We start from the raw sequence: 144,179 nt of genomic DNA on the forward strand, positions 1-144,179 counted from the left end.
TCAACTTTGCCGCGACGGTTGAATAATTTATTTATTGAACCTAAAAATTGGGACACAAAGAAATACCTTATCGCAAGTAAGCAAAAACATCAAAGCTGAAAATCACCAATATTCATAAAATTTTGCAACAAATAGGAATTTACATTAATACAAAGAGTTTCTCACTCACGATAGTTAATTCACTAGAAATATAATAGGCTTACGTATATTATTATCCTTGAAAGTGAAAAAACATTATATTTCCGCAAGCTTGTAGTTATTTAATCAGTGTAGGCTAGTAAAGGAAGTTCATGTTACGAATAGGCCTAAGCTTACGGGAAACTAGTGGCATTAATTACTCACCTTGTGTTATTAGGTCGCTAGTTTGGAAAAGCCTTCTCATTACACCACATAACATCGTTATCCCAGAATCCTGATTAAAATGGTAAATATTGAAGAGTAAAAGCTACTCGTCACTATTAGTGATTTTGAGATACGAAGAGTTTGATAGCCAGATTTCTGTAATGAATTCCTTGGTTGTGCAAGCTCCTTCTCACTGTAAGATAAGAGATTTGAAAACCTAGTTCTTTTTTCACTTTCATAGCAGTTGTTATAGTCTGTGATGGGACTTGAGTAATGATCTGGTTATTCTGCTCCTGAGTAGTGGATCATCCATTTCTAGGCTGATTCTTGAGGTTCTGGTCTTTGTTGAAACGTTTGATCCACCTGAATACTGTTGTCAACTTACATTTAATTTATGGCTAATTTTGATGGTTAGGATATTATTTTTATTCATTTCTATTATGACTCTCCATATAGCTACTGAAGTTTCCTGTCTGTCAGCTCTATAATTTATTTGATGTTGCCCATGATGCTCCATCATCTCAGTGTCACGTCAGTGAGAAGTAGACTAAATACTGAATGCGGCTGTATGTCATCTGACAAATTGCAGCATTGTTTTCACAGCTTTTCAGGCATGCCAACCTTTCGGAGTCAGGGAAGTGAATGTTCTCGTGTTGTTATGGATTAGGAAGATTGCGTGTTGTTGGGAGCCATGATTTTATTATTCACATTACAAAATGTTTTGTTTTATTTCATAGCATAATATAAAAAAGGGCAAAGTTTTTATCTGGAAAGATTTTTTTTTCACATTTCATATTAGATACATTCTTAATATATGTATTATACTGATTTGCACTTATAATTTAATAAGAGTTTATAAAAAAAATATAAATAATTCTTTTCATTTGTGAATAATAATGAAAGTACAGTACATAGTACCGTTACTTATGAACATGACTGTACATTCTCATCAAGACTGGAGAAGTTGTGTATGATGACAGTGGCATTTTAAGTTCACATTGGAAGCTGAACTTCTTACTCATTTTTAAAGATATATACAATCTTAATTATTTTATTGTTAAACTATTTTTTTTATGAATAGTACTTACCTGGCAGTTATATATATATATAGCTGAGTCTCTGACTTTGGCAGAATTTAATCGAAAATCGCGGCAACCGCCTTGTGGTGGTTGTGTGGTTAGATGGTTAACAACCCTTACAGGGTGGTACCTGGAATCATTCCCGTTTTCTGTTCCTCAGATTATCTCTGCCGGCCGGATCGACAACATCGTTGGTCCGCCATTTAGAGTTTATTCGGATCGCTTTCCCTTCATCGCTTTTTGGGACTTCGTTTTTGGTGAAGTACACTGTGTTTGGATTTGGCAATCGTGTTTGTTTGTGTTTTTTGTCTTTTTTTCTTTTTTATCGTGAGTGAAAAAATTCATATTCGTATATGTGCGAATGATATTTGCAAGGGGAGGTTACCGAAAGTGTCGGTTGACCCTCACACTATCTGTATGGGTTGCAGGGGGTTTGAATGTGCACTAGATAATAGGTGCAAGGAATGCGAGGTTTTAAATGATGATAATTGGTTAGCTATGAAGCGCTATGTGCGCAAACTTGAAGTTGATAGAGCTAGGAGAGCTAAATCAAAGTCAAAGTCTGCTAGTGAGCCTAGCTTAGATTTATCTATTGACCCTTTAATTGTAACCTCTTTGGAAGTTATTCCTTCCCCGAATGTAGTAACTCCTGACCCTTCTGCAGGATCTGTGCCTACGGATGACCCTGGGTATGCTAAGATAACTGCCGATTTAGAGGCCATTAAAGCACAATTGGAGGCCTTTAAAGGTAAGGGTGTATGTGAAATTAGTGCTCGTGAAAGTGCAGTGGAGGTGGCGGCTGATCGAATCTGTCATAACCCTAGGTCTAGACCCCTACCAAGCTCCCAGGACCAAGGGAGAAGGTACGTCGAAAGCCGAAAGGGGGTGAGAGGTGCTTATCCTCGGTCAGTCGTCGCCTCAGACAGTCCTGTTGCGACCTCCCAGGTTGCTCTTGACCGCCGTAGAAAAGGCGTGTCGGATACGTTTGTGTCTTCACCTGATCCTTCTCCCAGACGTAATTGGCGTTACGAATCAAGACCAACGAAGAGAGGGTAGAACCGGGATGTGCAGTCTCGCTCTCCCTCTCCCGGTTCGAGTAGCCGAGAACCTGATCCTTCGGAAGACGATTTCGATGTTGTTCCTGTTAAGAGGGCGAAACAGAGAGTCCTTAGCCCAGTTAACCCTGCTAAACTCCCTGCTTCTTCTGCCAGCGCTCCCAATCAAGCCGTACGACAACTGCCTCCTTCGGAACCGCGAGAACCAGCCGAGGTTGCTAAAGCTTTCATGGTTGTTATGCAGGAACAGCTTACATCGTTAGTTCAAGCTTTCAGCCACCCTCCTTCACAGTCCGTCAGACATAAGGACGTCTTTACCTGTTAAGAGATCATCTTCTAAGAGGGAACTTAGTATCTCTCCCAAGAAACCTCTGCGCACTTCGTCGGCCGTACGACAACGCACACCCTCTTCATCGGCACGCTGCCAGGAATTTTCTTCCCCCCGCTCTCGGTGCCAGGACGATACTGCCTCTCGTTCTCGGCGCCAGGACGATTCTGTTTCTCATTCGAAACACCAGAACGTTACCGCCTCGTTTTTTGGGCTCAAGCTATGTCGTCCTGATGGAAGTTCCTAAAGGGTAGCTTCCTTGGGTATATAAAACTACGGCGATATTCCCAGAGAATTTACCTTAAGGTACCCAGAATTCTAACTCCTGGAGCGAATATCCCTAATAAAAGAACCAGGGATATCGCGAAATATCAGAGGACGTATTCTTGACACGCCACATAGCAATCTGCACCCCAAACAGAGTTAACACTTCGTAGGGGTCAATTGGCAAGAAAACGAAAACGAGAAAGAAAAGGAGAGCCGCTCGCAAGGTATCTCTCCTCTCCCGTTTCGTAAGCGTGCATTGCGCCGCTCACGGCGCCATCTGTATTCCTTTTTGCGTAGCTCAACAACTTGGTATTTTTTCCCTGTGTTTCTCGCAATTCTTGGATTATTTCAACTTATAATGCTTTCTCCAACTTCTTCTGCTTCTGATAAGTTGAGTATTATTTCTTTTATGTATAAATGTAAGCTCTTGGTAATTTTAAAAGTGATTTGATAGTGATATCGTTGTTACAAGAGCTGTTGCCTTCCGGAGGCGTCCTGGACGCTGTCGCTCGCTAGGTATGAGTTATTTAGTTAGCCAGAGCGACGTTCCCGGCTGTTTTGCTTTAATAATTTTAGCTGTTTAGCGTTACATAGGATTTCTTTATATGATGCTTTGAGTATTTTTGTTTTGGCGAAGGATTTGCCGATTCTGGCCTACGCTAGGCCTTGTAGCCTAGTCGTTTGGCCCTAGTACAGTGAACCCTCGTTTATCGCGGTAGATAGGTTCCAGTCGCGGCCGCGATAGGTGAAAATCCGCGAAGTAGTGACACCATATTTACCTATTTATTCAACATGTATATTCAGACTTTTAAAACCTTCCCTTGTACGTAGTACTGTTAACAAACTACCCTTTAATGTACAGAACAATTAATGCATGTACTACAGTACCCTAAACTAAAACAGGCACAAATATTAAAGGTGATTTTATATCAGGCATTTCCTAAACATGCTAAAAAGCACGATAAAAAAATGGCAACCAATGTTTTGTTTACATTTATCTCTGATCATAATGTAGAAACAAACTGGAGGTAGAGCTTTGCTTATTACCCAGACATATTTCCCATACTTTTCCCTTAGAATTACATCACATCTTCCTACTTTAGATATATATATATATATATATATATATATATATATATATATATATATATATATATATATGTGTGTATATATATATATATATATATATATATATATATATATATATATATATATATATATATATATATATATATATATATATATTTATATGTATACACATATACATACCTACATATATACATAAATACATGCATACATATATATATATATATATATATATATATATATATTACTGTATATATATGGGTTATGGAAAAAATCCGCGAAGTGGTGAATCCGCGATGGTCGAACCGCGAAGTAGCGAGGGTTCACTGTACTTTCCTGCATGATATTAAGATTTCCGAGTGTTTTTAAAAATTTTATTGAAGCTTTAGGCAGTTTTATACATTTAAGATTATGTTGATTTCTTCCAAGATAGTATACGAGTGAGTTTCGGTGATTTAGGTAATCGATTCTCTTTGCGCCTAGGCTAGTTGTCTGTGGGGCCTTAGTATACTTTCTCACACTCCCCGGTTGCTCTCTTCTCTCCGGAGAAGGTGTGCAATCCCTTTCCATCTGTTTAAGTCTTGGGCTTAACCCTAATGGTTTATCTGAATTGACTTCAGATACAACTATATTAGGGTGTTTCTGTTCCTTCCTTTTTCCAGTAAGTCTGGCTTCAGGGAGGGGGCAGGACATCAGAGTTTTTAGTCTGAGTCTGTTTATGTCTAGCTTGTGGTTGAGATTCCCTCGCTAGACTGACAACAGACATAGGAGGCTTAGCCTCCTTAGTTCACTTTCGAAGGTTTCTGTACGAGATGATTCCTTCTTCTTGTGATCTAGCAGACTAGTCCTGTGTTGTTGTTCTCGGTGTGGTGGATAAGATCCTCTTTTCCGTGAATAACAACGCCTTCCTTGCTTTGGTTCCGAGGGAGGTGGCAAGTATTGCTGGCCTCCCTCCTCGGATCTCCCCTAGGCTAAGATGAGTTTTCTTGGCTGCGGGTGATTCATTATCAGACAAAGGTTGGCAGGACCCTCTTCTCCCTTTCCCCCTCTTTCCTTTGTGATGGCCTAGCCATTGCATTCCTGTCCGTCATTCTACATCTGTACCTAGCATAGGTTAGGATGTGGGGTTGATTAAGTCCCTTGCCGGCCGGCAAGGGTCTTCTACTTTGAGTGCTGCCCAGACCTCCCTTGGTCTCTCATCCATGTTTGTCTGTAGAGCCAGATGGCATTGGTCAGGAAGCCTGAAGTTATATTCTCCCCTTCCTTATGTGCACTCTTTCGGGTTGCCGGGTTATGAGGTAGTACAGTCTCTTATCCCGGCATCCATTCTGTTTTCTTCTAGTGTTGTACCCTAGCCCGGCTGCCGGCCTGAGTGGCCGGCAGCCGGGCAGTCGGAGTTCTCTGGTTCTTTTGCTGCCGGCCGGCATTGGTTGTATACCTTTGCCGGCCGGCATTGGTTGTATACCTTTGCCGGCCGGCTATATATCACACCACTGTCTGCTGGCCGCTACGATTGGTGGCCGGCAGCCGGGTGCTATCTTGTGTAGTTGCCGGCCGGCACATGCATTTGAACCAGCGTTCTTCCACCTTATAGTTCTTAAGTAGTATACTTTGGAACTAGTTAAGGTGTGTGCCGGCCGGCACACTACCTTCTATACTGTAGCTAGTATTTTTCAGTATAGTATATACTGTAGGGAGGAAACTATAGTATAGTATTTGTTACAACACTAAGTTTTTCTAACACTTTTGTGTTGTCTCGCACAACCCTTTGGTGTAACCTTACAGATAAAGAAAGTGAGTTCTTTCTTGTCTACTATCCAGCATTTTAAAATAATTTTTTGGGTGTGAGCTACACCTGTTTCCTCTGGAAATTATTCATTGGTTGCTCTAGAATAGATTAACCATACGATTTTATTATCTGGAAGGTTGCAGCAATTGACTGTGCGGGAAATACAAGTGTGTGTGTCTTTCCTTTCTAGTTTAGTTGTGCTAAGCTATGTATATCCAGTGATACGTAGTTCACTTGATACTCATGGAATTTTCTTCTCTTTACAGGAGGACCATCCGAAGTGTGGAAGCGTTTTCTGCAACGTCCGCAGCAAGAACTTCTGCGGACATGATTTGTGTAGGAGGCACGCAGCATGCGCAGTCTCCAAAGGTGATCTCCGGTATTGGGACCCGCAGGTATGTACTGTGTGCACAAACCTGATTACTGAGGCTTTTGGTTCCCCTAAGACGGCGGAGTCAAGGGACGCAGCAAGGGAGAAGCTTCGTACCTGGGTAAGGGGCTTCCAGAAGAAAACTTCTGGGCCCTATCTTCCAAGTGAGAAGATGAGGAATTACCTTTTTCCCAGGGCGTCAGCTGATGCAGTGATTCCCCAGCCTCAAGTGGAGATACCAGTGGTTTAGATCCCGGTGGATGCTGAAGTCGCGGATGCCCTGCAGGACATCCAATTGGACGATAGGATGTTGGAGGTGTCCGAGCGTCTGGAAGATGACCTTCTGGCAGAAGACCAGAATGAAGAGCAGGCTCCAGACAATGAAGAGGAAGAGGTCGACGAGGTGTCGGCTACTCCGGTTCAGGCCCCTGAACCTATTCCCTCAACATCGTCCTCTCTTCCAGATGAGCTGGGAAAGACCCTTTCCTCCATCGTTGGAATGATCCAACAGATACAGAGGGAGAATAATGAGAAGGCGGCTGCAATGGAGCTGGAGATGCGGAGACTTGCAGCATCACGCGGGCCCCAGAAGAAGCTCAGCGTGAAAGACCTTCCCTTGTGCTCAGATGTCAACCCTTGGAAGTATGCTGAGCACATGCCTATGACGACGGGAAAAATCGTCATTTCGGAGAAGTTGGGCTCAGTCCCCCTTGAGGAGGTGGAATTCTGGCCCAGCTAGGAGTCGTACCCGAACTGTTATGTCCGTCTAAGGAAGGAACCAGCCTCAAAGGAAGAAATAGAGCCGAACGAGGTCATAGTTTTGGACCACGCTAAGGCTCAAGCTTTATTGTCAAGCTAGATGAAAGAGAGGGGCTTCTCGAACTCGAAGGTACCTGCTTTGAGTAAGAAGCACCCTTCTTTTGTGTCCTCTCTTTCTAGAGCCTTCCCCTTTATGCAGAAAGGGTTTACGGCTGTGCTGAAAGCAGTCGAGGCAGGTAAGCCATGCCCCTCCTTGGAGGAGTGTAAACCTCTGTCTTTGGCCCTACCCATGGACCACAAGGACTGGAAGGACGTCCATCTTACCTTCTCAGTCGGGAAGTTGGAGGCTGATATTGCCGGACGTCAGTTCGGTGAGAACCTCCCCAAGCTGTCTGACTTTCTCTTGCGAAGGGAGCTTGAGACAAAAGAAAGACTTGCTGCCTCAATGTCTCATCAAACAACTCTGGAGACAATGGCAAGTGACCCCAAGGTCCATGAGATGTTCATGGTAGTGGCTAAGACACACCTAGTCACAGTGACGAAAGACCTTTATAGCTTCGTCAAAGCTAGGAGGGCTTGTAGGGAGTTCGTGTTCGCCTCGGCTGCTGTGAGGCACGAGCCAAGGAAGCTAATCTCCTCCAACATTTGGGGCAAAGACCTCTTCCCTAGTGAAGCGGTCAAAGAGGTTGTAGATAAGGCCGCCACGGAGAATAGAAACCTTCTCCAGAAGTGGGGCCTATCCCTCAAGAGAAAGTCTTCCCCGGATGAAGGTCCCCAACCAAAGAGGAAGACTAAGAAGACTAGGCTACCCTCTCGGCCAGCCAAGCCATTCAGACAGCAGCAGCAACAGCAATTTCCTATGCCTACAGTGCCCCAGATGGTGGCACAAACCCCGACCACGTACCAGTGGGTACCCCAAGCCGTGTCGACGCAGTCTCCGGCATTTAACCTAGCGTTCGAAGGGCAGTCAACTACCTTTCGAGCGAAGCCTAGAGGAGCAGCCAGAGGTTTGTCTAGACGCCCCTCAAGGGGGAGGGGATTCAGGGGTGGTCGCGGTCAAGGAGGCAAGACCTCAGGACAACAGCAGTCAAAGTGAGATGATACCGGTAGGAGGGAGACTTCAGAATTTTCGGGATCGGTGGACCTTCGATCCCTGGGCCCACAGCCTACTCAAGAATGGACTGGGTTGGAGCTGGTACAGCACTCCACCCCCATGCCCTCGATTTTTCCAACACTCCACCCCCGTTCTGGAGGAGTACATTCAAGAACTGTTGGAGAAAAGGGTAATCCGAAGGGTAAAGTCCATCAAATTCCAAGGGAGGCTGTTTTGTGTTCCCAAGAAGGACTCAGAAAAACTCAGAGTCATTCTGGACTTGTCGCCACTCAACAAGTTCATCGTGAACTGCAAGTTCAAGATGCTAACACTGCAACACATAAGGACCTTACTGCCCAAGAGGGCATTTACCGTCTCCATAGATTTGTCAGACGCCTATTGGCACGTTCCAATCAATCGTCAACTCTCCCCCTACCTAGGGTTCAAGCTACATCGAAGACTCTACGCCTTCAGAGCCATGCCATTCGGGCTAAACATAGCCCCAAGGATCTTCACAAAGCTTGCGAGCGTAGCTCTCAAACAATTACGCCTAAAGGGAATCCAGGTGGTAGCCTACCTGGACGACTGGCTAGTGTAGGCAGCATCCAAGACAGAATGTTTGCAAGCTTCCCTACAGGTGATCCAGTTCCTAGAGTATCTAGGCTTCAAGATCAACAGAAAAAAGTCTCGACTTTCTCCATCTCAAAAGTTCCAGTGGTTTGGAATCCACTGGGACCTAGTGTCACACCAACTCTCCATCCCGGCGAAGAAGAGGAAGGAGATAGCTGGTTCTGTCAAGAGACTTCTGGATTCCGAAAGGATATCAAGACGCGAACAGGAGAGAGTGCTGGGTTCTCTCCAGTTTGCCTCAGTAACAGACCCGGTGCTGAGAGCACAGCTAAAGGATGCAACCGGAGTTTGGAGAAGTTATGCATCAAACGCGCGAAGAGATCTGATAAGACCAGTTCCGCTTTGTCTACGTACGCTTCTCAGGCCTTGGCCCCAAGTCAGGCAACTAAAGAAGTCGGTACTTCTTCAGCCACCTCCCCCCTCGTTGACTATTCACACAGACGCCTCGAAGGAGGGGTGGGGAGGTCATTCTCATCGGAAGAAGGCCCAAGGGACTTGGTCCAATCTATTCAAGACATTTCACATAAACTTTCTGGAAGCTATGGCAGTACTCCTTACCTTGAAGAAAGTCTTCCCTCGTCGCTCGATCCACATAACGTTGGTGCTGGACAGCGAGGTGATTGTGAGATGCTTGAATCGACAAGGATCGAGGTCACCACCACTCAACCAGGTGATGTTGGCCATCTTTCGACTGGCGGAAAAGAAGAAGTGGTACCTGTCGGCAGTTCACCTTCAAGGAGTCCGCAATGTGACAGCGGACGCTCTATCCAGGTTCACACCGATAGAGTCGGAATGGTCCCTAGACACAGGATCATTCTCCTTCATCTTGAGTCAAGTCCCAGAACTGCAGATAGACCTCTTTGCGATGAAAGACAACAAGAAGTTACCCCTTTACGTGTCCCCGTACGAGGATCCCTTGGCGGAAGCAGTGGACGCGATGTCCCTCGACTGGAACAGATGGTCCAGGATTTACCTGTTCCCTCCTCACAACCTTCTGTTGAGGGTCCTCAACAAACTGAGATCTTTCAAGGGAGTAGCGGCAATAGTGGCTCACAAGTGGCCGAACAGCGTGTGGTTCCCTCTAGCATTGGAACTACGGCTGAAGTGTCTACCGTTACCAGATCCAGTTCTGACCCAGCGAGTCCAGAAGTCGACTGTCTGCGCTTCATCACAGAAAACCCGGAACCTGCAGCTCATGATTTTCTCTCCCTAGCGGTGAGAAAACGTTTCGGGATTTCAAAAGACAGTACAGTATAGACTTCCTAGAGGAATGTAAGTGCAAATCTACTAGAAGGCAATATGAGTCATCTTGGAGGAAATGGGTGGCCTTTGTCAAGGCGAAGAATCCGCAAAAGATCTCGACGGACTTCTGCTTATCTTTCTTCATCCACCTCCATGGTCAAGGGTTAGCAGCCAACACAATATCAACGTGTAAATCTGCTTTGACAAGACCCATTTTATATGCCTTCCAGGTCGACCTCGCTAACGATATTTTTAATAAAATTCCGAAAGCCTGTGCTAGGCTCAGACCTTCAGCACCTCCAAAGCCCATTTCATGGTCTTTAGATAAAGTTCTTCATTTCGCTTCACTGTTGAACAATGAGGAGTGTGCTTTAAAGGATTTGACCCAAAAAGTTATTTTCCTATTTGCACTCGCGTCGGGGGCCAGGGTTAGTGAAATTGTAGCCCTCTCAAGAGAGGAGAGTCGTGTTCAGTTCTTGGATGGGGGAGAACTGAACCTGTTTCCGGATCCTACGTTTCTCGCCAAGAATGAGTTACCCACCAACAGGTGGGGTCCCTGGAGAATCTGCCCTCTGAAAGAAGATGCATCTCTATGTCCAGTGGAATGCCTAAAGGTCTATCTTCGTAGAACTTCAGACTTCAGGGGTGGTCAACTATTCAGGGGAGAAACATCAGGCTCAAATTTATCACTGAAACAACTTAGGGCGAAAATCACCTATTTTATTCGCAGAGCGGATCCAGACAGTACACCCGCAGGTCACGATCCGAGGAAAGTTGCCTCATCCTTAAATTTCTTTAATTGTATGGATTTTGAACATCTTTGTTCATACACTGGCTGGAAGTCTTCCAGAGTGTTCTTTCGTCACTATGCGAAGCAAGTGGAGCAACTAAAGAGGTCTGTGGTAGCAGTGGGTTGCGTCGTTAACCCTGCTGTTTAACTCTGCGAGGAACAGTGGATTTAATTGGGACGATTAATTCCGGGGTGAGTGTGTAGTTACGAACTGTTCTACAAACTAAGTGTTAGGGTACTGGGTTGCCCACATTGACTGTTCCACTTTCAAAGGTGAACCTAGCATAAGTGCAGACATGTGTGCCGAGCGTTTCCAACGCTAATGTAACTGATTAGTAATACTGTACAGACTTTTATAATTTTGATACCTCGGTATGTTAAAAGTGGCGCTAATGTTTTTCTTTCAGATAAACAAGTTTCTGTTTACTATCATGCTTATGCTTATTTGTTGGTTATCCTCCTCTTATATTTATATAATGGTTGTTTAACCTGTTTTATTTATTGTTTGTCAATAAACTAGTTCTTGGGAACCTTGCGTCTCCTTCACCTGTGTCAATTTATTTGATATAATTTTGCATTACGTTCTATGTATATTTATCTGGGATAATTCTAATAGATTGTTCCTTTATGCAAGCATTCGTTGCATTGGTTTATGCTTTCCCTTGGCGGGAGGACTCCATGCCCTGAGGGGACGGTGGCGGATATGCAAGTTTTCCGCCTACTCGGATATAAACCTTTGTCCAATCCGGTATTGAACGGAGAACTGGTCGATATTTCATATTGACCCAGTGGTTCTTTACAAACTATGCTTTACATGATATAGGGTGAGACCACTATATTGGCTTGTCTGTTATTCATACATAGGTACAGTATATGTACTCTTCGAGACTTTTCCAGAGTCTAGTAGGACTCTTCCCTGTAGGGGGCAGGAAGCACTAACATGATCTATGGTTAGTTGAAAAGATGTATGACGGTAACATCTTGGGTCTCTAGGTCTAGTTGGCCGGGAAATACCTTCGGGGAGTACGGCACGTTTTGAGAATCCACAGATACAGTAATGCTCTGGTATACTTCCATCAGGACGACATGGCTTGAGCCCAAAAAATCTATTTTTGGGTGAGATGGCCATGTCGTCCTGATGGACCCGCCCTTCCCTTTCTTTTAAAGGGCTGTAGGTCCCCTCCCTACATACAGTATCTGTAGCACCTCGTGTATCGCTACAAGGAATACAGATGGCGCCGTGAGCGGCGCAATGCATGCTTACGAAAAGGGAGAGGAGAGATACCTTGCGAGCGGCTCTCCTTTTCTTTCTCGTTTTCGTTTTCTTGCCAATTGACCCCTTCGAAGTGTTAACTCTGTTCGGGGTGCAGATTGCTATGTGGCGTGTCAAGAATACGTCCTCTGATATTTCGCGATATCCCTGGTTCTTTTATTAGGGATATTCGCTCCAGGAGTTAGAATTCTGGGTACCTTAAGGTAAATTCTCTGGGAATATCGCCGTAGTTTTATATACCCAAGGAAGCTACCCTTTAGGAACTTCCATCAGGACGACATGGCCATCTCACCCAAAAATAGATTTTTCGCTTCGCTTAAAATCTGTTTTTCAGGACGAAAACAGCCTGCCTTATCCGGATGATTCCGTTTCTCGTCATCGTGACGATATCGCTTCTCGTCATTGTGACGATACCGCTTCTCGCCGACAGGATGTTAGCAGCCCTCGGCGCCAGGATACAAACAGCTCTCGGTGCCAGACTGCTTGCAGCCCAACTCTTCAAGATGTTATCCTTGAGCAGGACCTCGAAGATATTTCGGAAGAGGAAGAAAAACCTGCCGACTCTACTAGTGATTATAAGGTTCTTTCTCGCTCTCTTTTGGAACTTTATGGGGAGGAATTTCAACCTTCGGCCCCTCGTTCTCCTCAGTCTCAATTTACCAGGAAGAAAGCTACAAAGTCTTTGGCCTTCATCAAAATGAAACTTTCAATTTCGGTCAGGAAAGCTCTCGCTAAGGTGGATGATTGGATGAAGGAATGGAGACAAGCTGTCAAGACCACCTTTTCTTTCCCACCATCTCGGCTTGCTTCCAAGGCCGGTATGTGGTATGAGACAGGGGAACCTTTGGGGTTAGGAGTGCCTGCCTCCTCCCAAGGTGACTTCTCTGCTCTTGTGGACTCAGCAAGAAGGCATGCTTTAAACTCTGCCAAGGTGATGTGGTCCATGTCGGAGCTTGATCACCTCGTCAAGGGAATTTTCAGGGTTTTCGAGGTTTTTAGCTTCCTGGACTGGTCTCTCGGGACTCTGGCCAGGAAGACTGAACTCCTGGAGGACATGAAGGACCTGACGAGTATCATGTCCTGCATGAACAAAGCTCTAAGGGATGGGGCGAATGAATTGGCTTCCTTTTTCTCAGCAGGGGTCTTAAAGAAGAGGGCCCTTTTGTGCTCCTTCACCTCTAGATCTGTGACTGTTGCCCAGAAGTCGGAGCTGCTTTACGCCCTTTTTTCACGTCATCTCTTTCCTGAAGCTCTGGTCAGAGATATCTCCCTTTCTCTGGCACAGAAGGCTACTCAGGACCTTTTGTCTCGGTGTGCTAGGAAAACCTTACCTGTTGCTCCTGCTCCTCTGAAGACGGAAGAGAAGAAGTTTCAACAGCCCTTTCAGGGCAGTACCTCCTCGAGAGCAGATTTTAGGGGGAGAATACAAGAGTCAGGGCCAAGGACCAGCAGAGGTGCTTTTAGGCCCCGGTCCAAAAAATGAGATGGAAGTCCTCCAGACACCAGTAGGGGCAAGACTGTCTCGTTTTTGGCAGTCTTGGAAAAGGAGAGGGGCGGACACCTGGTCCCTCTCGGTCGTCAAGGAAGGTTACAAGATCCCCTTTTTAAAGAAACCACCTCTCTCAGACACTCCCCTAGCCTTAGTGGCTCAGTACACCGACGCGGGGAAACGAGAAGCTCTTCTGGAGCTAGTCGACCAGATGTTGGTCAAGGGAGCAATAGAGCCAGTTCAAGACCTTACCTCCCCAGCCTTTTACAATCGCCTGTTTCTGGTTCCCAAGAACTCGGGTGGATGGAGACCAGTCCTAGATGTCAGCTCTCTGAACGCCTTCGTGGAGAAAACAAAGTTCTCCATGGAGACGACTCAGTCAGTGCTGGCTGCAGTTCGTCCAGGCGACTGGATGGTATCTCTCGACCTGCAGGACGCTTATTTTCACGTCCCCATTCATCCGTCTTCAAGGAGATATCTGAGATTTGTGTTCCAGGGCAAGTGCTTCCAATTCAGGGCACTTTGCTTCGGTCTCAGCACAGCTCCCCAAGTTTTCACCAGACTAATGGCGAATGTGGCAGGCTGGTTACACCAGGAGGGGATAAGGGTATCCTTCTATCTAGACAACTGGCTGATCCGATCACAGTCGAAAGAAAAATGTCTGGAGGACCTACTGAAGACATATACGATGACTCAGGACCTGGGACTCATTGTCAACTGGGGGAAATCTCAGACCGAGCCGAATCAGACTATTTTCTATTTGGGGATAGTTCTGAATTCAGTTCTTTTTCGGGCTTCTCCCTCCCAGGAGAGGCAGACCAGGTGCCTAGACAAAGTCAAAGAATTTTTAAAGAAACAGGAATGCTCAGCGAAGGAGTGGATGAGTCTGCTGGGAACTCTATCCTCCCTGGAGCAGTTTGTCCCATTGGGGAGACTGCACCTAAGGCCTCTGCAACACTTCCTCGCAAAGGTTTGGAACAGAAAGATCCAGGAGGACTCTTTTTCTTTTCCCATACCGACAAAGATCAAGGATCTTTTGATGTGGTGGCTGGACCCAGTTCTGTCGGGAAAAGGGATCTCCTTGTTCAAGAAGAACCCCGACCTAGTGTTATTCTCAGACGCGTCTGAGTCAGGCTGGGGAGCAACACTAGGGAACAAAGAGGTCTCAGGTATTTGGGAAGGGAGTCAGATCAGTTGGCATATCAACAGGAAGGAATTGATGGCCATTTTGTTAGGGTTAAAGGCCTTCAAAACCTCGGTGTCAGGAAAGACTGTGGAGATCAATTCCGACAACACCACAGCTCTCGCGTACATATGGAAGCAAGGGGGAACTCACTCCCTCTCTCTGTTCACAACTGCGAAAGAGCTTCTCCTTTGGGCGAACGAGAACAAGACTCAGCTGTTGACGAGGTTTGTTCAAGGGCAGAGAAACATCAGGGCAGACATGCTCAGCAGGAGGGGACAAGTTCTTCCCACAGAGTGGACTCTCAACCCGCATGTCTGTCAGAGCCTCTGGAAGTTGTGGGGCAGACCTGTAATAGACCTTTTCGCCTCCAGTTTGAACAAGAAATCCCCAACTACTGCTCCCTAGTCCCGGACGAGGAAACTGTTGCAGTGGACGCCTTCTTGATGGATTGGACGGGGTTGGACATGTATGCCTTTCCCCCGTTCAAGATCATCAATCTGGTTGTCAGAAAATTCGCTCTCCTCGATTCGGGACGAATGATCCTAGTGGCTCCATTCTGGCCTGCAAGGGAATGGTTCACCGAAGTGGTAGGCATGCTGATGGACGTTCCAAGAACACTCCCACCAAGTCCAGATCTTCTCAGACAACCCCACTTCGAGAGATTTCATCAAAAATCCCTCGTTCTCAATCTGACTGCCTTCAGACTGTCGAGAAGCTCGTTAGATCTCAAGGCTTTTTGGCACAAGCGGCGAAAGCTATTGCCAGAGCAAGGAGGATCTCTTCACAAAGAGTCTACCAGTCAAAGTGGGAGACCTTTAGAGCTTGGTGCAAGAGGCACAAGGTTTCCTCGTCCTCTACCTCTCTAAGCCAGATTGCAGACTTTCTTTTGTACATCAGGCAGGATGCTAAGCTGGCTGTTTCTACCATTAAAGGTTACAGGAGCATGCTCTCAACTGTCTTTAGGCATAGAGGCTTAGAGTTGTCTCAGAATAAACGTTGCAGGACCTCATTAGGTCCTTTGAGATGATGAAGCAGGTACAGTTAAGACCCCCATCTTGGAACCTGAATGTGGTGTTTAAGTTTCTGTGCTCCAAGAAATTTGAGCCTATCTTGCAAGCCTCTCTTCAAGATGTGACTAAGAAAACCCTCTTCCTTTTGACTCTAGCGACTGCCAGAAGGGTCAGCGAGGTCCAGGCAATCAAGAAGCGTGTAGGCTTCAATCAAGATGGAGCGGTTTGTGCCTTAAGGTTCGACTTTCTCGCCAAGAACGAGAACCCTTCGAAACCCTGGCCCAGGACTTTGGAAGTCCCTAACCTCACGAATCTAGTGGGTCAGGAACAGGAAAGCCTCCTCTGCCCGGTTAGGGCTCTCAAGGCTTATTTGGCCCACACTAAGAACGTGAGGGGTGCATCCAACTCGTTATGGTGTTCGGTGAAGGATCCTCAAAAAACCCCGTCAAAGAACGCTTTGTCCTTTTTCCTGAGGGAAACTATTAGGGAAGCCCACCTCTTATGTGAGGAAGAAAACTTCGCCCTGTTGAAGGTACGGGCTCACGAAGTAAGAGCCATTGCTACCTCACTGGCATACCGGAAAAATATGTCAGTTAGGCAGATCATGGACGCAACGTTCTGGAGGAGCAACTCTGTCTTCGCTTCTCATTACCTCAGAGAGGTAAGAGTGGACTATGACAAGTGTTATACCTTGGGCCCTTACGTAGCTGCGGCTTCTGTATTAAGCAAAGGAGTTACTACCCCCACTCAACCTTAGTTTGTGTACATGTATATAAGTTTGTGTTTATTATGGTTGTCTGAGGTCCTCGTCTTGTGGTACGGTTCCCTCAGTCCAGATAGATAGCTTATATCTATTTCTGCAAAGTTAGATGGTTAGTTTTAGTAAGGTTGCAAGTTCTTTTTTATTATATGGGGCGAAGGTAGTTTCTGAAGTCTAGTCAAGTTGTTGGTCCTACCCCTTTGACAGACTCGATTGAGTTGTTTGCAGTGTAGCAGGTCTACTCCTGGCTGAACACTCCTAAGGGAAAGCGACTCTAGAGGCAGTAACCTTTGAAGTCAGCTACCTTAGCAGGTAAGGAATCAAGGTGTTTTTTCTCCTACAACTCTTTTGTTGTTTCCCCAACTATGTTTTTCTGTCTGTTTCCTTCCTCCAAATGTGTGAATCAGCTATATATATATAACAGCCAGGTAAGTACTATTCATAAAAATGGAGTTTTTATGATAAAACAAAGTTTTATGAATACTTACCTGGCAGTTATATATATTTCAAAGCCCACCCACCTCCCCTCAGGAGACAGGTTGGGCAAAGATAATCTGAGGAACAGAAAATGGGAATGATTCCAGGTACCACCCTGTAAGGGTTGTTAACCATCTAACCACACAACCACCACAAGGCGGTTGCCGCGATTTTCGATTAAATTCTGCCGAAGTCAGAGACTCAGCTATATATATATAACTGGCAGGTAAGTATTCATAAAACTTTGTTTTATCATAAAAACTCCATGTTTATTTTGGAATATTAATTTGGTGCTAATTCTCAATTAATCATACTCCAATCAGCATCAATGACCATTGTTGTTATGATGCCAGATAATTATCAATCATTCATTCATTAGTTAGTCTTATTTAGGATAGACTATGTTAGCCCTATATATGAATTAGGATTTGGATCTACTGTACTTTGAAGTGTTTAGAACCAACATACACTTGAGCCGTAAGATTTTGTAGTTGAGCTATTAGATCTCAGAATATATCAGTTTCATGTCAAAGCAAGGAGCCATGTTTGTCCTTACACTGAGATTTTATAATGATGCGAAGTGCTTTGAAAACCCTATCCACCAATTCTCAAACGAAGATCTTCAAACTAAGTTATGTATATATGAATAAGAATGGACCTCCGTTTTAATTAGAGCGAATTGGCTATTGTAATCTACAAACATCAGGATGAACCTTATTCAACAATATGTTTTTCGTACAGTTTGGATAATGAAAAAATAATATGCTTCCTCTTTTTCATTTATCAAAGAGGTAACTATACTCCAAATCACCATAAACAGTATACCTTGAAGCATATTCAATAGATAGGTAGGTAGTTACTTTGTTATTTATACTGATGGCTTTAAATCTTTGATAGGTGCTGGTTGTGCTGCAGTTTCCTTAGACAAAATAAGTCTTTCCTCATTACCAACAGAATCATTAGTGTCTACATCTGAACTATGAGCCATTTTGTTATCTATTAATATAATTAAAACAATTGTAGGTAGGCTAAATCTTAATATAATTCTTTTTTATTTGGAAAGGGATGGAACCCTCAGAGGTGACATTCACAAAAGCCAACTGGTATTACAAATTAAAAAACTCCATAACAGATTCTGCTGCTAAATCAGCAGTAAATTTCCACAACTTGGAGTTAAACTCCCAGTTAGAGATTATGTAACTACAGTAAAGTATTTTATAGTAAGAAAATGACATACTGATGCATGTGTAAACGATGAATCAGTAATTGATGAATTGAAACAAATCAAACCAACCATCTCTCCATGGAATAATCAGACCAGAAAGAATAAGAATTGAAGTACTTTTAGCAAGATTGGAAATTGGTCATACAAGGTTGACCCATGGGATTTTACTTTGTACTCTTCTTGAGATAGTAGTTCCCAACGCCAGTAAGTGTGATACAATTTTAATTATAGGATATATTTTTCTCTGCAGAGTTTTCAAAAGACAAAAAGATTTTTGTTTCTATCAGAAAACTATGACAGTTTAATGGATTCTGAGAATTTCTCTTTTTAGGATTTTAACATTTTTAAGGAACACACATAAGGAATAATATTTAGATGGCAGTACTATATATAGCAGATTTATATGTATTTTCTGATAATTTTTCATTATTTTACATTATATAATTTCCTCTCTAATTTAGAAGGGTCAATTCTACAAGAGTCTATTTCAACTCAGTGTTTGATAATTTCCTTTTCTAAAAATAACCTTTCAGTACATTGCAACTTGATGGTTGTATAGCGATCTCATGAAGTACTGTAATTGGAAGTAAAGAAAATAATTTTATCCATCTTCATTTTAATTTTTGTAACAAGGTCATTAAGTTTATAATACCACATTATTAGGATTCTATTTTTTTTTTAGTGTAAGCATGGAAATAATAGATTTTAGTTTCATCAAATTTTTTTCTTAAAAAGTTCCATTATTTTCTCATAATTTTATTTCGTATATTATATACATGCTCAATTCTATTTCTTGTTTCCTGAAATACATTATTAACAGTGTTTTGATACTTGGAAGAAAAATTTAGGTGTCATGAAACCTTATTACAGTAGCGTTGAAATTTTTAGAAAATTTAATACTGAAACACTTGGACTAGTGTAATTATTGTGCCACAGAGTTTTGCAGTAGATTACAAAATAGAAAATATATTGTGTTGCTTTTATATTTTGGTAATAATTTGGCACATTGTTAATTAATAAATAGATTTGGTACTTTAAAACCATATTTCCATTTTATTGCATTAACTAATAAAACATGTGGATTTTGGTGATTTTTATCCCTTAAAATTAATAATCGATTGAAAATTAGGAGTGAATATTTGTTGCAAATTAGTAAAAAAACTTACATTTATATTTGAGTGGTGTTGTGCTCTTAGATAGCAATAAGGAAGGTTAATATTAGGCTTTTTTACTCAACAGTTCAGCTGGTGATGGAACGTCATCTTCTCAAGCTGTTCGAGCCTTCTTGAAATTACACAATTCATAATTTGCAAATATCTTGATACTTTATTATTATCTTTTAAATTGATGATGCTTTTCATGTGGCCTGTCGTTTAAATTTTTTGTTGCTCTTATTCTGTATTTTATCTGTACTTTTTATTAATGACTATTACCTATTTAGTTCATGAGTGTTATGCTAAATTTATGTATTTAACTGCATTTATAGATGAATTATTTCCAGATTAGAGTAGTCATCAAGTGAAATTTTTTTTCTCAAGCAAGAATCCATCCTTCTAAATGATGGGGCTGGCTGGGTTAATTTTCACTTTATGCTTTGATCTTGAAATTTTTATCAGCAATAGAGGACCTTATTTGCATAAATTTAGGCTTAAAAATAATTGATGACCCTTTGGATCATGATGCTATATATTTTTTTCCTAAAAGTGATATTATTTTGATGATTTATACCTGCAAGCCTATGGGCTACAAGCCTTGGTGTGCAAGCTTTTCAACCTTAAAACTGAAATTGAAAAGTGTTTCTCCCTTATTTTCCTCCCATAAAGAGGAAGATAGAACCTGGTAGTGCCATCACATTAAGTACTTCATTCTTTTCTACTGTACCAACATCGATGTCTGAAACTCCATCATTTCGTTTACATTTTTTAGTCAGCCATATTCCCCTTTTTGGCAAAATTTAGAGCAAGGTTAGCAGGTATGTCTTCCTCTAATTTTAAAAATACGTTTGTGTATGAAATGCAGTGTGAACAAGGTATTATTTAAGGGAAAAAAATCCCCATCACTCTATGTCATTTGTATGGGTTACCTATTTTATTTAAATCTTAGATGTTTGGAATATGCTGATTGTTTCAATATGTTTTTGGCAGATCATGTCAAGTTATTGTTCAAAAGAACATGTGATTGGGATGTAAAACATAAAGGAAAAAAATGAGAATAAATCAATGGAAATCTCTGTGTAGGTTTCTACCCCTTTGCCTAGTCATATTGATGTTGGTAGTGGTGAACGACAAAGTGAGAAATCAGATGTCTGGGTGGAAACTGATGGGATTAAATCTCAATTTTTTTCCCACTATATTCTGAATTTTTTTTCCATGTTTATTCAATAGATTTTTTCTTATAGCAATACAAATACCATATTATTATTATTATTATTATTATCATTATTATCATTATTATCATTATTATTATTATTATTATTATTATTATTATTATTACAGTATTATAATTATTATTCCGCGGGGGCATAAAAACAATTAGAATAGCGCTAACGTATCCCTGCGTGTCGTAAGAGGCGACTAAAAGGGACGGGACGAGGGGACTGGGAATCCCCTCTCCTGTATTATAATCCTGTGAGACATCAAAGAGGTGGAGCTGGGGCGAGAGTGACCGCTCCCCGCACTCTAGTTTTGGGGTGTTTGAATGTGCGCGGATGCAGTAAAAGATGTGAGATTGGAAGTATGTTTAGGAATAGAAGGATGGATATCTTGGCTTTGTGTGAGACAAAGATAAAAGGGAAAAGTGAAGTGATGTTTGGGGAAATGTCTGGTAGTGTCTGGGATTGAAAGGGGAAGAGCAAGAGAAGGTGTGGCTTGATTGCTGAGGGAATGGATGACAGGTAAAGTAGTGGAATGGAAGGAGATATCATCTGGGTTAATGTGGGTAAGGGTTAGGTTGGGTAGGGAATGTTGGGCTTTTGTCAGTGGGTATGGGCCAGGTTGTGAGAAAAGTGAAGAAGAGAGGAATGAGTTCTGGAATGAATTAACTAGGTGTGTAAAAGGACTGGACAGAAGGAATTATGTAGTTGTCATGGGTAACTTAAATGCTAGAGTGGGCGCTGGAGAGGTAGAAGGCGTCATGGGAAGTATGGCGTACCAGGTGAAAATGAGAGTGGTGAGAGACTGGTAGATATGTGTGTTGAGCAAGAGATGGTGATAAGTTCTAGCTTTTTCAAAAAGAAAGATAAAAACAAGTATACATGGGTAAGAGTGGCAAATGGAAGAGTAGTAGAAAGGGTATTAATGGATTATGTGTTGATAACTAAAAGAATGTTTGGAAGATTGAAAGACGTGCACGTATTTAGGGATATGGCTAACGGTATGTCTGATCATTTTTTGGTGGAAGGAAAATTAGTTGTATTAAAAGAGTGGGGGAATAGAGTAGGTGGATGTAAAAGGGAACTAGTGAGGGTTGACGAGCTAATAAAACCGGGGGTAAAAAGTAAATATCAAGAAAAGTTAAAAATGGCATATGACGGAGTGAAAGTGAGAGAAACTGGTAATTTAGAGGAGGAGTGGAAGTTAGTAAAGAAAATTTTGTTGGGATTGCAAGTGATGTGTGTGGCAAGAAGTTTGTTGGAGGCAGCATGAGGAAGGGCAGTGAATGGTAGAATGAAGGAGTGAAGGTAAAAGTGGAAGAGAAAAAGAGGGCTTTTGAAGAATTTCCGCAGAGTAATAGTGTAGAGAAGTATGAAAGATATAGAGAGAAAAATGTGGAAGTAAAGCGCATGGTAAGTGAGGCAAAGAGGGCAGCTGACCTGAGTGGGGGTCAGGAATTGGGTCATTCATATGAAGAGAATAAGAAGAAGTTTTGGAAAGAAGTGAAGAGAGTAAGGAAGGCTGGTTCAAGAATTGAAGAGACAGTGAAAGATGGAAATGGAAGGTTGTTAAAAGGAGAGGATGCAAGGAAAAGGTGGGCGGAATATTTTGAAAGTTTACTGAATGTTGAGGATAATAGGGAGGTAGATATAATTGCTGTTGCAGGTGTTGAGGTGCCGGTGATGGGAGATGAGAATGAAAGAGAAATTACAAGAGAGGAAGTGAGGAGAGTACTAGATGAAACGAGAGTAGGAAAAGCATCTGGTATGGATGGTGTGAGAGCTGAGATGTTAAAGGAAGGGGGTGTGACTACTTGAATGGTTGGTGAGATTGTTTAATATGTGTTTTGTGTTGTCAATGGTACCAGTAGATTGGGTTTGTGCGTGTATTGTACCATTACATAAGGGGAAGGGGGATGTGCATGAGTGTTGTAATTCAAGGGGTATTAGTTTGTTGAGTGTAGTTGGAAAAGTGTATGGTAGAGTACTGATTAATAGGATTAAGGATAAAACAGAGAATGCAATCTTAGAAGTACAGGGTGGTTTTAGAAGAGGTAGGGTTTGTATGAATCAGATTTTTACAGTTAGGCAGATATGCAAGAAATATTTAGCAAAAGGTAAGGATGTGTATGTTACGTTTATGGATCTGGAAAAAGCGTATGATAGAGGTGATAGGGAAGCAATGTGGAATGTGATGAGGTTATATGGAGTTGGTGGAAGGTTGTTGCAAGAAGTGAAAAGTTTCTACAAAGGTATTAAAGCATGTGTTAGGATAGGAAATGAAGTGAGCAATTGGTTTCCAGTGAGAGTGGGGCTGAGACAGGGATGTGTGATGTCACCGTGGTTGTTTAACTTGTATGTTGATGGAGTGGTGAGAGAGGTGAACGTTCGAGTGCTTGGACGAGGATTGAAACTGGTAGACGAGAATGACCATGAATGGGAGGTAAATCAGTTGTTGTTTGCAGATGATACTGTACTGGTTGCAGACGCGGAAGAGAAGTTTGGCCGATTATTGACAGAATTTGGAAGGGTGTGTGAGAGAAGGAAGTTGAGAGTTAATGTGGGTAAGAGTAAGGTTATGAGATGTACAAGAAGAGAAGATGGTGAGAGGTTAAATGTCATGTTGAATGGAGAGTTACTTACAAGAGGGAAGTAGCCACTGAACAATTACATTGTAGTAGGTACCCCTTGAGCTAAGAGGAATTGTTTGTTAATCTCAATGCTGTCAGGTGTATGAGGACGGAGGAAAAGTAAAGAATTACCCAGACTATTCGGTGTATGTGTAGGCAAAGAAAAAATAGAGCCATAACCAGAGAAAGGGATCCAATGTAGTACTGTCTGCCCAGTCAAAGGATCCAATAACTCTCTAGTGGTAGTATCTCAGCGGGTGGCTGGTGCCCTTGCCAACTTAATACCTATATAAAACGATTCTGTATCTCCTGTTCCAAATATGATTGGGCTTCCCATCCTAACCTACTCTGACTTAGATCTTAGCCCTAAGTCCAATAGAGAAGTTGATCCTTCTTCCCTCCGCCCCCTTGTAATACAGACAAATATATACAGTAGTTCACATAATTTTAGAATATCGGTAAATGATGATATCCCTTCCAACTGCCTAGTTTTAAAATGCATTGCACTAGCTAAGGCTTACCGGGCTTCTAATTCATGTCAAACACAATTGGAATCTCTCCTAGAAGAACTGATCAGGACAATACAGTTGATGCATTACCTAGTCCTTTAACTTACTCTTCTTAACCCTGGATAGGTACGCTCCTCGGACACCCCTTTAAGGGTATACTCGGACGCGAACGACCCCGACGCCAAAAAAAATTCTTGAAAAATCAGTTTTTGCAGTAACCTCCTTTTTTCTTTTGCCAAAAAAAACTTCAATGAATGCTTAAAACAACTGTAAAGATAAATACTACTCATCTGCAGAAAAACTATTTATTATAAATATTTTAAAAAATTAAGTAGAAAAAAAAAAGACCTGACATAAAAATTCATAAAAAAAAAGTTTATACATATATACACAAATCCTTTTAGGAATTGATTCTTGAATGTTTAGGACACATCTTGATGTATTTTGGATGAAGTCAGACCCATGGAGGTGAAGATCTGAAATGAGAAAAAAAGGGTAACTTTTTTTGGCCAAAAGAATTTGTCCAAATTTCATGAATTTTTTTGGGTACCCAAATGAAATAGGAAGTGGCTAATTTTTTTAGGGAATAAACATATGTTATCCTAAAATAGAAATATGTAAAAAAATCTTCATTATTTTGTAAATTACATTTATATCAAGGGCCATATCTAAAGGTAATTTTTTGAGTACTTAGAAATTTCGTAAAAAAATACATATATTTAATATATAATATGATATTTATGCAGGTAAAAATATACCAAAATATCACAAATTCTATAGGGAACAAGAATATATATAGATAGGGCAGCTTACGCTTCGGATATGTCCACAAAATGGCCGCCAACCACACTGACTCAGACTCCCTAATCTGCCACTTGAAATGTAGGAAGGGTATGTCAATTTCAAGGTGTTATTTACTAATCTAATTATTATTGGATATGCATAAAAATTGTATGGTGGGTTGCTGGATAATTGTCGATTATTTTACGACTATAAAATTAAAATTCTGACCCAAAAAAATTTTTTTGAAGGGAAATAAAATCCAAAAAAAAAAAAAAATGTAAAACAATATAATATTTTAGCTAAAAAAATTTGATGATATTCAATCAAAAAAAAAGTAAACAAAATTTTCTGACAAATAAACATCTAGAGGAATCATTACTCTGTGATAGTTCCTTAGTACGTAGTAATTTTGAAAGAATTGGGAAAAAACGAAAAAATGGCAATCACCGGAAAATCGAACACATACCTATATATACGCCATATCTGGCTAAAAAAAAGATAGGCATGGGTAGCCAGATCATCTAGAAACACTTTCCAACACTATAAAATATAAGTTTTGCGACACTACTTGCCAATTCCTTACGGTAACATGACTAAGCAAAAAAATGCAAAACAAATAAAAAGGGGCACTCGCGGAAAAATGGCTAACATTCTAATATACGGCATTTCAGAAAAAAAAAATTCAGCCACGTGCTAGGCAAACCATCAAGGCACATTTTCCGACAAATAAACATCTAAATGAATAATTACTCTGTGATAGTTCCTTAGTACGTAGTAATTTTGAAAGAAATGGGAAAAAACGAAAAAATGGCAATCACAGGAAAATCGAACACATACCTATATATACGCCATATCTGGCTAAAAAAAGAAGATAGGCATGGGTAGCCAGATCATCTAGAAACACTTTCCAACACTATAAAATTATAAGTTTTGCGACACTACTTGCCAATTCCTTACGGTAACATGACTAAGCAAAAAAATGCAAAACAAATAAAAAGGGGCACTCGTGGAAAAATGGCCATTCTAATATACGGCATTTCAGAAAAACAAAATTTCAGCCACGTGCTAGGCAAACCATCAAGGCACATTTTCCGACAAATAAACATATAAATGAAATATTACTCTGTGATAGTTCCTTAGTACGTAGTAATTTTGAAAGAAATGGGAAAAAACGAAAAAATGGCAATCACAGGAAAATCGAACACATACTTATATATACGCCATATCTGGCTAAAAAAAAAATAGGCATGGGTAGCCAGATCATCTAGAAACACTTTCCAACACTATAAAAATATAAGTTTTGCGACACTACTTGCCAATTCCTTACGGTAACATGACTAAGCAAAAAAATGCAAAACAAATAAAAAGGGGCACTCGCGGAAAAATGCCCAACATTCTAATATACGGCATCTCAGATAAAAAAAAAAGACATGCACGTGTTAGCCCAACCATCAAGGCACACTTTCTAACACATAAACATGAAAAAAAAATCAATAATATACGGCAATTCCTTACTACGTAGTAAATTTTTACAAATATTGAAAAAAAAACAGAAATTGGCAACCGCAGTTAAATACCCAATATACCAATAACTACGTCGTATCTGACAAAAACAAAATCACGCATGGGTAGCCAGATCATCTAGACACACTTTCCAACACTAAAAAAGCAAAAGTTTTACGATACTATTTCCCAATATCTTACGGAAAAATGACTTGGCAAAAAAATGAAAAAAAATGAAAAAGGGACACTCGCGGTAAAATGCCCGACATTCTAATATACGGCATCTCAGATAAAAAAAAAGACATGCACGTGTTAGCCCAACCATCAAGGCACACTTTCTAACACATAAACATGAAAAAAAAATGAATAATATACGGCAATTCCTTACTACGTAGTAATTTTTACAAATATTGAAAAAAAACAGAAATTGGTAACCGCAGTTAAATACCCAATATACCAATAACTACGTCGTATCTGACAAAAACAAAGTCATGCATGGGTAGCCAGATCATCTAGACACACTTTCCAACACTAAACAAGCAAAAGTTTTACGACCCTATTTGGCAATATCCTACGGAAAAATGACTTGGCAAAAAAATGAAAAAAAATGAAAAAGGGGCACTCGCGGTAAAATGGTCCTCGTGGTGATGAACGACATTTTAACTAAAAAAAAAATCATGCACATGGTAGCCAAACAATCCACCAAGACTTTCCACAACTGATAACCTATACAAGTTGCACCATTCTACGACAATTTCATAATACGTAATAACTTTGATAATTATGCAAACTACCTTAGAAGGGTAAACTCGGTCGCGCTCGACCCCGACGCGTCTCAGAAATCGGGGAAGGAGTACAGCTACAGCAATGCACATCTGGACACTACTAGAGCGTGTAGGGGAGACACCTCCTGCAGGTCGATCACCCACAAATTCAGTCACGGGGGTGAGTCACGTGAGAAAAACCTCTTTTTTTTTGACGCTCGGGGTCGCAAACGACCCATCGTACCTATCCAGGGTTAATTAAGTGCTCATGATTATCCTTTGTGAGCTGTAATCATTAATATAGCCTATTGCAGGGCTATCCAATCCTATGCCCATGAGCCAAAAGTTTTGAAAATAGTCTACAAGAGAAAATTAATAAAAAAGTATATATAAATCAGTTGTTGTTTGAGGATGATACTGTACTGGTTGCAGACGCGGAAGAGAAGCTTGGCCGATTAGTGACAGAATTTGGAAGGGTGTGTGAGAGAAGGGAGTTGTGAGTTAATGTGGGTAAGAGTAAGGTTATGAGATGGTGTGGGGTTGAATGTCATGTATAATGGAAAGTTACTTGAGGAAGTGGATCAGTTTAAGTACTTGGGGTCTGTTGTTGCAGCAAATGGTGGAGTGGAAGCAGATATACGTCAGAGAATGAATGAAGAATGCAAAATGTTGGGGGTAGTGATGGGAGTGGTGAAGAATAGAGGGTTGGGCATGAATATAAAGAGAGTTCTGTATGAGAAAATGATTGTACCAACTGTGATGTATGGATCAGAGTTGTGGGGAATGAAAGTGACGGGGAGACAGAAATTGAATGTGTTTGACATGAAGTGACTAAGGAGTATGGCTGGTGTATCTCAAGTAGATAGGGTTAGGAACGAAGTAGTGAGGGTGAGAAGTGAGAATGGGTGTAAGAAATGAGTTAGCAGCTAGAGTGGATATGAATGTGTTGAGGTGGTTTGGCCATGGTGAGAGAATGGAAAATGACTGTCTGCTAAAGAAGTTGATGAATGCAAGAGTTGATGGGAGAAGTACAAGAGGAAGGCCAAGGTTTGGGTGGATGGATGGAGTGAAGAAAGCTCTGGGTGATAGAAGGATAGATGTGAGAGAGGCAAGAGAGCGTGCTAGAAATAGGAATGAATGGCGAGCAATTGTGACGTAGTTCCGGTAGGCCCTGCTGCTTCCTCCAGTCACTTTGGATGACCGCAGAGGTAGCAGCAGTAGGGGATTCGGCGTTTTCAACAGTGGATCATCCTTTCACAAGTGGAGAAGGTGAAAGATTTATTCAAACATTTAAGCATAACATGAAATATAGAAAAGTAAATTTGAGTAATATATTTTTTCAGGTATCAAAGTTCTTATTGTCACATAGAACAACAGCGCACAGCACATCTTGTGACACCATCAAGTTTATTGATGGGGAGGAGGATTAGGTGTAAAGTAGATTTGTTTTATCCAAGTTTGCAAAGTGATTTAAAAGAAAAAGGGCATAAGACATTTTTCCCCTTATTCTAATGTCATGGTAAGATCATATAATACTCAAGAAAAGTGGGTACCTGGAGATTTTGTAAAAAAGATAGAAAATTTACATTATGATGTTCAACTTGGTGGAAATATCTAATATGTTATGTTGATAAATTTTAGCCATTAAATGAAAGTCCAGTAGATCATTTGAATGTAGAGATGGAAAATTTTCAAAAGTAATTAAATCGATTGTTATCCAAGATGCTCAAACACCAAATGTAGATTCAGAATCTGTTCATGTACCAGTACGGGATAAAGTTAGAGTACTTCCCAGTAGGATGAATAGAGGGAAGCCATCTAAGAGATTAGATTTTTGAAATTTTGTACAATGCCAAGTTGATAGGGAGGAGACTCATGTATTATGTGTAATGTTTACTGGACTGTAATACCATAAGCAGTATGTGTAGTGTAAGTAATGTGCAACATATTGCACCGGTAGAACATGTTTCAACTTTGATTATATGTGTTGTAGCATATGTTATTAAGTATCAAATCCTGTATAAGGTACCTCAAAGATAGGATATGATTCTTCGTACTTTTGTACTGCAAGAGATTGTAATCTTATATAGTGATGCTCACCTGTTATTTATGTATTGTATACACGAGTACAGTAGTCTGTTTACATCACGCCAGTCACGAGATAGAGCTAAAGTGTCATAGAGCTTGCTAACAGCAGTTACAAAGAGTCAGAGCTGAAGCATCATAGAGCTTGCTAACAGCAGTCACAGTAATGTAGCTCAGAAATAAATGGGTTTTATGATATAAAAGTATTATTGTTAGCCATCATCTGTAACAAGATAGGATTGTCAAATATCACACTAATAAATGGATATGTTTCCCGGGTGAGTCAACTGCTACATTAAAGGTTCTTAGATTGCCTAAATGTGATACTGGGAAACACGATATTACCTGAATCTCATGACATCCACATTCGTAGCAGGACTTATGTGAAGCAGGGTATTCAGTCCTAATATACGCTGCCATTCCCCTTGCCATAGTAAGGACATCCTGTCTCAAAATTATTAGTTTTTTTAAAAACTTGGAATAAGAAGCTCAGATGAGTGCCTCATTAGAGAAACCAAAGTTTCTGAACATGAAAGAATATCATACTGTCTGGACGCAAATGTAAACTCTTGAATATTAGCATGCAGATCACTAATATTGCAATAAAATAGATGACACTAGCCAAGTGTAGGACTTATTGGTTCCAGAATTTTCTTAAAAGTCTCTAGACAAGAGAAGAATTAAAAACAATAAAAAAGATTTGTCATACTTAAAAACTAACTTAAGAATAATTATAACAAAAACAATATGCACAGAAATGCATATATAAAGTGACTGATATAACCCTTAGATTAGAGATAAAAAATCGAATAAAATTGGTCAACATGGCAGAGTCGACACACCATGCAAGGCTAAATACCCCCCAGGATAGCCACTTCAACTGAAGGAAGGAGAGTATTGATGGTTTTGAAAATGAATACTTATGAGGAGGATAAAGCAGCAGGTAAGGCAAAGACAGTCTCTTGATCAACCACCAGGCATCCATGGCCCTTCTATTAAGCCTGCCCAACACACCATTCAAAAAAGCAAGAGGAAGAGAAATAAGTTAGAACAGTGTACACTCAAGCAATAGAATTCAACCCCAAGATGGTAGAGGCTATGACACTACCCAAAACTGGATTTATTTTATTTTTCAAGTTCTTGCTTAATGTCCATGTCTCTAAGTCATATGTAAGTTTGGACCATACACAGCTTTTCAGTGCTCTAACTCTTGCCTGAATCCCTATCCTGTTATTTGCCAATAGAGTTTTCATACTGGTGAATGCATTTTTGCTATTATTATTCTTTTTTATTTTGTTACATCTTGCGTCATGTGTTATCATATTAGCTAGATATACAAAGGCATGTGTTTGTTTTATTGTTTCTCCGTCCATTATGATTTTGCAATTTGGATGTTTTATTTCTATCCAGTGTTGAATTATTCTCGATATTAACTGTAGCTCCCTGACTCCAATAAAGGTTAGTAATTAGCCGTATGTCCTTGCTGTCAATATTTAAGCTCTATAACAGTTTTATAAGTTTGGAGTGTCTAACTTTATAAAATGCCTTTTCATACTCTATAAAACCTTCTGTACCTCTATTGCCCTCTCTCTCAAAATGCACAAGTTGAATATTGCATTTCTGGTTTCTGGTACCTTTCCCTTCAGTAAATTTATGCTCTTCTGCAACTTGTGGTTTTATTTTACTTTTATTCTTTTTTTCTGGGTCGATCTGTGGCGCCGGGTGAAAAGAGTCCTTCTTATATACCTTTTCTGATAAAACCTTCCAATTATACCAGAGAAAGATAAAAGCATGGAATGCTGAGGTTACAACCCTCGCGCGAGCACCTTTAGGGTGTCGTGTATAAAGCAAAGGCGCGTGAAATCCACTATTCACAGGTTGTCTTCCATTTAGTTAATTCCTTCGTCAAAGGGATGGGCCGATACAAAGGCCCTTGCCAACCACCAGCGCCACACCACCCACGCCACGACGCGAGCGCCATCTGAACATCATCCTTCTTTTTGGACTGATAGAATAGTGTGTAATTTGTGGTGCTCTCGATCGTTTTTAACAGTCATGGATTTATTTTGTCATGTCCGAAGCTCCATCTTCACACATTCCAATGTTAAGTACCATAGTTTGTTTTGACAGTATTTTATTGTACCGGGCTTTTGTTTTATATCCAGTATAGTCTGTTTTATTATTCCCGTCTGGCCTTTCATGGCGGCCATTGTTGGTTCACTTGTTTGGGAATTCATCTTTATCTGCCCGTTTAGTACTCTGTCACTTAGGTTCTTGGTTAAGTCCCTGGCCTTATGCCTTTAGAACCGTTATTATTTTTATTTTTTTGTGTATTTATGCTCATGGTACTTTTTGCTAGTAAGTCCAGCCTACGAACGAGATAGCGATTTAGCTTTGTTTTTGTTTAGTAACCGCCCGAGGCGTTCGTCACTCGACTGTGCTATTTATTTAAAGTTTTAGCAGATGCTATTCTTCGATCGTAGTGTTATATGGATGTACATTTTTATTTTATATGTTTATAATAGTGTTGTGTGATTTTTAGTCCTGTTTTTGTGTCCAAGAGAGCGAGAGATTGGGGTCCCCGTTTTCTGTTCGCAGTCACGAGTTACCCCTTTATCTCGTTTTCTTTCTTTGCTCTGGTGGTTGAGCGGATTTCCCGTTTTCCGTTTTGTGCGTTCAACGGGTTCTCCCTCCCTCACCTCTCCCCCTCGGGGTGGATGATAACTTACGAGTTATTTATTTTTCGTGACTTTTCAATTGTTAGCGTTATTTTGGTCCGTGTTCGTCCTCTCCCCGTTACGGCTCGGGAGTAGTTTATGAACGTTTTCCACTCCGCCTTGAGTTCTACTCCGGCTTGAGGGATTCTCAATGACTTTCGTTCTATTGTTATATTTATATATTGTTTACTACATGGGACGGGCTTCATATTGTTTAGATACGACCCTCCGGTGGCCCTTACTGCGGTCTCAGGCCACGGCCATATCCACAATAGCCATTGTTATTACAATTGTGTTTTTATTCACCATAATTATTCAGGACCTTTCTTCTCCCTCCGGCCTCACCGGAGTTTGTAAATACGCTTTGCTATGATCTAAGCCTTAGCCCTTAGCTGCGGCTTGGCTTTTATATCTTCACAATTGAATTATTAGCCACAATTGAATTATTCAGAGTATCTCATTATCCTCCGGCGTCACCGGAGGTCGCCCATACACTTCACACTTATATTTGCCTTGCCTTTGGCTAAGACGGCATTATTCAGGACATCTCATTACGCTCCGGCTTCACCGGAGGTCGCCCATACACTTAACACTTATATTTGCCTTGCCTTTAGCTAAGGCTGGTGTTTATATTTATTTTAAGGGCATGTCACTGCTTCCCCGACCCTCGCAGGTCGGCAGATTGCTTTAAGTTATTTATCCTTATGTCATTATCAGACATTAGGTAAATTACAAATATACAAACATTTGGATATTATAGTGCCAACAATGGTTTTGGCCGAATAGCGATTTAAACGTTTGCGATTTAGTCTGTTAGTTTGTACTCGCCCCAGGAAGGCTCGATTTAGACTATATCCTTATTTATTGGTTAAGTTGTCGTTATTCTTCGTTTTTGGTTATTACAATGACTAAAAATTAAAAAGAAAAAGGAAAAATAAAAATAAAATAAAAACAATCAGTTTTATTTTACTTTCCTTATATTATTGTGTGATGTTAGCTTTTATTATGTAACCTTGAGATAAGAACATAGGGTGCTCGTTTATTAGCTCGAGTAAGGGAGATGATTTTCCCGTTCTCCGTTTTTATACGTTCACGAGTTATTCAGGCCTCCTCTTATTATCAGAGTTGATGATGTTACGTTTAATGTTATACACGTTTTATTGATGTGGTTACTGTTAATATAGCTAACACTATTAGTAGGAACGTTGGTGTATGAGTCATTAATTGGGTTCGATTTATACCGACACCCTTAGCTCCGCCTTGAGTTATGTTTAGCTCCGCCTTGAGTTATACGCCGCTATAATGGATACTCATTGGGTGAGAACTAGTCAGATATTTGGAGTGCAACGGTGAAATCCGGCACTCAGACTCCGGCTGAGACCTTTTTGCACACGAACCTTTGTCATGTTTGATCTCAATTACACCTTTCCGGCCCCTTTTTTCATCGAATCTCCGGCTACGCTGGAGATAACTCAAACATTCATTGAGGTTAATGTTATCGTACCGGTGACGGTCACGATCTCACGGGGACTAGCCTTTGCTACCGGATCTCCCATACAAACAGAGATCAAGCAGACGTCCAGAACCGGAGTTAACAATGTGATACCGATGAGGATTTCACAGTTTCATTATTACGGTTTCTTTTTCATCGAATCTCCGGCTTAACCGGATATCGTACAGGCGATCAGCATTGAGGTTAATATTAGATTTCCTCTGGTTCACGTTGTCACTATGACGGACCTTTGTTTGTACCGGGGATGGTTACCGGAGATCCGGTACAGTCGGAGATCACTCAGACCACGGGTGGCCAATCTTTTGTTTTACCTGTAAAAAAAAAAAAAAAAAAAAAAAAAAAAAAAAAAAAAAAAAAATTATTATTTATGAACGTAACTTTGCCTATATTTATGCATGTATTTAATTCTAACTATGTATAAATATGGATAAATATCCATACAACATCGTGTTCAAATAGAATTAAATTAATTATGCCTATATTTATGCATGTATTTAATTCTAACTATGTATAAATATGGATAAATATCCATACAACATCGTGTTCAAATAGAATTAAATTAATTATGCCTATATTTATGCATGTATTTAATTCTAACTATGTATAAATATGGATAAATATCCATACAACATCGTGTTCAAATAGAATTAAATTAATTATGCCTATATTTATGCATGTATTTAATTCTAACTATGTATAAATATGGATAAATATCCATACAACATCGTGTTCAAATAGAATTAAATTAATTATGCCTATATTTATGCATATTCAATCCTAACTGTCTAAATATGGCTAAATATCCATACAACATAGTGTTCAAATAGAAATACATTAATTATGCCTATATTTATGCATAGTCAATTCTAACTATGTCTAGATATGGATAAATATCCATACAACATAGTGTTCATATAGAAATAAATTTCCACCCAGTGGTGAATGCGCCAACAGTGTCACATTTCATGAATACAAGTGTCGCACTATACCCCAGAAGATAATACATTAAATAACTTGTCTTTAAAATGGCTTTTTAAGAGTATACAGCTGATCCCAGCCTGTGAATAGGATCGCTAACCAAAGTTCAAGGAACATCCAGACTTATGTCCCCTTTGTGTTACAGAAGGTTCGCCTGCATGGTTCCCATCAGGATGATGATGATTCTCTCTGGCCTGCAAAGAGAGGCTCTCCACCCTTGGGTATCGAAGTTGGGAAGGAATGCTCCATCTAGAGGTCCCTATCTCCTCGGAGTGTCCTCTCTAAGGTTGGACAACGACCCCATGGACGGGCAGGTATGTGGGGATGAGTTTTGAGCCTTCAGATTTGCAATTACCTACGTCACCGACCTAGGACCATTAAAGGATCCTAATGTTCATGTTACCCTGCATAGTCTGTGACGGCTAAAAGCAACACATTCTAAGGAAATCCAAGGGGCTATGACGAGCTCTAAGGTAGGGTGGTGAGTCAGTGCCATTCAGGAACTCGGATATAGGTGGTACCATAAATCTGGAGGGCATAGACGTCCTCCCTCTGGGGGACCTAGATTTTACTCCCAGGTACTAGAATTCCCATTCAACGGATTCGTTCGATTGAAAGGGATTGCCTTGGTTAGCTTAGACAAGGTACCGAAGGTAACGGTATTATTTCCTAAAGGGCAGGCCCGATCTGTCTGGACCAGGATGTTGTCAGCCTGGGGGGTACGATAATTCCAGGCTCTGCCCTTCCAGTTCGACCTACACGTTTGTTGGTCTGATCGGGTCAGTTGTGGGAAGTACGTTCTGTCTGAGACCTCTATCAGACAGGAATTGATAGTCGGTTTCCCACTCGTCATCACAGCCTTCCTCTGGTTCGACGATTTTGTATCTGACCCCCCATCATCAGGTGGTCTACCTCACTGATTCCCCAGGTACACAGTCCAACTCCGTTGGGATGTTTTGCCTGCATGCAGCCCTAGATCCGAACCCTCAGGCTCCTTTCATGGACACCAGAGAGGAAGCTACAGGAGTAGAAGACAGTCCCGACATCAAGGCGGACCTAGGAAAAAAGGGGGCTCGGAGAAGGGAAGGACCTAGATTCACTCCCTCACAACGCGGTGGTCCTGGTAGAGGGAAGACTTTACCACTTTCGTGACCATTGGACTCGGTCTGTGGGATCATAGCATAGTCTCTAACGGTTTGAGATGAAAATGGCCTCAAGGTCCTCCTCCTCCGCCAGTGACCTTCTCCCAGAAATACACTCCCGTCCTGAAAGAGTACACCACAGGGTTACTCAAGAAAAAGCAATCAAACGACTATCTCTTAGGTATGGACCTTACTTCCCCGTGGGACCGTCACCACCTCTGTCGATCTTACCGACCGCTATTAGCTTGCGCCTATAGCTCGAAACTTCTCTTCTTATCTGGGTTTCCACCTAAGCAGGAAAGCCTTTGTGTTCAAGACATGCCCTTCGGCCTCAACATTGATCCCAGGATATTCACGAAACTGGGAGAGGCAGTGTTAGAACAACTCAGGAACCAAGAGATACAGATCATTGCTTATCTGGCCGGTTGGCTCATTTGGGCCCGGCCGGCCATAGAAGGTAACAGAGCTACGAAGGAATTTCTTCGATCGCTCGACAACCTGTGATTTCGGGTCAATCTCCATAAGTCTCGCCTGCGACCATCAGGCCACTTAGAATGGTTAGCCATTCAGTGGGACCTTTCGAAGCACACGTTGTCTCTCCCTTCCAAAAGTAAGAGGAATAGGTTCCAAGATCAAGAATTTCTCAAGCACAAACAGGTGTCCAAAGAGCCTAGAAAGTATCCTCGGCCTTTCCCAATTCACTTCAGTAACAGATCTCCTAATAAAAGCCAAACTCAAGACATCAATCGATTTTGGAGAAAGAGAGCTACAGTACCTATAAGAAGACAAGGTCTCGAAGATCCCCTCTGTCGGGAAAATGAGACTACGCCCATGGTCCGAACCGAAGAACCTCTCCAAAGCGGTTCCTCTACAATTCCCACCTCCACAAGTGACATTCCATTCAGCCGTGTCTCTAAGTGGATGGGGGGATTTCTCCGAACATCAGATGTTTCAGGTTCTTGGTCACTAGCCATGAAACAGTCCCATATCAATGTTCTCGAAGCCATGGCAGTGTTCTTGACCCTGAAGAGAGAGACTCCTCCGAGGTCGACCCACATCAGAGTAGTGTCAGACAGCACAGACGAGGTACACTACGGAAACAGGGGAGGATCCAAGTCACCCAACCTGAATCAGATCCTGGTCACTTTCTTCGCCTGGGCAACAGAAAAGAACTGGTTCCTGTCAGCACCTCACCTAGCGGGAGGCCAGGATGTGAGAACGGGCTCACTATCCAGGACGAGTTCCCTGGAGTCAGAATTTCACTCCGGTGGATACTCAGGTTCGTTCCAGGCATCCAGGTAGATCTATTCACATCTCAGATCAATCACAAACTTCCTTGTTATGTGACCCCAATCCTGGACCCTCGGGCTCATGCCATGGACGCATTACCCCGGGATTGGAATCATTAGAGGAAGATTTCCCTATCTCTCCCAGTGAATCTTCTAAAAACTTTAACACCGACTGCGCTCCTTCCGGGGCGCAGTGGTTTTAGTACCACCTCACTGCCCAAGAACAGTTGGTTTCCTCTCCTCCTCGAGTGGAAACTCCGTCCCATCCGGATTCCGTTCCTCAAACTGACCCGAGTATTCCAAACTCACTGTGTCAGATTACTCAAGGATGTCCAAAACCCTAACTTTGTGGACTACAGGAAGTTGGCAGCTCGTAGAGACTCGAACATTGAACCGGAAAACGATTTCTTACTCGAATCAGTCAAAAGGGACTCGACAATTCGCCAATATGATTCGGCCGTTAACCCCCAAAATAGGTGGTCCCCTTGGAAAGTTATTCCTCTTCTCCAAGATACTTTTCTATGTCCGGTCACCACTCTCAGGGCCTTTTTAGCCACGACTGCTACCCGATCGTCTGGCCCCTTGTTTATCAGGGAACAAGGAGGTACCATTCCCATACGTGGTATTAGGCTATAGATCCTATACTTCGTTTGACAAGCCAATCCGGGATCATTTCCCCCAGAAGATGGACTTTGATGACCTTATAAAGTTCACGGGTTGGGAATCTCCTATGGTCTTCAAACGCCACTATCTAATGAACTTACAGGCTCTTAAATACCCAACAGTTGCAGCTGGGAGCCGTATCTCTCCCCAGTGATCTTTTGTTCTTCCTTTCATCCATCTCTTTTCTTCTCCCTCCTACCCGCCACTCGCACCACGACGCCGCTTCCTTGGTGGTTCGTTAGCCCTAAGTTTATTACATATTAGGCTATGTTTGTAACTATTATTGATTACCGTTGTTACAGGGTTGGGATATTCTTAGCCATGTCAGTTTTGTAGCATGTTTCCTCTGATACTCGGAGGCTTCCCTGTTATCATGTTTGTTTACCTTAATTATTTATGATTTTCTTTACATGGTGTTGTTTCTCTCCCCTCTTTAAATTAGTTATTGTTGGGCTTGGAAGGCATTCTCTGGTACATTTTCACCCGGCGCCACAGATCGACCCAGAAAAGGGATTTTGACGAAGGAAAAATCTATTTCTGGGGAGAGACCTGTGGCGCCCGGTGAAACCCTTCCCCTTTATTTTACACAATCCCACCCTTTCCTTTCCAAGCCATCATGGCCAATACAGAAGGATGTTGTTCAGATGGCGCTCGCGTCGTGGCGTGGGTGGTGTGGCGCTGGTGGTTGGCAAGGGCCTTTGTATCGGCCCATCCCTTTGACGAAGGAATTAACTAAATGGAAGACAACCTGTGAATAGTGGATTTCACGCGCCTTTGCTTTATACACGACACCCTAAAGGTGCTCGCGCGAGGGTTGTAACCTCAGCATTCCATGCTTTTATCTTTCTCTGGTATAATTGGAAGGTTTTATCAGAAAAGGTATATAAGAAGGACTCTTTTCACCGGGCGCCACAGGTCTCTCCCCAGAAATAGATTTTTCCTTCGTCAAAATCCCTTAATATTACTCTTGATATTATTTTTTTATTATGCTCATTAAGCTGATGGTTCTGTGTAAAATGCACTCTATGACATTTGGTTTCTAAGGGATAGCCTTGAAGATGGACCTGTACATCTCTCTTGGAATGTATCATGTTATATATTTTGTTTGTCAATTCTGCAATTTTTCTTAGTCGAAAATCCCCACTTACCAGTAGCATTTCTATTGTTATCCCATCATGGCCAGGGCTTTTGCCTGTCTTTAGCTTTTGTATTACACCTACTATTTCCTCTTCTAGTAATTCTGCACCATTCATTTGATATATATAACCTAGGTCTGTCATCTCTACCATCCTCAAAAAGATCTTTCACATATTCTTCCTAACATTTAAGAACATCCTCTGTCTGTCTCCATCACCAATGCCCCATCTTTATCTCTTTATCACATTCCCTTTGGTTTCTCTCCTCTAATCACTTCCCTTATTTTCTTGTGCATACTCTCATAACTCTGATTTCTTTCTAATTCCTCTACTTCTTCACACTGTTCATTAATCGTTTTCCTTTGCTGTGTTACATTCCTGACTAATTTTTAAGTATAGTTCCTCATATCTTCGAGGATTTCTTTCATTATCCCTTCTTTCTTCCATCTTATCAAGTAGGTCTTCAGTCATCTAATTCTAGCGTTGTCTTATCTCCTGTTTGGGTACTAGGTCTTTAGTTAGTTCTTTTAGGTCTGTTTGCAGGACTCTCAAGGCTCTGTCTAGCTCTTCCTCCTCCTCCAGCAGTTCTTCTCTATTCAGTACCTCATACCTATTTGACACTTCAATTCTATATAATTCTTTTAGTTGTCGGTCTATTACTAGGAGTTTTAGTTACCTTCTTTCTTCTGGTTTCCTTTGCATTAATTTCTTTAGTTTTACTCTTAGTGTTTCTACCACCAGCACATGGTTGCTGTAGCACTGTGCTCCTGGATATGTTGTTGTGTCTAGTACAGCATTTCTGAATATTTTGTTGATTGTAATGTAGTCAGTTTGATTTCTACATCTGTCTCCTGGTCTTTACTGTGTCCATAGTACTCTTGGAGGTTTTTTGAACCATGTGGTAGTTAAAAACAGTGTTTGTATCACAACATGATATTTTCGATCCTCTGAAGTTCCTTTCTCCCAGTCCATCTAACACCCACTGTCTTCAAAACGTGATTTTCCTACAATTGCATTTAAAGTCTCCCATTACCATTACATTTTCTTGAGAGTTACATTGTTTTTTACCCTCTGATAATTGGTCATACAATTCGTCTGCTTCCTCTTTTGTTCAGTCATATGTTGGGACATATACTAGTATTATGCTTATATTGAATGGATGGTCTTTTATCTCCATCACCATAACCCTTTCTGGTAGTCTAGTACCCGAATATACATTTTGATACTGTTTTATTGATCATTATGCCAACTCCCATTTCTCATTTATCACCTCCAGACTAAAAGAAAGTGATTCCTTCACTATCAGTTTTGCCAGTTCCTGTTCATCTTACTTCATTAAACATAGAATATCTAGGATCATTCTGTGCATTTCCTTTTCTACTGCATCTAATTTTCAATTCTGTGCTAAGGGCCTAACATTCCATGTGCCTATTCTTATGCTAATTCTATCATTTACACTATTTTTGCTGTATATGTTTTCTGCAATCGCATGATAGCAGTCTGCTTCCAACAGCAGTCCTTGGATTTCCCTACGACATTGACTCTTCTGTCAGTATATCCTTGTACGCTGTTGGCTATATCAATAGTTTGGGTTTCACTCGTGATTATCATGGAGGTTATATGTGGTTGGGCCTCCAGTCCCATTCCACATTAGCGACCGATGTCTTCTTTTGCGGCAAGACTCGCTGGTGTTGTACCACATCATCTTTGGTATCGCACCTTCTCTGCCATTGCCCATTTATGGGTCTTCTGTCAGATTTACTGCTTCAGACTTTGTTTATCTAGAAGTGACATTGTCTATATCACAGTGTATCAGTCACACTGCTACCCTCAGATGGTTTTCACCATCAGCCAAGATGGCTCACCAGGGTGTGGTTGATAGAGTACACTTATATCTACTTGGAGCCACATCTGAGATATGGACAATCTGACAATCGGCAGCAACCAGGTTTTTGTAGCCACCCATTTCCGAGTGTGGCTGCTAACAAATGCAAGGGACTATGCCTGCTATCCCCTCCATATACCCCAATGATAATAATAATAATAATAATAATAATAATAATAATAATAATAATAAATGGTAATAATGATAATTTTAATCATTCTAATACCAATAATAGTTTGACCAATCATAATAATAATTTTGATAATTTTAATAATAGTAATGATTTCAGTAGTTTTGAAAATAATAATAATAATAATAATAATAATAATAATAATAATAATAATAATAATGATAATAATAATTTTGATAATTTTTATCATTCTAATAACAATAATAATTTAAACAATCATGATAATAATTTTTATAATTTTAATAGTAATAATGATTTCAATAGTTAATAATAATAATAATAATAATAAAAATAATAATAATAATAATAAGAATGATAATGATAATAATAATAATAATAATAATTTAAACATTTTTGAGGATTTTGATAATCATTATATTATAAGTCTGATAATAGTTATAATAATATTTTTTATTAATTTTGATAATATTGATAATTATAATTTTATAAATAATGCTTGTTACTTTAAAAATAAATATTTTACTCATATAATGATGATGATGATGATAATAATAATAATAATAATAATAATAATAATAATAATAATAATTCTTAAAATAAGGACAGTGAATCGTTCAGCATTTGAGAGAAAAAAATGTACAGAAATAAATTAATCTTTCATTTGCATAAATAAATTGATATTTAGGAAAGTAATGTATAAATATTTAAAATAATTTATGATATACCTTATGTTCTTTTAAGTTTATATAGATTTTCTTTCAGAAGTTTCAGTATACTGTCTTCATGTGACAACAATTGAATTTTCTTTACTTTTTTATCATAGAAGTATGATATTTAATCATAATATTTATTATTTGAAAGGGGACAGAGTATATTGTGCCCCCAACTAAAACTTGGGGATATGTCCCCCTCCACGAGGTTATGGCAAGCAGCTCTTCTAAGAGAACACTCCAAAATCAAACCATTGTTCTCTAGTCTTGGGTAATGCCATAGCCTCTGTACCATGGTCTTTCACGGTCTTAAAACTCCTAGGGTAGAGTTTTCGGGCACACTATTCTATCTCATTTATCTTCCCCTCTTTATTTAAAGTTTATATATTTTATATAATTATGAAAGATCTATTTTAATGTTGTTACTGATCTTGAAATATTTCATTTTAGTACTTGTTTATTACTTCTCTCTTCTCTTGTAGTTTACTTATAAATTTCCTTGTTTCCTTTCCTTACTTTCCCATTTCCCCGTTATTATTATTATTATTATTATTATTATTGTTGTTGTTGTTGTTGCTATTATTATCGTTATTTATATTATTATTATTATTATCATTATTATCTGCAACCTTAGTTGGAAAAGAAGGATTTATTTATTTATCTATTTATTCCTTCGTTTCCTTTCCTTACTGGGCTATTTTTCCCCGTTGGAGCTTTTGGGCTTATGGGATCCTGCTTTTCCAAGTATTATTATTATTATTATTATTATTATTATTATCTAAGCTGAAACTCATGTTGGAAAACCAGGGTTTATTTATTAATGTATCTATTCTTTTTTTTCCATTTCCTTACTGGGCTATTTTCCCTGTTGGTGCCCTTGGGCTCGCAGGATCCTGCTTTTCCAACATTGGTTGTAGCTCGGCTAATAATAATAATAATGATAATAATAATAATAATATTAATAATAATCTGCATTACTATTATTATCGCTTTGTTTACATCAATCAGCTGGGAGAAGATGGCGACCAATCAAGACGCTTGTGGGCGGAGCATGTCAAAGATTTTCGACTGGATCCAGTCACTTCCGTCACCGAATAAGAAAATTTGATAAATTTTTTACTATTTTTCCAAGTCAGTTTTATACTCAGTTACTCGCTGGTCGTCAAATATGTCAGAGGTAATACAACCCATTTATTTTTCAATTATTGTTATTACTAGGTAAACTATAAAAAAAGCTAGATGATAAAAGCTCAAAGACTCCAATAGGGAAAATAGCTGAGTGAGGAAAGGAAATAAGGAAACAGAGTAGTGTGTCTGAGTTTGCCCTCAAGCAAGAAAAAATTGAGAATACGGTAGTCCTTGGGGTTGTTGCAGCGGGCCTTAGATCCCCTATGTTTAAGTGGGTTAGGGTATGGCTCTTATGTTAGGTTAGGTTTAAACCTTAGGTAAAGTTGTGTCCTTGTGTCTATTTCCTTCGTGAAATGTGTTTTTATGTGCAATGTGCTTTATTTTCAGTCTGTCCCAACAAACTCCAAAGGCTCCGAAGAAATGTTTGGTTACGTTAGTAAGTGTATGAGGAAAGAGGAGAATGTGTAAAAGATAGGCCAGACTAATTTGGTGTATGTGTAGGCTAAATAAAAATGAGTTGTAACCAGAGGGATCCAATATAGTACTATTTGGGCAGTCAAAGGACCCAATAACTGTAGGCTATATAAGCTATATAGCCATTTAACTGGACTGAATGGGTCAAGATACTGATAACCACCGATCTGTATAATCTCTCTATGGTGTCCCAAGAATGAAAATTTATGACCATTTATAAATAAGACTGTTTAGTTATTTTGAAAAATCACATTTTAAATAGGGAAGTAAACACAAAAACACCACCTAATCTATGTTTTCCTACCTAACCTAATCTAGTAGCCATATCCGTACCTACTTAACCCCTTAAACTGCAGTATTTTTAGCTTAGCCTAAATCTAGGTCTCAACCTTGTGTTTGTTTCCTAACTGACTTCACTCCTCGTAAGGTAACACTAAATCATATTAGCTTTGTATCATTGTATTTCAGACCAAGATAAACACCAGTTTCCCTATAAACAGAATCAATTTGATAAGTAATAAAAAAGTTAATTCCTATCTCAAACAATTACACTCACCTCGGCTTCTTCCCCAAACCCTCTTGTTTCCCTTGAAAAAAGCCATTACTCAGTTTCTGCAGTTTTGCCCACTTCATTATAGATAGCACCTTTAGCATAGATAAATGCCATGATAACTATGCGTCCAGAAGACTGTTGATATAAAGGTTTTCAAGAAGTTAAAGACTTTTATTACTGAAAATATATGGTACTGTTGAGTTTACAATTAATGCGGATTACCCTATCCTATCATCATTATCGGCCATTACTAGTCCACTGCAGAACAAAGGGCTCAGAGATGTCCTTCCACTCACATCTGTTTAGGGTCTTTCTATACCAGTTTATGAATGCAAATTTTCTTATATGTCAATCCATCATCTCTTCCTTCCACTGCCATTCTGTTATTCGTAATGTTCATCTATTATCTGTCATTCTTATAATATGTCCTTCCCATGTCCTTTTATTTTTCTTGCATAAACTCTCTGCTTTAGTTTGCTAGCGTATCCATAATGTGACTCTATCTCTGACTCTTGGTGTTATTCCCATCATTATTCTTAACATTGCTCTTTGAGTTGTAACTAGCTTATGTTCTAAGGTTTTAGTAAGTCTTTAAGTTTCCAATGCATAAGTTAATACTGGGAGGACCATCCGATTAAATGCTTTTTTTTTACAGAGAAGGTGGCATTTTAGTTTTCATAATCTCATTTGGTTAAGCAAAAGCTTTCCATCCCATGCTTATCCTTCTTTTAATTTCTGTCTCATGTCCTTGGGAAACACTGTCTGTCCTAAGTATGTATATTCATTAACAATCTCTAGAGGTTCGTCCGTAACCCTTATTGGTTGTCTCTACATTTACAATAAACATTATCTTAGTTTTACTCATTGTCAGTCTTTCATTTCTGCTTTTTCTATTCAAATATTCTATCATCTTTTGCTATTCCTCCCACAATTCAGTAAACAAAACTATGTCATCTGGAAATTATATGATACACTAAATACACAAGAATGTACATGGAAAATTTTTTTTGTAGGTATTGCAGGGTACAGGGCTTTTCTCTGTGATTCAGGACCAAGAAAACAGCCCTCTATTAGCACATTGCAAAACATGAGTGCTACTCTCCTTGGCACATGCTTTAGGAATCTTGAAATAACAGAGTCAAGTTGTATCAGAATACAGTTAGACCACTGGTCGACAATGTTATGTGTCAGGACGTTCACTGTCCTGACACTGGAAAGCAAAGAGGTGGACATAGCCCCCTTTCCTGATCAGAAGAAAAATCTTCATTGAGGAAGAGATAACCGACTGAGCCTAACCCGTAACCTAACCTGCCTCATGCTTGCGTCATCTGCCGCAGAGAATGCCCTTGGTAGTGCTTCCAGCTTCTCTAGGGTCGTGTTTTGTTTTAGCCCCAGTATCGCTGCGTCTAACGGCATGGAAGACAGCTCATCGGCTATAAACTCGTAATACTTCCTCTGTCGTACATACGGAAGAGGAAACATACGAGATGTGTTCACTACCCTAAGGGATTAGGAAACTCCTGCCACCTATGCAACCGCACTTTTTTTTACCTCATAAGTGTATCTGTACATCCAATACGTATGTCAGTTTTATCGATCGGAGACGAAGAAGTAAAAACGTTTTTCGTCTTTCTTAAGAAAGAGGAATCTTGGTTACAAACGTTTTCTTTGTTCTCCAACTGAGTTCCGAACACGACTTTAATTCAGGCTAGGCCCGTATGCTTGTCCTGCTCGCAGGTCTGTGTTACTGGTCCATAGATAGACTTATATACATACATGTATTACCCATCCAACAATAGAGTGAAGATACGTCTCAGTCTTATCCTTTGGGAATAGATGGTTGGGTTTGGTAGTTACCAGGCGGTCTCTCTTCCGTAAGGCATTCTCTAAGGAGAGTCCCTTTAATAACATAAGCAATAGTGGCTACCTGGTTTACCGATTTGTATCATTCTTACTCGGCCAACCCCCACTAGATTGGTGGCAGTTGGAGGGAGAACAGGATCCCCCCCCCCTTCATAGCAGAAGCGTGCAAGCAATTGCATGTCTTGACATCATCTCAAGATGTTTTTTCTTGTCCCTTAATCTCCCGACCCCTCGGGACGAACTGCAGATGGTGGGTGGCAGACAAGAACCTCCATAAAGAGGTCAATCTTCAGTCCCCCCCGTCCTCAGGAACTGATGCTCTCTCTTAGGATGCATCAAAAGAAAGTGGGGGGGCTATATGCCGCACCAATCCATCTTCGTCCTTTGGCCCAAAACAGAAATTTACCAGCGTATAGCTCTCTTAGAAAACCATCTAGCGGTAGGAATACTCAGATGGGTAGAAGACAGCTAGGTATCCCCTTCCCCTCGCGTCATTCCTGGCAACAGGAATGTGCTTGCAGACAATCAGAGCAAAGCGACTCAGATAGTTGGCTCCGAGCATCTTTGAATCATCTGGTAGCCCACAAAGCCTTAACTTCGTGGGATTCCTCGACTGTGGATCTGTTCGCAATGACCCTGAACTTCAGGCTCCCGCTCGACCGTTCCCTAGTTCTGGATCCCCAGGCTCTCGAGCAAGATGTATTCCAACAACGGTGGGACAGCCTAGATGTGTACACATTTCCCCCATTTGGTCTGGTGAGAAAGTCCTCAACTAAGTCAGAATAAGCAAGAACTTAGCATGACTCCAATAGCTCCGCTATGGCATCATGCAGAATGGTTCCCGGACCTTCTGCAACTTCTGAGGGAACTTCCTCCATGACATGTTCTACTAAACAGCCACATGCCAACATCTTCCACAAAGCTGTAGCTTCGCTTTGACTTCATACCTAGAAACTGTCCAGTACCTCCTCTCTCAGAGAGGCTTTTCGCAACGAGTTGGGGAAAGGATGTCTAGACACCTCAGACGCTTTTCAGTGTTAGTCTTCCAGGCAAAGTGGTCGGTCTTTTGTGACTATGTCATGGAAGGGGTATCACTCCCCTCAATGCCTCTACTCACACAAAGTTTTGAGATGACTAGCCCCCGTCGGAACTTAGACCTCCTCCTGGGAACGCGGTTTGGTCCTACAGTCTCTGAAGGTCCCCCGCTACAAACCTTTATGCCAGGCAACAGATCACCTCCTTACATGGAAGACGATTTTTCTACTCGCTTTGGCTTCGGCCAAGAGAGATGGTGAGTTGGAAGATCTATCTTCTGAAATCTCCTACTCTAGGAGATGGGGAAAAGTAATTCTCAGCTTTGTCCCTGAGTTGATTGCTAAGACTCAAAGTTCAGGTGTGCTGTACCCTAGGTTCGGCCCATTCCGGAAAGAAAGTCTTCGTTCTGTTACTGAAGACCCAGACCAACTGGCCTTTGCCCAATGAGGAGTTTGAGGCATTACCTTAAAAGAACAGCAGCAGCTCTCCTCGTTTGTCAACACTGTTTGTCAGCACAGGGAAGGTCAAGAGGAGAGTCACAAGGAATTTCTTTTCCTCCTGGATTCAGAAGGTAATTGATTTTGCTCTCAATCTCAAACCCTCCTCCTTCCTAATAACCAGAGCTCATGACATCATTGGTATTGCAATGTCCGTGGCATTCAAGAAAAACTACTCAGTGGTGCAGATATTACAATCGGGCGTGTGGAAGCATCTTTACCTGCAAGACGTAAGCCATAGGAACATGGAAACCTTTTCCATTGGTCCTGTGGTGGCCGTACAACAAATGCTCTAAACACCTCAAGCTCCTTGAAGGACAAATAGTAGAGGGTTGAGAGTTGAGGGTTGAGGTTACCCGGGTTAGTCTGGGGTGAATGAGTAAAAATGACTGGCTCCTTTCTTCCTTTCACTTTCTCCCCCTTATGGGAAAACAGCTCCACAAGCCTCAGCACAGCTGAGCTCACCTCACTGTAGGTAAGACTTATTTCCCCTGTGCCTCCTGAGTATAGGATAATACTTTGTGACGTCCCCAATACCTCTGAGAGGGAGGACATTGGGTAAGTCTTAAGAACTCTATGTTTTGTACTCAAGTTCTTTTGTTAAAGACAAGCCATACTGCTAGATTCACTCACACACAAGCTTCTCCAGGCCGCTATCAGTGCATTACTGTACCTTATATCAGCACTTGATTTTAGCGAGGGTTGGGTTCCTACTACAATTGATCACAGATTGAAATAGAGAGAACCCCGGGTCATGACCAAGGCCAGTTGGTGAGAACTTCCTCCCTCCCAAGAGTGATTCTTCCCTATAAATAGCGTAGGGTTTGTATTTGCGCCGGAAAAAATGGCAAATTTGGAAGTAATTTGTATTTTTAAATATTTAACTTAGCCGGTGAATATATAATAGCTGCAACTCTGTTGCTCGACAGACACATACAGTAAAAACTCGCCAGCGATCGCTATACAGGTTGCGGGTGTGCCCACCAGCGCCAACTGTCGGCCAGATACCACTCTCGATGTAAACAAAGACTCAATTTCTTCTCTGTCGACGTGTCGACAAGACATACTTTACTCGCTGTTGAACCTGGAGTTTTTCCCATCATTTTGGTGAAGTACTTTAATTTGGTTTGAGCTTTCGCAGTACAGGTGTTTTTTCTTCAAATAAATCCTTGAACTCTTTTTTGGATCGGATTAATTGTTGATGACTTAGATCGTTTTTTGGAATTTTCCCTTGACTAATTCAAAATGGCTGACCCTTCACAAGTTCCCAAGTTCAGAAAATGTAATGCTAGGGACTGTCATAGGCGTCTTCCAAAGGCTTCTCTCGACCCTCACACTGTTTGTTCCAATTGTCGGGGTAAAACCTGTCAATTGGAAGATCGGTGTGAGGAATGCGTGGGCCTTTCGGAATTCGATTTTATCGAATTTGATAAATACACACGCAGACTAGAGAGAGATAGGGTAAGGAGAAGTTCTTCTAGGTCGGTAGATTTTTCCTCTCCACATGCCCCTGAACCTAATCCTTCCCCTGTAGTGGTTGTTCCTAACCCCCCTCCTAGCACTCAGGAACCGTCGATGCAAGACATGATGCGTGCTATTCATGCCTTGGGGGAGAGAGTTGAGGCCTTAGCAAGTGACCGGAATCAACTCATGGCGGACGTAAAGGAACTAAAGTGCCAAAGTGCCACGGCGGAAAGTGTTAAAGTGCCTAGTGTTTCTCAAAGTGTTGTGAACAGTGTTGCGCTCGAGGGTTCGTCTGTTCGTGCCTGTCGTCCACCTAGTCCGGGACCTCTTGCAAGCTCCCAAGCCCAGGGGAGAAGCAATGTCGTACGACTCATGGGTTCGAGAGGCCTTGATCAGCGAACAGACGTTCCCTCTATGGTATCAGGCGTATCTCTCCAAGATCGCCCCTACCAACGTAAGACGAGAGAGCCCATTTTTACCTCGTCGTCCGAAGGTGTTTCTCGTAAGAAACCTTGGACCAAGGTCTCCAGACCTTTAAAGCATAAGTCGGTCCCTTCAGGACAAGTCCAACGTCCCGGTTGTAGCCACTGGGACAGTTCGGACCCGTTGCCGTCATCTGATGACTGCTCGCCGCCTAAGAGAGGCAAAGTTGTGCCGTCTCAGTCGCTCACCCCGTCTGTTACCGCACCTGCTTCCGTAGACCCTAAATGGGTGTTACTGCAAGACATGCAGTCCAAGCTTGCGTCCTTGATGGAGGACTACAATGCGGAGAAGGTTGCCGCTGAACCTACTGGCCAACAACCATCCAAGCGGTCTGTTGTGCGTCCTGTTGACGTTGAGGTAGCTTTCTCGCGTCAACCAGTTGGGGTAGTACCTCCACCGATGCGACCCAGTGTGGATTTCCAGCCGCACGTTGATGTTAGGCAACGCACGGATGTGGTTGGTGACGTTCAGGACGTTCATCAACCATCAGAGGTGACTTGTTTTGACGCGGTGCGTCAACCTCCGCAACCCGGTATGGTGTTGACTGCACAACCCAGACGGTCTAAACAGTCTCGGGTGGACGCTGTGCGTCCTCGCGCACCTGTGGTTGTTGACAGTTCCCAGACTGTTCAGCAGTTCCATGACGCTGCGTCCGGCTCCGTCACGTATGCACCAGTGCGACCGGACTCGGCGAGTCAAACGTTGCCCACACCTTTGCCGTTTTCTCATCAGTTATCGGATGAGGAACTGTCAGATGAGGACGTTGCTGAACCACATCCTGAGGATCAACCTTCAGAACTTGATGAGCCTAAAGCAGTTCAACCATCCTTGGACTTTAGAAAAGTCATGGCTGTGTTTAAGGAGTTGTTCCCTGACCACTTTATTTCTGTGGGTCCTCGTTCGCCGCCGTCAGAGTTTGTCTTAGGCGTTCCTACTACCATGCCTGCCTTTACTAAACTCGTTCTCTCTCGCTCATCCAAGAGAGCTTTACGGCTGTTAGGCGATTGGTTAGAGACCAAGAGGAGTTTAGGGAAGACAGCATTTGCCTTCCCCCCATCTAAACTCTCGTCTAGATCGAGCGTCTGGTATGCCACGGGAGAAGTTCTCGGCTTGGGAGTTCCTGCCTCTGCCCAGGGCGACTTCTCAAGTCTTGTAGACTCTCCCCGCCGCCTTGCCATGAGACGCTCGAAGATTTGTTGGTCACCCTCGGACCTGGACCACCTTCTTAAAGGTATATTTAGGGCGTTCGAAGTCTTTAACTTCCTAGACTGGTGTTTAGGAGCCCTGAGTAGGAAAATCTCTTCTGCTGATAAGGATGTTTCCTTACTCATTATGTCCTGCATGGACAAGGCCGTCCGTGATGGGTCCAACGAACTTGCCGCTTCATTCACGTCCGGAGTCCTGAAGAAACGAGAGTCTCTATGTTCTTTCCTGTCTGCTGGAGTGACGCCATGCCAAAGATCTGAGCTACTCTTTGCGCCCTTGTCCAAGTGCCTGTTTCCTGAAGTCTTGGTTAAGGAAATTGCCTTGTCTTTAGTGCAGAAGGACACCCACGATCTAGTTGCGTCCTCGGCTCGCAAAGCTCCCCCTTTGCCGGCATTGTCTGCTAGACCTAGGATAGACACTCCAGCGTCTCGGTTTATCTCGCCCTTTCGTGGCAGAGCCTCCAGCAGGGGAGGTGCTCGTGCCGAAGGGAAGAGAGGGAAGAGAAAAGGATCCAAGTCCTCTAAGGGCAGAGTCTGACTGCCCGCAACTTCAGACAGCAGTAGGTGCCAGACTCAAGAACTTCTGGCAAGCCTGGGAGAAGAGAGGCGCAGATCAACAATCTGTGAGGTTGCTCAGAGAGGGGTACAAAATCCCTTTTGTACGAAAACCCCCTCTAGCGACGTCCCCCATCGATCTCTCTCCCAGGTACAGAGAGGAAGAAAAGAGACAAGCCCTGAAACTGGAAGTGTCTCTTTTGCTAGAGAAGGGAGCGGTGGTCAAAGTCTCGGACCTTCAATCACCGGGGTTTTACAACCGTCTCTTCCTAGTATCAAAGAAGACAGGAAGTTGGAGACCGGTGCTAGACGTCAGTGCTCTGAATGTCTTTGTCACAAAGACGAAGTTTACCATGGAGACCACAAAGTCAGTCCTAGCAGCGGTCAGAAAGGAAGACTGGATGGTCTCTCTAGACCTAAGGGACGCCTACTTCCACATCCCCATTCACTCAGACTCCCAACCCTTTCTGAGATTCGTCTTCGAAGATGTGGTGTACCAGTTTCGGGCCCTGTGCTTTGGCCTAAGCACAGCTCCTCTCGTGTTTACGAGGCTTATGAGGAATGTGGCAAAACTCCTCCACTTATCGGACATCCGAGCCTCCCTTTATTTGGACGACTGGCTTCTCAGAGCCTCTTCCAGTCGTCGCTGTCTGAAGGATCTCAATTGGACTCTAGATCTGACCAAGGAATTGGGACTCCTAGTAAATTTGGAAAAGTCACAGCTGGTCCCATCCCAAACTATTCTGTATTTAGGGATGGAGATTCACAGTCAAGTTTTTCGGGCTTTTCCGTCGGCCCCCAGAATAGATCAAGCCCTGCTCTCCATCCGGAAGATGCTGAAGAAAGAACGCTGCTCAGTCAGGCTGTGGATGAGTCTGGTAGGGACGCTGTCATCCCTGGAGCAATTTGTCTCGCTAGGAAGGCTACACCTCCGTCCTCTTCAATTCCATCTGGCTTTTCACTGGAAAAAGGACAAGACGCTAGAGGCGGTCTCGATCCCGATTTCCGAAAAGATAAAGTCTTGTCTGACTTGGTGGAAGGACAATATCAGCCTACGAGAGGGTCTTCCCCTGGCAGTTCAGATACCCAACCACGTTCTCTTCTCGGACGCATCGGACTTGGGCTGGGGCGCGACGCTGGACGGTCGGGAATGCTCAGGTCTGTGGAACTCGAGTCAGAGGAGCATGCATATCAACAGCAAGGAGCTTTTGGCGGTTCATCTGGCGTTGATAAGCTTCGAGAATCTCCTTCGAGGCAAAGTGGTGGAAGTAAACTCGGACAACACCACGGCCTTGGCGTACATTTCCAAACAGGGAGGTACCCACTCACTGACGTTGTACGAGATCGCAAGGGACCTGCTCATCTGGTCAAAAGATCGAGGCATCTCCCTAGTAACGAGGTTCATCCAGGGCGACTTGAACGTCCTAGCAGATTGTCTCAGTCGGAAAGGTCAAGTAATTCCAACCGAATGGACCCTCCACAAGGATGTGTGCAAGAGGATTTGGGCGACTTGGGGTCAACCCACCATAGATCTCTTTGCAACCTCGCTGACCAAGAGGCTTCCAATCTATTGCTCTCCAGTCCCGGACCCAGCAGCAATACATATAGATGCCTTCCTCCTAGATTGGTCACATCTGGATCTTTACGCATTCCCACCATTCAAGATTGTCAACAAGGTACTGCAGAAATTCGCCTCTCACGAAGGGACAAGGTTGACGTTAGTTGCTCCCCTCTGGCCCGCGAGAGAATGGTTCACCGAGGTACTTCGATGGTTAGTAGACGTTCCCAGAAGTCTTCCTCTAAGAGTAGACCTTCTACGTCAGCCACACGTAAAGAAGGTACACCAAAGCCTCCACGCTCTTTGTCTGACTGCCTTCAGACTATCGAAAGACTCTCGAGAGCTAGAGGCTTTTCGAAGGAGGCAGCCAGTGCGATTGCTAGAGCAAGGAGAGCGTCTACCATTAGAGTCTACCAATCGAAGTGGGAAATCTTCCGAGACTGGTGCAAGTCAGTTTCCGTATCCTCGACCAGTACCTCTGTAGCCCAAATAGCTGATTTTCTCTTGTACCTGAGAAAAGGACGATCCCTTTCAGCTCCCACTATCAAGGGCTACAGAAGCATGTTGGCCTCGGTCTTCCGGCATAGAGGCTTAGATCTTTCCAACAATAAAGATCTGCAAGACCTCCTTAAGTCTTTCGAGACCACTAAGGAGCGTCGTTTGGCTACTCCTGGGTGGAATTTAGACGTGGTCCTAAGATTCCTCATGTCAGACAGGTTTGAGCCTTTACAGTCAGCCTCCCTGAAAGATCTCACTCTTAAGACTTTTCCTGGTATGCTTAGCCTCGGCTAAAAGAGTCAGTGAGCTTCATGCCTTCAGCAAGAACATCGGGTTTTCGTCAGAAAAAGCTACTTGTTCTCTGCAACTTGGTTTCCTAGCCAAAAATGAGCTACCTTCTCGTCCTTGGCCTAAATCTTTCGATATTCCTAGCTTATCGGAGATCGTAGGCAATGAACTAGAAAGAGTCTTATGCCCTGTTAGAGCTCTTAAGTTCTATTTAGCTCGTACTAAACCTTTACGAGGCCAATCTGAAGCGTTATGGTGTTCGGTTAAGAAACCATCCTTGCCTATGTCAAAGAATGCTTTGTCATATTTTATCAGATTGTTAATACGAGAAGCTCATTCACACTTGAGTGAGGAAGACCGATCTTTGCTTAAGGTTAAGACGCACGAGGTTAGAGCTGTAGCAACTTCCGTGGCCTTTAAGCAAAATAGATCTCTGCAAAGTATCATGGACGCAACCTATTGGAGAAGCAAGTCAGTGTTCGCGTCATTTTACTTGAAAGATGTCCAGTCTCTTTACGAGAACTGCTACACACTGGGACCATTCGTAGCAGCGAGTGCAGTAGTGGGTGAGGGCTCAACCACTACAATTCCCTAATTCCATATCCTTTTAATCTGTCTCTTGAAATGTTTTAATGTTGTGTTTATGGGTTGTCCGGAAGGCTAAGAAGCCTTTCGCATCCTGGTTGATTTGGCGGGTGGTCAAAGTCATTTCTTGAGAGCGCCCAGATTAGGGGTTTGATGAGGTCCTGTTGTATGGGTTGCAGCCCTTGATACTTCAGCTCCTGGGGGTCTGTCAGCATCCTAAGAGGATCGCTGGGCTCCGTAAGGAAGACGTACTTACAAGGCAGAGTAATCGTCTAAGTCGACTTCCTTACCAGGTACCTATTTATTTTGGTTTTGTTATATTGATAACTGTCAAAATGAAATAAAAAACTCTTAGCTTATACGATATAAACATATTTAACTCTGGTCTCTACCCACCTCCTTGGGTGTGAATCAGCTATTATATATTCACCGGCTAAGTTAAATATTTAAAAATGATATTTTAATTATAAAATAAATTTTTGAATATACTTACCCGGTGAATATATAAATTAAACGACCCTCCCTTCCTCCCCAATAGAGACGCAGTGGGATGAGAAGAAATTGAGTCTTTGTTTATATCGAGAGTGGTATCTGGCCGACAGTTGGCGCTGGTGGGCACACCCGCAACCTGTATAGCGATCGCTGGCGAGTTTTTACTGTATGTGTCTGTCGAGCAACAGAGTTGCAGCTATTATATATTCACCGGGTAAGTATATTCAAAAATTTATTTTATAATTAAAATATCATTTTTCCTAGCATACAAACCGGGAGCTTTTTATACAAATTGGCCCGCCACCCTGTCCCCCAAGAAGTTCTGCTAGAAAGCAAAGTGGTTACTCAGCCGAGAGGTGTGGGTGACCGGGGTAGCCAGTCTACCCCACCCCCACCCGCTAACTGGCGGATGGGGTAGTTATCCCTCACTAAAATTATCATAGCTCATCTTTCAGCTATGCCAAAAGTAATACCCCTATGAATAGCTTCAGGTTTGTATGCTAGGAAAACTATAAATTACTTCCAAATTTGTCATTTTTATATTCAATCAAACAACACTGGCTAGTGGCTCCTCCCCCCCATACTTCCTGGTAATTACGACACCTACTCTGTTAGCAATTCAACAGCAGTTCTAGCTTCGCTGAAGACATTCTCCTAAATAAAGGACTTAAATTTGTATAGGTAGGAAAAATACAAAATCCTTTAAAAACAAGTGATATTTCTTAAGGGAATATTTTATCATGTGGATATAGAATAGAAACCATAATGTTGTACATTTGAAAAAAAAAACCTGCTGTATATTAAAGCTAAGTTATATAAAGTATGAGTTATTTTTTTTTCTTTACCTGATATGACCATTGGTTATTTATATTAGGTATGATTTTTCAATAAATTTATTCAATGTGGATTTTATACTTTATCTGTACAGTATTGAGAGACTTGACATGGCTTTTATTACATACTGTTAAGAGTAGGAAAGAATTTGAACTTTGTCTGATTTATTTATCATTTCAGGCTGTAAGTGGCTCAAGTAAAATGGACAAGATGGCAGAATTTAAAGCACGCCTGGCAAAGTTACATACAAAAAGGGTAAGTGAATATATATACTGATGTGGCGTTGCCTATTTGTTCCTCCAGAAAATGCCTTGATGAAGTCACTGAGCTTCAACATAGAATATGTTTTCCGTACTAAAGCCGTGTGACGGACAAGAAAACTAAAACTGAGGGAACTTTTCCCCCAGTTAGACAATATTTCTCGTAATACACTTTTTCTACTTCTCAATTTTACTTCAGCATCCTCCTAATTGTATAAGTTTTCTCCTGTCTTGCTGTCCAATGTGTGTGAGTAATATTTAAATTTTTCATGATCTAAGATTTTTTCCTAAATGATGTGGATATTTTCACATTGGTTACAATTAGCTGCTCAGTGACCAGTTGTGTTTGGAAATTACCTGTACTAGAAAAAAAATGTAAATCATCTACTTCACTAAATATGTGTTTAGGTCATAACAACATTTTATAGTTACAATTTGACTCTCAATCAGAGCGATATACCTTTGAGTCGCTTTCTCATTTGGAAAATTTTTATGTAGAGGTTTTAAACGAGAGTAAATCACAGTAGCCATATTTTTCGATATTCAGAAGGCATATGATACTAATTGGAGACATTCAATACTAAAATCCTTACATGATAATGGTTTTCAAGGGTACTTCCCTTATTTTATTAGAAATTTTATCAGTGGAGGAACATTCCAAACTCGGACAAAGAATGTTTATTCTGAAACTTACAACCTAGACTGTGGTGTACCCCAAGTTAGTGTTTTAAGTGGGACTTCCTCTGCATTGGAAATTAATGACATATTTGGTCAAATGCTCCAAGGATTGCAAAGTAACCTTTATTTGGACACATTTGCAATGTACTACTCGTCAAACAGTCATCGTCACCTACAAAGAATTTTAAACATCTGACTTACCTGGTAGTTATATATATAGCTTAATCCCTGACGTCACGGCAGAAATTTCAAAACTCGCGGCAATCGCCGTTTGGCTAGCCAGGTGTACCACCAGTGCGCCCTCTACCCAGGTACCTGGAACCATTCCAACTATTCCTCAGATCTTCCCTGCCGCCTTACCAGTGACATCGTTGGAATTTCACTCGCTGTAGCCTGTGTAATTGCAGTTATTTTGGTGATGTACAATTTGGGTTTGGCTTTCACTCATTTGGATTTGTTTTTGGATTTTTCTTGGACCCGATTAGATTTTGTGTTTCTGACCCTTGCTTGTTTGATCTCTCTTTAAAATTTTCATAATGTCTGACTCTTCTTCAAGTATTAGAAGGTGTGTGAGAGGTTGTAAGACCTGGCTTGCTAAAGCCTCTGTTGATCACCAATCCATTTGTGTGAAATGTAGAGGTAAAGTGTGTGAGTTGGTTGATCGTTGTGATGAATGTGTTATTTTGTCTGAGAGTGAGTGGTTGGAGTATGACCGCTACACTCGTAACCTTGAGAGGGATAGGATCAGAAGGAGTAAGAGTTTATCTCGTTCTTCTTGGGATTGTTCCCCTCCCCGTGTCAACGAACCTATTGATCCTTCCCCTGTAGTGGTAGTTCCAGATCCCACTACTGTTAAAGCTAATGAACCAACTCTAAAGGACATGATGGTGGCCATTCAAGCCCTGGGCAAGAGAGTGGAATCGCTCGAAGAGGACAGGACTAAACTATGGTCCGATGTCAAGGAATTAAAGAGTGCAAGTGTCAGTGCTAAAGGTTTTGTGAAATTAATCAGTGCAGTGGAGGGTGCATCTGCTCGGACCTGTCGTTCTCCTAGCCATAGACCTCTTCCAAGCTCCCCAACCCCTGGGAGAAGGAATGTCGACAGGCGAAAGGAAACGAGAGGCGTTAGCGCCCGAGCAGTCGTCCCCTCGAGAGTACCTGTTGACGCTTCACAGGACGCTCGCCCTCGCCATGGCAAAGGCGAGGTGAAAGTGTTTTCGTCTTCATCGGATGACGCAGTGCCCAGACGGGGCTGGCGTCTTGCATCGAGACCTCTGCAGAGGAAGATTGCCGCCATTGGAGCAGTCCGGAGCGTTTTCCTTTCTGCTCCGAAGAATGTTCTCCTGCCAAGCACCCTGCTACTTCGGTAAGAGATAGAAGGAAGTCGGAAGCTGTCAGGCGTCCATCCCCATTGATTGGAAGACAGTTTTTGGAGACTGGCATGACCTCTGTGCATGCTCCCCCTCCTCCTTCGGATTAATATTCATCCCCTGAACGCTCTGCGCTTTCCTTGAGCGACGTGGAAGGCGAACTTGTTGAAGAAGCAGCGTCTCCTGTTTGACCACAACAACAAGTTGATCCGAACCTTAGTGTACTGCAAGATATACAGCAGAAACTTTTCTCCCTCATGCAAGTCTATCAGCCTGCAGACAAGAAGAGAGTGGCTCACCAAGACACCGAGCGTCGGGAATCTTCGCGCCTTGATGCCAAGCGTCAGAAAGCTAAAAGTCGAGAGGTTCTTGACGCCGAGCGTCGAGAAGAGGAACATTTCACCAAGCGTCGGGAACCTGGTAGTCATGACACCGAGCGTCGTAAGGAGGAACATCATGCTAAGCGTCGTGTGACTGGTACGCATGACACCGAGCGTCAAGGTGTTGGACGTCGGGACGCCGAGCGTAAGAACCTCGGACGTTGTGGACCAAGCATCGAGATCGCGAAAGTTATAGTTCCGAGCGTCAAACGGATTAACGTGACGCCAGGCGTCATGATATTGGACTCCTTGATGCCAGAAGCCAGGATATTAAGGAGTTGACTCCAAGGAAACAGGATGTCTCTACCTCGATTAGAGACCTGTCGGAAGAAGGGAACGACTGTCACCTTTCCCCTAGTGATCCCTTAGAGGAAATCTCGGAAGGAGAAGATCCTAAGACCCTTCATTTGTCGGTGGATTTAAAGAAACTTATGGGAGTTTTTTCCGAAGAGTTTCCTGATTATTTTGTTCCTGCTGCTCCTCGTTCCCCGCCTTCAGAGTTTACGCTTGGGAAGGCGTCGAAGGAGTCTCTGTTTATGAAGATGGTGTTGTCTCGCTCATCTAAGAGAGCCTTGAGAATGATGGGGGACTGGATGCAATCTAAGAAGGACCAGGGAAAGACTGTTTTTTTTTTTTTTTCCCCCGGCGAGATTAGCATCCAGATCTAGCGTTTGGTACGAGACTGGAGAAGCTCTCGGCTTGGAAGTTCCTGCCTCTGCCCAAGGAGACTTTTCGAGTCTGGTGGACGCCCCTCGTCGGACAGCCATGAGAAGAACCAAAGTGTTTTGGTCAACGTTGGAGCTGGATCACCTTCTCAAAGGCATCTTCAGAGCTTTTGAGGTGTTTATTTTCCTTGACTGGACTCTGGGAGCCTTGGGGTAAAAGGTTTATGCTTTGAAGGATGTGGACACAAAAGGCCTCGTCCGCAGTATGTCTTGCATGGACAAAGCCTTAAGAGACGGGTCCAACGAGTTAGCGGCTCTCTTCTCGGCGGGTGTTCTTAAGAAAAGAGCCCAAATGTGCTCTTTTCTGGCAAATGGGGTTACACCCATACAGAAGTCGGAATTGCTGTACGCACCACCTCTTTCTTCCTCCCTTTTCCCTCAAGAGCTGGTCAGAGAGGTCTCTTCCGCTTTAGCCCAAAAGGCCACACAGGCCACAAGCCTAAGGAGGAAGCTCCATCCCATCAGTTTTCTCAGCCCTTTCGAGGGAAAATTTCAGCAGGGGTAATACCAGACCCGAGGGAAGGAGAGCGAAGAGGAGAGGCTCGAAAGCAGGGCGAAGCAGAGTCTGACTGCATTCGCCTTCAGACAACAGTAGGAGTCAGACTAACCAACTTCTGGCAAGCTTGAGAGAGGAGAGGAGCAGACCTTTGGTCTGTACAGTTACTCAAGAAGGGATACAAAATTTCTTTCGTAGGGAAACCTCCCTTAGTAGTGACTCCCATAGATCTCTTGGCCAGATACAGAGAGGAATCAAAGATACAGGCGATGCAACATCAAATGTCTCTCTTATTAGAGAAGGAGGCAGTAGAGAGGGTGCGAGAGTTACGGTCACCAGGATTTTACAACCGCTTGTTCCTGGTTCCCAAGAACTCGGGGGGATGGAGACCAGTCCTAGATGTAAATGCACTCAACGTCTTCGTTCAGAAGACGAAGTTCACTATGGAGACAACGAAATCAGTCCTAGCAGCAGTCAGAAAGGATGACTGGATGGTCTCTTTAGACCTCCAGGATGCTTATTTTCACATCCCCATCCATCTGAAGTTCAGGAAATTCCTAAGGTTCATGTACAAGGAGGAAGTTTTCTAGTTTCGGGCTCTTTGTTTCGGCCTAAGCACCGCGCCTCAAATCTTTACGATGTTGATGTCAAATGTAGCGGGAATGCTGCATTCAAGAGGTATCAGAGCCTCTCTGTATCTGGACGACTGGCTACTCAGAGCTCATTTCTAAGATCGCTGTCTGGAGGATCTGCAGATGATGTTGAAGTTATCAGAAGAAATGGGTCTTCTGGTAAACAGAGACAAGTCTCAACTGACTCCATCCCAAGAGATTCTGTATTTGGAGATGGAGATTCGGAGTTGAGTTTTTCGGGCTTTTCCGTCTGTCTCAAGGACGTAACAAGCCCTGGTGAAGCTTCAATGCTTTCTAGAGAAGCAAAAGGGTTCTGTGAGGGATTGGATGAGTTTTCTGGGACCCTTTCCTCGGAACAGTTTGTCTCCCTGGGAAGACTGAATCTTCGCCCTCTTCAGTTCCACCTCAATCTACATTGGGACGAGGGAAAGGAGCTGGAGACAAAATGTATCCCCATTTCAGAATCCACAAAACGATGCCTTCAGTGGTGGAATGACCCCATCAAACTTCAAGAGGGTCTTTCTCTGGAACAGAGGAACCCAGGCCTTGTGTTGTTCCGACGCCTTGGACTCAGGGTGGGGAGCTACACTGGGAAAGTTGGAGATCTCGGGTTCCTGGCCAAAAAATTAGGAAATCCTCCACATAAACTAGAAGGAACTGTTGGCAGTCCTGTTAGCCCTCAAAGGCTTCGAAGGGTCAGTCCTGAACAGTGTGGTACAGGTCAACTCAGACAACGCTACAGCGTTGGCCTACATAGCCAAGCAAGGCGGAACCCACTCAAAGTCCCTTTACGAGACTGCGAGAAAACTCCTTCTTTGGGCAAAAGAAAAGAATGTAACCCTAGTAACAAGATTCATTTAAGGGGAAAGAGATGTGATGGCAGACAGTCGCAGCAGAAGAGGTCAAGTCCTGTCTATAGAGTGGACGCTTCATCGGGAAGTCTGCAAGAGCCTGTGGCGGACTTGGGGTCGTTCTTTTATAAACCTGTTCGCAACCACGAAGACGAAGAGACTGGAGACTTACTGTTCCCCAATGCCAGATCCTGAAGCAGTTCACATCGATGCTTTCCTCATGGACTGGTCCCACGTGGACGTGTATGCGTTTCCTTCGTTCAAGATTGTGCACAAAGTAATGCAAAAATTTGTGTCGCACGAGGAAACCAGAATGACTTTAGTGGCCCCCTTTTGGCCCACAAAAGAGTGGTTCACAGAAGTACTGGAGTGGATGGTGGACACACCGAGAAGCCTACCATTGAGAGTAGATCTACTCAAACAACCCCACTTGGAAAGGTACCATCAAAACCTCCAAGCTCTACATCTAACTGCCTTCAGACTATCGAAAAACTCACAAGAGCTAGAGGTTTTTCAAAGGAGGCAGCTAGGGCGATTGCGAGAGCAAGGAGGTCTTCCACCATCAAGGTTTACCAATTCAAGTGGGAGGTTTTTAGAGAATGGTGCAGAGTTAACTCTGTTTCCTCTTCCAGTACCTCTTTGACTCAGATTGCTGACTTCCTTCTATACCTTAGAAGGAAACGTAACTTTTCGACCTCAACCGTCAAGGGTTACAGGAGCATGTTAGCGGCCGTCTTCAGGCATAGGAATTTGGACCTGTCCAATAACAAAAATCTCCAGGACCTTCTCAAATCCTTTGAAATGACTAAGGAACAACATCAGGAATCGCCAGCTTGGAATCTGGACATAGTCTTGAAATTCCTAATGAGTAACAGGTTTGAGCCTTTACATTCAGCCTCGTTTAAGGACCTCACCATGAAGACTCTCTTTTTGGTCAGTTTGGCAACAGCAAAAAGAGTCAGTGAGATTCATGCCTTCAACAAAAATGTAGGCTTTAGAGATAGCAAGGCTATCTGCTCCTTACAGCTAGGCTTTCTTGCTAAGAACGAACGCCCTTCACAACCCTGGCCCAAGGCTTTTGAAATTCCAAACCTTTCAGATTTGGTTGGAGAGGAATCAGAGAAGGTCCTGTGTCCTGTAAGAGCCCTGAAGTTCTACCTGGAAAGAACGAATAATTTACGGGGTAAGTCTGAAGCACTTTGGTGCTCAGTCAAGAAACCTTCGTTACAGTTGTCTAAGAATGCACTATCCTTCTTCATCAGGCTCTTAATAAGGGAGGCTCATTCACATTGTAGTGAGGCAGACCTCAAGCTTTTGAAGGTCAAGGCACATGAAGTTAGAGCTGTAGCCTACAAGCAGAAAAGGTCTTTGCAAAGCATTATGGACACGACATTCTGGAGGAGTAAATCTGTGTTCGCCTCAGACTATTTGAAACGTGTCCAGACTTTATGAGAACTACTACACCCTGGGACCATTCGTAGCAGCGAGTGCAGTAGTGGGGGAAGGATCTACTACTACATTCCCGTAACCTAATACCCTTTTCTCTTGGAACTATTGTATTTTTATGGTTGTTTGTGGAGATTGCACGCAGTCTTCCACAATCATTGATTTTAGTCTGGTGGTCAGTTTGTTCCTTGGCAGCGCCTGGAACAAGGGTTTTGGAGGAGGTCCTGTCACATAGAGGTTATACACCGGTTTGACAGCTCCTAGAGGTCTTCAGCCCCCGGGTGGATCGCTGGATCTCGTATGGAAAGTGGACATAATGAGGCAGGAATTCATTGAAGTCAGCTTCCTTAACAGGTACGAACCCTTAAGCTTGTTTATAAACTCTTAGGTAAATTCCAACAATGTTGGCTGTCTCTGACCCTCCACCAAAGGTGTCAATCAGCTATATGTATAACTACCGGGTAAGTCAGATGTTTAAAAATGATATTTTCATAATAAAATAAATTTTTGAACATACTTACCTTGTAGTTATATATAATTCAATTCCCATCGTCCTCCCCTCTAGATTGATTGATTGATTGATTTAAAGTTTTCAGGCATCCCCCTAAGGGCATGGAAGATCTGAGGAATAGTTGGAATGGTTCCAGGTACCTGGGTAGAGGGCGCACTGGTGGTACACCTGGCTACCCAATCGGCGATTGCCGCGAGTTTTGAATTTTCTGCCGTGACGTCAGGGACAGAGCTATATATATATAACTATCAGGTAAGTATGTTCGAAAATTTATTTTATTATGAAAATATCATGTTTAAACAACTCCATTTAAAGAATAGAAGTTTGGACTGCCTTTGTTGGTTTCAGACTCTCTGCATAAAAGACTCAAGACATAAGGTTTTTTAAGAATTTTAGATGGAAGCAAAACCAAGAAATGAACTATATTAGGCAACACTCAATCCCATTCCAAGATAAGGTAAAATGTCTGCAACTAATATTCAATACTCTCCTCAATTGGAAAACTCATGTATCTTGCATCAAATCCATTTGTAATAGTGTTCTAAACCTACTGGAAAAGTTGTATAATACAATATTGGGTACAATATCTGTTTGTAAATAAAGGTAAGAAGAATTAAATTTTGTTCGGTTCATGCTCGTGTCGATATCAAGGGAAATTAGAAAGTTGACTCTGGCAAAGGAAGTAGTTTATAGTTGTACAGTATTAGAAATAACTGTATGGTATCTGCAAAAGATATGTACCCCACAATTCAGTTTATACTAAGAGACTCTCGAAACTTTTATTGGAAATTCAGTTTACACTTAGAGACTCTTGGAACTTTTATTGGAAGTTGAAAATCAGAAAATGAGTGAAATCATTGTCATCTCTCTTATGGACATATTTGAACATGCAAAGGTCAAGGGAAATACTGTAGTCTTATTTCCTCTTCATTGGAATTATCTGTACTTATCAGGAGTATGGAGCAGACCTGTTCTCTCTGTGAAATTCAACCTCCAGGTTGGGATGTAACCAAGGTGTTCAGGTGCTTGAAGAAAGCTCCTTACGAACTGTTGAGGACAGCCTGAAAATTGTGCTTTTGCTTACCCGGGTTTCATGAAGCGGGTAGGTGAATTATACGGATTCTTGTATTCACTTTCCCATTCCGAGCACTGGAAGAAGTGTCTTTTTATCTTTTGTTCCTAACTTCTTTAGCAGAAACTCAAAATCTGTTGATCCTGGATTTCAGTTTTCATCTTTTACAGTGATGAGTTACTTTTGTGTCCTTTAAGAGCCCAGGTTACAGAGTTTGTTTACAAGCACTGGTAAAGTAAAAAAGACTCTCCAAAGATACAATCTCCTTTTGGCTGCTGGAAACTATTAACAGCATCATGCCCTAGATCCCCCGAGGCATCAGAATAAGCTAAGGTGCACACCCATGAAATCAAAGGACTTGTGGCTACTCTCGGCATTTAGAAATATTTCTCGGGGGTTCAAGTTTTAGATGTTGGCGTATGGAAGCGTAAGGCCTGCCTTATGCAGTATTATTTGCGGGAGTGCACGCAAAGGTCTTAAGATACGTTTTCACTTAGACTAGTGATTTATTGCTCAACAGGCAGTGCAGTGACCTTATGTCCTTTACAGGACTAAAAGTATCTTGTGTAAGATAGAGGTTACAACATATTTCTAGGTCGAGAGTGAGAGTGTCTGGCCTTTTCCTCTCTTACTCTTGCATTCCCCTCCCTTTGTGTATAGCTGTAGAAATCCTATGTAGCAAGATGGACATAGATACAGGAAAGATACATTTTTATTGTTGTTAAATAGAAGTGTTCATTCCTCCATCCTCCTTACGAGGGGATGATGGATATGTACAGGCAAACCCATCAAGTTGTTTATGCTTTATTTGATTGACTTACTAGTCTAAGAAAATGAGATTTCCTTTCGCAGCAGCCTTGGTTGCCTGGTCCCTGAACCTGTACGGTACTTTTGACCCTAGTTCGTGAATTGTCAATGATGCAGTTCTTTACCGCTTATTAGGTCTGAGCTAAGTAATCTCAGGATTTTAGCCAGCCATTTTGGTAATAGGGACTAACTCCCACATAAGAAGGGGTCTCCTATTAAAGTACAAAGGTTTGTACAGTATTCTTGTATTTTTCCTAACTATACAAACCTGAATCTTTTAACTCGACTTCCCGCCATTACCTCCTCTGAAAGTCCCAGATGCAGTCAAAATGACCGTTCAGTGTACTGGCAAGGGGGTGCTTGGCTTCCCAGCCACCAGCCAGTTATCACCGTCTACTGCCGACACCTTATTGTTAGTGTTAAGTGCTGAGTTTCAGCTGTGCTTGAATCAATCCCCATTAAAAGATTCAGGTTTCTGTAGTTAGGAAAAATATGAATTACTCTAAAGAATATTTATTTTTATATTTCTGAAATCATTTAGCTATAAATAAGTGATTTTCATTTCAGAATGAAGCTGCTGCTTTAAATCATAAAGAAGTCGTTGAGGAAGATCGCCTAAAACAGATGCCCAAAAACCATTTAAAGAAGCGTGAAAGACTTGAAGCAGAATTCAGAGAAGAAAAACGTAAAGAAACAGTCATAGCTGAAGTGAGGACCAGGTTGTCATTCTTTGAATGTAATTACAGTACAGTACTGTATTATGCTTTATTATTTAGGGCTTATGTGGTATATGATTTTGAGTTATTCTTCAATAGATATTTTATCATAACAGTTAAATCAATATTATGTATGGTTTGCTGTATTTACAGGGAAAAGATTATGACAGGGTGAGGATGTTGGAAGTTGGTGCAGATGAGGCAGAACTGTATGAAAGGAAAAAAAGAAAGAAGAATCCAGACCTAGGTTTCTCCACATATGAAGATGCAACTATAAGGTACTGTGACTTCAAGATTCTTTTAGTGACTTAGTTGAGAATTATAGGACTAGATCTTCATGACACTTTCAACGACTTCCCCCTGATGAGCATTGTATGGAGAATCCAAATGAAAACAGTGCACATGTTTTGTTATATATATTCTATAAATCACTGTGAGATGTTTATTCCTTTGTAAATGAAAATGATTTTGATTGCAAAAATTTTCTACATTGCCTGGGTCTGGCAAAAACTGCATTAACAAAGATAATTACCTCAGTTATATAACTTTATTGCCATTGGAAGAATTTATGCATAAATCAGTGGAAAGCACCAGTAAAGTTTTAAAAATCTTATATTGCATAAATACTGATTTAACCAAGGGTTTTCAGTTATGTTAATTTAAAAACCTGAGGGTGTTGCCGAATTTTAAGCAGAAATGTTTTATGAAAAATATGAATGATATCTGTTATTAATTTTTTATTGACAGTTAAACAACATTGAAATAAATGAAGATTATATTTGAAAAAAGGGTGAATGCTAGTACACTTTGATAGAAATTGTTATTGTACAGTTTTGTCAATAAACTTATATAAAAACTTATATAATAATGTATACTGTATTGAAATATTCCAATAGGCAGTACAACCGTCTTGTGAAAAACAAGAAGGTTGACTTGGAGGAATATGAAAAAGAAAAAGCAGCTGTCGGTGAAGATGCTTTCTATGGAAGAGATAACACCATTGCCATAGGATTGCACAAAGATACACCTGATGCAATAGACAACATGGTGAATGACCTTGAAAAGCAGTAAGTATTAATCCTATATGTTAATATTAAATATATCAACTTTTCCTTTCTTGGGGTTAGATGTAAAATGGGTTTGCTCCACTATTCTATTTAGTGCTGTACTGTACATGCATGATTGCTGTTGCCTGTTTTTACTTCAAATTCATATTATTAAAGAAAAGTTTAATCAGACCACTGTGATATTCTAATTAATCTTGGAAAATTACCCAATAATAGTCCACATATAATCACCCACCATAACATTTGAAATGTTAAGAAGTTTGCAATATAAGTACTTTACCAGTAGGTATGAATACAGTACAGTGGAACCTCTACACACGAACGTATCTACATCCGAATTTTCCAACATCCGAAGTAAAATTCGAGCAAATTTTTGACTCTACACCCGAATTTTATTTCGACACACGAAGTAAACATTACGCCATTGAGCGTCGAGTGCTCAGTTCTCTATTCTTGAGTGTATCGTGTGGTTGTCCTCTGTTTGGTCTGTTATTAACAGTGCTTATTTTCTTCCTTTTCTCACATTTCCTTTTTGATTTTACCTATAATCATGGTGCCTAAGAAGCTAAGTTTCAGTACAGGAAGAAGGCAATTATTTCATTAGAATTTAAGCAAGAAATTATAGAAAAACATGAGAGCAGTGTGCATGTGAGTGATACTGTATGGCTAAACAATATGGCCGGAATAGGCCTATGATCTCGAGGATCATCAAGCTGAAGGCAGCCATTAAAGCAAATAACCATCGAAGGTGATCACCATTATTACAAGACATCTTAGCAATACCCTGGAAGAGATAGAACGCCTTTTGTTGATAGGGATAAATGACAAAGAGATTGTTAGCAACGATCATTTGTGAGAAGGGCCAGCGTGATGAACAGAAAGAAAGAAAAAAGTGAAGCAAAGAAAACCATGATAGCATTAACAAGCTCTTTTAAATAAGACTTCTCTCTTTTTCTGTTTCCCTCTAAACATAGCATTAACATGTTCTTTAAATAAAATCTCTCTCTCTCTCTCTCTCTCTCTCTCTCTCTCTCTCTCTCTCTCTCTCTCTCTCTCTCTCTCGTTCTTCTTCGCTGATATAGTGCTAGATACGTCTATTATTTTTTTTCCAAGAGAGAGAGAGAGAGAGAGAGAGAGAGAGATTAAACAAAAATGTGTTTAGAGTATATATGATTTTTAAGTGTCAACGAGTTGAAAAACAATTAAATGTAACTAAGAAAGTAATAACAGCTAATCTGAATTCCTTTATTAACTAAAACAAATATTGATACAAGCACACTCGTGTGCGTATGCACAAACACACACACAGGTGCAAAAATTGCTACGCAGTAAGAGATACGGTCGGGGAGGAGGTAGAGATGGTGACTGCGATAACATAACTCGTCACTGAAAGTGATGAAAATAAAAAATCTAAAGAAAAAAAATGTAAGAAATATGAAATATAAAAAAAAAATAAATAAGCTAAGTTAGATTAAAATTTCCGTAGTGTAAGTTACGGTATGTTATCTCAGTCACCATCTCTACCTCCTCGCCGATCGTGTCTCCTCGTGCGTGTGTGTGTGTGTGTTTGTGCATACGCACACGAGTGTGTTTGTATCAATATTTGTTTTAGTTAATAAAGGAATTCGGATTCGCTGATATTGTTTTTTTAGTTACATTTAACTGTCTTTCAACTCGTTAACGCTGTTAAAAATCATATGTACACAACACATTTTTGTTTAATCTCTCATTTTTGTTCTCTCTCTCTCTCTCTCTCTCTCTCTCTCTCTCTCTCTCTCTCTCTCTCTCTCTCTCTCTCTCTCTCAGAAAAAAATTAATAGACGTCTCTAACACTAACAGTGAAGAAGAACAAGAGAGAGAGAGAGAGAGAGAGAGAGAGAGAGAGAGAGAGAGAGAGAGAGGGAGAGAGTATTTATTTAAAGAACATGTTAACACCATGTCTACCTTCTCGCCGATCGTCCGTCTCCTGGCATAGCAAATCCTACACCTGCGTTGGCCTGTCTCTAAGGTAAAGTGGCAATAAAACACATTTTTTATTTATTATTTCTTTATAATTATCTTTTTTACATGCTTCTTTCATATTATGCAGTTATGTTATTGTTATGTGTAATTATGTGTAGCCATTTATTAAGGATTTATTATGGGTTTTTAGGCTGAGGAACTAATTAAATGAATTACCATGTATTCTTATGGTAAAATTCGTTTCTACATCCGAACATTTTCTACATCCGAAGTTGGTTGTGGGACGATTTAAATTCGTATGTAGAGGTACCACTGTACTGTACAGTGTAATGTGATGCCTTTTACATATGACAACTTTAAACAACACTAAGAAGATAGCTCTAGGTACTTTAGAGCTACAGTGATGCCTCAGGATACGAAATTAATCCGTTCAGGATGCGGTTTCGTATCCTGATATTTTCGTATCCTGAGTCGTGTTTTACATGTAAATAGCCTAATCCGTTCCAAGCCTTATAAAAAGTCACCCTTTCTTTCATAAACACGCTAAACTGTAGTAATAAACATGCAATGCAGCCATTTCTATCATTCAATAATTAACACAACCGTTAAAAACAGCCTAATCCATTCCAGAAACCACTATGAGATTATTCAATAATGTAGTTATAGCCAAGTTATCCCCCCCAAGCCCAAAGAAAACGGTCCGTTTTCTTTACTACTGTATAAAAGTTACGGTACTGTATGTACGTAAAGCATTTAGATCAGTGAAGGTGTATTGTTACCTGTACGTACACCTAAATTAATGATTGATACCTGTACACTCTGAAAAAAAGGTTACAGTTAATTAGTGTAACAAAAAAGTTGAAACTTACCTTTTGATTGAGACGATGTCCGATAGCGAAGTCGCGGCAGAGGAGGATGGCATAAGGCAGAAAACGTAACAAGTGACAGACTACGCACAGTAATTTACACACTGAACACATTAACACTTAAACTTTACGAAATGAAAAATGGAAGAAATAATTAACACTTAACATTACGTATGGAAAACTATAAAATGAAAGAAAAAATTACTTTAACACTTAACGGTAACATAAAACTTAAAATTGAATTTTTTTTTTGCTTTTTTATAACTTTACGTTTTTCTTATTTTCTAAATCTCTTCTACTTCTTCATCACTTTCTTTTTTCTGTTTCTTTTCTTTACTTTCACCTTCTAATTCTTCATCCCTTCCTCTTTTCTGTTTCTTTTCTTCACTTTCATCTTCGTCTTGGCCTACCAATACCGCTGGCCTCTTTAATAAGAAACTATCCATTGAAGCTTGTTTCTGCCTACTTTTCAACACATTTCTAAAATGCGTTAGGCAAACGTAATATAATACACTACGTAACAAGTGACAGACTACGTACAGTAATTTACACACTTAACACATTAACACTTAAACTTTACGAAATGAAAAATGGAAGAAATAATTAACACTTAACATTACGTATGGAAAACTATAAAATGAAAGAAAAAATTACTTTAACACTTAACGGTAACATAAAACTTAAAATTGAATTTTTTTTTTTGCTTTTTTATAACTTTACGTTTTTCTTATTTTCTAAATCTCTTCTACTTCTTCATCACTTTCTTTTTTCTATTTCTTTTCTTTACTTTCACCTTCTAATTCTTCATCCCTTCCTCTTTTCTGTTTCTTTTCTTCACTTTCATCTTCGTCTTGGCCTACTAATACCGCTGGCCTCTTTAATAAGAAACTATCCATTGAAGCTTGTTTCTGCCTACTTTTCAACACATTTCTAAAATGCGTTAGGCAAACGTAATATAATACACTACGTAACGTTATATACAGTCTATGTATAGTAAACACTAATACAGTACAGTGCACAGTAACGAATGTTTATTAACGATAACACGTGGCGTACGAATGTACTGTATATTAACACTAAGTCAAACAAGCGAAAGCACACAATGTCTGTTAACGATACCGCGGTCGGAACGAAAAGAGAGAGAGAGAGATGAACGCCCGTGCGTAGGCAAGCTGGGATAGTTGCCGACCAATAGGAAAGCAGGATCTTATGGCGTCAGCTAGCGTCTGAGTAGGGAGATAACCAATGGGTGAGCGGGAGGCTGTGAGTGAGTCTACCCAAGTTCAAAGTCAGGCGGCGCGCGCTTTTTAAAATTACTCTCGGCGAAGAGTTGGGATCTCGTAAGGTTTTCGTATCCTGAAATTTTATCCGTATCCTGGGGCATAAAAATCTTCGAATCACTTTTCGCATCCTGAATTTTTCGTAAGCAGAAACTTTCGTATCCAGAGGTATCACTGTACCTTCTTGGTGTGATTTAAAGTTGTCATATTCGTAAAAGGCATCACATTACACTGTACTGTATTCATACCTACTGGTAAAGTACTTATATTTAAGCCCTCACCGCAACGTGCTGTATTGATAAGTTAAACTGATATATCTAGACTTAAGTCATCTGGTTGTTATTTGAAAGCAAAGATTATCAAAATTAGGTAAAGTAAACTTGTCCAAAATCTTATTCTAAGTATGTTATGAAAAAGTTATCTTAAATGATAGTTACCTTGTACAGTACATACAGTATTAGTTATATTTTGGTTTTTCTTTCTCTAGGATGGGCACTTTGTATTATCCAATATATCAGTTCCAGTCTTTAATGTTTAATAATTCTGTATTGTAACTTCATGGAATTCATACTTCGCTTTTTTGTTTTGAAATGTTGGCTAGGTTTTCCAGTATTAATTATTACTACTTAGGGATTATCAGATATTCTCTCCTCATTCATTATAGCCTAAAGACCAAAATAGGGGATTACAGCTCTTCACTTAAGAACTTGCGAGTTAAATACTGTACATATCTATCTTTTTCAGAATTTCAAAACGTGAGAAATACTCTCGCCGACGCATCTTTGATGATGACGATGACATTAACTTCATTAATGAGCGCAACATGAAGTTCAACAAGAAATTGGAACGTTTCTATGGAGATTATACAGAGGAAATCAAACAGAACTTGGAAAGAGGCACTGCAGTATAATTTATTTTGTAATTTACAGGACTATTGCTATTTTTTTTTTTGTAATTGGAGGACAATTCTTATTTTTCTTTGTAGTTTAAGGGGATGACTGGTAATTTTTCTGAAAATTTGAGGTCATTTGAATTTTTTTAACTTTTGAGATAAGGGGGATACTGCTAAATTTATATTGTTACATCTCATTACCAGATCCTTCTATGTAACAGACTGCTCACAACATCCTCAAGCCACATATTCTGTTGCATAATTGACTCTCCAAATGGCAATATGAGTGGTTTATTGATTACAACATGGCATTCAAGTTATTATATACAGTACTTATTTTTTTTCACATGATGTAAGGATAAGTTTCAAATGTTGGAATTAGAAATGGTATTCTATATCCTCCAGGTACAAAATTATCGACAGAAATTTTCGTTTAAAGAATTACGCTCATATTTGGAATTTGCCTAAATACCAAGTTTATTATATCCTTTTTCATATGCAGTTTATAAGCATCCTGTTACTTTAGAAAAAAAACTGCTTTCTGTTTTTTCTATATTTATTCATTGTCTTTCCTAATGCAATGCAATACAGCTGGGACATAGTGATTTGTGAAAAGCATTTGACTGGTTTCCAAGGGAAGGAGGATGGAGATTTGCAGTACAGTATGTGAGAGATGGGGTTTTCTGAAAAAATATGTTAGAGTGGTACAGAGTATGTATGCAGAGGCAACCACAAAAGTAAGAAGCTCTGTTGGAACTACAGAAAATTTCAATCTATTTTTTCAGATTTTGTGCAGTTTTTTAAAAGCTATCTCTTCCCATATTTTCTGGCCAATCTTAAGATTTTGAAAACTAATTTGAAGCCTATAATATAATGTATCGATTTCAAGGATTAGATTTTTTAGACTTTATTCCATTTAGAATTTTTTCTTTTTTAAATGTATACTGTAGACCCCAAAACTACCAATATTTCTGGATATATTTAAAAATTTGGTTTTGCCAGACGAAAACTTATAGACCTCAAATTCAGTTACACTATTCTTTAGGATTAAAATTCTTTATTAATTTTCAAGATTGCTTTATAGATAAAAATGTAGATAGAATTTTAATAAAAGAAAAATTCCTTTTTGAGATATAGCAGTTTTACAGTTTTTTACTTACCTTTGCTGATAGAGCTGATCTTGGGGATATTATCGGGCTTCCGATGCCCTCTCTTTTTAAAAGATATTAACCCCTTTTCTTGACATTATAATCAAGATAGTAGTTCAAGATTTTTTTATTATTTGGTGGGTATCATAGTGTGCCAGGTCTATGAACTAAAATCCCCCTAATTTTAGGTAGTAGGTTGGCCAGAGCACCAGCCAACCGTTGTGATACTACTACTAGAGTTATAGGTCCTTTCACTGGCAGACAGCACTACATTGGATCACTCTGGTTATGGCTCATTTTGTCTTTGGTTACACATAAACCAAATAGTCTGGCCTATTCTTACCACATTCTCCTCTGCCCTCATACACCTGACAACACAGATTACCAAACAATTTTTCTTCACTCATGGGGTTAACTACTGCAATGTAATTGTTCAGTGGCTACTTTCCTCTTGGTAAGGGTAGAAGAGAGACTTAGCTATGGTAAGCAACTCTTCTAGGAGGACACTCCAAAATCAAACCATTGTTTTCAATATTAAACTTACCCGATAATCATGTAGCTGTCAACTCCGTTGCCCGACAGAATTCTATGGAGGGATACGCCAGCTATCACAATACTAGAAGGGGGTGTATTTACCAGCGCCACCTGTGGCCAGGTACTCAAGTACTTCTTGTTGACACCTCCTCAATTATTCCTCTGTCGTGCTTCCGGCAAGACGTTCTGGGATACGCTTATGTTCTTGGAGTATTTTCACGACTTTGGTGAAGTATTTCTCTTTGATTTCGGCTGTCGCTTTACTGGAAAACTTCTATATTAGCTTAGTTAGCTTTTGGAATTAATTTGATTAATTTTGGTGACGAGAGAGTATGAACTCTCGTTCACCTTTCAATGGCCGACCCTTCCCTTAGACGGAAGTGTTGGTGTCTAAGAGAGTATAGACTCTCTTTCTTAATTTTGCTTAACAAAGTTATAGATTTATTTTATATCTCTCCGCCTCTTATAGGCCTCTTCGATTAACTTCCTTTTATTATAAACTCATTAAAATTAATTTTTATATTTGTTTATATTCGACCTTCCTAATAGTAGGCGGTCTTTTACCGAAGTTAATAAACTTTGAGCCCGTCATTTCGGTTTTACCTGTTAACATATTATGCTAGTTCCGCCACAGAGTTTGAAAGATTTTCTTTGACAGTCTCGTACTGTTTTCAAAGCTGAACTAACGTTTTGTTTTGTCTCTGCAGTTGTTGACGTTCAGAACGTTCAACTTGCACTCTATCGTTACGATAGAGAAAGAATGTTCACGGTTTCACGTTGCAGTAAGAGTAACCGTGTCTAGCGTTTTGTTCATTCTTTCTTAACTTAATGGTTTTGATCCTAATAAAGGAACTTTTCAGTTTTTTCCTTTAACAATAATAGGTTTTAACGATATATATGATTGGGCTCTTCTCTCAGGTTCTAAGTTGCTCTTCTCCCTAGTCTCTTTAGGGGAAGAAACTAAACGTTTCTAGAGTGATCTAGTGTTTAGTCTCTTTCCAACCACTGATTTATCTTTCATTAGTTTTTTTCTGTTACATTGTAATTCTGTTTTCGCAATTACTAACTTTGAGAAAGGATAGAATTGCGTATTTCAGGTACAAACCACTTAAGTTTCGAGTTCAGTGAAATAAGTGCAAACAGAAATCAAAGTGATAAGTGATTAGTGCGTGAGGGTACTTTTGTGCGCGCCAGTCGTCCTCCCAGTCCGGGACCTCTTGCAAGCTCCCAAGCCCAGGGGAGAAGCAATGTCGAAGGGCATAAGGGTTCAGCAGGCCTTGATCGGCGCACAGAAGTATTCTCGGTGGTTGTGGGCGTGTCTTACCGAGACCGTCACTCCCACCCGCAGACGATTGAGCCCTTATTTTGCTCGTCTGCAGAAGAGATTAGGGGAGAAAATAAAGGCAGAGTAACGCTGGTCTCAGGTCTCAAGACTTCTTAAACGTTAAGTCCAGACCTATGCCAGACGTACGAAGTTAAAGTTCACAACCCGAATGCAGTCGTTGGGTTAGCTCTGACTCTCCTAAGTCATCAGTTGATTACACTCCGACTTAGAGGAGTAAGGTTCTGCCACAACAGATCTCTGCTGTTAAGGCTTTACCTCAGCAGAACTTAGTGTCTGCCGACCCCAAGTTAACTCTACTGCAGTCCATACAGTCACAACTTTCGGTCTTGATGCGTGAGTGTCGGGCTAAGAGTGTTGCACCGCCTGCACTCCCTCCACCTGTTCTCGCTGCACCTGTGCTCGCCCAGCCTGCACCTGCTCCGCCTGGTCGCAGCACCATCTGCCAGGCGTACGATGTTGTGAACTCTACTACAGTCCATGCAAACACAGTTTTCGGACTTGATGAGTGAGTGTCGGGCTGAGAGTGTTGCTCCACCGCCTCCGCCTACACTCCCTCCTCCTACACTCGCTCCGCCTGATCACAGTACCATCTGCCAGGCGTATGATGTTGTGGACTCTACTACAGTCCATGCAAACACAGCTTTCGGACTTGATGCGTGAGTGTCGTGCTGAGAGTGTTGCACCTCCTGCACCTGTGGTGCACCAACCTCCTGCACCCGTTCAGCCTGTGCTGCACCCGCCTGCACCGGTGGTGCACCAACCTCCTGCACCCGTTCAGCCTGTGCTGCACCCGCCTGCACCGGTGGTGCACCAACCTCTTGCACCCGTTCAGCCTATGCTGCACCCGCCTGCACCGGTGGTGCACCAACCTCCTGCACCCGTTCAGCCTGTGCTGCACCCGCCTGCACTCGCTGCACCCAGTCGCAGCTCCATCTGCCAGGCGTACGATGTTGAACCACTTTCGGAGTTTGCTGTTCACAGTGTTGTTCAGCTTCAGCCTTCTTTAAGGCAACCCTTGCTTTGGGATCAGGAGAGTTACACTCTTCCTCCTCCTCCCCTTGCTGCTCCTCCAGTGGTGCAACTCTCGGTTGGGGTACAACAACCTCTCCCCTCCGTGAGTCTGTCTGCTCAACCAGCGCTGCACCGAGTTCAACCCTCATCTAGGCAAGCTCATCTACACCATGCACTTGCGCCTCAGGAGCCTCAGCTTGCTAGAACTTTACCTTGTTCTGCGCAGCCTCAACCTTCTCATGCTCCACTCATCTCTCAGGAACAGGAACGGACTACTCCGCCTCCGTCCTCCGCTCAGCTGGTACAATCCTTGGGTGCAACTCTTGCTAGGAGTCAACCTCCTTCACCCTTGCACCTGCCTTCTGCTCCGTCTGTTGTTCAGCCTATGCAGTCTGAACCTCAGGTTTTCCCTCAAGTTGAGGAAACCTCTGTTGTTGTTCCAGCTCGTTCTGACTCTGCTGTTCAGCATACCATGGTTTAAACCCCATGCAAGCATGCATTAAGCACTCTAGCACTGGTCATGGAATTTCTGAGAAATGTTAAACGCCATGCACACGCTCTGCTTTCCTTTCAGCAGGCTCTACTTCCTACATGCTCAGCATTCAGCATGCTCTGCATTCAGCATGCTCTGCATACAACATGCTCTGCATACAGCATGCTCTGCATTCAGCATGCTCTGCATTCAGCATACTCTGCATACATCATGCTCTGCATACCTTACCGCATGCTTCTCAACACATCTTGGGTTGTTGCCAACTCACTAGACTGTCAAGCAGTTTCATAACGTTGCCTTCTAGTCTGCTGCTTTGCACCAGTGAACCCTCACTCAGAGAACTTAGCTTTTCTAGGATAAGGTCCCTGTAGATGAGAAAGTTCTTTTCTCCCTCCTTCTGATATTCCCTTGAGGACTCTGTCATTTGGAGGGAGCCTTTAGCTGCATAACCTCTTATGGACTTTTATTTAAGCATAACATGCTTACAGGGAAGGTAATGGTTACACTTCAGCCGCTAATCCCGTCTGTTACCACACCTGCTCCCATAGACCTTGAGCTGTGTTGCATGACATGCAGTCCAAGCTTAGTCCTTGTTAGAGGATTTTTTGTTTACGGAGTCAATGTGTCACGGGGAAGACGTTCAACAACCAACAGAAGGGACTTGTTGTGACGCAGTGGGCAACCTCAGCAACCCGTTAAGGAGTTGTCTGTACGACCCAGACAGTCTAGACAGATTCGGGTTGTCACTGTACTTCCTCGCTTGCCCATGATTGACAGTTTACAGACTGTGCAGCAGTATCATGATCTTGTGTCCGGCTCCGTCAGACGACTGGCTTTTAAGAGCTCCCTCAAGTCGTCGCTGTCTGGAGATTTTCAAATGGACTATGGATCTGACCAAGGAACTGGGCCTCCTGGTCAATTTTGAGGAGTCTCAGCTCGTTCCATCCCAGACCATTGTCTCCTTGGGTATGGATCTTCAGAGTCGAGCTTTTCGGACTTGTCCGTCGGCCCCAAGGATCTTCCAAGCCCTAGAATGCATCCAGAGCATGCTGAGAAGGAACCGATGCTTAGTCAGGCAGTGGATGAGTCTAACAGGGACACTTTCATCGCTGGCCCTGTTCATCGAGTTAGGGAGACTCCACCTCCGCCCCCTTCAGTATCATCTAGCTGCTCACTGGATAAAGGACATGACGCTAGAGACGGGCTCAGTTCCTGTTTCCGAAGAGATGAGGTCTACTCTAACGTGGTGGAAGAACAGCATTCTTCTCAAGGAAGGTCTACCATTGGCTGTTCAGTCCTCCGACCACCGTCTCTTCTCGGACGCATCGGACACGGGCTGGGGTGCGACACTGGACGGACAGGAATGCTCGGGAACATGGAATCAGGAGCAAAGGACACTTCACATCTATTGCAAGGAGTTGTTGGCAGTTCATTTGGCCTTGATAAACTTCAAGTCCCTCCAGCTTAACAAGGTGGTGGAGGTGAACTCCGACTACACCACAGCCTTGGCTTACATCTCCAAGCAGGGAGGGACTCATTCGAGGAAGTTGTTCGAGATCGCAAGGGACCTCCTCATTTGGTCAAAAGATCGAAAGCTCACGCTGGTAACGAGGCTCATTCAGGGCGATATGAATGTCATGGCAGATCGCCTCAGCCGGAAGGGTCAGGTCTTCCCCACAGAGTGGACCCTTCACAAGAATGTTTGCAGCAGACTTTGGGCCCTGTGGGATCAGCCAACCATAGATCTATTCGCTACCTCGATGACCAAGAGGCTCCTCTTGTATTGTTCTCCGATTCCAGACCCAGCAGCAGTTCGCGTGGATGCCTTTCTGCTGGATTGGTCCCATCTCAACCTGTATGCATTCCCGCCGTTCAAGATTGTCAACAGGGTACTTCAGAAGTTCGCCTCTCACAAAGGGACACGGCTGACGTTGGTTGCTCCCCTCTGGCCCGCGAGAGAATGTTTCACTGAGGTACTGCAATGGCTGGTCGACGTTCCCAGGACTCTTCCTCCTAGAGTGGACCTTCTGCGTCAACCTCACGTAAAGAAGGTACTCCCAACCTCCACGCTCTTCGTCTGACTGCCTTCAGACTATCGAAAGACTCTCAAGAGCTAGAGGCTTTTCGAAGGAGGCAGCCAGAGCGATTGCCAGAGCAAGGACGACATCCACTCTCAGAGTCTATCAGTCTTTATGGGAAGTCTTCCGAAGCTGGTGCAAGGCCAATGCAGTTTTCCTCAGCCAGTACCAATGTAACCCAGATTACTGACTTCCTGTTACATCTAAGGAACGTAAGCTCCCTATCAGCTCCTACGATCAAGGGTTACAGAAGTTTGTTGGCAGCGGTTTTCTGCCACAGAGGCTTGGATCTTTCCTCCAACAAAGATCTACAGGACCTCCTTAGGTCTTTTGAGACCTCAAAGGAACGTCGGTTGTCCACTCCAGGCTGGAATCTAGACGTGGTCCTAAGGTTCCTAATGTCATCAGGATTTGAACCGCTCCAATCAGCCTCTTTTAAGGACCTCACATTAAAAAACTCTTTTCCTCGTGTGCTTAGCAACAGGTAAAAGAGTAAGTGAGATCCACGCCTTCAGCAGGAACATAGGTTTCACATCTGAAACGGCTACATGTTCCTTACAGCTCGGTTTTTTGGCTAAAAACGAGCTTCCTTCCCGTCCTTGGCCTAAGTCGTTCGAGATCCCAAGCCTGTCCAACATGGTGGGGAACGAACTGGAGAGAGTACTTTGCCCAGTTAGAGCTCTTAAGTACTATCTAAAGGTCAAAACCATTACGAGGACAATCAGAAGCCTTATGGTGTGCTATCAAGAAGCCTTCTCTACCAATGTCTAAGAACTCAGTTTCTTACTACATCAGGCTTCTGATTAGAGAAGCAAATTCTCATCTGAAGGAAGAAGACCTTGCTTTGCTGAAGGTAAGGACACATGAAGTGAGAGCTGTGGCTACTTCAGTGGCCTTCAAACAGAACCGTTCTCTGCAGAGTGTTATGGATGCAACCTATTGGAGAAACAAGTCAGTGTTCGCATCATTCTATCTCAAAGATGTCCAGTCTCTTTACGAGTACTGCTACACCCTGGGTCTATTCGTAGCAACGAATGCAGTAGTAGGCGAGGGCTCAGCCACTACATTCCCATAATCCCATAACTTTTTAACCTTTCTCTTGAATACTTTTTATGGGTTGTACGGTCGGCTAAGAAGCCTTCCACATCCTTGTTGATTTGGCGGGTGGTCAATTCTTTCTTGAGAAGCGCCAAGGTTAAAGGTTGTGATGAGGTCCTTTAGTATGGGTTGCAGCCCTGTATACTTTAGCACCTTTGAGTTGATTCAGCCTCCCAAGAGGAACGCTGCGCTCAGTAAGGAAGACGATCTTATTAAAGGCAGAGTAACGGTTCAAGTCGACTTCCTTACCAGGTACTTATTATTTCATTGTTATTGTGGATAACTGATTATATGAAATATGGGATACTTAGCTATCCTTTAATCTTGTACACTGGTTTTCACCCACCCCCCTGGGTGTGAATCAGCTACATGATTATCGGGTAAGTTTAATATTGAAAAATGTTATTTTTATTAATAAAATAAATTTTTGAATATACTTACCCGATAATCATGATTTAATCGACCCTCCCTTCCTCCCCATAGAGAACCAGTGGACCGAGGAATAATTGAGGAGGTGTCAACAAGAAGTACTTGAGTACCTGGCCACAGGTGGCGCTGGTAAATACACCCCCTTCTAGTATTGTGATAGCTGGCGTATCCCTCCATAGAATTCTGTCGGGCAACGGAGTTGACAGCTACATGATTATCGGGTAAGTATATTCAAAAATTTATTTTATTAATAAAAATAACATTTTTCTGGTCTTGGGTAGTGTCATAGCCTCTGTACCAGGGCCTTCCACTATCTTGGATTAGAGATCTCTTGCTTGAGGGTACACTCAGGCATGCTGTTCTATCATATTTCTATTCCTCTTTAAGTGTTTTTAGTTTATATTTGAAGGATTTGATTTAATATTGTTACTGCACTTAAAATATTTCATTTTGATTGTTTATTCTTTTAGTTTATTTATTTCCTTGTTTCCTTTCCTCACTGGGCTATTTTTCCCTGTTGGAGCCCTTGGGCTTATAGCATCTTGCTTTTCCAGCTATGTTTATAGCTTACCTGGTAATAATAATAATAGCTTGTAATCCTATCCTTTTCTTTCACTAACCATATTCTCTGTTGGTGTAGAAGTAAAAAAAGATTTTCTTTTCTTTCATTTTTATAGTTTTCAAGTCCTTTTCTGATGTCCTTTATGAATGGCCAAAGTGAACCAGCAACAACCATTTATTTGTTCGCGTTCTGCATGCTGACATGATAAGAACAGGTTGCAGTATCCTTTCCATGCAGCCTCACATTTGGCACCTAGTCCATACTTCAGCATTGAAAGACTTGTCTATATTTTACGCACGACCTTTCAAGCATTTCCTCAACAGATCATGTGATGTCATTTTTTCAAAACGCTGACAATTTTGATCTCATTACATATGGCTTCTAGGTTGGACATTTCTGGCTATGTCTGGCTTATAGAAATAATAGTTTTGCTCTCCTCTTTGGAAAAAAGAGTGGTTATGCTTACAATCTGTACTGTACTAGTAAGATATTTAAATATGGCCATTCCTTGTTTTTCCATTTTACCTGTTAGGTCCTTCGTATTTTTTGTACCCTTCTGATTGCACAACCATAGTAATCAATGTCAAATAATTCTTAAAGCTATGAGAGTTGCAATTACTCGATATTGGCATCATCCTTGTAATTACCACTTGATTTGTTATAAGAAAGCAGGAGTCAAATTTAGATACCAAATCAAACAGGCTAAGTGACAGTCTTGGGTAAACTTTATATCCAAAATTAATTGGAAGACTATCTTAATGGAAGTCTGGACAAAAATAAGAAAGATTAGTGGGAAACATATACCTTCACAATCAACTGAAACTGAATGTAAAGGTCAAATGTTGCCAAATCCACAGAATGCAAGTAAAGCATTTACAGATTGTTCTTAAAAAATCTCTAGAAAATTCTACATCTATGTACAGTATTACCAACAACGTATTCTAGAAGAGAATTGCCCTCTCGATTTTGGAGCTATACAAGTAGAATGATATAATTTGCCTTTTATCATGAAAGAGATTTTGTCAGCCTTGTCTGCATATAATGATTCGGCTACTGGAATTTATATCACCTGTTCAATGATCATAGCCTCTTTGAAACTTGGAAAAGATTGCTAACTCATGACCAAGTACAGTATTGGCCAATTGTATCAACATCTTGTATATCTAAATTGATAGAAAAGATGGTGAAAGTATGATTGGTATAGGTTCTTGAACTAAAAGAACATATTAACCCCTCACAGTTTGGCTGCACTGATGTTTCGCAAGAATAGAAGCTTACAATACTACCTAGAGATACGGTATTCTTCGAACCATTCATGAAATTGGACAAAGAGGGGAACTTTTGATATGTGTTAAATCTTTTCTGAATAACCATCAATTTAAAGTTAGAGTAAGGAATATATTCTCATTAATTCATAATCAAGTAGAGGGTGTTCTACCAGGCAGTGTCCTTAGAGTAGCATTGTTCCATGAATGTCAGTAAGTTGAATGGCTATATCTACCTGGAAAAAGAGGTAAGAAGATTAAATTTTGTTGGATGCCTGCTCATGTAGGTATCAAGGGAATTAAAAAAAAAAAAGTGGTCTCAGTGGTAAAGGAGGTAGTTCATGATTTATGTAGGCTATAAGAAATAACTTAATAGTACCAGCAAAAGGTATGTACCCCATAATTCAGTCTGTATGCTACTTTGAGAAACTTGGGACTTTTAATGGGAGTTGGAAAATCAGAAAATGGACATGTTTTGATATGACAAGGTCAAAATAAGTGGTGGTGTGCTGAATGAGAATTAGTCACACCAGATTAATGGATAAACATTTTGATGAGTAGAGAGCATAAGTCATTCTGTAAAGATTGTTTGGTGTCATTAACTATGAAGCTTATATCAAGTGAGTGTCCAAGTTGCTTGACCGAGAGATTGCACCACTTTGATAATTACAAGGATAGTAATGACTCATCTACATTCGATAAAAATTTTTGGGACCTGAACATAATGTGGATTGCCTTTTTAAGTTTCTTGTGGAGACTAGTTTATTTATTAAGATATAATTACTGTTTTGAATAAGAAGTATATGATAATCACTAACTAAATGTTTTGTCATCCATTACCATTGTTGTTATGATGCCAGATATCTAATAATCAATCAGCCTTCTGTCCCTAACTAATCTTTATTTGTTTTTAGTTTTTAACTTAACCTCTGTTTCTGGCTCTTTGCTTCTAGCTTAATAGCCTACCCAGTCACTTTTAACTTGAACTTCATAGTGCAATTTAATGGATTTCCGCCACTTGTGTACGCCTACAGGTTAAATGATCTAATTACGAATTGCTTCTTATGTATTTAAGTATATATATATATATATATATATATATATATGTATATATATATATATATATATATATATATATATATATATATATATATATATATATATATATATATATATATATATATATTCCCATACAACATCGACAAGGAAGAATAGATATGACTTTCCATGAGTGTCTTATGAAGCTATTCAAGATATATAGAGATGAAATTAACTTCTTTAAAATTAAAGATAATGGATTAACTAAAGTGAGTTTTTTTATCATTTATATGTTATACATGATTCAAACAAATGATAGAATTGCTATTCATAATGACATGAGATTATGGGGTTCGTTATAGTTCCGGCTAGGACTATATTTTCTAATATTTTTTTTTTCAATTAGAAAACTCCAATTTTCTTCTAAAATTTATTTTTGAGATAATAAATGGTTAGTGAGACATATTCCCTAATAAATCCAATGGGAACCGAGTGTTTAGGGTGTGGAAATATACTGAAAAAACGGTTAATAATGGCAGGGCAAACCTTTTCTTCTCCATCCATTATTTTTAGGGGTACTCATAATAAAACCATGGAAAATTACTAAATTATCTACATCAAAAACGCCTGTGAGTTGTGACATTTTTCATTTGTTTGTTGACATTTTGTGAAACGGTCGTATTCGCTCCTGTTCGTTCGTGTGTACATACCTTGTTGCATACTAGAAATTTTCAGATAAATGCGCATTTACTCCTGTACTTACGCTTACGAGACTAGATATTTTTTTTTCACAGGCACCTTCAAGAATTCTACTCGACGTGACCCTACCAATTTCGTGTGTATGTATTCACTGATGCAATACCCACGTGCATGTATTTCTTGGTTTTATTATAGTTCCCATTAGGACAACAGTGTTTTAATAAATAACATTTCATCTTATCTCTAGAGTCTAATGTGGCTAACTTCCAACAATTAAACAGTAAACGAATACCTCTTAAATTGCATAATTTGTAAGTAGTTTACGTTTATAAAACTAGTTTCGTTTTCTTTAAACATGGATGAGTCGTTTTCATTCATGAGTATTCTATCTAAGGGTAACTTATTTAGTTTGTTCACTAATGCGATGAAATTTGTTTTCAAATTTGAAATTTGTCTATCATCGGTTTAGTTGCAATATAGTGTTAATACTGATTAAGCAAATATATTAGTATTTGTTTACAAGACCACGCTCTCCATATACTGCCTTATTATGCCAAGCTATTGTTTCCATCTATTACTTTTTATCATAATTTAAAACAATTTGTCACATGGGAAACAAGTTAAAAATATAAGATTATATAAAAAAAACTATTGGATTGTAAAAAAAAAACTAGCCTGGTTTCCTCACTAAATGACCTGGAACTGACATCGTCAATATAGTCAACTGTCAACCAAATAGAAGTTCGTGATGCCAGCGAAAATCTGATATATAGCCTATTCTAAATATATACTAAATCAAAAACGGAGTAATTGCTCAAAAGTGTCACTATTTATGAATTGTATATTTTATGGACACTTTTGAGTAATTACTCTATTTTTAGTATATATTTTGAATATATATCAAATGTACGCTGGCATCACGAACTTCTGCTTGATAAGTTATATATATTAGTATACCATATATATATATATATATATATATATATATATATATATATATATATATATATAATTCTATAGTTTTCTAAAATTTTAACTTATCTCCCACATAGTGAATAGTTTTAGATTATGAAAAAGTAATAGGGGAAAAATGGTTTTACGCAATTTGGCAGTAAATGGAGAGCGAGGTCCTGTAGGCCTAAACAAATACCAATATACTAAAATCCTCCACAGCTAAATTATCTAAAATTCGGTGCCAGTGTAGTTTGTATTCTACACATACCTCTTAGGTATTATTATTCAAGTACGGAAAATCTTTCCATAACTCTAATTTTACCACTTCTTGTTCCTACCAAGTGTATCTTGTATCCTACCCAAGTGTCTTGTTCCTAGAGAGATGACAAACTAGTGTAGCTAAATTGTGAAGTTTTAATGATTGTTCAATTGTTGAATTGTTCATGTGAATGGTTATACATGAGCTCAGAACATCGACGCTCACTCATTAATGTCAGTTCATGCTCAATAGCAAACGGTTCCTTCATATTCAAAGAGAACGTAACAGATTTTAAAGCAAAGACTATTTTAAAATAACACAATTTGCGAGTCGTGCATGTACTGTTCAAATTTTAGAAGTTGAATAATTAGTCGTCAGATATACGAGGAACCCCTCTCATCCTGCCCACATCACCGAGAGAGAGAGAGAGAGAGAGAGAGAGAGAGAGAGAGAGAGAGAGAGAGAGAGAGAGAGAGAGAGAGAGAGAGAGAGAGAGAGAGAGAGAGAGTAAATTTATAGTTCCGGTAGGAACAAAATTTTCAAATAGATTTTTATTTTCAGAGTGATTCCATATAAAGATAATTGATTTATATGATCAAGTTTCCATGAAATGCCTATTTTCTAGTATGTTAAGAATACTGCTTAGTTTTTCGCGTAGGCTAGTACTTCTGTCTATTTGATCGAGGCATTATAGGAATTTAGTATAAGAAGGAAATGTGCGAGTCTATGTAGGAAACATGTGCAATTAGTGTTATCCTGCTATTCATAAAAGAATGTTGAAAATACCAAAAATTGGATAATCTTTTGTCCTAGGCAAGGAACAGAAAAACTTAGCAATATAATTGGCAGTAAAATTTTACTGTTATTTTAATAAAACTGTGTTCTTCGGTATCAATAAAAGGGTTTCCAATGGACAATTCTGTAAAAAAGAAAAAAAAAAGTTAAGATTTGCATAAGCAATAATGGCCATGAAAACCAAGTACAGATGGAGTCACCTGTCACCCAAGGACGACAGAATATGAACTTCCGTTTCCTTGCTGTTCAAAGTTCAACATTCTGAACCTTCAGATTGTTCTGGGCCATTTATTTCGTGGAGCTGAGGATGTGAACGTCAATCGTGGATATTATATGTAAGTTTACTTTAAAATTATTTATTTTGTTGTGTTTCGTTCCCATATTACAAGTATTATAACTTGTTAAAGTATTGGTGTTGCAAATGTCTTCTCTGATATCGCTGTGTCAAACTATCCGAATTCCGTACTTTTCACGCCGTTCCTCATACTTACGTTTGCGAGTCATCAATACTTGTAAAAGGGTTTGTCCTTTTATTGTACAAATGAATGTTCTCGTATGCATTTTTCAAGTATTCTTCGACTGCCTAACTTGGCTTTACTTTTAGATTTCTGGTTGATTAATTACAGGTACAAAGCAATAAAATTTTGCTTTTCATTATAAAATTAGTTTTCTCTTTTGAAGACTGGCATATCCGTGAAATTCAGTAACATTCGTTGTGGGGCCTAACTCGGGAGAGCATGAACCAGGAAATTTTTCATGCCATTCCTAATTGTTGGCTGCCATAGAGAGGATTTTTGGAAGTGAGATCTATTGGACATCTTTTAAAACTGGTGTTCTTTTGTAGTAATTTAGTGTTTGAAATTTGTTAAAATTAATAGCGAAACTGGTATTTGCCATAAGAAATACATAACTGCTGTCTAGTTTGGTCATTTTCTGGCAGAGGCATAACTTGCGTCACTGGTCGATTAAAATGTGAGGGTTAATTCTTACCCTAATTCCATTGATTAGATCTGGGAGACTGATGGGAAGTTATTGAAAATGTTCCGTGCATTCGCTTTTGCCAGCTATTCTGTTTTTGTATGGCGTAATCATTACCTGTATTTTTAACCAATTATGTTAAAAAATATTTATGCAAGTGTTCCCGAATATTCTATAACAGCCATTTTTTCACCCTCCCCTTCAGTTTCAGCTACACCACCATTACATAGACATTTCAGAGGGAAATGCAATCTTTTTAAAATGTAGGTTTTTTAGTTGATGAAAACGCTCTCCATAACTATTGTTGCTCATGTGAAAGCCAAAAAAAAAAAAAAAAAAAAAAAAAAAAAAACCCTGAAATGACGGGGCTTGCGAGCACAGCTCAACATGTACCTCCTACCAAAACAGTGATGTAAAGTTAATTTTTAGTGCAGGGAGCTACGGTGGAGCATAAACCATAAACTTGAAAATACATTCCCGAAATAATGACCCACGGGGTTTGCGAGCGCAGATCAAAATGTACCAATTTCCAGAGCATAGCAGTGATAGTGTAATGTTAATTTTGCGAGAAAAGCGATACATAGCGGAGCAAAAACCATTACGTTAAGTGAATCAAAGTTATTCAGCCACTGAGTTGAACCACATTTTTCAGACAGGTTGTTTATTTTGCATTTCTAATAATTGTTGCTGCAAATCACTCGTTTTTGGCATGTCCCCACCATAAAAATCACCGGTTTCCCATTGTGGGCACCATAATTGTTAGGGGTCCAAAAACTGTGGTTTGCCCCAATAATGGTCAGAAATGCATAAAACACAAGATAGCGATTGGGAAATGTTTCATGTATTTAGGTATTAATTTATCGAAATGTTTGCGTCAGTGTTTTCTTTGGTTTGGTGGTTATTTTGGGCTATTGTGAATTAATAGCATATTTCTATTTGATAAAAGAATAAAAATGTAACGATTGAGGTATGTTTTCTTGTGCAACTGTTTTGAGATTTTTAATCTTTGATTTTGGCTGGTTAGACAAATGCGAATTAGTGAATTATGGTTACTCAAATGTAAAGGTTTAGCGAATTTTGTTACACATCTTAAGGTTTAGGGATTTCGTTATGCACATGTGATAGTTTAGTGACATAGGCTTCACACTAGTGAAGGTTTAGTGACATAGGCTTCACACGAGTGAAGGTTTAGTGACATAGGCTTCACATGAGTAAAGGTTTAGTGAAATAGGCTTCACACGAGTGAAGGTTTAGTGACATAGGCTTCACATGAGTGAAGGTTTAGTGAAATAGGCTTCACATGAGTGAAGGTTTAGTGACATATGCTTCACACGAGTGAAGGTTTAGTGACATAGGCTTCACATGAGTAAAGGTTTAGTGAAATAGGCTTCACACGAGTGAAGGTTTAGTGACATAGGCTTCACACGAGTGAAGGTTTAGTGACATAGGCTTCACACGAGTAAAGGTTTAGTGAAATAGGCTTCACACGAGTGAAGGTTTAGTGACATAGGCTTCACATGAGTGAAGGTTTAGTGACATAGGCTTCACATGAGTGAAGGTTTAGTGACATAGGCTTCACACGAGTGAAGGTTTAGTGACATAGGCTTCACATGAGTGAAGGTTTAGTGACATAGGCTTCACATGAGTGAAGGTTTAGTGACATAGGCTTCACATGAGTAAAGGTTTAGTGAAATAGGCTTCACACGAGTGAAGGTTTAGTGACATAGGCTTCACACGAGTGAAGGTTTAGTGACATAGGCTTCACATGAGTAAAGGTTTAGTGAAATAGGCTTCACACGAGTGAAGGTTTAGTGACATAGGCTTCACATGAGTGAAGGTTTAGTGACATAGGCTTCACATGAGTGAAGGTTTAGTGACATAGGCTTCACACGAGTGAAGGTTTAGTGACATAGGCTTCACATGAGTGAAGGTTTAGTGAAATAGGCTTCACACGAGTGAAGGTTTAGTGAAATAGGCTTCACACGAGTGGAGGTTTAGTGAAATAGGCTTCACACGAGTGAAGGTTTAGTGAAATAGGCTTCACACGAGTGAAGGTTTAGTGAAATAGGCTTCACACGAGTGAAGGTTTAGTGACATAGGCTTCACATAAGTGAAGGTTTAGTGACATAGGCTTCACACTAGTGAAGGCTTAGTGACATAGGCTTCACACTAGTGAAGGTTTAGTGACATAGGCTTCACACTAGTGAAGGTTTAGTGACATAGGCTTCACACTAGTGAAGGTTTAGTGACATAGGCTTCACACTAGTGAAGGTTTAGTGACATAGGCTTCACACTAGTGAAGGTTTAGTGACATAGGCTTCACACTAGTGAAGGTTTAGTGACATAGGCTTCACACTAGTGAAGGTTTAGTGACAGGTTTCACACTAGTGAAGGTTTAGTGCTCTAGTGAAGGTTTAGTGACATAGGTTTCACACTAGTGAATGTTTAGTGACATTGGCTTCTTTTAGTGAAGGTTTAGTGACATTGGTTTCACACTTGTGAAGGTTGTGAATTTAGTTACACTTAATTAAGTTTAGTGAATTTGGTTACACTTAATTAAGTTTAGTGAATTTGGTTACACTTAATTAAGTTTAGTGAATTTGGTTACACTTCTGAAGGTATCATCAATTTGGTTTCACACTTGTGAAGGTTTAATCAATTTGGTGTCACACTTGTGAAGGTTTAATGAATTTGGTTATACTAGTGAAGTTTTAGTGAATTTGGTTTCACATGCATAAGTTTAATGAATTTGGGTATACACTTGTGAAGGTTTAGTGAATTTGGTTTCACACTTGTGAAGGTTTAGTGAATTTGGTTCCACACTTGTGAAGGTTTAGTGAATTTGGTTTCACACTTCTGAAGGTTTAGTGAATTTGGTTTCAGGCTTGTGAAGGTTTAGTGAATTTGGTGTCACACTTGTGATGGTTTAGTGAAGGTATAGTGAATTTGGTTCCACACTTGTGAAGGTTTAGTGAATTTGGTTTTGCACTTGTGAAGGTTTAGTGAATTTGGTTTCCCACTTGTGAAGGTTAGGTGTATTTGGTTATATACACTTAAAGTTTAGTGAATTTGGTTTCCCACTTGTGGAGGTTTAGTAAATTTGGTTTCCCACTTGTGGAGGTTTAGTGAATTTGATTTCCCACTTGTGGAGGTTTAGTGAATTTGATTTCCCACTTGTGGAGGTTTAGTGAATTTGATTTCCCACTTGTGGAGGTTTAGTTTATTTGATTTCCCACTTGTGGAGGTTTAGTGAATTTGGTTTCCCACTGTGGAGGTTTAGTGGATTTGGTTTCACATTGTGAAAGTTAATAAATTTGGTTTCACATTTGTGAAAGTTAAGTGAATTTGGTTTCATATTTGTGAAAGTTAAGTGAATTTGGTTTCACATTTGTGAAAGTTTAGTGAATTTGGTTTCACATTTTTGAGTTTAATGAATTTGGTTTCACATTTGTGAAAGTTTAATGAATTTGGTTTCACATTTGTGAAAGTTAAGTGACTTTGGTTTCACATTTGTGAAAGTTAAGTGACTTTGGTTTCACATTTGTGAAAGTTAAGTGAATTTGGTTTCACACTTGTGAAAGTTAAGTGAATTTGGTTTCACACTTGTGAAAGTTAAGTGAATTTGGTTTCACACTTGTGAAAGTCTAGTGAATTTGGTTTCACATTTGTGAAAGTTTAGTGAATTTGGTTTCACATTTGTGTAAGTTTAGTGAATTTGGTTTCACATTTGTGTAAGTTTAGTAAATTTGGTTTCCAACTTGTGAAGGTTTAGTGAATTTGGTTTTACATTTGAGAAAGTTTAATGAATTTGGTATTATATTTGTATAAGTTTAGTAAATTTGGTTTCACACTTGTGAAGGTTTAGTGAATTTGGTTTCACACTTGTGAAGGTTTAGTGAATTTGGTTTCTCACTTGTGAAGGTTTAGTGAATTTGGTTTCACACTTGTGGAGGTTTAGTGAATTTGGTTTCACATTGTGAAAGTTTAATTTGGTTTCACATTTGTGAAAGTAGTGAATTTGGTTTCACATTTGTGAAAGTATAGTGAATTTGGTTTCACATTTGTGAAAGTTTAGTGAATTTGGTTAAACTAGTGAAAGTTTAGTGAATTTGGTTTCACATGTATAAGTTTAGTGAATTTGGTTTCGCACTTGTGGAGGTTTAGTGAATTTGGTTTCCCACTTGTGGAGGTTTAGTGAATTTGGTTTCACATTGTGAAAGTTTAATTTGGTTTCACATTTGTGAAAGTATAGTGAATTTGGTTTCACATTTGTGAAAGTATAGTGAATTTAGTTTCACATTTGTGAAAGTATAGTGAATTTGGTTTCACATTTGTGAAAGTATAGTGAATTTGGTTTCACATTTGTGAAAGTATAGTGAATTTGGTTTCACATTTGTGAAAGTAAAGTGAATTTGGTTTCACATTTGTGAAAGTATAGTGAATTTGGTTTCACATTTGTGAAAGCTTAGTGAATTTGGTTTCACATTTGTGAAAGCTTAGTGAATTTGGTTTCACATTTGTGAAAGCTTAGTGAATTTGGTTTCACATTTGTGAAAGTTTAGTGAATTTGGTTTCACATTTGTGAAAGTTTAGTGAATTTGGTTTCACATTTGTGAAAGTTTAGTGAATTTGGTTTTACATTTGTGAAAGTTTAGTGAATTTGGTTTCATATCTGTGTAAGTTTAGTAAATTTGGTTTCCAATTTGTGAAGGTTTAGTGAATTTGGTTTCACATTGTGAAAGTTTAATGAATTTGGTTTTACATTTGAGAAAGTTTAATGAATTTGGTTTCACATTTGTGAAAGTTTAGTGAATTTGGTTTCATATTTGTGCAAGTTTAGTAAATTCGGTTTTACACTAGTGAAGGTTTAGTAAATTTGGTTTCAACCTTTTGAAGGTTTAGTGAATTTGGTTTCACACTTCTGAAGGTTTAATTAATTTGGTTACACTAGTGAAGGTTTAGTGAATTTGGTTACACTAGTGAAGGTTTAGTGAATTTGGTTTCAACCTTTTGAAGGTTTAGTGAATTTGGTTTCACACTTCTGAAGGTTTAATTAATTTGGTTACACTAGTGAAGGTTTAGTGAATTTGGTTACACTAGTGAAGGTTTAGTGAATTTGGTTACACTAGTGAAGGTTTAGTGAATTTGGTTTCACATGTATAAGTTTAATGAATTTGGGTATGCACTTGTGAAGGTTTAATGAATTTGGTTTCACACTTGTGGAGGTTTAGTGAACTTGGTTACACACTTAAGGTTCATTAAATTTAGTTATGCACTTAAAAAGGTCTAGTAAATTTGGTTATGCACTTAATGAAGGTTTAGTGAATTTGGTTTCACACTTGTGAAGGTTTAGTGAATTTGGTTTCATGCTTGTGAAGGTTTAGTGAAGTTGGTGTCACACTTGTGAAGGTTTAGTGAAGGTTTAGTGAATTTGGTTTCACACTTGTGAAGGTTTAGTGAATTTTGTTTCACTCTTGTGAAGGTTTAGTGAATTTGGTTTTGCTCTTGTGAAGGTTTAGTGAATTTGGTTTCCCACTTGTGAAGGTTTAGTGAATTTGGTTTCCCACTTGTGAAGGTTTAGTAAATTTTGTTTCACATCTGTGAATGTTTAGTAAATATGGTTTCACATCTGTGAAAGTTTAGTGAATTTGGTTTCACACTTGTGAAGGTTTAGTGAATTTGGTTACACTTGTGAAGGTTTAGTGAATTTGGTTACACTAGTGAAGGTTTAGTGAATTTGGTTTCACATGTATAAGTTTAATGAATTTGGGTATGCACTTGTGAAGGTTTAATGAATTTGGTTTCACTCTTGTGGAGGTTTAGTGAGCTTGGTTACACACTTAAAGTTTATTAAATTTAGTTATGCACTTAAAAAGGTCTAGTAAATTTGGTTACGCACTTAATGAAGGTTTAGTCAATTTGGTTATGCATTTATGAAGGTTTAGTGAATTTGGTTTCACACTTGTGAAGGTTTAGTGAATTTGGTTTCATGATTGTTTAGGTTTAGTGAATTTGGTTTCACACTTGTGAAGGTTTAGTGAATTTGGTTTCACACTTGTGAAGGTTTAGTGAATTTTGTTTCACTCTTGTTTAGGTTTAGTGAATTTGGTTTCGCACTTGTGAAGGTTTAGTGAATTTGGTTTCACACTTCTGAAGGTTTAATCAATTTGGTTTCACACTTCTGAAGGTTTAATGAATTTGGTTTCACACTTGTGAAGGTTTAGTGAATTTGGTTACACTAGTGAAGGTTTAGTGAATTTGGTTTCCCATGTATAAGTTTAATGAATTTGGGTATGCACTTGTGAAGGTTTAATGAATTTGGTTTCACACTTGTGGAGGTTTAGTGAACTTGGTTACACACTGAAGGTTTATTAAATTTAGTTATGCACTTGAAAATGTCTAGTAAATTTGGTTACGCACTTAATGAAGGTTTAGTCAATTTGGTTATGCATTTATGAAGGTTTAGTCAATTTGGTTATGCATTTATGAAGGTTTAGTGAATTTGGTTATGCATTTATGAAGGTTTAGTGAATTTGGTTTCACGCTTGTGAAGGTTTAGTGAATTTGGTTTCACACTTGTGAAGGTTTAGTGAATTTGGTTTTATGCTTGTGAAGGTTTAGTGAATTTGGTGTCACACTTGTGAAGGTTTAGTGAAGGTTCAGTGAATTTGGTTTCACACTTGTGAAGGTTTAGTGAATTTGGTTTCGCTCTTGTGAAGGTTTAGTGAATTTGGTTTCGCTCTTGTGAAGGTTTAGTGAATTTGGTTTTGCTCTTGTGAAGGTTTAGTGAATTTGGTTTCGCTCTTGTGAAGGTTTAGTGAATTTGGTTTCGCTCTTGTGAAGGTTTAGTGAATTTGGTTACGAACTTGTGAAGGTTTAGTGAATTTGGTTTCCCACTTATGAAGGTTTAGTGAATTTGGTTTCCCACTTGTGAAGGTTTAGTGAATATGGTTTCCCTCTTGTTAAGGTTTAGTAAATTTGGTTTCACATATGTGAAAGTTTAGTGAATTTGGTTTCACATCTGTGAAGGTTTAGTGAATTTGGTTTCACATGTATAAGTTTAATGAATTTGGGTATGCACTTGTGAAGGTTTAACGAATTTGGTTTCACTCGTGTGGAGGTTTAGTGAACTTGGTTACACACTTAAGGTTTATTAAATTTAGTTATGCACTTAAAAAGGTCTAGTAAATTTGGTTACGCACTTAATGAAGGTTTAGTCAATTTGGTTATGCATTTATGAAGGTTTAGTGAATATGGTTTCACACTCGTGAAGGTTTAGTGAATTTGTGTTCACACTTGTGAAGGTTTAGTGAATTTGGTTTCACACTTGTGAAGTTTTAGTGAATTTGGTTTCATGCTTGTGAAGGTTTAGTGAATTTGGTGTCACACTTCTGAAGGTTTAGTGAAGGTTTAGTGAATTTGGTTTCACACTTGTGAAGGTTTAGTGAAATTTTTTTTCACTCCTGTGAAGGTTTAGTGAATTTGGTTTCGCACTTGTGAAGGTTTAGTGAATTTGGTTTCGCACTTGTGAAGGTTTAGTGAATTTGGTTTCGCACTTGTGAAGATTTAGTGAATTTGGTTTCGCACTTGTGAAGATTTAGTGAATTTGGTTTCGCACTTGTGAAGGTTTAGTGAATTTGGTTTCACACTTGTGAAGGTTTAGTGAATTTGGTTTCACACTTGTGAAGGTTTACTGAATGCGGTTTTACACTTTTGAAGGCTTAGTGAATTTGGTTTCACACTTGTGAAGGCTTAGTGAATTTGGTTTCACACTTGTGAAGGTTTAGTGAATGAGGTTTCACACTTGTGAAGGTTTAGTGAATGAGGTTTCACACTTGTGAAGGTTTAGTGAATTTGGTTTCGTGAATTTCTTTATACTTTGAAGGTTTAATGAATTTGGTTACTTGTGAAAGTTCAGTGAATGTGGTTACCCACGGATATTTAGTAACTTTGGTTATACACTTGTGAAGATTTAGTTACTTTGGTTATACACTTGTAAAGATTGTTACTTTGGTTATACACTTGTAAAGATTGTTACTTTGGTTATACACTTGTGAAGTTTGTTACTTTGGTTATACACTTGTGAAGTTTGTTACTTTGGTTATACACTTGTGAAGTTTGTTACTTTGGTTATACACTTGTGAAGTTTGTTACTTTGGTTATACACTTGTGAAGTTTGTTACTTTGGTTATACACTTGTGAAGTTTGTTACTTTGGTTATACACTTGTGGAGATTTAGTTACTTTGGTTCTACACTTGTGAAGATTGTTGCTTTGGTTATACACTTATGAATATTTAGTGACTTTGGTTATACACTAGTGGAGGTTTAGTGACTTTGGTTACACATCTGTGAATATTTAGTGAATTACATGTGAAGATTTAGTTACTTTGGTTATACACTTGTGAAGATTGTTACTTTGGTTATACACTTGTGAAGGTTTAGTTACTTTGGTTTTACTGTGAATGTTTGGTGAATTTGGTTACACATTTGTGAATATTTAGTGAATTTGGTTACACATTTGAATATTTAGTGAATTTGGTTACATAGTTGTGATGGTTTAGTGAAGTTGGTTACGCACTTGTGAAGGTTTAGTGAATTTGGTTATGCATTTGTGAAGGTTTAGTAAATTTGGTTATGTACTTGTGAAGATTTAGTGAATTTGGTTACGAGCTTAAGGTTTAGTGAATTTGGTTACGAACTTGTGAAGGCTAAGTGAATTTGTTTACGAACTTGTTTAGGTTTAATGAGTTTGGTTACGAACTTGTGAAGGTTTAATGAATTTGGTTACGAACTTGTGAAGGTTTAATGAATTTGGGTATTAACTTTTGTGAAGGTTAATAATTTGGTTACACACTTGTGATGGTTTAGTGAACTTTAACATGTGTGAAGGTTTAGTGAATTTGGTTACACACTTGTGAAGGTTATCTTGGTTAAACACTTGGGGTTTAGTGAATCTGGTTTTACACTTGTAAAGGCTTATTGAATTGATTTCACACTTGTAAAGGTTTAGTGAATTTGGTTCACTATTTTAGTGAATTTGGTTCACTACTTTAAGGTTTAGTGACTGGTTACATCCTTGTGTAGGTTTAGTGACCTTGGTTACACGCTTGTGAAGGTTTACTGACTATGGTTACGCACTTGTGAAGGTTTACTGACTTTGGTTGATCACTTGTGAAGGTTTGCTGAATTTGGTTGATCACTTGTGAAGGTTTGCTGAATTTGGTTGATCACTTGTGAAGGTTTGCTGACTTTGGTTATACACTTGTGAAGGTTTGCTGACTTTGGTTATACACTTGTGAAGGTTTGCTGACTTTGGTTATACACTTGTGAAGGTTTGCTGACTTTGGTTATACACTTGTGAAGGTTTAATTACTTTGGTTGTACACTTGTGAAGGTTTAGTTACTTTGGTTATACACTTGTGAAGGTTTGCTGACTTTGGTTATACACTTGTGAATGTTTAATTACTTTGGTTATGCTCTTGTGAAGGTTTAATTACTTTGGTTGTACACTTGTGAAGGTTTAGTTACTTTGGTTATACACATGTGAAGGTTTGGTGACTTTTGGTACTCGTGAAGGTTTGGTGACTTTGGGTACTCGTGAATGTTTGGTGAGTTTTGGTACTTGTGAAGGTTTGGTGACTTTGGGTACTCACTTGTGAAGGTTTGCTGACTTTGGTTGAGCACTTGTGAAGGTTTAGTTACTTTTGGTACTCACTTGTGAAGGTTTTGTGACTTTTGGTACTCACTTGTGAAGGTTTTGTGACTTTTGGTACTCACTTGTGAAGGTTTTGTGACTTTTGGTACTCACTTGTGAAGGTTTTGTGACTTTTGGTACTCACTTGTGAAGGTTTGGTGACTTTTGGTACTCACTTGTGAAGGTTTGGTGACTTTTGGTACTCACTTGTGAAGGTTTGGTGACTTTTGGTACTCACTTGTGAAGGTTTGGTGACTTTTGGTACTCACTTGTGAAGGTTTGGTGACTTTTGGAACTCACTTGTGAAGGTTTGGTGACTTTTGGAACTCACTTGTGAAGGTTTGGTGAATTTGGGTACTCACTTGTGAAGGTTTGGTGAATTTGGGTACTCACTTGTGAAGGTTTGGTGAATTTGGGTACTCACTTGTGAATGTTTGGTGACTTTTGGTACTCACTTGTGAAGGTTTGGTGACTTTTGGTACTCACTTGTGAAGGTTTGGTGACTTTTGGAACTCACTTGTGAAGGTTTGGTGAATTTGGGTACTCACTTGTGAAGGTTTGGTGAATTTGGGTACTCACTTGTGAAGGTTTGGTGACTTTTGGTACTCGTGAAGGTTTGGTGACTTTGGGTACTCGTGAATGTTTGGTGAGTTTTGGTACTTGTGAAGGTTTGGTGACTTTGGGTACTCACTTGTGAAGGTTTGCTGACTTTGGTTGAGCACTTGTGAAGGTTTAGTTACTTTTGGTACTCACTTGTGAAGGTTTTGTGACTTTTGGTACTCACTTGTGAAGGTTTTGTGACTTTTGGTACTCACTTGTGAAGGTTTTGTGACTTTTGGTACTCACTTGTGAAGGTTTTGTGACTTTTGGTACTCACTTGTGAAGGTTTTGTGACTTTTGGTACTCACTTGTGAAGGTTTTGTGACTTTTGGTACTCACTTGTGAAGGTTTTGTGACTTTTGGTACTCACTTGTGAAGGTTTGGTGACTTTTGGTACTCACTTGTGAAGGTTTGGTGACTTTTGGTACTCACTTGTGAAGGTTTGGTGACTTTTGGTACTCACTTGTGAAGGTTTGGTGACTTTTGGAACTCACTTGTGAAGGTTTGGTGAATTTGGGTACTCACTTGTGAAGGTTTGGTGAATTTGGGTACTCACTTGTGAAGGTTTGGTGAATTTGGGTACTCACTTGTGAAGGTTTGGTGAATTTGGGTACTCACTTGTGAATGTTTAGTGACTTTGGTTACGGAAGGTTTAATGAATTTGGTTACACTTGTGAAGATGTGAGCGAATTTTGGGTACCCACTGAAGGCTGTGAATTTGTTACACACCGAAGAAAGTCTAGTGAATTTGTTACACACAGTTGTGAATATCAGTTACACACACAGTTGTGAATATCAGTTACACACACCGTTGTGAATATCAGTTACACACTGATGAAAGTTTAGTGACTGGTTAGACACTTGTGAAGGTTTGGTGACCTTGGTTAGACGCCATGGAGGTTTAGTGAGTTTGGTTACACACTTTTACAGGTTTAGTGACATTAGGTGCACACTTGTGAAGGTTAATTTTTTAGCAAAGCATTCCACGGGGGAGCCAAATCCATTAGGAGTAAAGCGAATCTTAGACTTTATTTCCAGACACTTACACGAACTAAATTTTTTTCAACTGGTTATCTTTTGCATTTTTTGCCAATATTTTTGCTGCAAATCACTCGTTTTGAGCATTTCCTTCCACTCTAAAACCCCGGTTTCCCACGAGTCCTCCGTGATTCTTTACATAAGGTGGTTTACTCCAATAATCATGGTCAAGATTTTGGATAGGAAAAATATATGGTCCATTTATTAGGCTAGAAATCAAAGTATCCTATTTACCGTTTTAAGTTTTACAATTTATTTTTTTTTTCCTACAAATGGAACTTAGTTTTTGGTTTTAAATTTCTTTAGCTCTTCCGTAAAATGTTATAATTTTGATAATCTACATTACTTCGATTTCAGTCATATTATTTAAGAAAGAACATTTTTTGCTTCAGTAACACTGAAGTGTCTTAGGTATATACGTATTAAATCTATTTTTCAAACTTCGCTTTTAACAATTATCTTTTGCTTTTGGGGTAGATTTTGGTTGCGTGACGATGTTTACTTTATTTTTCCGGACTTAAATTTCCGAGGTATTTGCTTAACTGGCGAATTTTTATTGCATTTGACTTGATTGCTTGGCGTGATATCTTCTTAGACGCAGATGAGTTACTGAAATTAGTAAATAGTTTAATTTTTATACTGAAAAACATGAGACTTCACATACAATTAGTATGTTTAATTTTTTTTTTTTTTTAATTTATTGCAATAAGTGCCATTGGTATGGAATTGGAATTAATGGGTTCCGCGCTATGTGTGAATCTGCGCCGATTCCGAATCGGGTTGCGCGATGTTAGAATTCTTACTTTGTGCGGCAAAGTTGGAATGCAGTGTTGGGTTCCTGCGGGTGTTGACGCCTATATAAAGCACAAGCAGACGACATTAACGTCAAGTGCTTGTCAGTCAGTGTGCTGTCACGACCTTCTGCCAAGTTGCTAACAAGTGTTCAATTGCCAGTTAAGTACTTATTATCTACTCTAGGAATAACTAAGTAATTTGCCAAACTTTCTAAATCATTCTTTGATTTGACTGTGACAATTTAAACCCTAAAAGTAAAACTAGATTATTCACTGGCAAAATCAAACTTGGATCTACACCGCGAACATATGACTGCTGATTGTATATCCTTTCTTGACTTCCCAACATCAAGATGTGGTTATTATTGCAACAAAAAATTATTTGTAATTTATGACAATTGATAGTGTTAAAGGTGCTTTGAATCATTATAAAATTAACATAAACTGTTTAAAAAATATCAAATGCATAAAAAATTATTTTAGTTAATTAACTACAACACCCTTCCCATTGTTTGTGAATTAGAGGCTGACATTCAACAATTTTAAGCGGCCTAAACACACTTGACAGATAGGGGTGGCAATTCCATACTACAATAACTAACACGCCTTGGAAACAAATTAAACACACATAATGACATGACTTTACATAATGGCCTGATCACTGCATATACGACGACGAGATCACCCCATATAACCTAATACTGTTAATACACCTATTGCCATATAAGGTAAACGAGTCAGTCGGCGTATTTACGTGAATCTGTTTCACAACCAAAATACGGTTCCAACTTGGTCGCGCGATCTGGGAATCTTCACATTGCGCAGCGCCAAATGAGAATATTCCAACACGGTGCAGATTCTGAGATGGGTGGCAACAAATACAATGTCCTTAGTGTTTAGGTTAATAAATATAAAATTTGCCCATGTAAATTTTTAAATTTTGTGAATTATTTCGGCAACTTAATGCAAAAGTAGGTTTTACCATGTTTTAGTCATGCACTTTTAAGTGGGTAAGTAATTAGTGATTCTTTAAAATAATTTATTGGGATATATTCGGCGGAAGTTATATCAATAGTATTTTAATAATGCTGTTTTCACTTTAAAAAAATTCTTGGTAAACATGAAAATGATTAGCACATTCTCGTGGGTAATAGCCTTAAAATGAATATCAATTCTATTAATGGCCGAGATATTTGCACACATTAATGAATTTTCTTTTCCAGGTTCTTAATGACCATACCTTGGACCATACTTAATGAGGTGCCGAAGCTTGAACGATCAACTCGATGCATACGTACCAAGAATTTGGTTTTTTTAAAGGAAGATTTCATCCAACTGAAATGGAGAAAATTGATTAAAAGAATATCTACTTGCGTATTGACCAGCAAATTCAAGACCTTCAGAACGGGTAGGTGGACAAAATTTTACCCGACCTTTTAGCTTCATGATTACTATGCAGATATAGCAATTTTGAAAAATGTCTTTTGAAAAATGTCAGTTCAAATTAAACTTTTAAAATATGAAAATTGAAGTTTAATTTAGGAATTAGTATTTGGCCTTATATAAAATTGGGAGAAGTCAATTCTGGTGAAAAATGTCAAAACTTATATAATTTTTAGGTTACTTGGCCGTAACTTTTGAGTTATAGGGAAATCAAATATGGATAGAATGAAAAAAAGTGACTTGGTGAAACATTTACTAAAAGTCCCTACCATTACCAATCCACGCTGGCAACCGTGGTGATGAAAACTGGCCGAACCACGGACCTGAATAAGGACTTGTCTGAGGCCGTTGTATTGCAGAGGAATAGAAACGGCTGCATTTGTTGTTGTTGTATATTGTAGATTGAAGTTTTCTTTTTAATTCTTGATTTTGAGCCGTTAAAGAGATTTACCTGTCACTCAAGGAAAGATTTCGATGTGCTTAAGGTTGTTAATATATATAACTTTTAAGATAGTGAATGTGCGCAACTTGTCGGATAGCGAATGTGTGGAACTTGTCGGATTGTGATGTGAATGTGTAGAACTTGTCAGATTGTGATGTGAATGTGTGCAATTTGTCAGATTGTGATGTGAATGTGTGCAATTTGTCAGATTGTGATGTGAATGTGTGCAATTTGTCAGATTGTGATGTGAATGTGTGCAATTTGTCAGATTGTGATGTGAATGTGTGCAATTTGTCAGATTGTGATGTGAATGTGTGGAACTTGTCAGATTGTGATGTGAATGTGTGGAACTTGTCAGATTGTGATGTGAATGTGTGCAATTTGTCAGATTGTGATGTGAATGTGTGGAACTTGTCAGATTGTGATGTGAATGTGTGGAACTTGTCAGATTGTGATGTGAATGTGTGCAATTTGTCAGATTGTGATGTGAATGTGTGGAACTTGTCAGATTGTGATGTGAATGTGTGGAACTTGTCAGATTGTGATGTGAATGTGTGGAACTTGTCAGATTGTGATGTGAATGTGTGGAACTTGTCAGATTGTGATGTGAATGTGTGCAATTTGTCAGATTGTGATGTGAATGCGTGCAATTTGTCAGATTGTGATGTGAATGCGTGCAATTTGTCAGATTGTGATGTGAATGTGTGCAATTTGTCAGACTGTGATGTGAATGTGTGGAACTTGTCAGATTGTGATGTGAATGTGTGGAACTTATCAGATTGTGATGTGAATGTGTGGAACTTGTCAGATTGTGATGTGAATGCGTGCAATTTGTCAGATTGTGATGTGAATGCGTGCAATTTGTCAGATTGTGATGTGAATGTGTAGAACTTGTCAGATTGTGATGTGAATGTGTAGAACTTGTCAGATTGTGATGTGAATGTGTAGAACTTGTCAGATTGTGATGTGAATGTGTGCAATTTGTCAGATTGTGATGTGAATGCGTGCAATTTGTCAGATTGTGATGTGAATGTGTAGAACTTGTCAGATTGTGATGTGAATGTGTAGAACTTGTCAGATTGTGATGTGAATGTGTAGAACTTGTCAGATTGTGATGTGAATGTGTAGAACTTGTCAGATTGTGATGTGAATGTGTAGAACTTGTCAGATTGTGATGTGAATGTGTGCAATTTGTCAGATTGTGATGTGAGTGTGCAATTTGTCAGATTGTGATGTGAATGCGTGCCACTTGCCGGATTGGGAATGCGTGAGACTGGGCAGATTGGGAATGTCTATAGTTTGTAAGGTTGTCGGTGTATAATTTTGAATATATAAAACTTACTTTTTCAGATCACCCAGAGTTCAGCTTCATGCAAAATAAATGATTGAAAGTGCTGTTTTTCAACGGGTAGAACGACAATTGGAATGTATTTCGAAAGAGGTAAGAGAGGAATTAGTAATCTACTTTTCGTAAAAATCATTGATTTAATTTAAAGTTAAATATGATCCAAAGTAAATTATAGAAAATTATTGAAGTTTTAATAAATATTGCTTGATACTAACAGGGTAAGGAATAGGCCTACTTCTGGCAAAGATAGGACTAGTCAAGATTTAATGTGTATTCTATAGTCTTTGATTTCTTCCAGGTGTATTTGAAACTCTAGTTTGAAACTGGAAATAAGGGAATTACGAACAGGCTGAATGTTAAAACTCCAACAGTAAATCAACAATTTATTGGGAAGTCAAGAACGAAATGCCTAAAAGAAAATCCCACGAAAAACCTGTAAATTTCATTAATAAAAGTCTATTGTAGCAATAATACTTTTAGTTAACATTACAAGTTACTGTAGGTTTGATATCAGAATATATATCCCTTTTCCTATTATTATTGCTATTTATTTAATGTAATTTTCCAATATCTTATTTTTCAGGGTTCTCTCCTGATCTTGGCTATTAGCATTCTAAAATTTTTAATGCTTTTTGTACAGTTTTCTTCAAGCAATGAGTTATTAATGTCTCTCATCTGCTGTAATTAAAATTATTTCTGCATATTACGTTGTCTTCTGGTCTTTAACTTTTTTTTTTTTTTTTTTTTTTTTTTTTTTTCTTTTTTTTTTTTTTGTATTGCATTTCGTTTTCTTTTGCGTTCTGAGTTTTCTTATGGGCTTCTCTTGTTCTTCGCATACTCTTGGTGTCTTGAGGCTGAAGTTACGCTATTGTGAATATTGATTTTTAGTTTTTCACATTCGGGGTTAGAGATTTTGGTTAACGTTCCTACACAACTGTGCAGATTTGTAATTCTCTTGGGTGTAATGTTGCTGCAGTTTTAGTGACCTTTCGTGACTGAATTTCTGGAGACACTTCTAGAATAACTTTTTCCTTTATACAGTTTCCCAAGATTCGTAATGTTTTCCCTACACATTTCTTGTAGCAGGTTTAATCTTAATGTACTATTTGAATTATTTTTTATTTGTCTTCACGAATATTTTGTATTCCCAGTATTTTTCATATTTCTATAAATATTTTTAGCATTTTTCTTTGGTAGTCTTACAAATCTAATTTTCTCATGCAGAATTTTAACATTTGGATATGAAACATATCTTCGATTGATATAATTCACAGTAATCTATATTGTTAAATTGGTAGGTTTTGACTTTAAAATTTCATGCAATGTGACATCCATCATCTCCTCATCTCCTACGCCTATTGACGCAAAGAACTGGTTAGATTTCGCCAGTCGTCTCTCTTGAGCTTTTGAATAGATACTTCTCCATTCATTATCTACATCGAGCTTCATAGTCTTCAGCCATGTAGGCCTGGGTCCTCCACTCGTCTAGTGCCTTGTGGAGCCCATTTAAACGTATAGTGAACTAATCTCTTGGGAAGTGCAAACAGCATACCCAAACCACATTTATCTACCCCATGATCCCATCCACGCATGGCACTAGAGTAATCTTAATTTGATTTATAATCCTATCTTGTCATTCATCTCCCAATATTCTTCTGAGGGCTTTGTTCTCAATTCTACCAAATCAACAAAACCTGTTGAATATCTTCATTATCATACCACGACTCATGTCCATACAGTAGCTCTGACCTCAATGAACGGATAAATAACCTGATATGTAATTTCAGGCGATTTGATTTCCAAATTTTACTTAATCTAGCCATTGTCTGCTTGGCTTTTTCAGTCTTTCATTAAACTCCAATCCTAAAAAGACTAAGAGATCATAGTTCCTAAATACCTAAATTACTCTACCACATTAATCCTTAATCCTTCCAATGACATTTCATCTTCCATTGCATATTCTGTTCTCACCTGTCTTTGGTCTTCTGCTATTAAAGTCAGTGTAATCGCCATACTCGAGGTAAGTTAACTTCCTATTACCAATGCGGTCCCGTCCAACCCTTCTCCACCATCCACAGCTGTTCTATATATTACAGAATCCATGAGGAGAAATTGATAGGACTCCAATAACATTATCTATGCACTTATGCCCCTGAACAGAATCAAATTTACATATTTAAGGGTAACTTCATAACACAGGACTCACCAAATGTGACCGGTGCACACAGTCCAAATGCCATCAAAAGGGGATTTTGTATATTACGCATTGCTGTACATGTCTCAAAATAGAAATTTGGTCAATTTAACTTCTACCTTTTCTAAATCCTACTTGTTCATTTCTCAGCTTTTCGTTAATCTTTCTCTCTAGTTTCTGTATAATGAGCGTACCATATACTTAAATGACAACTAACGCAAGTGTGATGCCCCTCTAATTGAAATGTCATATCTTTTTTTTTCCATTTTCGCCAACACTCCTAGCTCTCATTAATCAGGTTTTGCTTCTTCAAGCCACATGATACAAAATCTTGTATTCTGTGAGTCACTCTATATTCGACCAATATCCTCTCAGCAGTTATTCCCTCTTATCCAGGGCATTTCCATCTTGAGTTTTTCTCGAGCTTCATCACACACTAAATTCATAAAGGTCTCCCTCAGCTTTAGGTATATCGATCAAATTGTTCCTTTTATATGTCCAATTTGTGACTTCACAAAGTGTTCCATTCAACGTTGCCTTTCATCTTCTGATAAACAACCGACCTATCTCATTCTGATGGTACCGCTTTCCGCTTCTTTGCCCCAATAGAGATTAAACTAATAATTCTAAGATTCTACAACCGTAGCCATGACCCTTGAATTAATAGCTTTGTCAGCTTCATCTACTTAACTGTATAAAATAGTCTCCAATCATTTATGCGATTGACTGGTAAGCTGCGTTGTTAACTGTAAAAGACAAGTGACTGGCGTGAAGCCTTAATGAAAAGTTTGAAATTTGCATTGGATCACAGCGCGTGTTCGCGCTCGCCTATTATACTAATTTATAATACAAAGGGCTTTGAAGGTATGAAAGTTACCCGTAATTTGTCAGGTGTGTAAGGAGGGGGAGCAGGAAATATGATTATTTTGGCCTTTTGAACTTTATAAGTACTGGAATACTTAGCATGGTCTACCTTATAATTTTCATTACTAACTTGAAAACTTCCAAAAATCAATGTCTTTCTCTTTTTATAGTATCCCAAGTATCATTTGATATCCATGGCTTTCTCCTTATAACTGAATGTCCCAAAACTTCACTACCAACTGACATATGTTCTTGATATCACACAATTCTTCGTTAATTGTCTGCTCCCCAAACTGCAAATATTCCTACATGCAATTACAAATGTTTATTCTTGTAGAAGCTGTTTTATCCAACCTAGGTATCCTATCTACATTTTTGAGGTACTTTGTTTTAATTTAAGTTTGGCAATGAGAAGCTGGTGATACAACCAATATCTGCACCTCTGTAGCTCCTTAATTTCGCAGTGTCCTCTTTATTGTTGGCTATATGATCTATCTAATTTTTTGTCACAAGGTGAAGTCCATGTACACTTGTGGATGTCCTTGTGTAGGGATGAGCACCCACAATAACCAGATGATTTAGTAGACAACTTATAAAATGTGCCATTTTAATTTGCAACTTGAAGATAATTGATACCCATCATTCTCATACCTTGATAATTCCTTCCAATTTTAGCATTGAGGACACCAATGATATTAGTATCTTTCTGGGATCTTCTATTACACACTGACTGCAGTTCATAGCATTCTTCTTTCAATTCATAAGGAGACTCATTTGTTAGTGTAAACTACAACACACATTGCAGTGATTTGATGTAGACTTAGCAAATAACATACTATTTGCAACTCCTGTTGTTAATGCCCTTTATGGTATTAGTGTCATTATCCCTACCCCCCTTCTCTTCAAACTCAATCTATTCTTCCTGAATAGATATATTGGCTCGTTTCATTACCAATACCCTTACGTATTTCACATAGGGCCAAGGTATCAAAAATTTAATTAACTAAATTCATCTATTCATAAATTTTTTCTCCCCTACTGTAACTATCAAATCTGATTCATGGTTCTAATATTGCAATTACCCATTTTCTTTAGTACTTATAAATCGGGAGATAATTAGCACCCCACTACGAGCGGCAAGAAAAAACTCATTCTTATTTCTACAAACGATACTTGGTTTATGTAGTAAATTAAATTGTTTTTAATAAATTTGCTGAGCTTTACACGAATTAGTTTGAATTTCCATCGAATACGGAAGATTTTACTTTCATCTATTTCTAAAAGTATGTTCTTGACAAAATATATCGTATGCCTGATTTTGGTCTTGACACGTGAGGTTGTTCAAAATGCCCAAAGACCCTTTCCTTATATAACTAGATTCTTGGTGAGTTTGACTTGGTGATTGCTTTGAATGAAATTTAGATGCAAATGGTATTAGATAAAACTTTAATAAAACGATAATGTTGATATTTTCGAATTTATATTGACTGAGTTTTTTGCATTTTGATTTACTATTTTTTATAAAGCTTTACAGTGAATCTCTAAATTGCTTAAAAATTTGATTTAGAAATCTTTTGAAACTCCTTTTCAATCTGCCCCATTGTCTATGGAGGTGAAAATTTCAGCTCAATGCTCTGAAAATTAGTGTTTATTAAGTACTTGAAGTAATGCAGTTCAGGGTGTGAAAGAAAGTTGAATAGGATATTTACAGGCTGGTAATTTTAAGTTAAATTACTTTAATGATGTTACATATCTTTAAAATATCTTGGCACGTATGAAAAATGTGTGAATTAGTCCTTTGCAAAATACTTTAAAATATTTTTTTTATTTATCGGTTACAAGAGATTTTGCTTAATTGAGATTTTGCTTAATTGCACACATCAATGCTTAATTTTTTTGGAAGGTTTTAAAGGAGACCTTAATGACACAGGCACTTTGTACGGAAACTGGCCAGTATGAAAATCGTGTGAATTAGTCCTCTTTGCAAACTAAACTTTTCAAATGAATTTCTTATTGGTTATAAGAGATTTTGCTTGATATTTGCACACCTCAATGCTTGATTATGTTTTGCAGATTTTAAGGCGACCTTAATGACAGAGATTGTAAGGTAACAAGCTCACTTTTTTCTACCAGAGAAAATTTAAGAATCTTCCCCAATAAAACTATGGAATGACGTTGATGGAAAGTTAATTTGCTGCCATTTTACCGGTGCAATTGAGAGACTTTGGTATCATATAGTAAGTGCATAAAAGTTTTTTAACTGTCTTAGTTAGGTATAACAGTAATTTGGAAAGTGTCTGGAATTTCAAGCTTTTCTACTTGTACATTAAATTATGAAAATTTAGTACATTTAAATTGAGAAATACAGTATATTCAGTTTTTACAACGTAACTTTTAGTTGATCGTAACTTTAATTCGAGAGTTTTAAAATACGTAGTTTGCAATAGAAAAATGCAAAATTGACACGTTTGTAGTTAAGTTACCGATACCTAAAGCATAGCATACACCAGTTACTGATGGAATAATGAATCTTAATCTTTCTAAACAGCTACAGTAGTTAAGGTAATCAATGCAAAAATTTAATCACTACCATCAAGTCTGTTTTAAACTAAATTATGCACAGCTTCGACCGGATAGAGAACCGAGCAAGATGTTATATACTTTATAAATCTTCTGTTTTTATATACCCAGTTTTTATATACCTAGTTGATAATACAAGCATTTTCTTTCAGGAATGCTTGCGACAGAATTCCGCAGAGGATGTGGACTGGTGAATTGCTGAGTGCCTGGGAGGAAATGAGTTGAAACAAGAAAATAGGATGGAGATGTACCGGAGAAGAAAAAGGAGAAAATATGACGAGATATTTAGTATTAGATGAAAGCATTTTCTTTCACGAATGTTTGCGACAGAATTCTGCAGAGGTTATGGACGGGTGAATTGCTGAGTGCCTGGGAGGTAATGAGTTGAAACTGAAGAAAATAGTTGAAACTGAAGAAAATAGGACGAGATATACTGGAGCAGAAGAAAATAAGATGAAATGTATAGAATGCTTATAAGTTTAAAGATAAATAAAACCAAAAGAAGAAGTCAGAATTTATTATTTATACCACATTAACATAAAACCGTAGGAGTGTTAAGTATAAATAATATAGCTTACTAGTATGTATATAATTATTTATTCACATTCTCTCATTCTCCATTATTACATTCTCCTGTATTGCTACGTTCTCTTCTTAATAGCAGTTCCCTTGCATATATCTTCTCAATTGTATTCTCTTCTGTCATGCCGTCTCTCGAGTAATATTTCTTCAGTAACCTTCTAACGCCTACTCGATCCTTGCATTTCTTCCGTCACCTTCTTGGAAGCAGGTTCCCTTCCGCCTTCTCTTTATCATTGCATGTTGTCTTTTGGATTTCAGTGCCAGACCAGTTTTTATCTCCTGGATTTACTTATGGGTGTGTATAAAAACGCTCCATTCGTTAACAGTTCTCCAATACGTCCCAGCTTTTTCTAAATTACGAAGCTTAAGAGATCGTAGAAGAATCTACTCAATCCTGCGCTTCGTAATTAAGAGAGCTAAGATATTCTATCGAAGATCTATGCCACAAGACAAGTTGCGATTTATCCACTCCTTTAAGTTAACTTCATTTCACACAACCTGAAAACAAACGATTCAGATTAGATTGCTGTACCACTTATTGGCGACTTCATTCACATAAGCAAAAATTGAACAAGACTTGTAGAGCTGAAAATCTGTCTATATAATAAGACCCTGAACTATTTAATTAAAAATTCAATTACAAAATTTACATTACAACGATAGAACAAATTTAACAAAATGTTAAAAGTTGACAGTTTTTAAAATTAAAAAAAAATTCAAATTGGAAGTATTTAAAAATAGCAAGACAATTTGAATCGAATTTAAATTTCAAAGATGACAATACAAATTAATTTGAATAGTACTAGTGAAAATTCATGATTCTAAACTTTACAAAAAACACAAATTCCCAAGGCTGCGAAAACAATAATAAAGTTAACCAAAAGGTTCAGGCTACAATATAATGCAGCTACGCTATCAATATCACAGCAGCATTAAAAAGAACTATTCATCATAGACGGTACAGCATATAGGCTAAATCATATCCAGCCACTTGCTAATGCGTTGTGGTAAAAACCATGTTAAAACTTAACTTCTTATGCTCTCAACTTTACAAAAGTACAACTAGTCAATGCCTACAAGCTCAGTTACTGTATAGCGAGATCTGTAACAGCTCGCTATATATTTCAAACATTACTCGTGTCTTAGGGCTACCTACCGGCTACCTACCACAACTATTAGAATCCAGTCTATACAACCTAAATATTTTTTTTCTAGTGAATCTTAAAAGACTACCATAGAACATTGAGAAACTTACCGATAAAGACTACCAAATTTTTGCTTAAATTTCCTTAGACTTAAGGCGGGAGCTAGATAGATCATTAGACATTGAAACATTCCAGCGACCAAAAGCTAATAGCTATAAAACTGACAAATAGGACCCGCATAAGTCAATGAGATTAAAAAATATCAGTTTAACAAACTTTGCTCTACTCAAAGCACTAAGGTCCAAGTCGTTAGCTTAACACCTCACCACTTAAAATACAAAACTTACTCTTTTACATATTTATTTAAACCACCAAAACGAGTTTCATAAGAACGGATAGGAAACTAAACACTAACGCGCTTATAATCTGGGGAAACCTGAGCAGGCTATCAACCAAAGCTGTTTAATTAAATATTAAACAATATCTTGAAACCTATGCAACAGTCAAAACTTTTCCCAAATATGTAACTTCCACTCTTAAGGAAGCTATCTAGACAAACCTTGCACTCTAGATTTACCGGTTGTCCAAAAATAAGATTTATAACCAAAATAAGACTTATGACTGATCACTATACAAGACTAACTAAATTGGTTCATAGAAATTTAAACTAAAACCTCGTTACTAAACGCTGCTTCTGAAGATAACCGGAATCTTCCAGCAATCCTGGCTATGTTTTCCAGAGAGACAACAAATGATCCCTATATAAAACTGCAAGTCGGCTGAAGAAATTGACTTTAAAAAATTTCCAACTCAACCATGAGCACCAGATTTGTAAAAACTTTAGAGCTTACCTTCCTACCACAATCCCGTACAACGGCTACAATTACTGAAACACAGATCCAAAACAGCGGAGTCAAACACGAGATGCAGATGACTTGAGTTATTAAGTAGAGGTGTGAATATGTCACGAACCCAACACGCACTGACATTGCTTCCTGATTTCTTACCGTTTACAGTTCCACTGCCGGCTTTCATCCAAGTTTTAACCAATCAGAAGGGTCCGTGTGGTTATTTCAAGACAAAGAATGAGAAAACGACTCCTGATTGGCCGAGAGACAAACAAGGATTCTTCAAGAAAACAGTTACTTTCAAAGACGAATTGTCACCACTTAAAATCCAGTGACATCTGTTGGTTACATGATTAACCATTGAAAAAAAAAAAATCAGTTGAAATATCATACATTCAATATCTAATAAGGAAACAAATTGTTATCTTAAGGGAAATGTTGATACGTAAACAAATTCTTATTGTATCCTTTTTCACTTCACAATACACTATGAAATAGTATTTGTTGATCTAAATGGCGCATTGGGTCCCATGTAGACTACAATACTCCAGTCAAAATTTTCATTTTTATTTTAAAGTGAACCAATTATTCCACTAATAATTCTTTGATGTTCCACAAGATATGTTACAATTTGATTTAGATTCCTTCGCGCCTATAATCATGATCAGGTTGTTGAATCATTTATAATTTCTAATTTATTCTCCCTTTGCTCCTTCCCTACAAGGCTACTTTCCCTATATTAGGTCCTCTGGACTTGAAGAATTTAGGTTCTCAAACTGTTTGAACTTTGAAGTCTGCCTTTTAATAATAATAATAATAATAATAATAATAATAATAATAATGATAATAATAATAATAATAATAATAATAATAATAATAGATATGATGAAAAAATTATTCAGGTGCAGAATCATGTAACCCCTCTCTCTCTCTCTCTCTCTCTCTCTCTCTCTCTCTCTCTCTCTCTCTCTCTCTCTCTCTCTCTCTCTCTCTCTCACCTAAACCCCAAGGTCTTAGATCATGGCCAATCCTCCCACCAAATTTCATGAGACTCGGCAAAATAGTTTTTGAGTGATGCGAATCACAAACACATAGACAGACATACAAACAAATAAATACACGCCTATCAAAGCATAATCTTCGCAACGAAGTTGGCAAAGGTAAAAATATCCTTATTCAAGTATATTTACTCATTCAAATTAAATTTCAAACAATATATTGATATAAAAAGGCGTCAGAAGGAGCTGTTAGTCTTGCTAGACAGCCCACTCTATCTTTAATTTATATAAATGAACAAAAGCTAAGTACAAAAGTAAAACCACAGTAACAATTTACATAAAAATATTAAACCCCTTTCTACATAAATAATTTCGAATTGATACAAAGTTAATTCACACAAACCTTATAAGACTATTTCAAAGGATTAAAATTACATAATGCTTAATCATTATATTTTTTTCTAAAACAAACATTCTAGTTAATTCCCATTTCAATAGAAATAGACTAAACCAATTACATCCCTGTTATAATTAATTTGAATGTTACAATTGACAACATGTTTGAAAGAGCTGAAATTTCATTTGAATATAATACATTTCCACATAAAAGTGGAATTACTATTTTAATGTACAGAGAAAAAACACTTCCGTTTCACATCAAATTTTAAATTAGAAATTTTCTAGGGAACAAGGTTGTATACACTATTGCAGCAAACACTAAACATCTACAAATAAAAACTGTAATAAAATAAATTATAAATTCTATTACTTTATCAGTGTTTTATTTTTTGCAATATTCATGTAATAATTATTATTAATGAAAAAACACACAATTTCCTCAATACAATTATTATTAAGATGTCCTAATTCTGCTCATAAACTACATTCCATAATGTTATGGTGCAGTGTGTACGAATTAAGTGTGTCACAAAATTTACAAGGAATAATATCCCTAATCACTCTTATATTCCCAGTAGTATTCATAGCCTAGTTTAAGTCTGATAACAATTTCATAAAATTTATCTGTAAATTTTCCATAAGAAAATGTGTATTGTTACTAATATAATCATAATGAGACGTACTGCTACTGCCCTCACTCATAATTGCCATAGCCTTCTCAATGCTCCATCCTTCCCATACTCTTGACATGTGACTTTCTCATACTAACTGGAGAGGCATAATCTATAGATTCTTTATTACACCCCTGCTTAGCTAATTCACCAGAACATCATTAAAAACATATACCATAAAGTGAAGGTATCCAGACCAATTTTACACTGTAGCCAGACGCTTTTTCAATAGAAATGTACTCTGCATTCTGGGTCTAAGTAAGTAGGGTAGTCAAAAATAATTACCTTTGTACATACACCATACGGTTCCTTTGGCTTTTCCATTACAGTATTTTCAAAGCCAATTTTTTTTTTTTTTTAAGAAAGACAACAGCTACCTCATCCTTCACTATAATATATGTTTTTTTTTCTCCCTTCCTTAAATAGAACCTCAAATTCTGGATAATGAATGATTTAAAGTTTTCAGGCATCCTGACATCTAAGGTCATTGACGCCGAAATTCTGGATAACACTTGGACAACCGAAGTGGCCATCAAACCAGATCGTGGAAGCCCAAAATATTCTTAAGAAAACAAACGGAAGCTTATTATCATTAATAACATTACTACCTTTTAGATGATTCATATCAGAGCCTTTACCTTAAAAATTCTTCGTTATTAATAGGCGAAATGCACATTAAGTACAGCAACACCCATCAGTTTCCTTTTCTTCCTTTTGGCTGTGATAAGAGTGTTGCTCGTCAATGCTGCTACTAGACAGTCACAGGAAATTTAAATGTCAAATTAGTAAAAATAATCTTTTAGAAGAAACAAGAATATAACAGTCGAAGTTTTTCATCCATGGGAACCTAGGGGCTATACTGAAAGAGACAAGTTTAGATAAACTACTTTAATAGCCAAGTGTTGACGGTTTGGTAACCTCACTTAGATAATATATAATCGAAGGGGAGGTCAAATCTATACCTGGGTCCAAACCTCAAACAATGGTATGATGTCTTTGAGATTTCTTGATCACTGTATACAATAGGGTGTGTAGAAATGAATAGGATAACATGTGACCATTTACAGAAAAGGCAACAACTGGTAAGGACAGATCTGGGTTCGATGAGGAGACTAGAGAAGAGGGATACAAGACGTCAAGAAAGGAGTTTAAGAACTGAAAATGCATCGAGGGAATACAATGCTATAAAGTGCCATTACAATTACCATTTGGGATAAAAAATTAACTCTAGGAAAAAATCTAAGAAACAGCAACAGACATGAATAAATTATAGTCTCCTAAATGGTGTAATGGGAAATCTAAATAAAAAAAGGGCTCCAGGTGGGTATAGCAACCAAGAACTGGGTAATAAATTTTTAGAATTAAGTTTATACAGACCTATTTCGAATTTATTTCCTATATAAAATGTGTTAGAATACACAATTCTAGAACAATTAGTTAGTAATTTAGAAAGAATAGAAACATTGCTAAGACAACCAGTCAGGTGCAGGCCGCGGACTCTTGTGCGTCAGCAAACAATTATATTCTATGGAGACAATTCTGTGCTGTTGCAATTAATCTGCTGGAATTGATAGATGAGGACAAATGTGGCATCACTATATTACTCTTAGTGCTGCTAACTACGCAGTTGCGCACGAATTACTACTAAATGATTTACACCTCATTGGTATTGAAGATGTAGCTTTTGGATAGATAGATTGCTCGGTTGACAGACTACTGTACTTTGTACGAATTGGAAACTGTCATCATAGGGACCATTAAGCAGAGTACCTCATGGAAGTGTACTAGGTTTAATATTACTTTGGATCTATACTGTAGGTCTCTCAAAAGTGCTACAGAAACATTGAAGTTTAAACTATTTGCAGGCGATACAGATTTAACTTCAACATAAATGATATCGAAGATACTACTGAAACATTAAACCTCAGTCTTGCTAGTGTTAGGGAATGGATGACAAACTAATTTCAATGAAAATAGAATTATTTATGGTGGTAGAAAATAAAAAAAAAAAAAAATTGTTGACAATCTGGTCTCAACATAGCAGGGTTCGTGAATCACCTGACATCTATGCTGCTTCTAGTGTGGTGACCACAATTATGGTGTAGAGAGCAACGAGGAACCTGGATATCACATTATGTAGCAAGAGTCGCTAAAGTTCACCTTAGAAATATTGCTTTCATAAGTATCTGGAGGAATATTTCGTAAAGAAAGTTATTACCTGTGCTAATCCCACAATCGACTACTGTAACTCCATCTATAACAATCTACTCCGTGTTAAACTATAAAACGAAGTTTAAAACAAGCTGTTCCACCCCAAGAAATACTTATTCCTATACAGATTGAATTTCATTGTCTGCCTATGAAAGCAAGAAATGTTCAGGTATGAGCAATGACTCCGAAGTTACCCTTAACTACCTCTATAGTAGGTTGTAGACTATGCAACAAGCTCTGGCAAGATATTCAGACTTCATTCATTTATTCCAGATTTCCCATAACTTTTCTCTGGACAGGTTTAAAGTCATAACCTAGAATATTACCGATATAAAGGATTTCAAGAACAAATTGCAGACTATTTTCTAACCGCTGCAATAATGTAGATTTGACAACATCCCGTGACTGAAAATCCCCAAGAATGTATAAAACAAATAGGTCCTGCAGGGAAGTGCTTCCATGTAATAGGACAACGAAAACATTTAGAAAGTAAAATGATATGAGCACAGACCTTCAGACCCGGCATATCTGTAGCTTTATCGCAGCGCCTTGGCAATTTTATCTTTCAACCGATTAATTACTCAGGCTATACAGATAAGCTAACATCTCATTCCAGACTTATAATGAATGCCCTTATCACACTAGCATTTGCCCTCAATTCAATTTACCAGATCAAATAGCTAAGAGACCGGCAATGGGCAACGCAAAGATAATGTAAGACTGACAAAACCTCTGGGAGAGGTTAGTCAAGAGTTTTGTGACAATAGCCACCCATCCAGTGCCTCTACAGCACACATTGATCTTTTAATGTCTTACCTTTGTTCACTCATTCAAGATTAAATTTCTTCCCTTTCATTACACTTCTACCGTCCGCCGTGCACTAGCCCCTTATGCGCAAGTGGCTTTACGAATCCTGTCACTATACAGAATGGCCGATTTTATAATTTTTTTTTTATTCAGTTCAAGTAGTTAAAGACAGTTTGGTTAAATAAAGTCCTGTACCTTTATTATATCCATAGCGGGACATTAAATTTACAATAAATGTTCTCTTTATAGGATTTATTTTAATATGGCCGAACAGCCAGAGCTTAGGTTATTCAGTGCCATCCAAGTATTTATGCTTAAGACTACATTCATATGTATTGTGTATTTCTATAGGATTTTTACACATTTTGCGAAATCCAACCTTCGCTGACCAAGGCCGCAGACCAATTTTCCCCTAAACTCCTTGAAAGCAGTTTCTGCTAACCCTTACCAAATAAACCAGATTTTTTTCCAGAGACTTCAAATATGCCATATGTTAGCTTGTACCATAAGCACCAGATGCTTTGTGCCTTGCAGCTCTTTGTTTTTTAAAGTTACAGAAGACAATACAGTAAAACTCACTGAATGAGTGACCTGCAGTTACCTGTTGAGGATTCATTACTTCAAACCCTCAATGGTACCTTTTTATTATTTTAGAAGTGAAAAAGTAATAAAAATACAAAGTTAATTAGTTATTTATATTTAAAAAATATACAATATACAGTTTAAAATAACCTTATGTAAAAAAAAAAACCTTTCCAATCACGCATGTTTAGAAGAGAAGCATAGTACTGCACGAGCAGCAGATATAGAACACACAATTCTAAATAGGCTATTAGATACAGTATATACAGAATTGTTGCGGGGAATCCATCCTTAAACAGAAGGAGAGAAGAAATTCTATGGTTACAGACATTCAGTCAACTAGTTGAGGCAATTTACATACATGCATATATCAAGAAACTTAACCCAATTCTGGGGGTAGCCGACAACAACAAATGGCCGCGGGGGCATAAAAACCAATTAGAATAGCGCCAATGTTATCCCTGCGTGTCGTAGAGGCGACTAAAAGGGACGGGACGAGGGGGCTGGGAACCCCCTCTCCTGTATCTACATCCTGTGAGACACTGAGGCAATTTAATTTCTATAAAATTAACTTTGCTTTGAGTACAATTACTGCATTATATGTACAACTATAATTTACAAAAATTTAATCTTTAATAAACCATAATATAATTTCTTTCCTTTATTTTTCCTGCTTTATCCCTGTCAAGTTTTCCTCAATTGCTCAAGGCTAAAATTTTTCAAAAGTTAATAGAAACTGGCAAGTAGCTATTCTCAGCTAGCCTTTTACACTACACTTTTAGGGATAAATTTAAGTTTAGAGTATAAAGTATCTTAAAAACAGTAATTTTCAATGATAATTGCTTTATAAAGGACAAAATCTAAAAAGTCTCAAAAGCAATAATTTTATCTTAAAAACATTAATTTTCCATGCTAATAATTGCTTTGACAAAATTTAAATAACCATTCATAAAAAACCTACACCTTGCAATCTATAAAAATTGCTCGACTAAATGTAATTTCCTAATCACAAAGTAGTAAGCTTAAAAATCCCTTGGATATTTAGTAATGTACGTTAATTAAAACTGCATACATTGCCAATTTGACACTTCGTCCTTGGTGGTAAAGTGTAGTCTCACTGACAAGCCTCCATGGGAGAAATTTGACAATATTTTGAGAGTTACCTACTAGAGAGCTAAGCACACTTTCTGCATTGTTAATTTGTGGAACCAATTGCTTTGATTTTTCGCCATAAGGTTTGCCACGGCCCGATGTTATTCTGGAGTAGAAGAGGTAAGCAAGAGTTATTCCTTTAAATCTTCAAGCCAACAAAACCTAGCATGTTAAGAGTCTTTAAATATCAGTTAACCCCTCAAATTGGGGGCCACCACTGCTCAGTGTGAACTTCCTTGGCCACCAACAGCCCTCTTTAAAATGATTGTCACGAAATGGTGCATTTAAAATTCCTTGCCATTTTGAGAGAAATACCCGATAGTTTCATTGTTAATCTGTAGAAACTGGCCTGTACTTATCACATCCTTTATAACTTTCTTACAAAATCCTGATATTTAAACTGTCCTGTTCGCGGTATCAGTCCTTCCAGCTACTAGTCTTCGTGGAACCTTCCATGGCGTGATTAGCCCAAACTGGTTTGCCCGCAGGCTAAGATTCACACGTTCATCTGATGCGCCCTGGCCGAGACAGGATTGATTGAAGAATTGTCTGCCTGGCAGATAGCTCAAAAACTGCTGTAGGAAGCCCAGAGCTTGTCTTAACATCTGTAAACCAAATAGTAAAATTTAAGTTTAATTTGACATAAAAGTTCAATGAAATTACAAACTAATCTCTAAAAGTGTTTAAGAGACCAACTAACAAGAGAGTAAGAACTAGATTAAGAGTTATAATTTTGCAGTTTAAATTTTTTCTGTCTTGAAGGCAATCATTGAATGGAGAGTAATTCTACACTGATATGAAGGATTAGCGAATCCATTTGATGGTGAAGTAAAGTACTCTTGGTGAAATTTAGTATATGGAATTTTCATTCTTAAACACACTGATAATTTACACAGCCAAGAATAAGTTGCCTAAATTTTTACCACATGGGCAACCCTAATGCCTCTATCCTTACCTGTCACTTTCCTAAATTTTTATCCCGATATTTATAAACTACTGATCGCGGGATCATTCCTTCCAGCTACTAGTCTTCGTGGAACCTTCCATGGTGTTTAACCCGATCTGGTTTGCCCGCAGGCTAAGACTCACATGTTCATCTGATGCGCCCTGGCCGAGACAGGATTGATTGAAGATGGATCAAAAACTTCTGTAGCAAGTCCAGAGCTTGTCTTCACATCTGTAAACCAAAATATTAAAATTAACAAGTTTAATTTGGCATAGAAGTTGAATGAAATAAACTAAACTCTTTAAAAGTTTAAGAGACCAACTAACAAAAAGTTATTAAAGAACTAGATTAAGAGTTACAATTTCAGTTTTATTTTTTTCTGCCTTGAAGGCAATCATTGAATGGAGAGTAATTCTACACTGATATGAAGGATTAGCGAATCAATTTGCTGGTAAAGTAAAGTATTCTTAGTGAAATTTAATATGGAATTTTCATTCTTTAACACTTTGATAATTTACACAGCCAAGAATAACAAGCTGCCTAAATTTTTACCACATTGGCAACCATAATGCCTATATCCTGACCTGTCACTTGCCTAAATTTTTACCACATGGGCAACCCTGATACCTCCATCCTGAGGTGTCGTTGGTAATGACAGCTGGAAATAAGAGCTCATTAAAGTCTGTTGTTGTAAGCAGCACAACACCAAAGTAGAGAAGGCTGGGTGAGAAACTTAAAATTCTTCAGGCTCTTCAGGCGTTCATAAATAAAGAATTGAATTCTATATTACTAAACATTGCCTTCTAAGTTTACTTACTCTGTACATTATCTCTACTGACAGGGAGGAAACTTTTTTCCTTTATTGGTAAAAGATTAATTACACAATTACTCTTTACTGAACCTAAACAATTCGCCTGATACAAAACCAACTACAAAAAAAAAAACCCCTAGGCATAATTTAAGGTAAAGCTCGACGTACAGTGACTGGTTGAATAATAACAGGAGGCGGCGGCTCCTCCTACAGAGGGAACAAAATAGCCCAGCCTATAGCATCGTACCACTACCGAGGCGTAATGTGCAAAGAGAAGTCTAATGGGAGGTCAGGAGACTCTTTTGGAGATACTAGACCACGGCTAAGGGGAAACTAAGACTTGTGACAAAACTAAGATCGCTTTTCGCCATCTGTCTTCCTCTCAAGATACATAGGCAGAAAAAAAGAACATTCGAAACTAGGGATGAACAACATCAGAAAGTAAGAGTTTAAAGGCTACTCATAAATGCCATAGAGGCAAGAGACTGACATTGCCCTAGCAAGCAGGGTAATACCCTGGAGACTGACCATATACACATGAACTCAATGCCCCCTCTCCACCTAAAGTAGGTCAGTAGAGGTCCAGGCAATGGCTGGTGATGACTGCACAGACTTATAGGTCCCCAAACTGAACCCCTTAGCTCACAACGACGATGAGGTTGCAGCGACCAAAGAACTAACGTGCGGGAACCCCAGTCTGGCGTTCAGCAGTCACTAACGTTAACAGGCCACTACAATCAGAAAATGCGACTAAGGGAAATTCCGAATTCAGCATTACAAATTTAGCTCTTGAAATTAGACTCAGAAGAGAAGTTGCTTTAATATCTGCGAATTGAATGTTACTAAAGTACTTTAAACATTAATCCTATATCATCCAAAGGATTACTATGTCAAGTTCTTCATCAGTGCATAGTGTAAAAATCCCTGATCCTATATGAATTAGGGCACGGTAAAATAATTTCGAAATATTAGTTGCTTTGTTTAAAGACCATCCAACCAATTTACAAATATAATTTATCAAGCCTTCTATAAATAAATAAAAAAAAGTTTTCTTACCGATTCCGTTGTGATGTAGTCGTTGCAGCTTCTATTTTTAGGCAATTGAAAATTTAAATGGATATTACATATTAACTCCAGATATGGTGGGTTGGGTTTCTGAAAACTCAGTGCTACCGAAAAGTGTATGCGTTCCAAAGTACGCCTGAATACTAGCCCACTAGGTTGACGCGTGTAACAAAACCAAGTACCGCTTTCCATGATATGAGCAACGAGAAGAGCTAATGCAGAGAAAAAACAATGAATCATTTAATCCAAGTAAGGTATATGTAATAAGTTTTACAGATACGAACTACTATTCCATTTAGAGTGAGTTTCGAAAACCAAGTTAACTTCGTCCAGAAGACTGCCAAGCAAAACAGTGTTTTGACTATGGTGCATTACAATGTCTTGACCGTATTACATTAATACTTGTTGATTACAGTAACTAACAATGAATAGGTTATTTAGGTCAAGAGAGTAAAGTCTAAGTTTTGTCTCCCAACCCAAAAATACCATTGTGGAACCCCATTATTTTAGCCATTAAGGGAGCTCTGTATCCAATGTCATTTGCAGCAGGAAAAACTAAGTTGGAAACACTTCAAACTATCTTATAGGTCGGCCAAAACTAGTTACCAGAATCCACTACTAACTATAATACAGTCTGCAAGTAAAACTTGAGAATTAAAGTCCATAAATGGGGAGCAAGACTAATCAAAAGATGTCCCACCAAGAGAAAGGATCACTACTATAATAACTGTTCCATATTAGCTGCCGATTAAAGTGGTTGTCGAATTTAAAATGTACAATAACTCACCAACCTGTGATAATCGGTCGTCCAAAATATCGGATTTGCTACATATTGGGCAGCCAACAGATGGTCCTGACACGAGAGAAGTTGAATAGATCCAAACTAGCCTATATACATTACTTCTGTAGGTTCTACAGCTTTCAAATATGCGGCCACCAGACACTGAAATAGGATCCCACGAGGCATCCGAATAATTGAAGATATAAAGGCTTTTAAGAAGTGATCAAATATTAGGCGGACAATAAGTTTAGAAATAAATGCTCCCGAATAAATAAAAAAAGACCATTAACACTTGGCCATTAAAACAATTTTTACCGAGCCGTATTAGACACAAGCCCAATGTCTTTCCAACGCACACTTTAACATCCAACTGACTTAGCTCTTAAACCAGTCTTCCGTCATGCCTTCACCCATGGCTTAACAAGGATGACAAAACAACGAAACAGACATCTCTAGTTAAGGGTATGCTTTAGCGTCCTTGTATGTGCAATGAATGGCGCCATCTACATTCAAATGTCAAAACTACTCGTCTTTGATGACCTGTGACATTACCTCTCAAGAAACCGCTGTAAAGTCACAAATTTCTATCGATTTATAATTTTCCTAAAACTTGACATTGCAAAAAAAAAAAAAAAAAAAAAAAAAAAAAAAAATAAAGGTTAGTGACTGCGTGGATAAAATATACAATAAATATGAATAAACTTTGACTAAAAAATGAAAAGAAAGAAAAAAACAGCAATTGGTCCATCTTTTTCTTTCTTTGAATTTATTTCACAAGTTTGTTATATACATTGCAAGTCTTGCGAAACAGATTTGGCAAGTAATAGTCTTGGTTTATATTCCTGTTTATTTGTTAGAGAGAGAGAGAGAGAGAGAGAGAGAGAGAGAGAGAGAGAGAGAGAGAGAGAGAGAGAGAGAGAGAATTAATCTCGTAATATAATTTTTTTTGCAACATAATATCCTTCAAGATAATATAAAGTAAAGTAAGTTACATTAATGTTGAGGAGATGTTACAAACCATTTGCAACATTATTACTTTGAAATACTGAAGTCATCTTGGTACCCATAAAATCCATTCTATTGCCTGTATTATTCTAATATTATGATTTTAGACGTGTTCTTACTGTAACGGTATTGTGGCATATTGTTTGAATTAATGCCGGTAGAGACATCTTTTTTAACTTATATAACTTTACGATGTGAATTAAGAATTATAGTTACAGATGCAGTCAACGAATCGTGGCGACACGAGAATAATTACAAATGGTTTCAAGTTATTGGAGCCAAGATGCACCTCTACTGTAGGTTCTAGAATCTTCTTCTTTTTTGCATCTTTTCCCCTTTCTTTTTTTTTTATTGTAAGGGTTCTGGTGGCCTGTTGGTAACATCCTTGTCTAGTGATCGCCAGATTGGGATTCGAGTCCCACTCAAAGTGGTTAATTCCATTGGTCACTGTAACCTCCTCATCCTGATATGCATGTATAGTCAGTCTTAATGGGCATTGTCCCTTGCCTCTGCCATTCACGAGTGACCTTTAAAACCCTTTAAACCTTAGAATTATACATCATAGATTACATCATAGGTTCTAGACTCTCTAGAGCTTTAAAATATGTGGCACCAGGACTATATAACAAGCTCCCACCAGACATCCGAAACGCGGCTGATATTAAGGCTTTTATGCTGAACCCTTTCTTGCTTTCTAATTGCTTCGATAATGTGTATTTGACAATTAACGCAGAACACTTTGTACGTAAGTCGAAATACCCAAGACTGTATACCATGTAAAGAAGACTAAAATCAGTGTCAAATCTTTGCTCAGACAACCACAATAATGTTTACAACGCTTCCAAAAGGCTAAAATCACTGTCAGATCTGGTTAAGACAACCCCAATAACATTTACGACGCTTCCAGAAGGCTAAAATCACTGCAAAATCTTTGTTCAGACAACCACAATAATGTTTACAATGCTTCCACAAGGCTAACATCACTGCCAGATCTTTGCTCAGACAACCCCAATAACGTTTACAATGTTTCCAGAAGGCTAAAGTCACTGCCAGATCTTTGCTCAGACAACCCCAATAACGTTTACAATGTTTCCAGAAGGCTAAAGTCACTGCCAGATCTTTGCTCAGACAACCCAAACAACGTTTACGACGCTTCCAGAAGGCCAAAATCCCTGCCAGATCTTTACTCAGACAACCACAATAACGTTTACGATGCTTCCAGAAGGCTAAAATCACTGCCATATCTTTGTTCAGACAACACTAATAACGTTTACGACGCTTCCAGAGGGCTTAAATAACTGCCAGATCTTTGTTCAGACAAACCCAATAACGTTTAGAATGCTTCAAGAAGGCTAAAATCACTGCCAGATCTTTGTTCAGACAACCCCAATAACGTTTACAACTCTTCCAGAAGGCTAAAATCACTGCCAAATCTTTGTTCAGACAATCCCAATAACGTTTACAATGCTTCCAGAAGGCTAAAATCACCGGCAGATCTTTGTTCAGACAACCCCAATAATGTTTACATCGCTTCAAGAAGGCTAAAATCACTGCCAGATCTTTGTTCAGACAACCCCAATAACGTTTACAAAGCTTCCAGAAGGCTAAAATCACTGCCAGATCTTTGTTCAGACAACCCCAATAACGTTTACAACTCTTCCAGAAGGCTAAAATCACTGCCAAATCTTTGTTCAGACAATCCCAATAACGTTTACAATGCTTCCAGAAGGCTAAAATCACCGGCAGATCTTTGTTCAGACAACCCCAATAATGTTTACATCGCTTCAAGAAGGCTAAAATCACTGCCAGATCTCTGTTCAGACAACCCCAATAATTTTTACAACGCTTCCAGAATGCTAAAATCACTGCCAGATCTTTGTCCAGACAACCTCAATAACGTTTAGAATGTTTCAAGAAGGCTAAAATCACTGCCAGATCTTTGTTCAGACAACTTCAACAACGTTTACAACGCTTCCAGAAGGATAAAATCACTGCCAGTATTTCTATGTTTGATAGGACCAGAAAAACAGCCCTTAAACTTTTCAATAAGATATGTTTTGATCAATCATGGACCTTTATCAGACCCGGAATTTTTGTGGTCTCTTTTCATTGGCATTTTAGTCCTCTGCTATTTCAAACGCTTACTCGATTGCCTTGTTGGAATAATTGAGTTTCCAATAGGCCATCATTCAATGGATACTACGAATTAAGTGTGTATCTGGCTTAAGGTTATTCGATGTTGCTTCATGAAGGTAACGTCCAAAGTCTTACATTTCTATGTTTATTTGGTTTACTGCTGATTACAGAATAACTTTGTCCAACGTTTGCTTTATTTTCTATCGTATTTCAGTCTAAACAACCAAAATATATTTTACCTTCATTGTGAATATAGAACAATTTTTCAGAAATTTGTTATATATCATTTTCTCTAAATAATGGTAAAACGCTGTGATTTTATGAAAAAAAAATTATTAATTGAAGTGACTATGTTATTACGTAATAATTCCACTATAAATAGCTGACGAAATATATAAAACTACACGTCAGTAACAATGGACTTTACGTTACACAGAAATGTAATGAAGATATCAGTTTGTTTCCCTTGAAACAAGAAGTATTCTATGATGTATAATTATAAGGTTTAAAGGTCACTCATGAATGGCAGAGGCAAGGGACAATGCCCTAAAGACTGACTATACATACATATCAGGATGTGGAGGTTGCAGCGACCAAAGGAACTAACGACTTTGAGTGGGACTCGATCCAAATCTGGCGAACACCAGACAAGGATGTTACCAACAGGCCACCAGAACCCTTTCGATAAAAAAAAATTATGACAAAAGAGAGAGAGAGAGAGAGAGAGAGAGAGAGAGAGAGAGAGAGAGAGAGAGAGAGAGAGAGAGAGAGAGAGAGAGAGAGAGAAAACGTAATATAAATCTAGTTCATTAGATATAAGGTTTGTTTGTTGTTCTGTCATTCCACCTTGCGTGTGTCCCTATGGACTGGATAAAGAGACTCGTGTAATTCTACATGGTAACATAAAAAACAGACCGAAATAGCTCTTACACAATCAGGAATAAAGGCTAAAATCCCAAAGACTTCGTTGATAGGCTAAAGAAAGGAGGAGGCGGAACTCATAATCGGGGCGGATACAACCATGTGCTTTACTCATTTGTACGATATGAGTGATTTTAACTTCCATATGGTTTATATTCGTAAATGACGTATCATAGACGTCATCGTATAAATCACAGGGCATATTGTGACATTCCCTCACTTTCCCTCTTGCTAAATGTGGGATGCAACCATAGGAATAAAATCTTGATAGAATTTATTGTTTATGTACTCACCTGAGTGTCATATTCTGCCCCCACCTTGCTGATTTAGAGGTTAAGAAATTGTTGAATTTTCTTCTACTTTGCAAGTAGAAGAATAGATTACACTTCTTCCCTGATAATACCATCTTCAGTATATGACAGCTTTCCTGGAGAAGGACACCCCAAAATCAAGCCATTGTTCTATATTCTAGTCTTGGTTAGTGACAGACTTTGTACCATGATCTTCCGCTGTCTTGGGTTAGAGGTCTCTTGCTTGAGGGTACACTTGGGGACACTATTGTATCTTATATCTCTTCCTCTTGTTTTGTTAAAGTTTTTATTGTTTATATATGAAATATTTATTTTAATATTACTTTTCTTAAAATATTTTATTTTTCATTGTTTCCATTCCTCAATGGGCTATTTTCCCCGTTGGAGCACCTGGGCTTATAGCATCCTGCTTTTCCAACTAAGGTTTTAGCTTAGCAAGTAACAACAACTACAACAACAACAACAACAACAACAACAACAACAACAACAACAACAACAACAACAACAATAATAATAATAATAATAATATGATAAGGGTGCTGACAATGGTTAGTGATGGGAAATGATATATTCTTAAAAGATTGATGTTGATGCAAGGGTAGTTTTACGAGGATAAAGCCATGTGAACTTTCAACTTATTTTCTACTTTACTCAATAATCTACATATACATACTATTTCATACATCTAATTATATTCTCTCAGTTTTGCTTCAGTAATAGTTATCAACACCATAACTAGTTTTTATACACTGGATGTTGCACTACATTAAGATTTTGCTTCATACAAATAATCCTCAATCTATTGAACTTTAATATATCATATGTAATCACAAACAAACACTAACACTATGATAAAAAACAGATTCACCAGAACCCCACAATATTTAGGAATTGATACTACAGCAGCATATACCACATATGAAAGAAAAAAAAATGAGACTATAAGAGAGATTACCCGAGTGCCATATGTGGATGATATCATGAGGAGGGGTAGATGGAGATGATTTGGGCATGCTCTTAGTACTCCCCAATGAGATTAGTTCACCAAACGCTCAGCTGGGCTCCACAAGCCACTAAAAGAGCTGGAAGACCCAGGCCTACATGGATGAGGACTATGAAGCGCGAAGTAAGAGATGATGAATGGAGAAGTATTGAATTAAAAGCTCAAGATAGAGACAACTGGCGAAATCTAACTGAGGCCTTTTGCGTCAATAGGCGTAGGAGGAGATGATGATGATACCACACATGAATCAATCACAAAAAAGACACACCAAAATGCTTTTCACTCAATGTGGGAATCCTTATTACACTGTTAAATACATCACTCAATTATTAAATTGAAAATTGCCAATACACTAATGATATGTTGTGCAAGTGTTAAGTGAATCACTTGTGTATCCTTCTCTTGATGCATTAACACACACTATAATTACTGCACACTGCATTTATATGGACACCATTTGAAAATAAACAATAAAAGTCCCTATGTATTTCATAAATTTGATTTTAATTTTCTCTCCTGATTGACACAATCACGTGAACTGTTCTGATGTTCTGGCAATAACAAAAGGTCCATAGTCCACCTTCCCTTTTCTTCACCAGCTTTCCAAATACCATGTATATTTTTTGCAGCTGGCATGACTGTTTGGAGTCACCCCCTTGTGATGAGTGCAAGTTGTTGCCTCCTCTTCGAGGGTAAGAGTTTGCCAAGAAGAACAAGAAGGCTAAGAGGATTCCTTCAGAATCAACTTTGGCTATGCAGAAATAGATGTCTATGAGACTCCTAGAGCTCATACTTTTCCTTATGTGAATCTCGACCTGCTGTGTTTCATGCAACTTCATCTTGAGATGAAACATTAAAGGAATTTGTAGATTGGGGGATAGGAGCCCTTGTCTCACCATTGGGGTTCTTTTCAGGGGAAGGATAAGTATCAACTTTCCTTAATGATTGTAAAATTGTGCCTTTCCTACAAGTTTTACCCATTGCTGTTCAGACGGACGATGACCTGAATTTAAGAATGTTGTGGCCTTCTTTGGGCATTGCTGGTGTTTTGTCAGTGGGGAAAATATTGGAGATTTTGGCTGCTACCAGGACTTCTATCGATACCCCTCCAATGACAATTCCAACTCCTGCAACACTTGTGAGAGCGCTGGAGTGTGAGGCATCTGTAGATGTGGCCTTGGTAGGTGTTGAAAAATCCTCTGAGGCTTCTTTTGTCAGAACATCATTGTTAGTTTCCAAGACCTCAATTGATTGACTGCTTGAGTTTTCTGTCATCCTGACATTGAAGATCATTGATGCCAACCTCAAGAAAGGATGGCAAGAGGAAGAATCACGAGCGCTCCTCCTTTTTTAGTTGCTCTTCCTCTGCCTTCCCTACGATTTTACTGATGCTACAATTAAGTAGTAGCCCAGAGACTGGTTGAAGGGCTTTTGTGGGATTTAGAGCAGTCTCTTTACTCTTACAATGGAGAGAAACCTTATACTGACACAGTTTGGAAGATATCTCGCCATGCGGTATAGAACCAAGCACACGAACAATCGGTCCAGGTGAATGATGCTGCTTTTCTCCTTCCCCCTCTTCTGGACACTTGAAGAACACCTTGGTATATCTCCCCAGACATAATTGGGTATTGAATGGAGAGAAGATGAAGATGACGACTTATGGGGAGATTCCATAGCACTTGCCATGTGAAAGAAATCTTGCACATACCGCTCTATCAGAATCAGTCAATCTTGGGAAATCCTGATTTTCTTCCCTTCTTGGCATTGGCTTCCTCCATTAATTAAACTGAATTACATAACTTAACACAATATCATACCATTTTCCCAATGACGAAGATCTTTTGCCTCCCTCTCAGGGGTAAGCCCATCTTGGAAAAATCCAGTTTTTCCTTCCTCTTCAGAGAATGCTTCCTTCATTACTGCAACAGAATATTTGACTAAATATCATACCATTTGCCCTATAAAAGGGATCATGAATGTCTGTGAGGGATCACCTCATCTTGGAAAATCCTGCTTTTCTTTCCTCTTCAGAGTATGCTCCCTCCATTATTGTAACTGAATTACTTTACTCTCCAAATGTTATATTATTTGCCCTATGACAGAGATCTTTTACCTCTCTATGAGAGGTCATCCTATCTTGAAAAATCCTCTTCATTGACTTATTCTAATATTGGACCTGAGTTACTTGACTTTTTCCCTATGAAAGAGATCTTTTACCTCTCTATCAGGGTCAGCACATCTTGGAAAACCCTGTTTTTCTTTCCTTTTCAGAGTTGGCTTCCTCCATTATTGCAACTGAATTGCTCAAAATATCACACCACAGGTATTTGCCATGTGACAGAATTCTTTTACTGTTCTATGAACGTTCAGCCAATCGTAGAAAATCCTGTGTTCTTTCCTCTTCATAGTGGGCTTCCTTTATTATTGCAAGTGAATTATTCAACTCTCCAAATAAAATTCCATTTGCACTATGACAAAGATATTTTACATCTCTATGAGTGGTCAGCCAATCCTGAGAAATCATGTTTTTCTGTTCTCTTCAGAGTTTGCTTCCTCCATTATTGTAGTTGAATTACTCAACCGTATCAAAATATCATACAATTTATCAGATAAAATATTCTTTCACCTCTTACAGGATTAGCTCATCTAAGGAAATCCTGTTTCCTGTCTTCTTCAAGGTTGACTTCCTTCATCCTTGCAACAGAAATACCAAACTCTTCAAATAACATCTTATTTGCCCTATGACAGAGATATTTTACCTCTAGCCCCTAAAGGATCAAAGCCCTCATTAGAGTTGCATTGATTAAATCTTGTTTACTTGGCTTCCGACTAGATGAATGATCAGATCTGTTGGTCTGACAATTCACTCTATTAGAGCATGTCAAACATGATCCTACCACCGCCATTCTCTTGGCAGCAGAAATTCTATATGCAAGAGAAGCCAAATCTTCCACCTGTGCAGGTAGATCTGTCAGTTAGTGTTCTGACGAAGAAGCTCTCATTAGAGATACTCATTGTGGAAAGTATGTCCCTCTCAGCCTCTGAGTTGGCAGCCATGGAGGCTTTAGCCTTGGCTTCTCTACATGCTATTGCCTGGCTTGACTAGTGGTCGGGAGCAGTTATGTACTTTGCAGTCAACGAGGATGTCAACCCTGAAGGCTTTAGAGAAGGACAAGAACCTTGTGCTATCTTGGGGGAAGGTGTTGAAGAGTTGAGATGCAGAAGTCTCTTGCTTCTCAAAGCAGGTTAGTCCAGAGGTGGCATTGGTGTACCGGAACTTGTCAGTGTGAGGTGTCAGATCTCTTCTGCTGAAGAGTTGTGTGTGTTAGGAATAATCCCTTGAAGGGGGATTTTTATAGATAAAAATCATAATAATGTTACGAGTAGTTATAGTATTCATTTTTATTATCATCATTAAGTTACTGTGTAATTGCTCTGTTATATAAATGTCAGTTACGTAAATTGTCAATTCCGATGGAGCTAATGAACAGCATGCAAATCTATTGTGTTGTGTTTTATTGACATAGAAATTTAATGCGAGAAAAATCATGCTACGTGGAAGTTTGGAATGTTCTCAAAGAGTAGACTTGGTATTTATAATGAAATTGACATCATTTGCAGTGAGTCTAACTTTAGAAATTGTATTTTATACTAGTTAATACAGATTTCTTTTAGAAGCTGTTTTTATCGAGAAGAATTAATTTTAGTTACTTTCTATAGTACTGTATTATGAAAAATGTTATTTTCATTAGTAAAATAAATTTTTGAATATACTTACCCGATAATCATGTAGCTGTCAACTCCGTTGCCCGACAGAATTCTACGGGAGGGATACGCCAGCTATCACTATACTAGAAGGGGGTGTACTCACAAGCGCCACCTGTGGCCAGGTACTACAGTACTTGTTGTTGACGCCACCTCACTTTTTCCTCGGTCCACTGGTTCTCTATGGGGAGGAAGGGTGGGTCAATTAAATCATGATTATCGGGTAAGTATATTCAAAAATTTATTTTACTAATGAAAATAACATTTTTCAATATTAAACTTACCCGATAATCATGTAGCTGATTCACACCCAGGGGGGTGGGTGAAAAACCAGTGTACAAGACTAAAGGATAGCTAAGTATCCCGTATTTCATATAATCAGTTATCCACAATAACAATGAAATAATAAGTACCTGGTAAGGAAGTCGACTTGAACCGTTACTCTGCCTTTAATAAGATCGTCTTCCTTACTGAGCGCAGCGTTCCTCTTGGAAGGCTGAATCAACTCAAAGGTGCTAAAGTATACAGGGCTGCAACCCATACTAAAGGACCTCATCACAACCTTTAACCTCGGCGCTTCTCAAGAAAGAATTGACCACCCGCCAAATCAACAAGGATGTGGAAGGCTTCTTAGCCGACCGTACAACCCATAAAAAGTATTCAAGAGAAAGGTTAAAAGGTTATGGGATTATGGGAATGTAGTGGCTGAGCCCTCGCCTACTACTGCATTCGTTGCTACGAATGGTCCCAGGGTGTAGCAGTACTCGTAAAGAGACTGGACATCTTTGAGATAGAATGATGCGAACACTGACTTGCTTCTCCAATAGGTTGCATCCATAACACTCTGCAGAGAATGGCTCTGTTTGAAGGCCACTGAAGTAGCCACGGCTCCCACTTCATGTGTCCTTACCTTCAGCAAAGCAAGGTCTTCTTCCTTCAGATGAGAATGTGTTTCTCTAATCAGAAGCCTGAATAGTAAGAAACTGAGTTCTTAGAACTTGGAAAAGAAGGTTTCTTGATAGCACACTATAAGGCTTCTGATTGTCCTTGTAAAGGTTAAGACCTTTTTAGATAGTACCTAAGAGCTCTAACTGGGCAAAGTACTCTCTTCAGTTCATTCCCCACCAAGTTGGACAGGCTTGGGATCTCGAACGACTTAGGCCAAGGACGTGAAGGAAGCTCGTTTAGCAAAAACCGAGCTGCAAGGAACATGTAGCCGTTTCAGATGTGAAAACAATGATCCTGCTGAAGGCGTGGATCTCACTTACTCTTTTAGCTGTTGTCAAGCACACGAGGAAAAGAGTTTTTAATGTGAGGTCCTAAAAAGAGGCTGATTGGAGAGGTTCAAATCTTGATGACATAAGGAACCTTAGGACCACGTCTAGATTCCAGCCTGGAGTGGACAACCGACGTTCCTTTGAGGTCTCAAAAGACCTAGGGAGGTCCTGTAGATCTTTGTTGGTGGAAAGATCCAAGCCTCTGTGGCGGAAAACCGCTGCCAACATACTTCTGTAACCCTTGATCGTAGGAGCTGAAAGGGATCTTACTTTCCTTAGATATAACAGGAAGTCAGCAATCTGGGTTACAGTGGTACTGGTTGAGGAAACTGCATTGGTCTTGTACCAGCTACGGAAGACTTCCCCTTGAGACTGATAGATTCTGAGAGTGGATGTTCTCCTTGCTTTGGCAATCGCTCTGGCTGCCTCCTTCGAAAAGCCCCTAGCTCTTGAGAGTCTTTCGAAAGTCTGAAGGCAGTCAGACGAAGAGCGTGGAGGATTGGGTGTACCTTCTTTACGTGAGGTAGACTTAGAAGGTTCACTCCTAGAGGAAGAGTCCTGGGAATGTCGACCAGCCATTGCAGTACCTCTAAGAACCATTCTCTCGCGGGCCAGAGCGGAGCCAACCAACGTCAGCCGTGTCCCTTTGTGAGAGGAGAACTTCTGAAGTACCCTGTTGACAATCTTGAACGGCGGGAATGCATACAGGTCGAGATGGAACCAATCCAGCAGAAAAGCATCCACGTGAACTGCTGCTGGGTCTGGAATCGGAGAACAATACAACAGAGAGTCTCTAGGTTATCGAGGTAGCGAACAGATCTATGGTTGGCTGACCCCACAGGGCCCAAAGTCTGCTGCAAACATTCTTGAGAAGGGTCCACTCTGTGGGGATGACCTGACCCTTCCGGCTGAGGTGATCTGCCATGACATTCATACCGCCCTGAATGAACCTCGTTACCAGTTAGCTTTCGATCTTTAGACCAGATGAGTAGGTCCCTTGCGATCTAGAACAACTTCCACGAAAGAGTCCCTCCCTGCTTGAAGATGTAAGCCAGGGCTGTGGTGTTGTCAGAGTCCACCTCCACCACTTTGTTAAGCTGGAGGGACTTGAAGTTTATCAAGGCCAGAATAACCGCCAACAACTCCTTGCAATTGATGTGAAGTGTCCTTTGCTCCTGATTCCATGTTCCCGAGCATTCTTGTCCGTCCAAAGTCGCACCCCAGCCCGTGTCTGATGCGTCCGAGAGGAGACGGCGGTCGTGTTTCTGAACAGCCAAAGGTAGACTTCCTTGAGAAGAAAGCTGTTCTTACACCACGCGAGAGAAGACCTCCTCTCTTCGGAAACAGGAACTGAGACCGTCTCTAGCGTCATGTCCTTTATCCAGTGAGCAGCTAGATGATACTGAAGGGGGGGGGAGGTGGAGTCTCCCTAACACGATGAACAGGGCCAGCGATGAAAGTGTCCCTGTTAGACTCATCCACTACCTGACTGAGCATCGGTTCCTTCTCAGCATGCTCTGGATGCATTCTAGGGCTTGGAAGATCCTTGGGGCCGACGGAGAAGCCCGAAAAGCTCGACTCTGAAGATCCATACCCAAGGAGACAATGGTCTGGGATGGGACGAGCTGAGACTCCTCAAAATTGACCAGGAGGCCCAGTTCCTTGGTCAGATCCATAGTCCATTTGAAAATCTCCAGACAGCGACGACTTGTGGGAGCTCTTAAAAGCCAGTCGTCTGACGGAGCCGGACACAAGATCATGGTACTGCTGCACAGTCTGTGAACTGTCAACCATGGGCAAGAGAGGAAGTACAGTGACAACCCGAATCTGTCTAGACTGTCTGGTTCGTACAGACAACTCCTTATCGGGTTGCTGAGGTTGCCGCACTGCGTCACAACAAGTCACTTCTGCTGGTTGTTGAACGTCTTCCCCGTGACACATTGACTCCGTAAACAAAAAATCCTCTAACAAGGACTAAGCTTGGACTGCATGTCTTGCAACACAGCTCAAGGTCTATGGGAGCAGGTGTGGTAACAGACGGGATTAGCGACTGAAGTGGAACCATTACCTTCCCTGGAAGCATGTTATGCTTAAATAAAAGTCCATAGGAGGCTACGCAGCTAAAGGCTCCCTCCAAATGACAGAGTCCTCAAGGGAATATCAGAAGGAGGGAGAAAAGAACTTTCTCATCTACAGGGACCATATCCTAGAAAAGCTAAGTTCTCTCAGTGAGGGTTTCACTGGTGCAAAAGCAGCAGACTAGAAGGCAACGTTATGAAACTGCTTGCCAGTCTAGTGAGTTGGCAACAACCAAAGATGTGTGACTGAGAAGCATGCGGTAAGGTATGCAGAGCATGTTGTATGCAGAGTATGCTGTATGCAGAGCATGCTGTATGTAGAGCATGTTGTATGCAGAGCATGCTGAATGCAGAGCATGCTGTATGCAGAGCATGTTGTATGCAGAGCATGCTGAATGCAGAGCATGCTGTATGCAGAGCATGTTGTATGCAGAGCATGCTGTATGCAGAGCATGCTGTATGTAGAGCATGTTGTATGCAGAGCATGCTGAATGCAGAGCATGCTGTATGCAGAGCATGTTGTATGCAGAGCATGCTGTAAGCAGAGCATGCTGTATGTAGAGCATGTTGTAAGGTAAGCAGAGCGTGTGCATGGCGTTTAACATTTCTCAGAAATTCCATGACCAGTGCTAGAGTGCTTTATGCATGCTTGCATGGGGTTTTAATATCAACATAATATTTACCTTACATTCATAACTCATGATTCATATTTTTTGCCATATTTTGCGATATTGTTAAAAATATATTGCAAGGAATACAAATATATTTTTATAAGTAATACAAATAACCTCCATTATCATAATGTTTGAAAATGGAGGTAAGGTATGCTGAACAGCAGAGTCAGAACGAGCTGGAACAACAATAGTTGTGGTTTCCTCTTCAAGACTCTGTTGAGGGAACACCTGAGGCTCAGTCTGCAAAGGCTGATCAAAAGAAGTAGCAGAAGGTAGGCGCATGGGTGGAGGAGGCCGACTCCTGGCATGAGTGGCTGAACTCAAGGGTTGCGCTTGCTGAGTGGTTGGCGGATGCGCAGTAGCAAGTTCCTGAGGAACGAGTTGAGGTTCCTGCGGTGTGAGCTGAGAGCGAAAAGGCAGTGGCTGCGCAGAACGCAGTAAAAGTCTCGCAAGTTGAGGCTCCTGAGGCGCAAGGCTAAGGTGTTGAGGTGCTTGCCCTGAGGAGGGTTGAGCTCGCTGCAGCGAGAGCTGAGGAGACTGACTCATGGATGGGAGAGGTTGTTGTACCTCAAGCGAGTGTTGCCTCACTGGTGGAACAGCAAGTGGAAGCGGAGGAAGAGAGGTATAAGCCTCCTGTTCCCATTGCTGAGGTTGCCTTAAGGAAGGCGGAGGGAGCTGCACACCACTGGGATCAGTAAACTCATAACGTGGCTCAACATCGTACGCCTGGCAGGCGGTACTGCGGTCAGGCGGAGCGAGCGCAGGCGGAGCGAGCGCAGGCGGAGGGAGCGCAGGCGGAGCGAGCGCAGGCGGAGCGAGCGCAGGCGGAGGGAGCGCAGGCGGAGCGAGCGCAGGCGGAGCGAGCGCAGGCGGAGGCGCAACCTTCTCAGCCCGACACTCACGCATCAAGACCGAAAGTTGTGACTGCATGGACTGCAGAGAGTCAACTTGGGGTCGGCAGACACTAAGGTCTGCTGAGGTAAAGCCTTAACAGCAGAGATCTGTTGCGGCAGAACCTTACTCCTCTTAGGCGGAGTGCATTCAACTGATGACTGCGGCGAGTCAGAGCTAACCCAATGACTGCATCCGGGTTGTTGAACTCTAACTTCGTACGTCTGGCATAGGTCTGGACTTTACGTTTAAGAGGTCTTGAGACCTGAGACCAGCGTTTTCTCCCCTAAATTTCTTCTGCAGACGAGCAAAATAAGGGCTCAATCGTCTGCGGGTGGGAGTGACGGTCTCGGTAAGACACGCCCGCAACCACCGAGGATACTTCTGTGCGCCGATCAAGGCCTGCTGAACCCTTTTGCCCTTCGACATTGCTTCTCCCCTGGGCTTGGGAGCTTGCAAGAGGTCCCGGACTGGGAAGACGACTGGCACGCACAGAAGTACCCTCAAGCACAACACTGACACACTTTGCGCTAATCACTTATCACTTTGATTTTCTGTTTGCACTTATTTCACTGAACTCGAAACTTTAAGTGGTTTGTACCTGAAACACGCAATTCTATCCTTTCTCAAAAGTTAGTAATTGCGAAAACAGAATTACAATGTAACAGAAAAATCTAATGAAAGATAAATAATTCAGTGGCTGGAAAGAGACTAAACACTAGATCACTCTAGAAACGTTTACCTTCTTCCCCTAAAGAGACTAGGGAGAAGAGCAAAAACGATAACAACGTTACTCGCTTGAATGAAACGTTTATCCTCCTCTTTCTCCCTCCGTCTCTATCTCTCTCTCTCTCTCTCTCTCTTGACTTAGAACCTGAGAGAAGAGCCCAATCATATATATCGTTAAAACATATTATTGTTAAAGGAAAAAACTGAAATATTTCCCAAAATGAAAAGTTCCTTTATTAGGATTAAAACCATTAAGTTAAGAAAGAATGAACAAAACGCTAGACACGGTTACTCTTACTGCAACGTGAAACCGTGAAAATTCTTTCTCTATCGTAACGATAGAGCGCAAGTTGAACGTTCTGAACGTCAACAACTGCAGAGACAAAACAAAACGTTAGTTCAACTTTGAAAACAGTACGAGACTATCAAAGAAATTCTTTCAAAGACATTAAAATAGCATAATATGTTAACAGGTAAAACCGAAATGACGGGCTCAAAGTTAATTAACTTCGGTACCAAGAAAAGACCGCCTACTATTAGGAAGGTCGAATATAAACAAATATAAAAATTAATTTTAATAAGTTTATAATAAAAGGAAGTTAATCGAAGAGGCCTATAAGAGGCGGAGAGATATAAAATAAATCTATAACTTTTGTTAAGCAAAATTAAGAAAGAGAGTCTATACTCTCTTAGACACCAACACTTCCGTCTAAGGAAAGGGTCGGCCATTTAAAGGTGAAAAAGAGTTCATACTCTCTTCGTCACCATAAATAATCAAATTAATTCCAAAAGCTAACTAAGCTAATATAGAAGTTTCCAGTATAGCGAATAGCTGCAAATTTAGAGAAATACTTCACCAAACCGTGAACAATACTCCAAAATCATAAGCGTATCCAAGAACGTCTTGCCGGAAGCACGACAGAGGAAAAAGTGAGGTGGCGTCAACAACAAGTACTGTAGTACCTGGCCACAGGTGGCGCTTGTGAGTACACCCCCTTCTAGTATAGTGATAGCTGGCGTATCCCTCCCGTAGAATTCTGTCGGGCAACGGAGTTGACAGCTACATGATTATCGGGTAAGTTTAATATTGAAAATGTAAAATTCTATTACAAAATTCTTTAACGCTTAGCATTTTAGAACGAGGTATTAATCACATGACGGTGATAAAACAAAACCAAAGGGGGGCATATAAGGAGAATGGTGCCATGAAAGATTGCAAAACATCAAAAGAAAGGAAATTTTCTCTTTGTCTTTCCACTGAATACTCTTCTATGAAAGATAAGTTCCCCTCAGTTCCGGAAGTTGAAAATCCTATTTCTGATCTCGATAATTACTATTAGTGTTTAAATCTAGTTCCATATTTAGCTTGAATTATTGATGATTGCTATTGTGGAATAACCTGTATAATTGATGTTTTTATCACTTATTCTATTGTGAAGCCTAATTATTTTATATACCTTATTGTTAACATCATATTAAGTATCATTCTGCTGATCAAAACCAATTATATAATATAGATCAGTGCTCTTGTCTGAGGAAAGTGCCTAATTTTTCGATCTTTGCGCCTATCTCTGTTACCTAATCCCCTCGAATACGGAGGGCTGTCTGTGATTTTCTGATTGTTTAAACATTATTATAAAATGTTAATGGACATTTACTCCAGCTTCGCTATTATCTATTGTGTAAAGGACTGGAACAAATTTGATAGGGAGCTCTGTCTGCTTCAACATATGAACTGGTTTTTAAAATTTCCCCTGGAAATGAAAATGACAATAAACATATGACAAATAGTTTGACATTTTCTTTTGATCCATGAAATGTGGCTGATAATAATACAGGTACATATTAGCTTCCATGTAGCACTCAGATGCAGAATCAGGGCTGGAGCAGCTTTAAAGCATTCCTTTGGTTCCAAGTTTCACTAAAAACATGGAAGGTTCATTACATTACATTCTGTTGACCAATGGCATCAGGCAATATAACAGATAAAGAAATTTCTTTCTATACAGATCTTTTCCTGACACCCATTTATTATTCCTGTAAACCTCTCTCAATAGAATTTTCAATCACATCCTACTAACAGCCTGGAAAATTCTATTCTATGTTCTACTTAAATTACTTAAAGATATTACAAAAATACATTTTTATACAACCTTTTATTTTCATAACTGGGTTACAAGACAATTCGAACCTCATTTGTTGTTAAATTTCATCTTGAGGCGAGCAAAATAGTCTATAATTATCTTACATGAATACATACAATACAGTAGAACAAAAGTGTAATAAAAATAATTTCCTTCCATAGAAAAGCAAAGTTAGTGCTCATCTGAAATTCAGTAATAATTCATCTTGAATTCAAACCTATTTCAAGAGCAAAGTATATCTACAACAAAACAAAATATCTTTAAAATAAAGGGGTATACAGACACTTAACACCAGTAAAACCTAAGTAATTTTAAGCCATATCATAAATCATTATAAAAATTAATTGAATCTTATCCTGATATTTGATACTAATACTGTAGTTCCAGAGTTATGATAGCCAAGTAAAGTATATAACTATTTGGCAAAAAAAAAATATCTTACATGATTAAGTTTTTTTTTGTCCACAACACAAACTATCCAAGCCAACTGACAGTTTTCTAATAACTGTTAACATTCTGTATTTGCTTTCACGTTGTTCTAATGCTTGACCAGTCTCTTCTTACAGCAGCAGAATATTTGATAAAACCACCGCTAATCCAGCTTTTCAGAGTACAGTACCTACATTCTCCTTGTTAGATCTCAATCTCTTAATGATATCTGCTATCGATACTGCATTACAGTTCCAAAATCATGAGAGCCAGATTAAGTACTGTACATATCTATTTGCTAAAAAACTTATTACTAAAATTACTGCAACTGTGTGGTTTGAACTCATTTATCTGAATAGGCTTTTTTGTCCAATTGCACAATATATGATTTTTCAGTTATCCATGCCATCTGATAGTTCTCTGATAACTCTTTACATTCTGCATTGCTTTTGTCTTTGTATGGCTCTGATGACCGACCAGTCTTTTCTAACAAAAGTAGAACCTTCTGTAAAAGCACCTGACGACAAATGCTGACCCAGCTTTTCATAGTTCCTACATTCTTCTTGGTAGTTCCCAACTTATAGCCGTTGACAGAAACCTCGTGTCTATTGATATGGAAGTCAGTCAAGCTCCAGATTAAACTGTTATGAGATGGCTTCACTCGGTCTGGATCTGCACAGTTGCTGGTGACAACAGATCGCGAATACGGAAAAGCGATGCTGGATTGGAAAATACTAGGTATTACTTGATTAAAGCCCGGTGGTAAGTTGAATACTTGAAACCGATCACTGAACCTGGTAAATACTGCTCTTTCCATTGCTTCTTGACTATAGGAACAATGACCAATTGTAATGCTTTCTATATACAGTAAACTGGTTTTTCAAGGAAAGGCATGAGTAATGCCCCTTGCATTCCTAAGACAGTCCACTTGAAAATTTTGTCACTACAAGACAAAGATAGGGTGGGATCTCCGCGTCCTGGCTTTGTACGTAAAACGCCAGTGACATGGTAATTTGCACCAGCTACTTTCGGGTCATCTAATTCCCCACTCACGCACTTTGCTCCTGTTCTGTGAATATCTGTGGCTTCTGCTATGCAGGCTTGACTATGTTGCTCTTTACTCTGAGTGTGTACACCTGATATGATAGAACTATTTTCCAAAATATTTTGCAAACACACAGTAGGATTATCTATTTCTTGATGGTATAAAGACCGAGGGGTAACAGAGTAAGCATTTTCTTGCATATTATTCTTTTGTTTCTTGGAAAGAGGTTCACCAGTGCTCCCAAGAGTTGACCTTTTTCCATTTGTGAGGTTTTTTAATATATCCATATTTACCTCATCTAAAAATAGTCCCTCTTCAGTATCCACAAGTTCACTTCCGAAGCAATCTTGAGACCATTCTTGTTTTGGAAATATTGATGCATCACCACAAGGAGTATGGCTGCTATAAAGGTGAAAAGTAAAACCTGGTTTGAGTTTGTACTTTCCACTCTCTGTGCATTCTAGTATGCTGCCATTTCCAGAAGCCGCCTGCATGATCTGTTCGATTAGGTAGGATACAAATGCCCTTCTTGCTATGACTTCTGCATGGCTGTCATGAAGTGCATCGCCATTGCAGGGTAAAAGCAATGCTCCAATACATTTAGAACCTGTACCTAGAGAAACCACTTCCAAATTCCCATTACTGTCCCTCTTTGCAACACATGCAAGGAGTGTGTATTCTCCATCGTCTTTTGGTTTTCCCATCTTCCCTAATGAGCTAAATTTCACGACGCAAACATCACTGATACGATTGGGAAAGTCTTCCCGGAAGACATCAGTTACCGACATCGCTAAAACAGACTTGTAAAATTTAAGTACAGCATAATGGCGGCAAAAAAGAAAAACCAAGGACTGCAATACTGTAGTGTCATATATTAACTATCAATAAAAGAAAAAAATAACGAGCTAGATAAAAACTCAATGCAACATTGGGTCAGAATAATCATCATTCATCTCTGAATCATCATCCTCCTCATCATCATCATCATTATCATCATCATCGTAATCATCATCATTGTCATCTTCCTCATCTTCACTATACTGTTCTGAGGCACTTTTCCCAATAGGAATAATTTCACTGCCTTTCTGCATTATCCCCTGCAACTGTACTTGATATACCTGTTCTTGATCCTGGAAGATCAAATGCAAAATTAGAGGCTACAAATGGGTCAGGGTTCCCAAAAAATGAAAAATAAAATTTCTTATTATAAATCTCTTGTGATTAATGTATAAACATAAAAATCAAATCTGAAAGGTCCATACTGAAGTAATTAATATTATAAAAAACATTATAAACCAATATCAAACATTATAATAAATATTGTATATATTAGACCCTCCTTATCAATGAGCTAGCCACCTACAGGTTAACTTATCTATAACCCACCAACTAAGAACCAAATACAGAAAAACGATATTTGTATAGGTTCAATTATCAAAGTGGCAAACCTCTGGGGAAAAATTTTATTCTTTTCCCACTTCCTCACAAGTATGCTCACTCAAGCAGTGGCTACATTTATGCTTGTAGGACTAGCCCATTGGGCAATCCCTTGCACCCAGCATCAAGATACCTGAATGCTACTCACTACGTGTCTCAGCGGTGTTCTGCATCTTGCATGGCAAGTATCTGCGATTATAGAACGCACACAAAGAAAATCCATTTACTTTACTGGAAACAGGATGGGCTCTGAACCCCTTGTGGGTTTTCAAGTTGAGGGGCAATCACAAAACAACTTGTGATTTTTTGTCTCTTGTTGAGAAGGGAAATATAATCAATTTGATAGAAAAAGAAGAATACTTATTTGCTATTATTACTATTATCATTACTAGCCAAGCTACAACCCTAGTTGGAAAAGCAAGATGCTATAAGCCCAAGGGCTCCAACTGAGAAAAATAGCCCAGTGAGGAAAGGAAATAAATAAATGATGAGAATAAATTAACAATAAATCATTCTAAAAACAGTAACAGCATCAAAACAGATATGTCCTATATAAACTATTAACAACGTCAAAAACAGATATGTCATATATAAACAATAAAAAGACTCATGATAGTCTGGTCAACATAAAAACATTTGCTCCAACTTTGAACTTTTGAAGTTCTACTGATTCAACTACCCAATTAGGAAGATCATTCCACAACTTGGTAACAGCTGGAATAAAACTTCTAGAATACTGTGTAGTATTGAGCCTCATGATGGAGAAGGCCTGGTTATTAGAATTAACTGCCTGCCTAGTATTACAAACACGACAGAATTGTCCAGGGAGATCTGAATGTAAAGGATGGTCAAAGTTATGAAAAATCTTATGCAACATGCATAATGAACTAATTGAACGACGGTGCCAAAGATTAATATCTAGATAAGGAATAAGAAATTAAATAGACTGTAAGTTTCTGTCCAACAAATTAAGATGAGAATCAGCAGCTGAAGACCAGACAGGAGAACAGTACTTGAAACAAGGTAGAATGAAAGAATTAAAACACTTCTCCAGAATAGATTGATCACCGAAAATCTTGTAAGATTTTCTCAAGAAAGAGCTAAGTGCAGACATCTCTAGTGCACCTACCAGTGCTAAAGTGGCCTTGATGTTAAAAGGTAAATCATTATCATTAAAGGGTTGGAGATTAACCAACACAATGAGTAACATTTTTGACTCCTAAATAACTGGCCCAAATAGATTTGAAAGATATATTACAGTAAATCTTACCTATGCAATATGACAAATTTGAAAGTAATATGTTATTTTCATTAGTAAAATAAATTTTTGAATATACTTACCTGGTGATCATATAGCTGTCAGCTCTGCTGCCCGACAGAAAAACCTAAGGACAAAATACGCCAGCGATCGCTATACAGGTGGGGGTGTACATCAACAGCGCCATCTGTCGAGCAGGTACTCAAGTACTCTATGTCAACACAGAACCAATTTTCTCCTCTGCCCACTGGGTCTCTATTGGGGAGGAAGGGAGGGTCCTTTAATTTATGATCACCGGGTAAGTATATTCAAAAATTTATTTTACTAATGAAAATAACATTTTTCAATATTAAACTTAGCCGGTGATCATATAGCTGATTCACACCCAGGGGGGTGGGTAGACACCAGCATATATGTTGACATTATTATGAGCTAAGTATTTTGTATTTCATTTTAGCAGTTATTCAAAATAACAAACATAAAATAAATAAGTACCTGGTAAGGAAGTCGAGTTGAACAATTACTCTGCCTTTTTAAGTACGTCTTCCTTACTGAGCCTCGCGATCCTCATAGGATGCTGAGCGACTCCTAGGAGCTGAAGTATGAAGGGTTGCAACCCATACTAAAGGACCTCATCAAAACCTCTAATCTAGGCGCTTCTCAAGAAAAGACTTTGACCACCAGCCAAATCAAGTAGGATGCGAAAGGCTTCTTAGCCTTCCGGACAACCCAAAAACAATAAAAAAACATTTCAAGAGAAAGATTAAAAAAGGTTATGGAATTAGGGAATTGTAGTGGTTGAGCCCTCACCCACTACTGCACTCGTTGCTACGAATGGTCCCAGAGTGTAGCAGTTCTCGTAAAGAGACTGGACATTCTTAAGATAAAAAGACGCGAACACTGATTTGCTTTTCCAATAGGTTGCGTCGAATATACTTTGCAGAGATCTATTTTGTTTAAAGGCCACGGAAGTTGCGACAGTTCTAACTTCGTGTGTCCTTACCTTCAGCAAAGCTTGGTCTTCCTCATTCAGATGGGAATGAGCTTCTCGTATTAACAGTCTGATAAAAATAGGATAAAGCCTTCTTTGACATAGGCAAAGATGGATTCTTAACTGAACACCATAAAGCTTCAGACGGGCCTCGTAAAGGTTATAAAATAGAACTTAAGAGCTCTTACAGGACATAAGACTCTTTCTAGTTCATTTCCAACCATACGATAAGTTTGGAATATCGAACGATATTGGTCAAGGCCGAGAAGGCAGCTCGTGTTTGGCTAGAAAACCAAGTTGTAGAACATGTAGCCGTTTCGGATGAGAATCCGATGTTCTTGCTGAAGGCATGAATCTCACTGACTCTTTTAGCTGTGGCTAAGCATACCAGGAAAAGAGTCTTAAAGGTGAGATCTTTCAGGGAGGCTGATTGTAGCGGTTCGAACCTGTCTGACATAAGGAATCTTAGTACCACGTCTAAATTCCAACCAGGTGTAACCAAACGACGCTCTTTCGTGGTCTCAAAAGACTTAAGGAGGTCCTGTAGATCTTTATTGTTGGAAAGATCTAAGCCTCTGTGACGGAAGACTGATGTCAACATGCTTCTGTAACCCTTGATAGTGGGAGCTGAAAGAGATCGTTCTTTCCTCAGATATAAGAGAAAGTCAGCTATTTGAGTTACAGAGGTACTGGTCGAGGATACGGATACTGACTTGCACCAGTTTCGGAAGATTTCCCACTTCGATTGGTAGACTCTAAGGGTGGATGTTCTCCTTGCTCTAGCAATCGCTCTGGTTGCCTCCTTCAAAAAGCTATAGCTCTCGAGAGTCTTTCGATAGTCTGAAGGCAGTCAGACGAAGAGCGTGGAGGCCTTGGTGTACCTTCTTTACGCGTGGCTGACGTAGAAGGTCCACCCTTAGGGGAAGTGTTCTGGAAACGTCTACTAGCCATCGAAGTACCTCGGTGAGCCATTTTCTCGCGGGCCAGAGGGAAGCAACTAGCGTCAACCTTGTCCCTTCGTGAGAGGCGAACTTCTGCAGTACCTTGTTGACAATCTTGAACGGAGGGAATGCATATAGATCTAGATGTGATCAATCTAGTAGAAAGGCATCTATATGAACTGCTGCTGGGTCCGGGATTGGTGAGCAAAATATTGGGAGCCTCTTGGTCATCGAGGTTGCGAAGAGATCTATGGTTGGCTGGCCCCAGGTGGCCCAAAGTCTCTTGCATACATCCTTGTGGAGGGTCCATTCTGTTGGAATTATTTGTTCCTTCCGACTGAGACAATCTGCCATGACATTCAAGTTGCCTTGGATGAACCTCGTTACTAGTGAAATATCTAGACCTTTTGACCAGGTGAGGAGGTCCCTTGCGATCTCGTACCATGTCAGAGAGTAGGTCCCTCCTTGCTTGGAGATGTACGCCAAAGCCGTGGTGTTGTCCGAGTTCACCTCCACCACTTTGCCTTGAAGGAGAGACCTGAAGCTTTTCCAGGTCAGACGTACTGCCAGTAGCTTCTTGCAGTAGAAATGCATTGTCCTTTGACTCGAGTTCCATAATCCCGAGCATTCCCTACCGTCTAATGTCGCACCCCAGCCTACGTCTGATGCGTCCGAGAAGAGAACGTGGTTGGGAGTCTGAACAGTCAGAGGAAGACCCTCTCTAAGGTTGATACAGGCCTTTCACCAAGTCAGACCAGACTTTATCTTTCCGGTAACCGGGATCGAGACCGCTTCTAGCGTCTTGTCCTTTTTCCAGTGAAAAGCTAGATGGTATAGAAGAGGACGGAGGTGTAGTCTTCCTAGTGACACAAATTGATCCACGGATGACAGTGTCCCTACCAGACTCATCCACAGCCTGACTGGGCAGCGTTCCTTCTTCAGCATCTTCTGGATGGATAGCAGGGCTGGGGGTTGATCGTCTTGTTCAGCAACGTCTTCATCAGAGGGTTCCTCATCCGAAACTGATGAGGAAACGGCAACGGAGTGGGCAACGTCTGACTCGCTGAATCCGGTCGCACTGGTGGATGCGTGACGGAGCCGGACGCAATATCATGGTACTGCTGCACAGTCTGTGAACTGTCAACAACCATGGGGACGTGAGGAAGTACAGCGTCAACCCGAAACTGTCTAGACTGTCTGGGTTGTGCAGTCAACACCCTACTGGGTTGCTGAGGTTGACGCACTGCGTCACAACAAGTCACCTCTGCTGGTTGTTGAACGTCTTCCTAGTGACACACTGAACGTCAACAACCACCTCCGAGCGTCGCTTAACGTCAACGTGCGACTGGCAACCCACACTGGGTCGCATCGGTGGAGGAACCACCTCAACTGGCAGACGCGAGTAGGATACCTCAGCGTCAACAGGGCGCACAACCAACCGGTAGGAAGGTTGTTGGCCAGAAGGTTCTTCTCCGTATTAAGTCCTCTATCAAGGACACAAGCTTGGACTGCATGTCTTGCAGCAAAGCCCATTTAGGGTCTACGGGAGCAGGTGTGGCAACAGACGGGGTTAGCGACTGAAGCGGAACCATTTACCATCCCTGGAAGCCTTGTTATGTGTGACATAATAGTACAGCAAAACTTCAAAGGCTCGACAAAAGTTGAGAAGTTGACCTGTAAACAACTGGAGCGTCTCCTGGCTAGGCGCCTGGGCGAGTCTACCAGAATTGAGAAGTCTACCTGGGCAGAGGCATGAACTCCCAAGCCGAGAACTTCTCTCGTGTCCTATCAGACTCTCGCTCTATAAGCCAGTTAAAAAGAAGGGAAATCAAAAGGCTGTATCCCTAAAACTCCTCC

General features: G+C 39.5%; 4 protein-coding genes and 3 long non-coding RNA genes across 10 annotated transcripts in view; 4 read left to right on the top strand and 3 right to left on the bottom strand.

Moving 5' to 3' along the window:
* Positions 1-20,480, top strand: part of LOC137616608 (ankyrin repeat family A protein 2-like) — a 106,773-nt gene extending 86,293 nt beyond the window's left edge. For both annotated transcript variants that reach the window (XM_068346509.1, XM_068346510.1), the window contains one exon: positions 19,490-20,480. In XM_068346509.1, the coding sequence (XP_068202610.1) occupies positions 19,490-19,539 (50 nt within the window). In that variant the 3' untranslated portion in view covers positions 19,540-20,480. The remainder of the gene's footprint in view (positions 1-19,489) is intronic.
* Positions 20,481-42,096: 21,616 nt separating this feature from the next.
* LOC137616609 (pre-mRNA-splicing factor Syf2) lies at positions 42,097-71,744 on the top strand. Its single transcript, XM_068346511.1, has 6 exons — positions 42,097-42,256; positions 54,772-54,846; positions 64,387-64,527; positions 64,689-64,813; positions 65,432-65,602; positions 70,455-71,744. The coding sequence occupies exons 1-6, from the start codon at positions 42,248-42,250 to the stop codon at positions 70,618-70,620; spliced, it is 687 nt and encodes a 228-aa protein (XP_068202612.1). The 5' UTR covers positions 42,097-42,247; the 3' UTR covers positions 70,621-71,744.
* A 12,816-nt stretch (positions 71,745-84,560) lies between these two features.
* LOC137616166 (uncharacterized) lies at positions 84,561-100,740 on the top strand. Its single transcript, XR_011039305.1, has 3 exons — positions 84,561-84,645; positions 98,639-98,823; positions 100,651-100,740. It is a non-coding gene; the product is annotated as an uncharacterized lncRNA (long non-coding RNA).
* Positions 100,741-100,950: 210 nt separating this feature from the next.
* On the top strand, positions 100,951-106,550 carry LOC137616167 (uncharacterized). Its single transcript, XR_011039306.1, has 3 exons — positions 100,951-101,083; positions 105,780-105,943; positions 106,439-106,550. It is a non-coding gene; the product is annotated as an uncharacterized lncRNA (long non-coding RNA).
* A 9,040-nt stretch (positions 106,551-115,590) lies between these two features.
* On the bottom strand, positions 115,591-119,650 carry LOC137616168 (uncharacterized). Its single transcript, XR_011039307.1, has 3 exons — positions 118,495-119,650; positions 116,637-116,858; positions 115,591-116,286 (listed from the first exon to the last, which is right to left on the bottom strand). It is a non-coding gene; the product is annotated as an uncharacterized lncRNA (long non-coding RNA).
* Positions 119,651-136,218: 16,568 nt separating this feature from the next.
* On the bottom strand, positions 136,219-138,483 carry LOC137616610 (tRNA-specific adenosine deaminase 1-like). Its single transcript, XM_068346512.1, is given in 3 exon segments — positions 136,219-137,044; positions 137,046-137,515; positions 137,518-138,483. Coding segments are annotated over 3 exon segments (1,539 nt in total). The 3' UTR covers positions 136,219-136,941.
* A 129-nt stretch (positions 138,484-138,612) lies between these two features.
* The window catches only part of LOC137616612 (anaphase-promoting complex subunit 15-like), a 72,046-nt gene continuing 66,479 nt past the window's right edge, over positions 138,613-144,179 (bottom strand). For all 3 annotated transcript variants that reach the window (XM_068346514.1, XM_068346515.1, XM_068346513.1), the window contains exon 3: positions 138,613-138,825. In XM_068346514.1, the coding sequence (XP_068202615.1) occupies positions 138,613-138,825 (213 nt within the window). The remainder of the gene's footprint in view (positions 138,826-144,179) is intronic.

The sequence above is a fragment of the Palaemon carinicauda genome, chromosome 22 (genome assembly GCF_036898095.1).
Source record: "Palaemon carinicauda isolate YSFRI2023 chromosome 22, ASM3689809v2, whole genome shotgun sequence".
In the NCBI taxonomy this organism is placed as follows: Eukaryota; Metazoa; Arthropoda; class Malacostraca; order Decapoda; family Palaemonidae; genus Palaemon; species Palaemon carinicauda.

What these genes read in the sequence shown, in the direction of transcription:
- LOC137616609 (XM_068346511.1), top strand. An exon ending in AAGAAACAGTCATAGCTGAA is followed by an intron (nt 64,528 to 64,688) that starts GTGAGGACCAGG and finishes CTGTATTTACAG; the next exon opens with GGAAAAGATTATGACAGGGT. An exon ending in TATGAAGATGCAACTATAAG is followed by an intron (nt 64,814 to 65,431) that starts GTACTGTGACTT and finishes ATATTCCAATAG; the next exon opens with GCAGTACAACCGTCTTGTGA.